A 144,179-nucleotide genomic window follows, 5' to 3' on the forward strand; every position below is an offset into this window, starting at 1 on the left:
CAATCTCTCTGATTTCTATTGGCTAACCAGTCATCTATCCATGCTAGTTCATTCCCCGCAACCCCATGCATTCTTATCTTATGGATGAGTCTTTTATGCGGCAGCTTATCGAGTGCCTTCTAAAAATCCAAGTATACAACATTGACCTGTTCACTTCCATCCACCGCGCTTGTTACATTCTCAAAGAACTCCAGTAAATTTACCAACATGACGTTCCCTTCCTGAATCTATGTTGCGTTTGCCTGATGGAACTCTTTCAATCCAGGTATTTCACTATTTCTTCTTTAAAGATAACCTCCAGCATCTTTCCGACTACAGATGTTAAGCTAACTGACCTATAGTTACCTGTCTTTTGCCTACACCCTTTTTAAACAGCAGTGTGACATTTGCTGTCTTCCAAACTGCCAAGAATTGCCTGGAGTCCAATGGGTTTTGGTAAATTACCACTAAAGCATCTACTATAACTTCTGCCATTTCTTTCAGTACCCTAGGAAGAATTCCATCAGGATCGGGGACCTATCTACCTTTAGACCTTCAAGTTTGCTCAACACTACCCCTTTAGTGATAATTGATTGAGGTCCTCACCTCCCATCATATCCCTCACATCATTCTTTGGCACGTTTGACACATCTTCCACTGTGAAGATGGACACAAAATAGTTATTCAAGGCCTCTGCTGTTTCAGCAATACCCAATATTAATTCCCCTTTCTAATCATGCAAGGGACCTACGTCTACTTTAGCCACCCTTTTAAGTTTTATATATCTATCTATTTAAAACGTTTTCTACATGTTTTTATATTCTGTGCTAGTTTGCATTCATAATCTATCTTTTCTTTCTTTATTGCTTGATTCGTGGGTCTTTGCTTAAATTTTCCCCAATCTTCCTGTTTCACAATGCTGTGCCGAGGATTATTCATAATCTAAAATAAAATAACCTAAGCTATGCATCCCTCAATTCACTGCTGTCCAAGTGCATGTCCAGCAGTCTCTTAAATGTCCCTAATGACTCTGCTTCCACCACCACCACTGGCAACAGATTCCATGTGTTCCCAACTCTCTGCGTAAAGAACCTATCTCTGACATCTCCTCTACACCTTCCTCCTAATATCTTCAAACTATGACCCCTCATGCCAATAAATTCTGCCCTGGGGAAAGGTCTCTGGCTATCGACTCTATCCATTCCTCTCATTACCTTGTACACTTCGACCAGGTCACCTCTCTCCTCCTTCTCTCCAGACAGAAAAGTTCGAGCTTAGTCAACCTCTCTTCATAAGAGAAGCCTTCCAGTCCAGGCAGCATCCTGGCAAACCTTCTTTGCATCCTCTCCAAAACCTCCCTATCTTTCCTATTGTGTCCAGAACTGGACACAATATTCCATGTGTGGTCTCACAAGGAACTTGTAGAGCTGCTGCAAAACCTCGCGGCTCTTAAACTCGATCCCCGGTTAACGAAAGCCAAAACACCATATGCTTTCTTAACAACCCTATCCACTTGGATGGCAACTTTGAAGGATCTATGCACTTGAACACCAAGATCCCTCTGTTCCTCCACACTGCCAAGAGTCCTGTCTTTAATCCTGTATTCAGCATTCGAGTTCGACCTTCCAAAATGCATCACTTTGCATTTATCCAGGGTGAACTCCATCTGCCATTTCTCGGCCCAGCTCAGCATCCTATCAATGTCATACTGCAGCCTGCAATAGCCCTCAATACTATCAACAGCACCTCCAACCTTTGTGTCATTGGCAAATTTAATAACCCCTCCTCAGCCTCCACATCCAAGTCATTTATAAAAACTACAAAGAGCAGAAGTCCAAGAACAGAGCCCTGCGGGACACCACTTACCACTGACCTCCAGGCAAAATACTTTCCATCTACAACCACTCTCTGCCTTCCGTAAGCCAACCAGTTCTGAATAGAGATGAATAAATCTCCCTGTAATCCATACCTCCTGACTTTATGAATGAGCCTACCATGGGGAATCTTATCAAATGCCTTGCTGAAGTCCAGATACACCACACCCACTGCTCTACCATCGACCTGTCTCGTCACCTCCTCAAAGTACTCAATAAGATTTGAGGCATGACCTGCCCCTCACAAAGCCATGCTGACTGCCTTTAATCACACTATGCTTTTCCAAATAATCAAAAACCCTATCCCTCAATTCTTTCCAAAACCTTGCTGACCACAGATGTAAGATTGACTGGTCTGTAATTGCCAGGAATTTCCCTATTCCCCTTCTTGAAAAGAGGTACAACATTCGCCTCCCTCCAAAACTTCTGGTATGTCTCCCGTTGAGAGTGAGGAAGCAAAGATCTTCGCCAGTGGTTTAGCAACCTCCTTTCTCACTTCCCTGAGCAACCGAGGATAAATCTGGCCTGGCTCTGGGAATTATCAATCTTAATGTTTGCCAAACCTTCCAGCACATCAACTTCATCAATCTTGATCTGTTCATGCCTGTTTCCCAGCTCCTCAAGTTCTCATTCACAACAAGGTCCCTTTCCATAGTTAAAACCAAAGCAAAAAACTCATTTAGGGCTTTCCCTATCTGCTCAGACTCCACACACAAGTTGGTTATGCTATCCCTGACCATCCCTACCTTCTCCCTGATCGTTCTCTTATTCCTCACGTATGAGTAAAATGCCTTTGGGTTCTCCCTAATCCTTCCTGCCAAGCCTTTTTCGTGCCCCCTCCTAGATCTCCGCAGTCCATTTCTGAGCTCCTTTCTAGTAAGCCTGTAATCCTTTAAAGCTGTGCTAGATCCTTCCTTCCTCCACCTTACATAAGCTGCTGCCTTCTTTTTTATGAGAAACTCCTCCGTTCTCATCATCCAAGGCTCCTTAATCTTACCCTTTCTTGCCTGTCTCAGAGGAATAAATTTGTGCATCACTCGCAACAACTGCTCCTTAAACAAACAAACAGTCTCCCCATGTCTGCGGTGCCTTTTCTGTGGAATAATGGTTCCCAATCTGTACTTCCGAACTCCTGTCTGATAGCGTCATAATTTCCTTCTCCACAATTAAATATCTTCCCTTGGTAATTGCTCCTTTCCCTCTTTAAGGTGATGGTAAATGTGAGGCAATTGTGGTCACTGTCACCAAAGTGTTCTCCCACCGCGAGATCTGACATCTGTCCTGGCTCATTGCCGAGCACCAAATCCAAAATGACATCACCCCTTGTCGGCCTATCTACATACTGAGTAAGTAAACCCTCTTGAACACACCTGACAAAAATGGCTCTATCCAAACCATCTGCACTAAGGAGGTTCCAGTCAATATTGGGGAAGTTGAAGTCATCTATAACAACAACCTTGTTACATCTGTATTTTTCCAAACTCTGCCTGCCTATGAGTTCTTCAACCTCCCTACTGCTATTAGGGGGTCTGTAGAAAACCCCCAATGAGGTGGCTGTTCCTTTGCTGTTCCTAACTTCCACCCATACTGACTCAATAGACAAACCTTCCTCAACAACCTTCATTTCTGTAGTTGTGATACACTCTCTGATTAGCAATGCTATACCCCTCTTTTTCCACGTACCCTGTTCTTTTTAAACGTTCTAAACCCTGGAACATCTAGCAACCATTCTTGCCCTTGTGAAACCCCATAGCCACAACATCATAGTCCCAAGTACTGATCCATGCTCTAAATTCATCACTCTTATTTCTGACACTCCTTGCGTTAAAGTAGACACACTTTAGCCGATTCCTTTGTTCCATTCCTCCATTGTTCCACCATGTAACTTGTGTTCCCAGTCTAATTTAGCCAACTCCTTCCTCATCCCATTATAGTCTCCCTCGTTTAAACATAACACCCTGGTTTTAGATGGTACTATTTCATCTTCCATTTGTATCTGAAATTCAATCATACTGTGATCACTCTTTCCAAGAGGATCCTTAACGACAGCATCATTAATTTTACCGGTCTCATTACATGGGACCAGATCTAAGATTGCACGCTCCCTTGTAGGTTTGGTAACATGCTGTTCAAGAAAGTTATCACGGCTGGGTTTGATGAACTCCACTTCAAAACTGCCTCTACCGCCTCGATTCATCCAATCAATGTGCATGTTAGAGGCCCCCATGATTACTGCCGTTCCACTCTTACATGCATCAGATATTTCTAGATTGATCGCCTGTGAAGCTGTAGCATTACTATTGGGTGGCCTATAGATTATTTCCAGCAGTGACTTCTTCCCCTTACTATTCCTGATCTTCAGCCAAATTGATTCAACATTTTGCTCCTTAGATCATGTATTGTCTTTTCCTATCACCCTAATCTCAGCCTTAATTAAGGAATGTGACCCCACCTCCTCTATCTCCCTGCCTATCCTTCCTAATTACTTGATACCCTTGGATAGTAAGATCTCCTTTATTGAGATCATTTTGATCTATACATATCTCCACATGCTTTTCACAGCTACCATACTGCTAATTCAGTTTGTAGGAGTTGCCACTGTCTTAATTACTCCCTTCTTTTCCAGCTCTTCTATATTATTTTTCAGGCTAGTCTTGACGGCAGCTGGAATTCTCCCTAGCAAGTGTCAAGTAGAATGCATACTTGATATACTTCCAGATGTAAAACATCCAAATCCCGCAAAGATATCTTTGTAATCTTCCAAGATCTATTCAACAGTTAATGATGTAATGGAAATGCAAATCTTTTCTTGCTAGTTCAGGTTTTAGACTTGCTTCAAGCTGAGATTAGTGGATTTTGCCTAACATCTTCCCTTACCATTTGGCTCTCAGCTTAATTCATCCTCTTGGTTTGAGTATTATTCCATCAATAGCCTCAATCTTATTTTTGATGGTTTTGTTTGTGAGTTGCCAGGTTGAGCCACTTCACTGAGGCCTGCAACACTCATGATGCAGCAGTGTCTATCTGATACTTTATGTTCTCTTAATGTTCTCCTTCTGCTATCATTGCTTGAACAGTCACAGACCATTTTTCACCTTTACACTATGCAACAGATTGATATCATCATGTCTAAAGTGAATCATCAGCTGATATCTCTCCAGTAGCCATATTTATAGGCTTGTTTTGCTTCTTTCCAGCTAAACACTTCTGTGCAATGTAATGCAGTTTCTTGTAATTAGAGCACTGATTTCTCCATGCTAGCCAGACTATCTTTTACTTTTGTGTGTTACTGTTCAAAATACTTACATCCTATCCTCTGACCTTGGTCATTCTGCTGGATTTTCTGCAGAAATGTTTTCCTTTCTTTCAGTCGGTTGTTCTCATTTAGCCTGAAATTGTTAAAAACTTCTGTTTCATATCTCCTTTCATTTCTACAGCAACATGGAATGGAAAATGTACGACTATTTTGATTCACCCAAAACTGCAGAATATTGTTTTGTTTGCTTGCTTTCTCCTTGCTGTTCCTTTCAGCAACTTTCTCTGTTGCAGCTCTGAAGATCCAAATATTTCCAGCTACACCACTTTGACACTATAATACAAGTGAAGTGCATCTGTGTAGACTACACATAAAGGCAACTATGGTAGAGATAAGTCAGGTGGCCACACCAAGCCAACTAGTGCTCTGTACTAAGTATAATTTTAATTCTCTAAAGGTCTTGTAATATATATGTTGGTAGATATTCAACTATGATGGGACTGCAGACTATATAAGCCACACAGTTCAACACAAGACCAGAAGACCAAAATATTTGGAGCAGAAGTAGGCTATTTAGCCCATCAACACTGCTCTGCTACTCCAACAGGATCATGGCTGACCTGATAATCCTAAACTCCACTTTTCTGCCTTTATCCTTTAATCATTCCCTCACTGATTAAAAATCTATGTCTTGAATATTCTTAACAACCAAACAGCTGTGGTAAAGATATAGACCCTCCAAGAAAGCAATGATCACTGGTCAAAATGTAAGACAGCAAGGTGATGTCAGGAGAGTGCGACTAGTGCAATTCTGTAAGACCCTGTCTGGATCCTACAAATAATTAGTAAAATATATAGGGCCTCAACCTAAACCGTAATGATGACATAGATAGGCTTGGAGTTTGCTTTGAGTATAAATGTACTTTATACAGTTCCCATAATAGACAATTGTCAGGAAAGGTTTCAGTACAATGACAGAAGCATTTCACACATTTCTGGTCAAGAACTCCGTTAACAAAACTAATCAGATCCTAGTTGCACAGTGGCTAGTAGCCCTAAGGAAATTCAGAGCATTTCACAATGAAAAGACAATGCACTAAATCATTCTGACAGGCCTGTCAAAACTATCTTAGCAATAAACTGAGACAAATGTAGTGAAGAAGGCTGTTCTCACAACAGGAACACATTTACTAGTGGACAGAATGGTGTTCAATAAAGAAAATCTACTTTTTAAAATAAGGACAAAAAATATGGAACCAAGCAAATAGGTCAAAATCTGGTACAGTATATGCATAATACCTTCAAAGTAAAAAGTGATATTTCTCGACAATAATACCAAGTAGTTTTGCACAAAACTCATTCGGATGCAAGGGAGACCTGGGCAGGAGAACTTTTTGCTTCAGGTCAGGTCTCGCCGTCAGGGACTAATGCTAGTCCCAACTACATACAATGTCAGAAGTAACAATTCAATGTTTGATAAATCACTGGCGAGAAGGCCACTCATCATTCAATGAGGTGGTTCCCCCGTACTGAAAGTCCAGTTGTTGCAAATTCCAATTTGAGGCATTGTCTCAGCATATAGTTGTAACATAAAATTAGCCATAGAACAAGTGCTCTTGCGGTGCAGTGGTAGTGTCCCTACCCCTAGACTAGAAGGCCCCAGGTTCCAGTGCCAGAAGTGTGTAATAACATTGCTGAAAAGGTTGATGAGAAAAATAGGTTATTTTTTAAAATTAAAATGGGCCGCACCTGCCAAACCACTGAAATGGAAGGGAGATATTTGCTGGGTGGCTGGGGGCCACAGCTACAGTTAGGTAAGAGATCCTGGAATATGGACCCATCTCCCATACCCAAGGTCTGCCTCCATATTGACACCTCAAAATATCTGTTGCAGTTTGGACACAGCACAGATCCTGCAGTTAAAAGTGGAAAAGTCCACTTAGCCTCTAATCAATTACCTTCATTGACTTTCACAAATTGGCAGCTGCCATGCCTCTCCCACTCTGGGAAATGGTTGAGAGTGTGAACCACAGCAAGGAACCAGCTGCCAATCAAAGCATCCAGAAATTTCACATCACTCAACCTCCATTTCCGACCTTGTATAAGTCCCAACCGAATTCATAATTTGGGTCTCAATTAAATCCCACCAGCTGACATCTTGTCCATTCTAAGAAAGAAAGTGACAGAAACATAACCTGAACGGTGGTGAGAGTGTCAGATGCCAGGCTGTGTTGACGGACTCACTATCTCCTGGGCAGAGGATGAGATCACGTAGAGGAGATGAAAGCACTGTTGGCATTCCAGATCTGTTGATCTCATAACTGAAATGAAATATTTATTTTGATTTCTTTTGACTCCTGTCCACTTTGTTGCTGGTTGACCTGGCAGAAAACTTTGTTCAGTTCCAGCAGAGACTACATAGTAATAATTGCAGTAATGATTACAAAGCTTAGGACTCAATATAAAACTGCTTTTAAAAAAACTCAGCAGCTTTGGGTGGGTGGTTAGTTCGGTAACTAAGCATTGAGGCAAGATAGCTTGCAACGCACCAAAATGGGGCAAATTAACATCACCTCAGGTTGTAGTATCGAGTGTCCAGAAAACCTTTCGTGTATATCAGATTGGAGTGAAATTTTAGCTCTTTTCTAACTCCGTTTGGAAATGAGCTCAAATTGAGGTGTTATGGTCTGTCATTGGTGATTGCCAGGCTTCAAAAAAATCAGTTCTACCGAAGCTTTGTGTTTACTTGTCAACTGCTGATTTGATACACATATTGATCTTTTAATACCAGCTATACTGATTTTGGCATTGGAAAGTTCTATTTTAACTACTGTCCCTCTCCTGTACAAAACACTCCCATCAATGTCTCATTTGACCCCTGTTCCTTTGAAAACTACTGTCAAATCACTGACCTTTTTCCCCTATGAATTCTTTGAAGGATGTATACTTCCCAACTCCATTTACTTCCCTGTTTGAAGTTCTCTAACCTGGCATTCACTCCTGTTACCATACTAGACCATAGAGCTGCTCTCTCATTAAAGAGAGATGACGGGTGATGGTTTAACCTGAGGGCCACCACACCTCAGGCAAAGAAAGAAGTAGAGAATGAGCCTTCTTCATGGTAACCCCAGCTGCAGCAGGAATTAAATCCATTCTGTTGGCATCTCTCTGTATTGCAAACCAGCCAACTAAGCTAATTGACACCCACCACCTCTCCTCTTACAAGACTAATCAGTCACAGATACCCCGGTAGACGCTGCCTTGTCCAACTCAAACTCTCCAGTCTTTGAAATAGTTGACCAAATCAGTCGTCCTCCAATGGCTTGAATTTGTTATCCAGTGAAGTGGGGTTGCCCTTGTCCAGTTCCAGTATTATCAATTCAAACATAACCAGTGCATTACCTGCAATAGGTTCTTTTCCCACCCCTGTGCCAGACCTCTGCAGTTCACCAAGGCTTTATTTTTGGACCCCTCCTCTATTTCATCTTTATTACCATCCAGTAGAAATGTCCTTTGGTTAAACAAAGGCTAAGGCTATTGCTGGCAGCCATGGCAGATGGTGAAATTCAAAAGATGGCCTAATGGCAACATGTAAGCAATGTCGATGGCCCTTAAAAAGTAAAACATGGTTCAGTAGTGTCCTTTAGGAAGGAAATCTGACATTTTTACCCAGTCTGGCCCACATGTGACTCCAGACCCACAGCAATGTGGTTGACTTCTAACTGCCCTCTGGACAATTTGGGATGGGTAATAAATGCTTACCTATGATGCCCTCTTCCCAAATACTTTTAAAATCTCCTCACTGGCCATACTTTGCAACCTCATCCAACTTGGCCCTGAACATAGTTTCTGAATCTATATCCTCTCCATCACAAACTGCACCCACTTTCGCCATCATAAAATCACTCATGGCTGCGCCAGTTCAGCGTATCTATAGTTAGATCCTCTACTCATGGCTTTCCAAACTCAATTTTTTTTTTTACACCAATCAGCTTGTGGGATTAAGTTGTGAGGGTGAAATGGATAAAATGTCTGAATGTATCATGAAACTGTCTTTAGATGTCCAGGATTTACAAGTATACAACAAGTAATAGTCAGCCAACCCATTTAGAGGAGGTGGGTTGACATTTTCAATATGGTGATGGTGCTGGATGTCTTTGATTTAATCTTTTCTGCAGGCTTTCCTGAAGGCCGGGGGCTCTCCCAGGCCTTGTTTCAGCTGAAGGTTGAAGCAATGTGCCACTATCAGGTTCCCTCCAGCAAAAGATCCTGAGCGTATGTAGACTTTCCAGTTACGGGATCAGACAGGCTCCTCCATCCCCATTACCTCTGTTCCTAGTCCTTCTTGCTAGGATCTACCTGGTCCTACAGCCTGCTCAGACATCTTCCGTGTCTATTTGGAAGCTAATCTTTATCTATCAGGCTGACTGGGAAACTGTCTAGGCCAAAGGAGTTAAAATTCCACAATTTCTGGGGGAAAACTATTTCAGAACATCCCATCTGAAACTCTTCTTCACCGATGTAACTCATCCCAGTAAATAATCCAGTCACCTATTCTTCTGGCCACCTTCTAAGAGTTTTGGGTACACCTTAATTGATTTGGATCTTACAATTAAAGTTAGAGTTAAGAACAGAGTTTGAAAGAGCCAATCTAAAGTTTACTGATACTGATTTATTGTAAGATCCATTCAAGGTAAAATTACATTGCATAAGTCTGGCTCATTAAATTTATCAAAACACAAAAGAAATAATATTCAATAAACACAGTGGTTTTTCGGTCAGTCAGTCCACTTCAGTACATCATTGCGCAGCACTGGTGGACTGGTGACAGTGCTGTTGTTCTTATCTGTTAACTGAAGTTCTCCTTTCCTTCTTTTACATTGAACCATTAAAGTTCCACACCTGTATTAGTCCTTGCCAGCCAGAACCCACTGTGACTGATCAACTCATTTTTAATTAGCTTATCAGTGCATAAATAGTTCATGGTCAATCTTGGATTGGCTAAATAGTGTACACTGGATTAGTGGTGCTGGAAGAGCACAGCACTTGGATGCTACCTGAACTGCTGTGCTCTTCCAGCACCACTAATCCAGAATATGGTTTCCAGCATCTGCAGTCATTGTTTTTACCTAAATAGTGTATACTCAATTCCTGATTGGATCCAAGTGATTTTAAGCTAAGTTTCTTTAAAGGTCAACCAACTCTTCACCAACCTTTGCACAGTCATACTGGAACAGAAAATCTAACTAATTACATAAATCATTAAATAAAAACTTTCTTAGCATCTCTATTTCCCCATAGAACAAGAACTTATTCCGCAATTTTCTGTACTCTCATCCCTCTTTTCTGAAGTTCACCAGTTTCTAGGTGATATAAAATCTTGATCTCCATTCCATAACGCACATGATAACAAAAGCCTTATTACAATTCATTTTAACTTTTACTGCAAATCACCTCACTCAACTATCACAGGCACATGTTCAATTCCCAACCCATACAATTAAAATAAATTCTACATGTTTACTTGTTCTTTACCAGAAATAACATTTTCTAAGTAACAGCCCAATCATACTAACTGTGGAAGGGACGCAGATAGTCCACAGATATGGTCCCCACTCCAGCTGGGTCTTTTTTATTTTCAAATTAGGTCTGTTTTATTAAGGACTCCGTTTCAGCTGGACAGGCCATTGCCTGTTACCAAGGGAACTCATACTCAACGACTAATTAGTCGTTGCCATGATCATTGTAGGGGTTATCTGAAGCACTATATTTAAAAGAGAAATGCAAGTTCTACTGCAGGAGAAAAAGATTTACTGATTAGTTGGCAAGATGACTCTGATCCAGTAGTTTCCACGGAAGATGTAACAGAGAACAGTGATCCCTAATGATATATTTAAACTTTTTTAAAAAGCTGACTCTTTGAGGAATTGCTAATCTTGACCTACTCTCCATTATTGTTCTTGAAACTCATTCTCTCATCTGTTCATAATACAACCCGCATCCCTACCTGAACTTCAATAACGCTTACCCAAAAAGTGGGAGTGCACTTCACCAGCACCCACTACAATCTGCTCCAATATTTCATGTGACTCAGGGTAGTATTATATTTCCTAATGCTCCTGTGAAGCACTTTTGCTTGTTTTATTACATTAAATGGGCTACATAAATGACACCAGCAACAATTGCGCCCCCCCCCCCCCCCCAAAACTTCTATTTGACTGAAAAATGCATAATACCTGATGATGCTCTTTCAGTTTGAAGAGGGAAAGGGTGTGTGTCTAAACAGATGTAACTTCTAGCAAGTGTCAGTGAATCACATTGCTACAATTCAGCAAAATTCTTCTCATCCCTTTGAAATACAGTATTCTTGTGTCTCTCCTGATGTGTTTCAACAGCATTTCTCTTCAACAATACTCAAATTCTGCACTACCAAGTGACTAGATTATGTTCTATTAAACCTTACACTGACACTAAATGATCATAGATAAATTGGAAATTCCATTACCCTCAGGTATTGGCTTGGTTGATCTAGCTGTGTCAAATTCTATCCAATTGATTCACAAATACAATCACACACAAATTAAATGAAAAGCAGATATTGTGCAAAATAATAATGTTCATTTATATAGCACCTTTTGTAATTTCAGGACATCCCAAAGCATTTTAGCTAATTAAGTCCTTTTGTAATACTTAAAGTAATGTTGCCTGAAGTAACGTATAACAAAATGCATTTATATAAAACTTTTTAACGTAGTAAAGAACATCTTATAAGGAGAATTAAAGAGACACATGTTTAGGGAGGAATTTCCTTAGTTTAGAGCTCATGTAGTTGATGGTACATTCGATGATACAGTAATCAATATCAGAAATACAAAAGAGGCTAGAATTAGGGAAGTACAGAGCTATCAGCAGGTTCTAGGAATTACAGCAATATGGAGGAATACAAGCAATATAAGGAAAACAAGGATGAAAATTTTGAAGTACAAGTGTGGCCAGACCACAAACCAAACTAAGTCAGTGAGCACAGACATGATAGGTGAGAATGTAGAGTTAGAATATCCCCCAATGAAATTCAATTTGAGGGAAGCCAGAAGAGTATTGTGTTTATCAGATCAGTTACTTCAAGATCACTTACCAACTTTTATTTAGGAATGTGGTAATTATGTTGTTGTTCATTTTCCACTACCAAAAATAAAGCTATTTTTGTGGAATAAGGAAATGACAAAAAGTAAAGGCACTGTATATTGACCTGACCTTTCTGTAATAGAAGCCCTTATTACAAATTTGTAAATAGGCGTTTAATTGCAAACCATAGTGACATGAGACATTTACAGAACTGCAAACAATATTTAATGCTTCAGGAAAGCATAACTATGGGAAAAAACATGTCAGACCCTATCACCCTGGTAATGTTGTTTGCCAGAGCTGAAACAACCCTAACAAGATCACTGCCAGACAGAAGAAGCAGCCATTTTCATGCATACAGTATTCATACTAAACTCAATGGCTATTTGCTTTTATTACCAGTATTTGATGATTATCACTCATTATATTGCATTCACTAATTCAGCACTGAATTTAAAACAATATGAAAACAAAAATGAGAAACCTAAATTTTACAGTACTTAGTTTATTTGTATACAGAATTGCTACAGACGAGACACCATATTGCTGATGCATATAATTTGTTCCATTTCCTTTTGCTGTTTTTGCTTTAAACATACCAAACAAATCTTAAGACCAGTTTACAACACTGAAATTAATTACATAACTAGGAAAAAAAACTATATCCATATATTTTGTGTGTTTCTTTGCAAATCATTTGCATTGCTATCTCTCACAATATCTGGAAGGCATTTTTCTGAATTAACATTAAAAAAAATCAGTGCTCAAGATGAAACAAAACAGCCAAGGGCCCTTAAACAGTGATTATTTTGAAGTAGTTTGAATCCTTTCCATAAAGCTATATATTCTTGCACATTATCATGATTCACCCTGAACCAATATTGATTCATTGACAAATATGTACATACTTAGAATTGTGACTTTACAACAATCATTTTATTTCTCTCTTCATAGTCTTTTGAGGACTTTAAAAACTTCATTGTGATTCCTGGGAAACAAACACATTTCACCATATTTTGGTATCCAATATATTATTCAATAAGTATAACTAAAAAAAAACAAAGTATACATTTTAGACATGGCACAGTAATCATATTGGGATCATCACAGGTTGTTTCTAGACCCTGGCTCTTATCAGTACTAATTTTACCAGTTCAGCTTAGCAGTCATTTGTAATGGGTGTCAGACAGAGATCTGTTTTTATTTTAAACATACCAAATAAAGATGACTGATGTCATCCATTGAGACTTCTTGTGGGTACAATTTTTCTTGGGAGATGGATCAAACAGGCAATTTTCCATTCTGCCCAATTTTGTAATCCCTCTGTTATTGGCTATTTTGTGCTATCTTCCAAAGGGATTCTCTTAATCCACCAACCTCACCAGTGTTTCAAAAAGGCGATGTTTACTGATATCAGTGCTTTTTAATCAAGGAATTTTTGGCTCCAGTTCTTAAACAGCACAATTGCGTGCATTAATGGGTGTGTTTACAGCATGCACACTTGTTCACACTTCTGGCTTACATTGCTTGGCTTCCACCTGACTGAAATATCAACTGTCCTGTATAAGAGAGAGAACAGTGCATGTCTGAATAGTCACATGTCCAGAGTTCTCCCACAAGAATTAGTCATTCCAATGTCAAAGAAGTAAGGAGGGGAATCTCTCTCTAAACTTTGCAACTGAGGTAAATTGATTTACAAAGTCCTCGGGATTTATTGCACTGAATCTACACTCCACAGGTATCAACTGTGAGACTACTTGTTAAATCCACATTGTTGATGAGTCAGATTGGACCCCGACTCTGGATTTACACTTAAAATTAGACAGCTGCTTGAAGCTTAAAACAGATCACTTGGATCTTACACTAGGTGTGTGAACACACCCTAAATCAGCTATTTTACTTAAAATTATGTTTCGCATCTGTGTTTTATTACATACATTTATGTGGAGAGGACTAGCAGTACAGTAAAGATTCAGTGCTCAATTTGATGGGGTGTAATTAAGTTGTGAGTATTCTTATAGCCAAGGTGGGCATAATTTGTTTCAAAGTACTGTAGTTTTTTCCCCTTTCAATGTAAGTTGTATAAATATAAATACAATTCTCTCTGTTTATCTTTCAACAAAATACAAATTAATGAACAAAATAAAATTTATCTGAAAGGAAAGGTATTTGCTTGCTGACAAACATTTTGACTATTCCTCTCAAGTATAGCTCCTTGATTCCTTATTCATCTTTAAAAGGTTTCTGTAATATACTGTGTAATTAAAATGACATATTTTGTGATTCAACAGCAATTACGTTTGGAAGATTTCACAAACAAGGGGGTCCAATGATTCTCCATGCCTAGATATTACTGGGGCACTGATTTTCTTTGGCAGGCAATTAAAACAAGGGTCTTACGTGTATCATTGTATTAGAAGCAACATAAAGTTTGCTAGCTTATAAAAAGCTAACCTCCCTAAAAAGCATTTCCAGAAATCAGTCTGCTCATCATTAAAGGATGCCAAGTGCCACATGCAAGATTATGAGCTGCAAATTGAAATTTGACACACACAAAAGAAACAACACTAATATTCTACACAAAACAGCCAAAAACAGCCAAATCATTACGAAATGCACCATGCAATAGGTGTGAAGCTGGTGATTTTACATGAAAACCAGTGGCTTAATGGCCACCGCAGAAGTGATGTTATTTCAGCAATTTACAAAAATGTTTATAAACAAAATTATGAAAATTATATTCTAATGTCCTACTTAAGTGTCCAAGACTACAATGTCAAGAGTGCCATGATACAACGATCAACTCAATGACAGCTGGGGAAATATGCATTAAAATATTGAATAAAGGTAGGTTGGAAAAGGCATGTAATTTAACCATTGTGCTATGTCTAGAACAGTGTGTTCAGTCAACTAGTCTTAAAAGATATCTGTAAAATTAACTTTCTAAACACTCCTAGCACTTTCCAATATACGCAACAGACATCAACATCAAACAAATAAAATCTGATTGTCCATACTGTGCCCATTTTGTCTTGGTACTGCATTTTACAGATTTGTTGTAATAGCACTGACACATTGTACAATGACTAAAGATATTCATTCTTACAACATAAAATTCACCTCCATAAAAATTGGAATGAAAGTTGCAGAAAGAGAGTTTTGGTTCTAAGAAAACACAGGGTGCGTCCATTTACTTCAGCCAACAATGTTTGCCTGAGACAATACAAGCAAGCAGACACATTGCACTTAATGACACAACTCTGGGAATTGCGTGCTCACATCTACTGGAACCATCGAAATGCTGCTCCTGAAGGAAGAATCACTTTCTGAAAACAGAAGAAAAGGGAAAGTTTTATTGTACTTAATATAACAACTAATCCGTAGTAACTGTTAAGAGTCTGCATACAATATCCCCAGCATAGTAAAGTAAGATTCTGTTATGTTTAATACCTTAAGGATGTGTTTTTTTAAAAACAAAATTAGGCTTAATTATACTATTTAGGATAACCACTCAGATTTTACAAGAGGTACATAGGAACCCATACTCTATAATGGACAGCAAATCTTTTGTGTCATTTCTGCTATTGTCAATTAAATAGAACTCTCCTCAGCATCACATTTTCCACCTATATTCTGAAAAACAGACTGTACCAATCATTTTCTTATATCTGCACTAGAAAGAAAATGCTACTTCAGCACATTTGGTGCAGCATATTTTGTTTTGAGTTGTGATTTTTTAAAAAATCTAGATTTAAATATATATGTCCAGTCATAAGGTTATACACCGTTTAGTGGCCTTCTATCCAATTAAAGCCACAAAGACTCGACTTGTCCCGAGTTGTTCATCAGTTGCACTGTGAAGATCAGCTTCGACTTGCCTGTTACAATGTCACAAGTATGAAACCAGATAGCGAAGCAGTCCTTCATCTAACTTGCATTCCTTTTTTCTGAGTTCCAACTGTTAAAATGATTGTTTGCTGAAAGAAAGGATGTTAACATCCGCCAAAAAGAGTACTGTGGCAATACTTTTTTTTCTATTTTGAGTCTTCCAGTCTAGTTACCTCTTTTCTTTCTGGCAGAAATCTGTATCTATATATCAGAGAGAGGCATGAAAATTGAAGATAGGAGCCCTGCACCCTGTCATTACAATAATACTTCATATAAGAGCTTAGTCGGTGGGTATCTACAGTAGAGGGAGCAATCACAGTTGAGCTCACCAACCTTCTCCAAAGCTAATAATTATACATCCACACTTGAATCTGAAGACGCTAGTAAGAATCCAGGCTAATTTTCCTTTCTTCATTCTAGGAATGCCACCTAACCACAGTAGAATAGTTAACTCATCACAGTACGACACAAAACAGCTTTTCTTTTTAAATATAGTTTCAACTGTAGTTGTCAGGTGTAATAATCCTTGTTAGTTGCTATCTATGCATATCCAACAAAAGATTTACTAATAGGACATCCAGAAGTTTGAAATAAATTGTTCAACTGTCAAACATAATTGCAATCCATGGTGAAGCTGTAAAATGATAAATTCACAGAGGAATTAAAATGAATTATAAAAACAATGAATAATCTGCTTCTTTTCTTCTGATGGGATTTTCTTCAAATTGTAATGGTAGTTATGCAACAATAAAAGTTGTACTCACCCAAGTAATAATCTGTCAAGGTGATCCCTCGATAGGGGACAAAACTACACTGGTGAAGGCATTTATATTCTGTGAGGGACGCTAAATTCTAGGACTAAGTTGTTCCAAATTCATAATGTTTGTCAAACAATACTGTTTAAAAACACATTAAAACACTATGCTGGATGTCAATGTGTGAAGCTGATATCACTTTGGTCAAGGACAAAGCCAGAACCTTGGCAGTCCAGCCTTCAATTGCCTTAATAGGAAGCTTGCTCTTTAGGCAACAGCAGACTAATGGATATCAATTGTTATCTGTAAACTGTGTTGAAATAGACTGGCCTATTTCTTCCTCCCTGCTGATGATGAATTGATTCATAGAGGTGAGTCCAGATTATCAATAAGCAAGAGAATGAAATATACTTTGATATCAAACTGTACTTGTGCTTTGATTGTAACATTAGACTCATTTTCTGAAATGCTGCATTCTGCATCTATTAAATGCACATTTAAAAGTTGAACATTTAGTCAAACATATCCAATGTATCATAAAAATATTGTATTATTAATTCATTCATGCTGCAGCATTCTCACCATAAATAAAACAGTTGATCTTATTGGAAACTGCATAGAAACCATTCACCATTTATTAAGAAGAGCCTTCATCACCACTTTTACCACAAACTTCTGGAAACACCTCTTGTGGAAATGCTATTCAAAGTCAGAAAAGTTAGCCACAAAGGAAAACTCTTAAAGTACAGGTTGTCTTCCTATAATGCACATTTCGTAAATGCAATTTGACTGTAATGCGATTGGTGACTTGGGGAAAGATTTTTATAAAGTATGAGCTCCCATTGGCTTTTACACGATTCCACCCTTGGTTACCTTCAGTCAACTTCAGGATGTTTACTTCAGGTCAAGTTAAAGAGGTTGGATGACTTTATTGTTAATGTTTTCAAGGATGTTGTTAGAAATTATCGCAGGAAAAAAGATTTGGATTTCAAGATTCTCATCATTCTGGACAATGCACCAAGCCATCCTCCCACCATTGCTGAGCTTTCTGAAAACATCAAAGTGCTATTTCTACCAATGAAAATAACCTCTCTGATTCAACCCACAGACCAGGGTACAATGGCAGCTTTTAAAGCTTATTATTTCAGGCGCATATTGGGAAGCTGATTGCAGCTACTGAGGTGGATAATCCGGATAGCGTTCTTCAATTTTGGAAGAGCTTTAACATTATTGACATCATTGTGGAGGCCTGGGGTGACGTCAGTAAGGACTGCTTGCAGGCAGTTTGGTGAAAACTTCTCCAAGATTTTCTTTATGATTTCAAAGGCGTTGAAATATCAGAGGAGCTTCGAGCAATCAAAGAACATTGTGTCGCTCTTGCAAAGCAAGTTGGGATTTGAAGAAGCAGAGACTGATCTACAACAATTCCTTGCTGCGGGGGAAATTGAAGTTTGAGATGAAGAAGAAAAGGTCCAGGTTGCACACCACAAGAACTTACCACTTCTCTTTTGTCTTCTATCTGAGGGAAGATGAGAAGTAGTTGCAGCTCTTAGAAGACAATGACTACAATGCCGAACGCAGCAGGAGAGTAATTTGTGGCATAAAGTTTTATCTGGCACCCTACGAACAACTTTTTCATGAAAGAAGAAAAATGGCAAAGCAGCAAAAAAAAACTAGGTGCCTATTTTAAGCCAACCCTCAAGAAACAGTCTGAGGACAATAAACCAAAGTCATCCACTTCTGGACGAAATATTCTCTTTCATCATAACCGTGCACCCAGCACTGCACCTGAAAGTGGCGATGATGCTGATGATGACCCTCAGCCTCTGTCTTAATTCAGTACTGTAACTCAGCAAATTCAGAAACCCCTTGAAGTTAAATTTATGGCATTATTTCATTAAAATGTACAATTTTACCTTTTACTTAGTCTGTGCTATCAGTTGTATCAGGCGAACTACAATTTTTGTTCTAATTTTTACTAATATTTGTGGTGGTTTGCCCCAACCCTGTTTTTTTTTTCAATTGTTCCATTTCCTATAACACGAGGTCTCACAAGAACACATCTACCGCGTTATAGCAGAGCAAACTGTATCTGATGTTTACGTATTGCTGCATAAACTTCAACATTTTCCCTTCTAATTGCAGTGTAAAAGATATTAAAGATACAGTTAACAATGTAATAACATTTCTGGGGCATGGTGTGCCACACCATGAACAACATCATTTCTCCAATGTAATGAAATAAAATATAATTTCATTTAAGCCTAATCATAATAAATTTCACAGAACATAAATTTTAGGATGCTAAAGATATCAGCTGGCAAGCAATACTCATTAAAAATGTTTTCTTCACAATTTTCCCCTCCCCATTTTGAAAGAGATGAGTCCAAAGGGTTCCACAAGAGCAGACTTCTCTTTGCCCTTAGCAACTTGTCCAAGTGACTATTATTTCTGCATGTATTTTAACAGTGAATGCTGGTCGAGTATTCAATCATGAGATGTACCAACGCAGATCTTAATCTTACTTAAAATCCAGCCACATACAATCCCAGAGGTTTGAGTTCCTACATCTAAGCAAGGCTGTTGCAGTTACCAGCAGCACAATTCAGCATAGATTAGGGATGGTTTTCAGTTTCCTTGTCTCAGGTGCTCAATGTGCCACTGACAGAGCCTGACAATGTTGTTTTTAACGTAAGGTAAACTGGCCCCAAGCAAATGTTCAAACAAAACTACTACAATTAAGACAATTAGAAATAAACTTATCAAGACCAGAATTCGATTCTATTTACAGTTTGCGGGATGCAAAATTAGACATTGAAGGTATGCTTTGTGAAAATGAATAATTTTCTAAGAATGCACAATGTAATCTACATTTTAGACAGTGGTATATGAAATAATGTTTTCTTACAATAGTACATGGTAGGATTATGAAAGTATTTAAACTCAGTCATTAATAAAATTCAGTTGCTTCTCATGACAATTGAAAATAAAACAATGACATATTTAACAACAATTGAGTTTTATTTCTGAAGAAGTCACATCAGACTCGAAACATTAACTCTGCTTCTGTCTCCACAAATACTGCCAGACTAGCTGAATTTTTTTCAGCCCTCACTGTTTATTTCAAATCTCCAGAATTGACTTTTTTTTTTGCTTTTAAAAAGTTTCATCCTCCTCTAACATATATATCATTAGGTTCAACAGTACAAGTTTTGGAGACAATTATTAGCCTTTTTTTACTGCCATAATAGAAGCACTATAATATTTCAGTTTGAAACAAGGAAGTGCTCGATTATGAAACATAGTAATTTCTGAATGCAGAGTACTGAGTAATTATTATAGGATTTCCCAAAGATATAATCTATATATAGTGATTAGCATCTTTCCATAGATCAGAGGAATTATTCAGTCTATTAGTCCAATATCAAAATTACACTTAAAGACCTCTTTTTTTTTGTTTTAAAACTCTGATTGAGCATGGCATAATTATGTGATTCTACAACTCCCACTAAATTTCTACCAATAGTGATAAGGGCCTGGATGTTTTGTCAGTGTAATTTACCCTTAGTTAATCAAAACAGTGCAAAAGATTGCGGAATATCAAGCACAATTGCATTTGTGTAAACAGCTTCTGCAACATTTTTCAACAGTTTAAAAATGATTGCATCAGAAGCCAACCTTGTCCTCAAAACTGGCCATGCTTTTAAACTGAATTTATCAAAATTGCTACTTTCTGCTAAAAAATATTAGTTTCCAAACTTTCAAGGAGGTTCTGGAAATTAAGCTTTTAAGCTTCTGACTAGAAATCCACCTTTTTAAATTGACGAGATACTGATTACTGTAGACATTATTGCTAACAAATTATTCTGTATATTTTAAACCGTTACCAAGTATTTAAAATTGGATTATTTAAAAGTTATGACTAAACATTGATGAAAAATTATGATTATTTGTGATTAGCACATATCCATCTGTATTAAATCAACTTAAACCAAGTTACCACTCAAATAATGAAACAATGGTTTTAAAGCAACTTTTTAAAAATAAAACTAAATACTTCCCAATTGTGCTGTTTCATGGTAAATTTTACATTTGGGTGACATACAAATAGATTTGATTAGAAACTGGAGAAGAAATTCTCAAAAGTAACACACTGTCGGGCATAATCTGTATCCAAATTAATGACCAAAACCAAGCAGAAATTCTACCATACATACAATTATTGAATTGCAGTCAACACAGATATCAGTGAAAAATATGAAGAATTTTCCTCAACAGTGGTTAGCACTGCAGCCTCACAGTTCCAAGGACCCAGGTTTGATTCCAGCCTCAGACGACTGTGTGGAGTTTGCACATTCTCCCTGTGTCTATGTGGGTTTCCTCCGGGTGTTCCGGTTTCCTCCCACAGTCCAATGATGTGTAGGTTAGGTGAATTGGCCATTGTGTTAGGAGCATTAGTTAGGGGTAAATAACAGCAGGGGCATCGGTCTGGGTGTGTTACTCTTCAGAGGGTCTGTGTGGACTGGTTGGGCCAAATGGCCTGTTTCCATACTGTAGGGAGTCTAATCTAATCTCAAAAAAATTACTGGAATTAAAACATTAATAAAGATTTACTTGTAATCCAAAACAGTGTTAAAACCAACATTTATGTTCATATGAGTAAACATTAAAGCATTTACAGATATTTTTACACTCTGATTTGCAAGAATGTTATATTACATCGCCAATAATATGCATGGACACACATCCAAAAATTATCTCCCACATCCTTAACACTTAGGCACTTCTCACCCATTTTTTTCCTTTTCTGGAAGTGTTACTGCATTTAATATCACTATAAGTGAACCTACTGAGCCCTCTAATTGGGAGAACTTTAAACAATCCTTGTCCTAATCATGCATAGTGCTGCATGTCACTGCTCCAATGTATTCTGCCAATATTAGCAAACAATATTAGCAAAATCCAACATATCATCTACTTTAATTTTTTAGTAAGATCATCTTACTCCCTAAGCTATGCTATCAAAAATATGCTATAATACCTACAAAACAGTGAATTAGTAATTCATAATACTTATTACTTTATTACAGCATTAACTGAAATACTATTATTGTATCTGAATATTATCACTCATTGGGGACAACAATCTTTTTCATTCATGTACTTCATTAGCAACATTAGCATTTAGAAACTTGGAGAGATTTTGCAGAAGGTGGACTTCATCTTGTGTCTTATCCTTCCAAGTTGCACAGGCTATGGGATTGATAGGTGCTACAGAAGGTATAGAAAGTTGCTGCAGTGCTTCCATTGGATGAGTTATGCCACAGACATGGTGCATGAGGGTGTAGGGAATGAAAAACTAAGGTGATGGATTGGGTGATCAAACAAGCTGCTTTGCCTTGGATAGTGCTGAGTTTTATGAATGTACTTGGAACTGTAATCACCCAGGCAAGTGGAACATATTCCATCACTCTCCTAACTTGTGACTCTGAGGAAGATTTGGTGAGTTAGGAGGTAAGTTAGTTCCTGCAGAATGTCAAGACACAGACTTATTTTTGTAACTACAGTACTCACATTGCTCATCCTGTAAAGTTTCTAGTCAACGATGACCCTTAGTATATTGATGATTGGGAATTCAACAATGTCAAACCATTGAATGTAAAGGGCAAGTTGACTCTCTCTTGAAGATGGTCATTGCTTGGTATTTGCAAAGCACCAATGCTAGTTGCCATTTATCATTGTTATTCAGGTATTGTTTCATGCTAGCATGGACTGCTTCTTATTGTCTGTGGTGTTCTGAATGGAACTAAACACTACGCTGATATTAGGAAATACATCTGACCTAATGATGGAAGGCCATTGATTAAGATTATGAAATTGCCTGGCATAGAACATTGCTGCAGTAAAGTTTCAAAGTAATTTTCACAGATTGAGAAGACTAGCTTCTAACAACTTCAACTATCTTCTTTTATATTGAGGATGACTCTAACTAGTAGAGTTTTACACTAATTTCCATTGAATACAATTCATTGGAATAAAGTTCATTGGGACCATACTTAACCAAATGCTGCCTTGACACCAGGGGAAATGACTCTTATATCGCCAATGAAAATCAGCTCTTCTGTCCAGTTTGGACTAAAATTGAAATTAGACCAGGATTGAGTGGACCTGACAGAAACCAAACTAAGTATTCTTTTAATAAAGGTCAATTGATTGTCAACAATCTTTTCCACCATTTTGCTGATAGCTGAGAATAGGCAGATGAGGTGGTAATTAGTCGAGTTAGGTTAATTTAATATTGCTTTTGCAAACAGATAGAAGTTAGCTAATTTTTTTTGTCATTAGGTAGATACCAATGTCAAACAGTACTGGAAGAGCTTGGCTAGAGGCATAGCTAGCTGTGGAATTACTACATTGAGCCAGAAAATCATTAAGACCAATAGTCGTTGAAATATCACAGTCTCTAGACAGTCTTTGCTGTTTCTAGCTGTCCTGTGGTATGAAATGAATTATTGAAAATCAACTTTTGATAAAGGTGGGATTCGAAGGAGTTGGGAAAGTTGGATCATCCATTCAGCATTTCTGGCTAAAGATGAATGCAAACTTCGCAGTTTCGTTTATTGCATTGCTGTGTTAGGCCTTGGCATCATAATGAGTGTGAATATTCATACAATCTCCACTTTCTGTTAATTATTTAATCATTCAGTGCCAATTCATGACTAGATGTGGCAGAATTGCAAAGCTTTGCTCTGATCTACTGATTTGATGGTTGTGCAATCACTGAACTAAGAAAAAGCATGTTGCTTCTATAGCTTAACACTTACGTAATGCTTCGCTAGATCTGAACCTCAACTTTAAGAATACTGAGTGCCATCTCTGACATAATCTTCTACACTCATTGTTGAGTGAAGGTTTGTCTCCTTGCTTGCCAGTACTGCTGAAGTAAGGGATATCCTGGGCTTAGAAATTGCTGTGAAGCATAATTGCCTTATGGTTAATAGTTCTGTTTCATATCTATTCTATTTAGTATAATGTTAGTGTCAAACAACACAATGAAGAGTGCCTGCAGTGTGAAAATGGAACTTGGACTCAACAAGGATTGCAAAGTGGTCACTCCTGTCACAACTATAATGGATAGATGCATCTGCAATATGTAGATCAATGAGGACAAGGTTAAGTCAATTTTCTTCCCTTGTTCTGGTTCTCACCAATTGCCACAGATCCAATTTTTGCCCTCAAACTCAGCCAGCTTGGTCAGTAGCACTACTGAGCCACCCTTGATGATGGACTTTGACATCCTTGTTACGCTACTTCTTTCTTGTCATCAGCACTTCTTCAAAGTTGTTGGCAACATAATGGAACATTGATTCAACGGCTGAGGGACAGAAATAGGTGGTAATCGGCAGTTTGCCTTGTCCATTTTTGATATGATACATTGGAACTTCATAAGTTACACAGCTACACTGGGGAGTCCCCACCCTCACTATGTCTACCATTGGGCCACCAGTTGCAGTGAGTCTGTAGTGTTGATAGGACAGGATAGACCCAGTGATCAGAGGAATCTGAGACATTGTCTGAAAGTTATGTCATTCTGAGTATGACTATGCCAGACTGTTAAGGTAAAAACAATGACTGCAGATGCTGGAAACCAGATTCTAGATTAGAGTGGTGCTGCAAAAGCACAGCAGGTCAGGCAGCATCCGAGGAGCAGGAAAATCGACGTTTCGGGCAAAAGCCCTTCATCAGGAATAGAGCTAGAGTGCCTGCAGGGTGGAGAGATAAATGAGAGGAGGGTGGGGTGGGGAGAAAGTAGCATAGACTACAATAGGTGAATGGGGGTGGGGATGGAGGTGATAGGTCAGAGAGGCGGGTGGAGTGGATAGGCGGAAAGGAAGATAGGCAGGTAGGACAAGTCATGGGGACAATGTTGAGCTGGAAGTTTGGAACTGGGATGAGGTTGGGGAAGGGGAAATGAGGAAACTGGTGAAATCCACATTGATGCCCTGGGGTTGAAGTGTTCCGAGGCGGAAGATGAGGCATTCTTCCTCCAGGCATCAGGTGGTGAGGGAGCAGCGGTGAAGTAGGCCCAGGACTTCCATGTCATCGGCGGAGTGTGAGGGGAAGTTGAAATGTTAGGCCACAAGGCGGTGTGGTTGACTGGTGCGGGTGTCCCAGAGATGTTCCCTAAAGCGCTCTGCTAGGAGGCGTCCAGTCTCCCCAATGTAGAGGAGATCGCATCGGGGGCAATGGATACAATAAATGATATTGGTGGATGTGCAGGTAAAACTTTGATGGATGTGGAAGGCTCCTTTGGGGCCTTGGATGGAGATGAGGGAGGAGGTGTGGGTGCAGCTTTTGCAATTCCTGTGGTGGCAGGGGAAGATGCCAAAATGGGAGGGTGGGTTGTTGGGGGGCGTGGACCTGGCCAGGGAGTCACGGAGGGAATGGTCTTTGCGGAAGGTGGAAAGGGGTGGGGAGGGAAATATATCCCTGGTGGTGGGGTCCGTTTGGAGGTGGCGGAAATGTTGGTAGATGATTTGGTTTATGCGAAGGTTGGTAGGGTGGAAGGTGAACACCATGGGGGTTCTGTCCTTGTTACAGTTGGAGGGGTGGGATCTGATGGCGGAGGTGCAGGATGTGGACGAGATGTGTTGGAGGGCAGCTTTAACCACGTGGGAAGGGAAATTGCGATCTCTAAAGAAGGAGGCCATCTGGTGTGTTTTGTGGTGGAACTAGTCCTCCTAGGAGCAGATACAGCGGAGGCAGAGGAATTGGGAATATAGGACGGCAATTTTTCAGGAGGTGGGGTGGGAAGAGGTGTAATTCAGGTAGCTGCGGGAGTCGGTGGGTTTGTAAAAAATGTTGGTGTCAAGTCGGTCATCATTATTGGAGATGGAGAGGTCCAGGAAGGGGAGGGAGGTGTCAGAGATGGTCCAGGTAAATTTAAGGTCAGGGTAGAATGTGTTGGTGAAGTTGATGAATTACTCAACCTCCTCGCGGAAGCACGATGTGGCGTCAATGCAGTCATCAATGTAGTGGAGGAACAGGTGGGGAGTGGTGCCAGCGTAACTACGGACGATGGACTGTTCTACGTAGCCAACAAAGAGACAGGCATAGCTGGGGCCCATACGGGTGCCCATGACTACCCTTTTAGTTTGGAGGAAGTGGGAGGATTCGAAAGAGAAATTAAGGGCAAGGACCAGTTCAGCCAAACGAATGAGTGTCGGTGGAAGGGTATTGTTGGGGACATCAGGAGAGGAAAAAACAGAGGGCTTGGAGGCCCTGGTCATGGTGGATGGAGGTGTAGAGGGATTGGATATCCATAGTGAAGATGAGATGTTGGGAGCCGGGGAAATGGAAGTCTCGGAGGAGGTGGTGGGCAGGGGTGGCATCTCGAACTTATGTGGGGAGTTCCTGGACTAGGGGGGATAGGACAGTGTCAATGTAGGTAAAGAGGAGTTCAGTGGGGCAGGAGCATGCTGAGACAATGGGTCAGCCAGGGTGGTCAGGCTTGTGGATCTTGGGAAGGAGGTAGAACTGGGCAGTGTGGGGTTCCCGGACTATGAGGTTGGAAGCTGTTGGTGGGAGATCTCCTGAGGTGATGAGGTTCTATATGGCCTGGGAGATGATGGTTTGGTGCTGGGGGTGGGATCATGGTCGAGGGGGTGGTAGGAGGGGGTGTCTGCGAGTTGGCGTCTGGCTTCAGCTGTATAGAGGTCAGTGCGCCAAACTAACACTGCACCCCCTTTATCTGCTGGTTTGATGGTGAGGTTGGGATTGGAGCAGAGGGAGTGGAGGGCTGCACGTTGTGAGAGGGTGAGAGGCTGGAGTGGGGGAGGGGGTAGACAGGTTGAAGTGGTTAATGTCCCGGCGGCAGTTGGAAATGAAGAGGTCGAGGGTGGGTAATAGGCCAGCACGGGGTGTCCAGGTGGATGCAGTGTGTTCGAGCCGGGTGAAGGAGTCCTCAGAAGGTGGGTGGGAGTCCTGATTGCAAAAGTAAGCTCGGAGGCAGAGGCAGCTGAAGATGTGTTCGACGTCACGGTGTGTATTAAATTCATTGATGCATGGGCGGAGGGGGACGAAGGCGAGTCCTTTGCTGAGGACTGATCGTTCCTCCTCAGTGAGGGGGAGGTCTGGAGGGATGGTGACAACCCGGCAGGGCTGGGAGCTGGGACCCTTTTCCAGCATCACTCTAATCCATACTGTTAAGGAAATCCGGCAGCACCTTTGGAGAGAGAAACACAATGTATGCCAAAATCTTCTGTCCTCTGAATCACTGGACACCGGTCGGATGATGAAAGATGCACATCAAGACCTTGTAGAAGGTTTCTTAGTGTGAACTTACAAGGAAATTACCTGCAAAGCTTAAACTTCTGACAGGCAATTGCCCCTCTGCCCAGGACCCTATGTGAATGTCTCTGATTCTAAGATTACTATAATTACCTGGATGGTTGCCCAGAAAATACTAGACAGCCTAAAACTTGGAAGTCAATTTGGTAGCATTCCGCCGGCATATTTGGAGGTGGAGGGTGATCACATAAAGCAAGTGGCCAGGCTACCATTTTTCCACTGATCCTTGACATTTACGACACGTAGTCAACAATGCATTAGGCAGCCCACCCATCCCTAGCCCTGCTGAGAAAATTAAATGACAATAGAGATATTTGACAAGCTCATTCTGCATCTGTTGCTTTAACATATGCAGTTGGGAGGTGAAAGGAAAGTGCCAACTTTCAGTCCTCAAGATAAGGGTGACTCACTTTCATCCACACTTTTATTTGTTGGAAGGAAGTGAGATTTAATTGTCCATCCAGGGCATCTCTGCCCAGAAATGGTTGCACTCCTTCATGCTTCCCCCTCTAAAACTAGACCCATTGCAGCTCACTTGAGTCTCCAATCCCATTCCACTTAAAATGCTCAAACGTTCCTTCAAGACCATGAGATACCTTGTTCCTTCTCAGGTTCTGCCAGTATTCCCAACAGCACTGTTGTGATGGGCCAAATAGCATCCTTCAGTGCCATGACACTGCTATGATTCAGTGTTTCTTTAAATATTTGTTCATAGAATGTGGCATTGCTGGAAAGACCAGTATTTATGATCTTTGAGAAGATGGTGGTGCACTGCCTTCTTGAACTCTCGCATTCAAAGTGGTGTAGATACAGCCAAAGTGCTGTTAGAGAGGGAGCTCCAGGATGTTGACCCAGTGACATGGAAGGAACAGCAAATTAGTTCCAAATCAGGTTGGGTGTGGGTTAAAGAGAAATTGTCAGGTGGTAGTATTTCCATATATCAGCTAACTTTATACCACTTACCAGGTCAAAGTCAGAGGTTAGGAGGGTTGGTGAATTGCTGCAGTGTATCTTCTATATGATACACACTGTTGCCACAATCCATCCGTAACGGTAGTGAATGGTGAATATGTTTCTTTGATGCAGGTCGTGTCAATTTTATTAAGTGTGGTTGGAGCTGCACTCATTAAGGAAAATGGTGAATATTCCATCATACTCCTGACTTGCGTTTTGTGAATGATTGACACTTCAAAACTTGTCAAGAAGTGAGTTACTGCAGATTTCACAGGCTCTGACCTGTTCTTGTAGCCACAGTTTCTGGTCAATGGTAACCCCTTAAAATGTTGATAGTGGGTGATTCAGTGATTATAACACTATTAAACATCAGTTGGGGGGGGGGGGGGGGAGGGGAAAGAGTGGGGAGAATGGTTGGACTCTTTCTTGTTGGAGAAGATCATTGGCTGGCATTTCTATGATGTAAATTTTATCTGCCAATAATCAGTGTAAGCTGGATGTTATCCATATCTTACTTCATTTCAATATGGACTGCTTCAGTATCTGAGGAGTCACGAATGGTGTTGGACATCATGCAATCATCAGCCAACATTCCCATTTTATGACGGAGGGAAGGTCATCGATGAAGCTGCTAAAGATGAATGGACCTAGGACATGATCCTGAGGAACTCCTGTCGTGATGCCCTGGGACTAACACCTACACCTATTTCCTTTGTGTTAAGTATAGCTCCACCCAGCAGAGAGCTTTCTTCTGATTCCCACTGACATCAGTTTCACTAAGTCTCTTTGATACCATAATTGCTTAAATGCTGCCTTGATGTCAACAGCAGCCGCCCTCACTTCCCCTCTTGAGCTCAGCTTTGTTGATGTTTGAGCATTGTCTACGACCTCTTCCATTGTTTTGCTGCTGATTGAGTGTAAATTGATAGTGGTAACTGGCTGTGTTGCATTTGTCTTTCCTTTTATGGACAGGTCATACCTGGGCAACTCTTCACATTGCTGGCTAGATGCCAGTGTTGTAACTGCACTGGAACAGCTTGGTTAAGGACGTGGTTAGCTCTGGAGCACAGGTTGTTGATACTATTGCTGGACAATTTTATATATTCATTATTCGCAGCTCTCTAGAATAGGGTTTATGATCCCCAAGATGCAAATGTTCCACTCTCAGACAATGAAGGTTGACCCTCTTGGCAGAAGATCACTGTGGGGCAGCTGGATTCCCTATTGGCTCCCAGCCAGAGGCTTTTAGCTCAAGTGGGCGGAGTCATCCAACCCTCCACAATAAAATCCATGTCCTAGTCAAACACCTAGGTAACGCCATAACTGACACCCAGTCATACCCTCCGTCTCTCAATAATTCAAACACCTTCCCACTGCCATTGATCACACCCTCCTTAACCTCACATACATCCATGTGACAGCCTGGCTACAGTCCCTCACTGAAACCACTTGAGTATCCCATGGTTAGTTCTTTCTAACTGGATCCAACTATCTTGTGAAGATCTGACTAACACCAGTCCGCTCACTTGACTAGACCATACCATCTCCCTACCCTGACTAACCATCCAACTTGACTTGAATATCCCCAACCGAACTCCCCAATTCACTAATTTCCTCATCCTTCTAACTTCATACCTAATTCACCCACCTATCCAACCTATCCAGCTCACATGCCTATCCTATCTACCCTCCCATCATCCACTTAACAAACATTCATGCATTCCATTAATTAAAAAAAAAAGGGCCTTTAAATATTAAAAACAGAGTCACTGCTGTAAAAAGAGGGAGCCTCCACTCTTTCCCCAATTCCACTCAACGTTGACAGAGTTCCTGAGAGCTGCATGGTGTAATCCTTACCAAATTGGCACTATAGACAGCCACTGCTCAGCAGATTCAGGTCAATAAAACAGCTCTTCAATCTTCCATCACAAAACATCTCCCATTAATTCTGCTTCTCTCTCTCCCCTGATAGGAGTATTTTTAGCATGTTCTGTGTTTATGTTAGATTTCCAACAGGCATCTGAAATATTTTGCTTTTGTCTGTCAAGTTGTTGCCTGATCTATAGGTCAGATCTCTTAATTTTGGTACAAGTTCCCATGTATCAGTGAGGAAGTCTTCCTAGGGTCTATTGGGCAAAGTGCACCTTTACTATATCCAAATCAGATGCCCGTGTATAAAAGGTGATTGGTCTGTCCTTTTGTTATGTTTTATCACGAGCAATTTGCATAACTGTGTGGTTTCTTATGTCATACCAGAGCACAGGTAAGAGTTTGCTACAGTGCTGTGGATCTGGAGTCACATATAGGGCAACTAGGTAAGGATGACACAATTCCTTTCGTAAAAGATTGTTATTAGATCAGATGACTCTAAGCAGTAGTGAAAACTGTGCCATTTCCACACCTATCCCAACTTTCAGTTCCACTGACTACAATCCTATTGGAGGTATCAGCATAGATGTTAGGCATCAGTTGTTATATTCTGTTGTCAAAAAGTTATAATTATTTACTTATGATCAGAATCCAAATGAAAGTATGTCATTAGAAGATACAGACCAAACACCTAAGTTTCCAATGGAAAAGTGAAACATAAACTTGAATGACAAAAATGCCAAGGTACAGAAATCTATGCAATGTGAGTCATTGTAAGCCTTGAAGACAGAGATTAATAAGCCAGCTAACGTTTTTAAAATTACTCCCGTCCATACCATTTTTTGTTGTAATCGTAAATACATTTCCCCAACATACTACATGTCTCTTCTGTTCTTGGAATTAATTTTTTCCACTGTTAGTAACAGAATTACACATATCAAATTAATCTTTAGTTACACACTTGCAAATACAAAAAAAATTAAAACATGGTATGTTCATTGAAAAGAAAACTATTAACTATCTTTTTGTTTAGTAATGTAGTAGCAACAAGGCAAACCAGGGCAGGACTTATACAGATAATGGTAGGGTCCTGGGGAGCAATGCCAAACAGAGACCTAGGGGTGCAGGTACCGGTGCATAGTTCCTTGAAAGTGGAATCACAGGTAGACAAGATGGTGAAGGTGGCTTTTGGCACACTTGCCTTCATCAGTCAGTGCATTGAGAATAGGAGTTGGGATGTCATATTGTGGCTGTACAGGACATTGGTGAGGCTACCTTTACAAGACTGCATTCAATTCTGGTCTCCCCCCCCCCACCCCCTGCAGAGCAAAGATGTTGTGAAATTTAAAAGGGTTCAGAAAAAGATCTACAAGTTTGTTGCCAGGATTAGAGGGTATGAGCTATTGGAAGAGGCTGAATAGGTTGGGGCCATTTTCGTGGAACATTAGAGGATGCAGGATGACCTTATAGAAGTTTTAAATCATAAGGGGCATGGATTGGGTGAAGCCAAGGTCGTTTTCCCCTAAGAGGAGAAGAGTCCAAATCTAGAGGGCACAGGTTTAAAAGATGAGAGTGGAAAGATTTAAATGGGACCTAGGTGAGGCAACTTTTTCATGCAGAGGGTGGTACGTGTATGGAACAAACTGCCAGAGGAAATGGTGGAGGTTGATATAATTACAACATATAAAAGGCATCTGGATGGGTATATGAATAGGAAGGGTTTAGAGGGACAAGGCCCAAATGCTAGCAAATGGGACTAAATCATATTAGGATATTTGGTTGGCATGGACAACTTGCACTGAAGGGTCTATTTCCATGCTGTATAACGCTATAACAAACCAACAGGTAGTGTCGCAGTAAAACCCACATCTTTAAAAGATCAAATATTTACAACATTCAGGGGTTATTTTCAATAATATCGTGTGTGACTGTGGATCAATAATTGCTAATTAAGGTCCAGACTGCAGATATTTTTTTTAAAAAAAAAAGAAGAGGGTGGTTTTACAACAATTGAGGATCAATTTTAGAAACAGAACATATTGTCATTTGCACAAATGCAGAAACATTGAAATTTTTGCTGAAGCAGAATTTGTGCTCCTGAAAGGGAAATTCTATAGAATAAATATTATTGTATAATTAGCAGAGATATCAAAAACAATCTCAATGCATTGATGACTATGTGAATCATTCAAGCACCACCATTTAATCACCCAGTTTTTTTTCCAAACATGGGGGAAAAGAAAATAACTTAATCAAAAATCTTTTTCGAGTTACCCTTACCTCCAACGCCGCTGTTGGCTTTTTTTTAAGTTCCTCACATTTTCGCAGTTTGCAAATTTGGTGGCCGGTTTTGCGATTTCTACAGCTACTGCATTCCTCACAATTTAATCTTCTTCTGCAGGGCTCACACATGCCACATCTCTTTCTCTTCTTTTTCCCAGAATGAATGGCTGAAGCAAGGTCATTCTGCAATGGATATTCTACCAGACCGGCCATTTGAAGTGCACTATCTGCCATGAATATCCCAGCAGGAGTCATAATAAAAACACCAGGATTCAAGGGAATTCCACCCATGAAGGGTAGATCAACAGGACTGCTGATTGCTTCGGCAGCTGATACCACCTCCATGTCAGAAATCCCAGCTTCTCGCTCACTAGAGAGGAAAATGTGCTCAGGTTCTACCTGCTTTTGAAGGTCTGAAGAAGCAATGTGCACTTCATTCTGTATTTCTGATGAGCTTTCCAGTGACCTGTCAGATTTGTCTAGCAAGTGAGAGACTCTTTTGTGCTTTGAGGTAGTACTGTTTGGAACAACAGTTGATTCTTTTCCATGTACTAAGATACTTCCATTCTGCAATTGCCCAATCATTGAGCTAGTACTGCCAAATGTAGAAAAGCGAGTTGATGTACGAGGTTTCTTTAGAACTTTGCTTAATGGCTCATTTATTATACCACTTCTGCTCCTTTTTTCGAATTCAGCAGTAAGTTCATCATCCTTAGAGTTATCTTTTTCCAAAGGATCTATGGTCTGAGAGATCTGTTGCTCAGTAAGTTTGCCGGCATTAGACATCATTAAAGATTCGGAAGTATTTTGAAAACCAAAATTATGAAGTATCTATGTGAAGCAGCTCTCGGTTACCAAATTCACCTGGAAAAATGTTGCAAATCTTCACTAACTGAACAGCTGATTCGAGAACCTCTGTGAACCTTCTGCAGTTACCCAAAGGACGACGAGGCTCTTTAAATAAAGGAAATAAAAAATAGTTATCCTTGGCCTTACCTTTACAGCAAATCTTAGTAAAGTTTTTTTTTAAGGTGTCATCTTACTTGTTAGATAAAACAAGACATTACAAAAATAATTTTCCAAATGTTTCATAATTTTGAAATGATATGCAAAGAGATTGCAGAATTTCATGACCATTTTTAACATCCTATAAATTCATATATTTCAGAACTCCTGACACATTTATGCATTTAAATTTTTATAACTTTGCAACAAATGCTGTATGAAATTAGTTTAAAAAATTAAATTACAAATAACTGTGCTACAAACTAAATTTCAAAATCAAAAATTTAAGAAAAGTTTCTGTGAAGATATTCAACTACTATCTCCATTTGTTACCTCAAAGCAGCTATTGTAGCACTCATTCGACACTCAATCATTTCATGCTGGAGACACTCGTGAACGCTTGTCACTAGCTACTTGTTTTACTTAAGTGCAGATTTCATAAATACATCTAATCTGAGATCACCAATATAGGGGCTTAGAGAGTCAGGGGGAAATACACTCAATTCTTCAGTCATGAATTCTCAATTTCAGCCATGTTGCTATTTGAGTTACAGGGCACAGCCTAGTTTCTCCCCACAACATGTGGCAATGGAGGCAAATGAAAACTGCATTTTGGAAGTACTTTTTGTTTAACCAGCAACATGTTCACAAATACACTGGTGCTGGCCTTGGAACAGGTCATCTATTTCCTGGCTATAGCTTTGTATGAGCCAGTGACACCAGGAGAAATGGAAGGAAACCAGTTCCAAAAGAGGGCTGGAATGTGTTTAATTTCTGGCTGATTTTCTCCTGTTATCTCAATCCTAAATAAAATAAATCATTAATTTTTTTTTGATTACGACATCCCCAGACCTTAGCATAGAAAAAGAAAACAGGTGGCAGTGAAATCCAACTTTGGCCAGTGGAACACCACAGCTGGTAATGCATTCCCTGTCCATTACACAATCCGAGCTGGCTTTAATGGAAAGCAAAATGGTTGTAATGTATAATGAATCCTGAATTTGGTAACCAATTTGCAGCTCTTCTTAATTCAATTTCAACCTCTTTCTTGTTGTGAACTGCTGGTTTTCAAAGTATCCAGAGACTACTTTCTCTTGATGGACAAACTATTGTCTCACAAAACGAATTTTAGCTTTGGGATTACTTGGTTAGTTTGGAATGCAGAGAGATACCAACAATATGGTTCAATTCCTGTAAGACCTGAGGTCACCATGAGGGTCCCACCTTCGCAATCTCACCTCTTGCTTGGGGCATGGTGACCTTCAGGTTAAAGTCACTGCCAATCATTTTTTTTCTCATGAAAAAGCAGCCTCTGGGACTATGGCGACATTCACTTATTTAGCTTTAGTACCACATGAATTGACTAGTTTTTCAGCAGGGATGACAATTCTGCATTATTGTGTCCACAACATACAGAATTACAATACATTAATAGATCAGTGTTTATTATCACACATTCACACTTTATCTTTTTAGTAACTGAATGAGCAGAATCGTTCCTTTTGCTTAAGGGAGGAAAAGATAATTGATTAAAGGAAATTCTGAAAAAGTGCTTGCTGTAATCCCTTATTCTTCAGCATGCTTCACACTGCCAAATCTTAATTTATTTCTGGATTCTGCTTTCAGATTAATTTCTAAATTCTCTCCTATATTCATTTCACTTTCAGGACCTTTCGAAAACCCATTTCTTTAACTCATTTTTCAGTCACTTCTAATATTTCCTTCCCTCTACATTTCAACTTGCATTTCCTTTTATGATTATGTTTCTGTGAAGTACCTTGTATTGTTGTTTCTGCTAAAGACATTGCAAAAACCATATTCTTATTGACAAAGCATGGAGAAAAAATAAACAAGGATGCAACTCCTTTGATCTCCATTACATAATAGCTGGAATTGAAAGCCAATCTCATTAACAGCAGCCATGAAACCACTGCTATTGCTGTAAAGACTTATCTGGTTCATTACTGTCCTTTATGAAATGCAATTTGCTATCCTTACCTGGTCTGACCTATATGTGACTCCAGATCCACAGTAATGGTGCTGACTGTTAAATGTCCTCCAAAATGGCTTACCAAGCCACTCAGTTCAAGGATAATTAGGGGTGAGCAATAAATGCTGGTCTTGCCAGTGACACACCCACACACACACATATCCAATGAAATCAGTCAACATGGAATCCTGATCAGTACAGGAACTACATGAAAGTTAATAAATTTGGACAAGATGTCATATTTCAATTTTTATGTGATATGTTAGAATTTTGAATTTTTCTCCAGTAGAACAGGGTATAAAAAAAAACTAGGGTAGCTTTTTAGCAAGGTTGACAATTCTACATTACTGTATTGAAATCTACAGAATAATATCAGTCAACCAGTGTCTATTTAAAAGGCCTAACAAACATTCACACTATATTTTTAGTAACTGAATGAGAATAATCATTCATTTTGCTTAAGGTGAGTTTTATTTTGTTTAAGCAACGAGTAAGTAACAAACAAATGTTACTCAAAATAATCCCAAGTGTCAGTGGTAACTTCCATGCAGTAGGATAACTTCTAAAACGCTGGCAGCTGCATTATTTTTTAAACTTGCAATCTTTCCCATGGGAAGTCTTCATTAAAATTATTATTCTTTCTCCCGAAAATTCATCTGAAGATTGACAAATTTGTAATATGCTAACATATTCAAACAACCTGTCCATGATTTGAATAAAAACAATATATTTTATCTTTAACAGATGAAAAACGTATTTTTAAGATTCAATTACTGCCTTGATAGAGAGTTTTCTGATGACTGTCTGGAAGTTTTTATTTAATGGTTAAACCACAGTTTGGATAATATAATGAATATATTAAAATATGAGGCTGTGGCTCTACAGTTAGGGTATGAAGCTTATATAAACAAATTCAAACATTTAGCAGTTATATAAGTCACTGCACTTTTAAAATTTGCTACACCACTCTTGATGGTTGCAAAATTTCAAAATATATTTCTCTGCACATCAATAATGCTCGAGTGTTCTATTCTGTTCAAATAAAAAGCACTGAATAGGAAAGTAACTGAATAGTGATTGAAACTACTGCCATCAAATGATGTGCTGGTTTTCCATCACCAGCATGTTTCACCCATGCAGTAGGAGGGTGGTCCCCAGAACATTCCTAATCTGGCAATAATTGCAGTTATGCTCATCTGAAAGCTCATTCAGGACAGTTTTCAGATGTTGATAGCAGCTGTCTGCTCGGGCAGACTATGTAAATGAAGCCAGACAAACAGTGGGGAGCCAGTTATAGCAAGCTCTGAGAATCAGGTGAAAGCTGGAATGGTAGAAAGGCAGATTTAGTATTGGCACAGTGCAGGAAGAGTCATCAGAAAGCACTTGGGCAGTGCATGAGATTGTTGCTGGGCTGGAACCACGGTGGCATAAGAGGAGGGGGCAAGGCTTTCAAACATAACTGAGAGGCCACCCAGACAAAAAGAAAACAGCAGCTGCCAAATAGATGTGCCACTCTCTAACTTTGATAAGAAGCAACATCCTCCTGGGCATCATGCAGGTAGATAAGAATGACAGGGGATAGGAAGGCAAAGAGGACCATTCCTCAGCATCAGATAGGAAGTTGAAGACAGAGATACATGCAGAAAACCAAAAAAAAACACAGCACTGCAGGACACTTCAACGCTCCAGGCAGATAGTCACAGAAATGTGTTCCCTTATTGTGGAAAACCTCACACCTAACAGCACTGCTTGCTCTGCACTGGAAGCTGCCAGTCACTGTGGCCAGTAACCTCATCTGGTCTGGCTCCTTCCAAGGATCAGCTGCAGATCTCATAAATGCCCGTTTGTCTTAAGAAATCTGAGCAGTACATACAATTCCAGACAACTGGACCTCAAAACCAAATCGGTCAGTGCGTTCTGTTTCCATCTCTGAATTCCCCCAGATGCAGAACTGTATCAATTGCACCGAAGTAACCATTAAGACACTATCTGAATGTCTGATGAGATTCATCAATAGAAGGTCTTCTACTGTCTCAATGTTGAAGCGGTCTGTGACCACAACAAGAGTTTCCTGTGTCTGAGTGTTCACCTTTCTGACTGCAGCCATGATCACTTCACTCAATGGCAGCCCAAGGTGCTCTAGTTCTTTATTCAACCCCAAAAACACAACTGATAGATTTAGGAGATATCTGTTAAAGAGATGATTACTCACCCCTCTTCGAGAACTCAAAACTGAGATGTTAAAAGTCATCATCTCAAAAGCATTAACCAGTAGGCCATGTGGATTCTAAAGGTGTGGTCTCAGTGCCTGGACTGGTCAGATGGTACCTGACAGTACACTCCTGTAAAGCCCTCATGTACAGTGGTGATTTGCTGAGCTCCCCAAACATAGCTCTCCAGATTGAAGACACTGAAACATTCAAAGGACACAGCTCATTGATGGAAGGATGAGGAGAAGGAAGAAATTTCCTGACTGCACAGGAAAGTAAACAAGGTTTGAGAGTGATATCAGGACAACATTAGCATTCAGGATCATCTGATCCAGGCACATGTCAGCCGAGACCCCTCCAACCCAAACATTGGATGGAACTCACTTTAAGATGCCTATGAGAACATATCTGCAAGAAACTTTAACTCCTACCAACAATGATTAAAACACATCTGTCCAGAAGTTTCAATGTCACTAATCACAGACCCTTATCCCTCCTTCAACGTAACATCATTAATAAAAGGCTCACACACATTTGGCTTCATGTGTCAATATTTACACGTTGTTCAAAAAGGCAAACACTGCACAATAACCCACTTGGTGCTCTGCAATATATACTGGTCTCTGCTTTCAGCACCTTCTCTGCAGTGTTCCCAGTTTTGCACTAGATCTGGTGGGCTCATCCAGCTCACTGATTTTTTCAATTGGCTGAAACACATGTGGCAGTCATTCCCAATGTGGACCTCGCAGTGTGGAAGGAGAATTTGAATGAATGCACTTCTCTTGTGTACTGCACTGACATGACTGCAGGGAGAAGTGGATACTCCATCAGAGGACCCAAGGGGGCCAATGATGATTGTGCCCCATGAGGATGGCACTCTCATTCTCCTCAGTGACAGCCTCAGCTCTTGGCTAGCACTCCAGACTACCACAGAAGAGCACCAGCTGAGGTACAAGTGGCATTTCCTCCAAGTATCTCTCCACCATTAGAACCACAGACCAATCAGAGCCTAAGCATGGCATACGAACATCAATGCACCAGTTCCTGCATGCACTGCACATGCTGCCACACATGATTTCCCCATGAAATTGGTCACTCTTTCCATGAAGAGTTAATACAGTCAAATCCCATTGGCTACAATGGCACACATGAGCTGGATCGATTCCTCAACACTGAGTCCATGTCTGCTCACTGCCATTGGGACGTCTAACCTGTAGGAGTACCTTTCTTACAGCTAATCTAACTGTAGCATCCTTTCCAACTCCCTGTGTCATGCATCTGCATTCAGCTGACCAGAGCTTTGTTTGTCCTCGATCCTCCAAAGGGGGCACTGCCCATTGCTGCCACTTTTACCTTTTCCTGCTCATCCATGAAGTGCTCACTCATCACCCAGCGCCATGTTATGTAATCACATATAAGGACCTCCAAAGAGCCAGAACCTGCACAGGTGGAGGGTGCACTTTTGAGATGAGTTAGTGCTTAGACTGAGCTCTACTCTGGCATTGGCTGTCCCAGACTTGGTGAAGGAGTCTGCTGTGGCACCTCAGGTCAGAACCTACGGGAGACACAAGAAACCATGAGAGCTAGCCTTCAAGAACAGAAGCTCTGCACAGTGCATATTTCCCAATACATACTTGTCAGGTGGACAAATGATATAATGCACCACTTAATGAGGAAAGCCCTTCTCACCTTCCCCAACTTGTTCTTCGCCAGCAGCCCTAGCATCTCCATTGTTCCCTTTTCCAGTTGACAGCCAGGGAATATTTCTGCCCACCTGGGCCCACTCATGGATATTATGTGCCAATTTTCTCCTATAAGAACAAAAGAGAAAGAGATAAGGCATTGCTGGCCTCTCTGGCCAATGCCAACAGCTCATACAGATGAGAAGTTGCAAATATCAATGCTGGTAGGATCTCAGCAGCATGAAGGTTCTGAGCTTTGTTTATATGGTAAGGGCTCTTGCACATACCTCCCATGTTCAGGAGCTGCATTAGATCTCAGGCTCCTGACTGTCTACAGGAGGGTGTCTGCAAAGTTTGTCCTGAACGTTCAGTGCCAGAACGAATAAAGATATTGAACCTCTTCCTGCAACTGATTCAGTTCCTGTGCACCACAGATGGTCTGCTAACTGCGGCAGCAGCCTCCATCCGGCCTGCTGGGTCTAAGAGGGCTAATCTCCTCCTACCACCTGCTGCTCCTTCACTGAAGAGATCACATAGGTCTGAAAACATAGAAAATAGGAGCAGCCCTTTGAGCCTGCTCAGCCATTCAGTATGGTATTGGCTGGTCATCCAACTTGGTACCCTTTCCTTGTTCTCTCCTCAATAATCTTGGATCCTTTTAGCCCCAAGAACTATCAATAGTTCCTCTATAACATGCGTTTCATCAGCACAAATTAGCTATAATGTGATACATAAACTGTGGACGTTGTTTGTATAATGCAAATTTTCTGAACAGGTGTACTGGGTTTTCCATAACGCAACCTTCCACAGTGTGATTTCAGTCGTGGTTTCACATAGCATGATTTTCTATAGCAGGAGATTGCAGAGGAACATAACTGTCACATTATAGAAGAATGACCTGTATGCCTAACCCCTTCTGGAAAACAAAATATTTTGGCCTCAACCACCTTCTGTGGCAGAGAATTCTACAGGTTCACCACTCTCTGGGTGAAAGAATATTTCATTCTCAGTCCTAATTAGCTTACAAAAGTATCGTTAAACTATGACCCCTGGTTCCAGACTCCCTGGTCATCGGGAACACACTTCCTGTGCTTACCCTGTCCAGTTCTGTTAGAATTTTAGACGTAGTTATGAAATCACAACTTCCTGTAAATACAGGCCTAACTGATTCAGTCTCTCTTCATATGTCAGTCCTGCTATCCCAGGAAATGGTCTATTGCACTCCCTCCACAGTTAGAACATTTTTTCCTCAGAGAAACAGGCCAAAACTGCACAGTGCTCCAGGTGTAGTTTCACGAAGACCCTGTACAAGACATGTCAGCTCCTGTAGCTGAATTCTCTTGCTATGAAAGCCAACATATCATCTACCTTCTTCACTGCCTGCCACATCTGCAATATTACTTACAGCAACTGGTGTACAAAGACACCCAGGTTTCATGGCACCTCCCATTTTCCCAATCTATCGCCATTCTGATAAGAATCTGCCTTCCTGTATTTGCTATTGAAGTGGATAATCTCATATTTATCTGCAGTAGACTTCATCTGTCATGCATTTGCCTATTTAGTCGATTTGTCCAAATCACACTGAAGCATCTCTGCATCCTCCTTACAGTTCACCCTCCCACCTTGTATTGTGTCATTTACAAAGTTAAGGGTTGTTACATTTAGTTCCTTCATCTAAATCATTACTGTATATTGTGAATTATTGGGGGTCTAATCACTAATTCCTGCAGTACCTCACTAGTCACTGCCTGCCACTCGGAATATTACCAGTTTATTTCCACTCTGTTTCCTCTTTACCATTAGTTCTCTATCCATTCAGTACACAACCCCCAGTCCCATGTGCTTTAATTTTACATGCTAATGTCTAATGTGGGTTCTTATCAAAAGCCTTCTAAAAGCTCTGAGAAGTCATATCCACTGGTTTCTCCTTCTGCATTAGTTACATCCTTGAACAATTCCAGCACATTTATCAAACATGATTTCCCTTTCATAAATCCATGCTGAGCCTGTCCAATCCTGTCACCGTATTCCAAGTAGTCTGCTATCAAATCTTTTATAATGAAGTCTAATATTGTCCCCACTACTGATGTCAGATTAACTGGTCTAAAAACTTTGTTTTCCCTCTACCTCCTTCTTTTAAACAGTGGGGTTACATTAACCACTGCGTGATCCATGAAAACTGTTCCAAAGTCTAGAGAATCTTGTGGATGACCATGGATGCAATCTATGTCCACAAAGTGAGGACTAGTTCTAGCTTGAGTTCCAAGTATCCATCAGTGCTGCCCCATTTTAACCCATCAAATAATGGATTGAAATGGCAGCCACAAGGGTAGCTGCTGGAGTGAGTTTAAATAAGGATAGCACTCTTTCAAACTCACTCACACTTCCTGTAGCCACTCACATGCCACCAATCCCACTCTCTATAAAATCAGGGGTTTTCACTATCTCCACCCAGAGGCTCGATCAGGTCCAGGTCAGGAAACAATACGATCATGCTGAAAGGAAAATCCTGCCTCCATTTGTTCTATTCTTTTTATATGCATAAAGCAACATTCTAATTTTCTGCTTAATTGAGCATTAGGTGAGAAAGTTTTGAGCCACGATAATAATTGTTCCACTTGTCTACTAAGTTGGACCAGAACAATATTTATTTTCTATTAACTTGCATACATATTTCTCTGCTGTGTTCTGGGATTTGCCAGTTTAAATCATGGTGGATTTTTCCTTTTTGTTAACACAGACAATACTCAATTTTCTCTTTAAGTTCTCTACTGAAGAAGAACAAGCACCAACCTGAACACCAAAGATGTTATTAGCTCCGCCCAAACACTTTAAGAACACATTTCCCTCCATAAAATAAACTATTTTGTGAGTCTTACTGTGAAGTTGGCATGGTTGAGTAAAAGGAACGATTTTCTTCACAAGCTCCACATAAAAATTGCACCATAGTCTCAGTTGGTTAAAGGAGTAAATTGTCTTAAAGAACAGCATTGGTTGAACTAGCCAATCTGTGCCTGATTGGTTACAGGAGGAATCACAATTCAGTTAAGGAGATTAAAGTCAGCAATCAAGAGCAGAAATCTTGCTATCATTTTTCTCTGGTTAAGAATGTGAATGTGGGCATTGATTGAGGTTGGATTCAGGTCTTCTGTAGATGTCCCATGGTGGAACATTCCCTGCAACAACTATAATCTAGGTTTACATTTAAAAAAAAAACACACTTAGGTAAAGGACTGAGATCTACAGAATCACTCATTGCAGAAATTAATGTCTTCAAAAGAGGAAAAGAGGAATAAATTGTCTACTGTGCTAACAGTATTAACAATGGATAAACGGACAACATACGCAACCTGGACAGCTAATTAGGTATCTACAAACATCAGGAATAGGTTTTTTCTGTAATGTTTAATTACTTCAGTCAGGACAAACAAACAAAGCAAAACTAAGCATATTCTGCAAAAGGTCTTGTGCCTACCATGTACTCAATACACATAATTTTATTTTCTGACTTCAGACAACACACTAAATACATATAAAACAAGTCATGTCATGAGACAAGAAGTGAAGATGCAATAGCCAATGACCCATACAGGTTGGACCAGTGAAAAATAAAAGATTATGAAAAAATCTCTGAGCTGTCACCCAAGTCTTGGCTGAAGAACAGAGGCAACTGACTGAAGAAAATGATTTTTCCTCAGATGTAAATTGGTTTTACATTTTCCCAACTTCTATTGATTAAAGAAATTATCTGGCAAGATTTGATTTCCATGTTTAATGCAGAAAATCTAGAACTGAATCAAAGTGTAAAGTTATGACAAAAGTAAAAAGACACAATGTTTGAAGTCTGAAATAAGATCAGAAAATGCTCAAATAGTCAAACAATCTGGCAGTATTTGTAGAGGGAGAAACTGAAATAATGGATGCAACTGCCTGCTGCTTTTAGAAGGACAAGTAAGGGAATTTAATTGGTTAGCAGGTAAAAGTTGGGGCAAAGTCTTGCTGTTAAGTTTTCAACAACTTTTAGGCTGGACAGCTTTCCTGATCTTCAAAATTGGGTTGCTGTTTTCCATTTATTAACATATCATTAATACATTGGCAGCCACCTGGGATTACATTTAAGATTGTAATTTTGTCAGGCAAAAATGGAACATATGTGTTAACAGGCCTGACTAATATGATGACATGGGCCTGGAGGGGTAGACTTCTCTCCCCAAGCTGTAGTGAAGACAAACTTCCTCAGCAACTTGGCTCCTTCAGAACCAAGGCACTTCTTTACATAAGCACACACAATGTAGGGGGTGAAGACTCACTGAGTAAACAAGTCTGCTGAAGCGAGGGAGCTACACTGGATGGTACTCTCTCACCTGACCAGGGTAGGCAAGCAGGGCTGAAGTCAAAAAGGAACTCAAATAAAAACATCACCTTAGCATTTCACTACAAGTTTGCATGGACTATCAGGTGTAGACCCTCTCAGAGTTGTGTAAAAATAGGAGTTACATACTTACTGATCTCCTCATGTTAAAAGAACAACTGATTCATATATTTAACTAAAATGTTTCCTTGCCTACAAGCTGCACCTACGCTTTATTTTAAACAGTTATTTTACCAGTGTACAAATATTTTAATGTTGCAATAATCATACATCAGGTCATGTGTTGCTATTTCAACATGTTTATTTCTGTAATAGTATCTTTTCAATTCACAATATTTATAATTACATATTAATTAACAAGTACTAATTACCAAAAAAATCTGTCATATACTTTTGACTGTAAACCATTACCTGCAGGTTACTCCGTTTATGTTGTAAACACAAAGTCAGTATTATATAAATAACTCTAAGCTTAAAAATAACAGCCTAGGATTTTCAATTTCTTCCTCACTAATGAGCTCTATGAATAAACAAAAATGTTGACAGTTTTAAGAGAAACTTTATCTGTGGCACTTGGAATATTGATACATTTCTGAACAGATAGATTGCACTGTTAAAATATACTAATTTTAACAAAATAGTGTTAACAAAGTCATTGTCGTCAATAAGAAAAGGGCAACATGCATGTGATAAATAAATGAGAAAATACTGTATTATCGGCACACTGTTGATAATTCCTAGATTTAATGATTGGAAAAACTGTTTTCTCTTCTACCTTCAAACATTTTCTAAGTAACAATTACAGACATTTAAGGGAATCAAGAGTTAACACTTTTAAAATATTTTTTACCAATAAAAATTCTCTCTACTTTTACCAAAACACTTAAATTAATAATATTCCTAACAAATTCCAGCAAACATTAGGCATTTGAGAAACACAATCAAAATTAATTTCAAATTGTGTCTGTATTTCAAAGTAATCTTCAGTACTTAATAAATGAATAACAGTTCAAATAAAGGCAAGGAGAAAAAAAAAGCTGTTATAATGCTTCTTCTGACAGTGTATTGGGTTTCATACTGAAACTGCTACCACAGTCAAGGAGGGGCGACTGCATCTAGCAAGGGAGGAGGACTATTAGGGAAGTGTACTACTTAAATCATTAGACATGTACCTCTTCCACTAGAGACGTTCTTTATTTTCATTCAGATACTTGATCATACACTTTCCAAAAACGCTTCACAATACAGCTATTTGTCTTCAGCAATATTATCTGCTTGATATCTCTGCCTAAACATATTCCTTGTTTCTTTAAAAATACTCATTTGAAAGGGCCAAAAGTGGAGCCACTAATGTTAAGTGGTAATTAAGTATCCTTGTCATGTAAGGCCCATAACAAATCTCTAGAAATAGGAAAAAAGCCTCATCCAGTATTAGCACTGAACTACCAGAATCATTAGCCCCGAGTCCTGTGAAAAAACATGAGAGGTAAGAGTCCTCCTTACGTTCCTTCTGCTGCAGACCGAACTAATCAGTGGTGGAGATCAGTGAAGGCTGAATCACAGCTATTGGGAGAGACGTCTGTGCAGTCACAGTAAAGTGAAGTGTATATAAAGGATAGATGGTATGTAAAAATCAATGCAAACTAAAAGATTGCAGCAATATATTTTATTTACAAGTATAATTAATTAGACACTATAAATGTGATCTTAATTGATATGAACTAAATACATGTGTGGACTGTTCATCTCCCAGTATAAAAAAAGGTTAAGATTACATTACATGTTTCCAATTGACCAAACAAAACCTTTTATCTTAAAATTAAACTTATAACCCAAAAATCGAATGATTACCCATTCTGGCTAGCCACTCCTTGGAACATTGAAATGTAAGGATTTAGTACAGAGCAAAAGCAGGTTCCACTAATCACACTATATGTAGTTATTCAACAAGCATATGCCCACTACAGAACAGCAGCATAAGGTTCTCCAGATAACTAAAGACCAGACATTGATGCATAGTTTTGAGATGAGTTCTAAAGACTATTATTACTGTTACTGAAATGAACAGGGCATAATCAATTGTCCTGTTGCTTAAAGACAATGGGAATATCTTAGTTTTGGTGGTGAAGGTCAAACTCTTTTTGATTGAAATCGATGGAAGGGAAAATTGGGAATTGCACATATGAAACATTTGATCCACTATTGCCAGGCTTCATTCCCCTCCACAGAGGTGTTGCTTTGTTTTTTTGCCATGTATTCTTTGCCTTTACATGCGAAGGAATTACTCATGTGAGCCAAAATTAACACTTCCAGATGCAAAAATCTGAACTGCAATATATTTTATTGAGATACAAAAACATTCATTACAATTTGTTCCCAAGTTTCTCCCTTCCTGAAGGCAATGGCTCACATTGAGGAGCACATGGGCCCCAACTGTCTTCCGAAACCTCAGCCAAATAAATACTCTTCACCTACCACTAGATGTTGATAAGCCATACTATCACTGGATAAAGGATACCATCAAGTGTGCTTCTATTCCCTCTTGGTATTATCGAATGTTTTATGAAGTACGTAACTATCTGGCAGATAAAGAAATGGGGACTCTCCTTTTTCTCTCTTTTTTTCTCCTTCCCAGAGGACAATAATGACACTCCTACTGGGCCAACTGATAACAACTAAGCAGACCAGCATTCCAGTCATACCTTTCTTGTCTGCTCAATGGACTATGAAGCATAACTACTTTCTCACGCACTGAAGACTGTCATAAATCAGTACTTTATAACATGCTTTCTTTTTTGATGTTACACTATGTAATAACTAATGGTAAATTTTCAACATATATATGATACCCGGCATGACTTAAAACAGTTATATTTAATATCCTAATTGGTTCTAAAATAATCCAGGTAACTCACCAAAATATGTATTAACATCATCATGTAGGATCTCAATTTTGACTTTTGTATTAACTTTTTTTTTGCTTTATGAACCAGGAAAAATAAGTATTTTTTTTGCACCTAATTACTTGGTAAACCCCTGCACTTTACCAACTGTTCGCACCGACCAACTGTTTCAATGTACCGTGATATCCACCTCATTATCTTGCAGATCTTAACATGTTGCCAATTGTTCGCACCTAACAACTGCTCCATACAATCGTGATTCAAGGACCCAAAAAAGCCACTAAGACCGGTCAGAAATTCTACCCATTTCTGTTTCCAAGAATGAGGTGTTATATAAAATATTGCTCAGAAATATGGGATAAATATCCATTGCATTCTGATCCTATTTTCCTTATTCCAAAATTTTCTTCAAGCGTTTCATGCTAACTTCACATGATCGCTGCTATAGCACTCGATCCACATAAAGGTTGTCCATTAAAAAGGAAGCCGAGAACATTTTGCATAACCACTAGGCAAGCTCTGCTTTGATCCCGCGCACTGTTCATGTTCAGCAAACTACCGGCTAATTTATTTATCCCGTAGAACTGAACCACAACAGCATTCCAACAACTAGTTTCAGAAAGACATGGTGATTCTGGCGAAGAAAATAAAACGAGCACGGAGACTTTTTTCCCCCCATTGACAAAACCCGCAACTTCTTGATTAACACGGATTTGAAAGGAAAGCCTCGCTTAACAGAAGGTGGAGCTGGAAAACACTGCCCTCGATAAACTCTACGGGGGTAGAAAATAAAAGAAAAAAAAGAGACGAAGTGAAAAAGAAGCAGATGCAAACATTGTTTTTTTTTAAATCTGTAAACACACCTTCGTCAGACTAAACGAGTTACAAGCTTAGCAGAGTGCACATTTTCACATCAAATACTTTCTTTTTTTTTGCTTAATTTCCAACAATGAGCTGAAACCCGTATGTTTACAGCGACCACCGCCACGATACAACCAATATCCGCTAGAAAACAACTACTTTCCTTCCCCACCGGCCATCCAAAAAATTGCATTTTTTTTTGCCTCTGATCCACCACAGCGCACTAAGATTTCAGCAATGATAACATCTGCATATTTGCAAACACAGGCCCTTTTTTTTTATTCCCCCGCACCTACCAAAGGCAGATCCAACAGAGGGAGGGATGTGCTGAAGCAGCCAGTGTCTAACAGCTGCAGCACTGAGGATCAAACAAACCCAGAGACCCAGATCACAATCACACTTTAAAGCAGCAACAACAATCCCGTGCAAAACTCTGCAACAAGGTAACGGTCTTGCAAAAACTCACTCAATAACACAAAGTGAGAAGACTACAACCTTCCGATTCCTGCAAGCCTTCCTCTACATCCCAGATCGCTCTGGAAGTACATGCAAATACATTTCATACAATTTTGGAGCTTGCCACAAAAACCGAAGTGGATCTCCGTGAACCGAAGACCCAACCTTTTGAACTGACACGTAATCCGACGCAGCCAGTGGAAACAATTTTACTCGGTTCGAACCGCGCCTCCAAACATGTAATTCAGTTTTGCAGAATCGCTCAAATGTTTAAACAAAAAAAAAACTAGCGGGAGAAGTTTGTCCAGAAATGAGTTTTTTTTTCCCTGATTTTAAGAAACACCATCTTTGGGAACATTTCATTCCATCAATCTGTTTAGCAGGAAGGCCAGTGAAGCATTCCCAGTGTGTGGAAAGCGTGGCTCGGAGTTCAGGAGAACAGTTGAAGCGTTTCTGATCCTTAATGCAGATTACCAGTCCACCTTTTCGATGTGCTTCTCCTCGCATTTGGCACACTGCCAAGTGAAGTGTGTGGAAACGACGCTGCCAGAGCGGCAGAGATTTTCTTTAATTTCATTTCTCCCCATCCTGGCGAGCCGGAGACACGCTGACATTGGTTGGAAACTGGAGCAGCTCGTCAGGGACAATCAATGAGCATCGATCGGGCTGAGCCTCTGCAATGAGCAAACAACACATCAACACACAGCCACCACACACTGACTGCCTTCATCTTTCGTTTCACAGTCGGACTGTCGAAGCCTTTTTTTTCTCCCTCACACAGACGCGCTCTGCATTCTCACTTCAGGCAGTCTCCATATTTTCCGTGATGAAGTCCAGTTGCACACAGTTTATTTTAAGATATCCCCTCATGCCCCGTTATTACAGGGGGCTTTGTTGTTAGTGACAATATCTGAATGAACAGTCGATTCGGAATTTACAATCACGTGCATAGAGGAGAATTAGGCACGGTCATCCTGCTAATGTGGGCACATTGATTCAACAAAGCTTGAACAGTATTGTTAATATTACAACTAATGGCAGGAAACCATGGGCTAAAGTTTTACCCACTTCATTTTACTTGAAGAAAATAATTCGTTAACATTTTTTAAAAAATGATTCTCATATTTTGTTGAGGTGTTTGGTAAGGTCACCATGGTCCATTGATTTTCCCATGACATTCTGGATAACCGCTCTGTGTTCTGGATAATCATTGCTTCAAGGTGTCAGCAAATGTAATATATAACCAGGCTGAATGAGGCTTCTTGAATATTGCTGTTGGGTGATTTGACCTGCTGAAGGGCTTTTTGTCACTCAATTAAGATATTACAGTTTTCCATACCAATGGAATTCTCTTCCATAATTTTCAGTTCAAAAGAAAATTTATGATAGTGCTTTGTTTTCCCTTTGCAATCATTTGGGCAAATGAATACTTAGTGGGGTTAGGGCGTTGGATAGTTATTTTCTAATCTCAGAGAATCTGAGGGATATGTAGGAGCACTGGTTAACAAAATATATTCGTTTAATCCTTGATGCTAACATAAAAATCGAAATATTTAACCTGATACAAATTAAGAGTTTACAAAGTACTTACTAATGCCATGTGTTCTTTGTGCAGAATATGGCAAAATGCACTCTGGAAATGTTTCCCGCACAAAGTACCTATATACTTTATGAGAAACCCACCTTATTTATGCCATAGGAATATGTTTATCCTACTCACCGGAAAGCACTTCAAATGCTCAGCAAGTATAAAAATTGACACAGCGTGAAAGTTCCATTCCATTATGTTGGATCGTTGTTCTATGAGTGGATTTGTTTTGTACTTCATATTTATATTTCTCATTCATTTTGTGCTCTTTGCTGTTTAGTTATTTCCACCACATTATTAAACGCACAATTTCCTATAGTTAAGCACCATTGGCTGGCATTGCAAATTTTCCTTCCAATTTGAAGATGTATTTGCCCATTTTTGGACAAGTTGGAGGGAAAGGTATGCACATATGACATGCCAGGCAAATGTGTTTTCAATTTAGATATTCGCTTAAGACTCACCTTTATACCTCCAGAGTTTTGACATCCTGGAATAAATAGGGGATGTGTATCAGTGGATGTGTACTGAGGCAAAGAATTGTCCCTATTTATGTTCAAACACATTTGTAATGGCAATGATTACTTATCGAAACTGCCGCTGAACTTTACATAGCCCTTGTTCATTCTGTAAATCACTCGTGGACAAAGATTACTATCTAGTTCAGAAAATAAAAGTGGACTGAACGTTCATGCCACTCTAAGGCAGTATCGCAAAATCTCTGCAAGATCTTCAGGGTTGCAGTGCACAGTTGAGTCATTCAGGTACAAATACCTTAGTGGATAGTTACATTTGGTGAAAATGTGAATATGCTGAGAAGGTAGTTTCAATTCAGCAATTCAAACTGGGCTGGCAGGTTGCTTGCACGTGATCTCCTTGAGAGAGAAAAGTTACCTATTAACGTATGGTAACTGCTTGATTAGAATAATATTTCAATTTTGTTTTAACAAAATATCCTCAAGTTTTGAAGGCTTCCCAAGACACTGAAGACAAGATGAGAGCACTGGCAAGTAGTATATAGGGGCCAATCAATCTCAAAAATATAACACTACATGCATAGACTCACAGCTGTGTTCTTACTATATAGTAGGAAAATCTTCATCCAATTAAGGAATTTGCAGGCCTACATGAACACAGTGAGGCGATATGCCTGATTAGATGCTCTACAGAGACCTGGCATGAATTCAATGGACTGAATAGGCTCCTTCTGGTGTTGTGTGGTATGAACTTAATTAATGGGGCAAGCTGATACCAGAATCTTGATAGAGCAAGCCATTGGCACTCTGAAGTAAAAATTTAGATTCTTGGAATGAACTGAGGGTATACCATAGGACAGATTGACTAAAGTGTCCAAATTGATTGTTATGCTTGCTGTAAATGAGGTCTTGCCATGACATTGGTAGAAAAAGCCACATGCAGAATCAGCCTAAGGCAGCAGCCAACAGAGGCAGGAGGAAAGGTAAGCGGCAGAGGGAGAGTGGGGAAACAACAAAAGTGGTGGAGGAGGGGATCAGGCAGGGGTTGCGGATTCCTCCATAGTTGGACAGTTGTCTCCAAACTTATTGAAAAGTCACTGCTGATGCTGACCTACCAACTTGAGGGCAAGTCTGTGACCTCAAAAGCTCTGGGGTCAACAGCTGCTAAAGCCCTTAAGCTAATTCTCTGTCCAAAAGACTTCACCTTTTAATTCCCCTTGCTCCTCTCAGTTGTACTTTACCAGCTGCAACACACAAAGTGCTCCTCCCTTCCCAGTTAAAGATAATCAAACAGTGTGATGAGGTATGTTACTGATACTATCTATTTGGCTTATCTCCTCCTTCAGTAAAGTTGTTGTATTACAGTTTCTATTTGTATGTTACAAAATGAATGAGCAAATGAATAAAGAAGTAAAGAATGAAAACAAAAGGAAGGTAATTACCATAATTGTGAAGGATCATTCCAGTCTCTTGGTCCCCACTCATTGTGCCTTCATACCCTATATTGCCAGCAGTCTTCCTCACAAAGGCTTTGACTTTAATATATTACCTACTTGTACACTCACTGTTGCTGCTTATAGCCATCTGCATGCAGATAGAGTTATGCATCTGTTGGTATGAAAAAATATGTGTAATCCATTTGCCTATATCAGCACCCACCTTCTACATCTTATGCAAGTGCAAATATGTGGCATTCAGATGACCTGTGTGGGCAGAATTCTTGCCAGATTTTGTGGACCACCTATTGCTTTTTCAGATGCAGTCAAAGGCTGTTGAGTGAAATTCTACATGTATGCTTGTATTTGCCTAAAGCTCAGTGAAACGTTTCACAATGGCAATGTAATTTGGTCCCCTTTGTTCACATTTCTGAATAACAGCTTCTGGGGTAACTTGTTTGCACGTATATTAATTTTGTTCTTTGACAATCTTCCTTTCTGGCAATGAAAGATGACTTATGGAACATTTGGCATGTCACCAGAATATTAATTCAACGTTCCTTCTCTATCACAATGAGTAGAATCAGAATTGAGTTTCCCTGATGGCTAACAGGCTGATGATGCTGCCAGTTACAGCAGTGCACACTAGGAAATTTTATATTTCACCCCTGATTTCATTCAGGTCAATAGCTTGAGTCTTACAATTGACCTTTGTGAACTTGGATTAAGAAAAAAATCAGATCACGATAGAAAATAATAGGAAGTGCATATATGTGAGCATAACATGAGAACAGAATCATACTTTGATTAAAAATATTCCTTGATCAAATTGGCTGTGGTTACTGATTGTCAAGTATCTAATGAATGGCTACTTTGGTAAGGTTCTAGACAGCTTATCTACATTGAGCTGACTTCCGATATGAGTTTTCAGAGAAATAATAGGAACGAGAAAATACTGCTCCTCAGTTTGGTCCTCTGTAGACTAGTTAGCCTATAATTTATATTAGATATTATAAATATAAAACTGTTTTAAAATCTGGCAGCAGGAAAACAAACGGGATGGGCTGGTGGAGTTAAATGTATAGAAGGCAAATTGTCAGCTTTATGAGGTTGGGATGAAAGCAAGGAATTAAGATTGAGGTACATTGAAGGCAGATCAAGCTCACCAACAACAAGCAGTGGGAGCCTATTTTTAATTCATTAACATTTCACATGTGCTCATGAAAACATAATATCACCAGATTACATGGCAACTTTGCAAGTAACTCTCCAGTGAACCAAAAACATGTGCTCTCAGATTCATGATTAGAAGGTGGTGGACAGCAAGTGAAATCGTTTGCCTGGTGGATTTGGATTGAGTAGTAGCTGCTTTTCTTTCATGGGAAGCTTCGTTGGACTTTGGGAGAGGAGATATTGATGCATTGATATTGGCTTTTGGCAGTGAAAGTTTGGTTTGCTGGTAGTGGGCAGATGGGTCATGGCAAATCAGTTGAGGCTGAACCATTGCATGTTTTCATATTAGATATGGTCAGATTCGGTTCTTAGAGGTAAAGGGATAAAAGGATGTGATGAGAAGGTTGGAACAGGATACTAAGTTGGATGATCAATCTTGATCATATTGAATGGCAGAGCAGGCCCAAAAGGCAGAATAGCCTATTCCTGCTTCTATATTATATGTTTCAATGTTTTCTATGGAAGATGAATATCTACAGATGGGAAGTAAAACATGATTGGCAGGATTGAGATCCAGGTGAAAGTGAGGACTGCAGATATTGGAGGTCAGAGTCAAGATTAGAGTGGTGCTGGAAAAGCACAGGCAGCATCCGAGGAGTAGGAAAACCGACATTTCGGACAAAAGCCCTTTATCAGGAATGGGGATCCAGGTTACTCGTGAGTTTCTGAGAGTCGGGGATAGCAGAGGGTAGATCAACGATGATGGAAGTTTATTGATAAAGGATGGCACATCAAGGAAATGGGAAGGAAAGCAAGGCCAAAGTGCTGGACACCAATAGGTAATGTTGAAGGCAACTCTCCAGTGAACTAAAGGGGCTGGAAAGAAACATGAGGGTCAATAAAGAGGCTGTTGTAATGAAATTCAAGGTTGATGAAGGGAAGGTCAAAAGTATGTAAAGGAGGGTGCAGACTGATGGCTTCACTCCAGAGTCAATGTGGGAATGCCCAGAGACATAGCGGTGACAACATGAAGATGGCTCTGAAGTACAGGCAAACAGTGGGTGTGTAGGGACCAGGGTGTAGTTGATGCAAAGTATGAGGCTCTCCAAAGGACAAAATGTCTCAGATCAGGAGGGGCACATTATGATTGTGCTTGCCAGACCTTTGTCTTATGTCCACAATTTCCTTTATGCAATCAGGAGTCAGTTACTGAGCATTGCCATTTTATTGAATATACCAGAGATGGAAATAACTGCAAATGTCATGGAGGCTATGTGGTTCAGAATGTCAAGGGATATTGCTACTCACCTTTCTCAGCTGCTTCAGGAGGACCCACCTCTCAGTGGACTGGGAGGTAATCCGATGGCAGTATTTTTAAAAGTCACTGCAGTGGTGAATTTCTACATCACTGGACCACTCCAAGGTTCCAATGGAAACATGGGCACCTCACAGTCAGCCACCCTCAAATACACCAGGAAGGTCACCAAAGTCCATTAGAGGAGTCAATGATTTTGTGTGTTTCATCACAGATCCTGAGAGCCAGACAGCCAAAGCTGGGAGTTTTGCTATCATTGCTGGACCTCCACAGCTATAGGGGACATTTATTTGCCTAAATTCTGGGCTAATAACCCTCTGGCATCATCCATCAGCCTTCATAAGCTGAAAAGGCTTTTAGTCTACTCAAAGTGGGGTGGGTATATGAGCACACTAAATAAATCCTTCAGATGTGTACTGACTTTTCAGGAAGCTGTCAATGACTCTTAGATCCTCAATCACTCACAGATATCAGAATTCAAGTGCATTTGTTCCCCTTCAGCAATTTCTAAAGATGAGATTCGACAGCCTGAGCTGGAATTCTCAGGAGGAGTACTGTAGTATCTGCCATAGAGAGTTTCCATTGTGATCTGCTCTACCCTACACAACCCCAACCCCTCAGCAAAGCAATGAGGAATTTCCAGGGAGGGAGCTGGAGGAGCTAAAGGCCTCGATAAATGAAAAAGGGGAAAAGCTTGATGTTGCTATGAGAATAGATGGTATGGTGAAATCTGGAGGTGCCAGGGTGGTGGGATGATGTGCAAAACAGACCCATAACCCCCGAATCAAGAGTGAAACCCTTGAACAAGCTCTTGATTTCCTCCTCAATGTCGCAGTGGAAGTGCCAGAAATTTTGGCATACTCTTTCCACACCAACCTATAATCACATGACTGCTGGAAGGAAAAAATGCTTCAGGTCCTTATACATTTAGCACAATAAATCATTTCAAAACACTCAACAGGAACATCATCAGAAAAATGTTGATACCAAATCAGGTAGGGACTACTCAGAAAAAATGAACATATGTTTGGTTATAGAGGCTGGTGTTAAGCAACGACCTAAAGAAGGAAAATAAGATTGAGGTTTGGGGGGCTGTAGATGTTTCACAGGTTGGGACTGAGACAACTGAAGGAATGGACACTGATGCTGGGTCAAAGGAAGCTGGAGAAAACTAGCACAAAAAGAAACAAGAATTGGAGATACACAGAGCTCTTGGAAAGCAGTAGCAAGAGTATAAATTACAGTGGAGAAACATGCTGGATGTATTTAAACATAAGAATGAGAATTTTAAATATACAGTATTTAAAAAATTGAATGGCAATATAGGTCATTGACCACAAGGGTAATTGTGAATAGAAACCGCTGCAACTTCAGAAGTGCAGGCTGAGTCTTGGATGAGCACATATTTTTGGAAGGTACAAGATGAGAACCTAGTCAAGAAAGCATTTGAATAGTTTTTAAAGGTAACAAAGACAAAGATGAGGACCTCTGTGGTAGATAAGTTAAAGTGATGATAGCAGGTTATAACAGGCATAGATAATGGTCTTGGTGATGGAGAAGGCTATGTGTTCAGGCATTCTGCTCAAAATAGATATTGAGTTTCTGAATGGAGTAGTCTGATTCAGACTCAGGATGTTTTAAGTGAGGGAAATGTAACAGGTGACCAAGGAATGGAGTTTGTCGCAGAATCTGAACAGAATAGCTTTTGTCTTCTCATATTTAACTGGAGAAAATTTCTGCCACCCCAAATACCAGATAATGGACAACCAGTGTGGCAAATCATAGATAGCGGACATTCCAATCAGGATGGGGTAAGGTAGAAGTGGATGCCACTAGCCCTCCCATTCTTAAGGAAGAAAAGAATTGGTTACATATTTGAATTGTTTTTCAAATGTTGCTTGACAGACTATGGGGCAAAATACATTGTGCCCACCAGGTGATACCAGTGTGGAATTACTCTACCAGGTTGTAATGGTTTCCAAGTGAAAACTGAAGTGGTAAGAATAATAGGCAGACAGCCTGTTGTAGGTGGTCACCAGCTGCTCCTTCTGCTGCCAACAGATAGAATCAGCAGGGTTTCCACTCCAGTCTAGAGATGTGCTGAAATAAAGGCTGAAAGTTCTGGTCTTCTCTCAGCAGTTAGGACCCATCTCATTCTTCATGAAAGAATTTAAATGAGTAAGTGTATGCTTCTATTATAGAGTTTTGCGGATGTGTAAGGCAGCTGAGAAGGAGAAGCGGAGATGATAATATGTACAAGAAGTGCTTTCACTGTGGAATATGAAAGCAATCAACAAATGATTGACTTTTTTTGTGGTAGCTACCAGGCACAGACAGAATTCTGGCTGTGCTTGGTGTACATGCAGCAGCAACAGGCAAGTATGTGATTCAATGAGGAGAGAAGCTGCAACATTCCGTTGAGGTGGAGGCGTACGCCAGAATTCTGCACTTTTTGGTTCTGCCTGATATTACAGCTGGGGAAGCCGATCAATTTGAGGCAGAATTAATGTATATGTTAGAGAATTGAAGAGGATCATTTTGGTGGTCAATGTGAAAATGGCGGACTTGATATTATTAGTTGTCATGAAAACCAGTCCTATGCTGATGTCATGAATGGTTAAAGTATACATTATGAGAAGGTGGCACCTGAAGATTACGTGAAAAAGTGACTGTCAACAACATATTGTAAAGGAAATTACTTGCATTTATATAGCACCTTACATAACCTCACAACATCCCAAAGTGCTTTACGGTCAATGAAGTATTTATGAACCATAGTCATTGCTGTATTGCAGGAAACACAATACCAACATGGGCACAGTATGCTCCCACAAACAGCTATGTGATAATGATCAGACAGTCAGCTTTTTAAAGTTGATTGAACATAACTATTGACCAGTGATAGTTCTCAGGCTCTTCTCTGAAATAGTGCCATTGGATCTTTTATGATCACCTGAGAGGGCTTAACACTTTGTTGAAAGGTGGCTCTTCTGACATTGGCACTACTGCATTTCCTCAATACTGCAGATAGGATGTGCTGAAGACCTGGAGAGAGCCTTGAACTCATAACTATCCATTTCAGAGGTCTGAGTATATTACCAGCTCGATGGCTGAATCTACAATGATCTACAATGGTTCGAATAGAACCAGGTCTATCTCAGTGATGGATTGTTTTCAGACAATATTACGTTTAAGTGATTATGATGATAAGCTCATAATTATCGCAGATTTCAAATAACAGTTATGCCAACAAAAAACACTAACATATGGAAAGCTTAAAGAGATATAAAATTTACATAGAAAAAGTGATAAAACCTTTTGCTTTTGGGGCCATGGGGATTTGTATTCTTCCATTCATCAAATTTTGGTTGCAAACACATGCTTCGGTAATTTTTGATGAAACAGTGAACTTTTCACAGGAGTGTTTAGCTGACTATGATAAACATAATTTCATTCCGGTCAAAGAGAAAATATTAGGAACATTCGTGTAGCAATTAAATTCTCTTGCATCTGGAAAGGCTAATAAGGCACTTGATCAGTATAATTTGGCTCCTTAGAACCCATTTTTCCACGTGATGTGGGTGACTGTAGAACTCTGAAATGCTGTTTGCAGCACCCATGTGCACTCTTGGGAAGAACGATAGTGGATCAATATTAATGTGGTCATCATTGTGCACACATAGAAATCTAACAGAAGTACGCAGGATAAATAGATGGCTTGGCATGGCAGACTTTCAGCCTGGCACGGTAGACTCTCGGCCTGGCATGGAGATCTCTCAGCCCGGTGTGGTGGTCTCTCAGCCCAGTGTGGCAATCTCTCAGCCCGGTGTGGTGGTCTCTCAGCCCAGTGTGGCAATCTCTCAGCCCGGTGTGGTGGTCTCTCAGCCCAGTGTGGCAATCTCTCAGCCAAGCATTGTAGTTTTTCAGCAGTATATAGTGGTCTTTCAACTCAGCGTGGTCTCAGCATGGACTTCCAGTCTCCAGGTAATTCCTTGATGTGCAGTCCCTCCATGGCTAAGCACTTAAGAAAGGCTGCAAAGTTTGCACTTTCAGCTTTGTTTTGTTATTTTCAACTTAAAACTAAGAAGGTCTGCAATGTGTAACTTTTAACCGTGCTTTATATGTTTTACACTATAGTATAATAACTGCAATGTTTAACATTTAACTTTCTTCTTTCTTCCTACCCTGTTCTTAAGGTTCTGTACCTAATACTTTTACCTAAGATGGGGCCTTGTATGGCAACATTGTACACTTTTCATTGTACTCCTGTACTTTTGTACTTGAGTACACATGACAAGATCAGGTATATTCTAGAACTCTATGAGAAGCTAGGGAAGTAATTGCTGGGCCCCTTGCTGAGATATTTGTACCATCGACAGTCACAGGTGAGGTGGCGGAAGACTGGAGGTTGGCTGACGTGGTGCCACTACTTAAGAAAGCTGTTAAGGACAAGCCAGGGAACTATAGACTGGTGAGCCTGATATTGGTGGTGGGCAAGTTGTTGGACAGAATCCTGAGGGACAGGATTTAAATGAATTTGGAAAGGCAAGGTCTGATTAGAGATAGTCAACATTGTTCTGTGCGTGGGAAATCATGTCTCACAAATTTGGTTGAGTTTTTTTTACAGAAGTAACAATGAGGATTGATGAGGACAGAGCGGTGGACGTGATCCATATGGACTTCAGTAAGGTGTTCGACAAGGTTCCTCATGGTAGACTGGTTAGCAAGGTTAGATCTCATGGAATACATGGAGAACTAGCCATTTGGATACAGAACTGGCTCAAAGATAGAAGAGAGAGGGTGGTAGTGCAGGGTTGCCTTTCGGGCTGGAGGCAGAAATGGGTATTGCAGATGCTTGAGATTAGAGTCAAGATTAGAGTGGTGCTAGAAAAGCACAGCAGATCAGGCAGCATCCGAAGACCAGGAAAAATCAACGTTTCTGGCAAAAGCCCTTCATTAGAAAGCCCTTTTTCAGGCTGGAGGCACGTGACAGTGGAGTGCCACAAGGATCGGTGCTGGATCCACTGCTTTTCATCATTTTTAGAAATTATTTTGATGTGAACATAGGATGTACAGTTAGTAAGTTTGCAGATGACATCAAAATTGGAGATGTCGTGGACAGCGAAGAAGGTTACCTCAGAGTACAATGGGATCTTGATCAGATGGGCCAATGGGCTGTGAAGTGGCAGATGGAGTTTAATTCAGATAAACATGAGGTGCTGCATTTTGGAAAGGCAAGTCAGGGCAGGGCTTATACGCTTAATGGTAAGGTCCTAGGGAGTGTTGTTGAACAAAGAAACCTTGAAATGCAAGTTCATAATTCCTTGAAAGTGGAGTTCCAGCTAGATAGGATAATGAAGAAGGCATTAGCATGCTTGCCTTTGTTGGTCAGAGCACTGTGTATAGGAGTTGGCAGGTCGTGTTGCAATGTACAGGACATTAGTTAGGCCATTTTTGGAATAATGTGTGCAATTCTGGTCTTCCTCCTATAGGAAGGATGTTGTGAAATTGAAAGGGTTCAGAAAAGATGTGCAAGATTGTTGGAGGATTTGAGCTGTAGGGAGAGGCTGAATAGGCTGGGACTGTTTTTCCTCTAGCAGCGGAGGCTGAGGGGTGACCTTATAGAGGTTTATAAAATCATGAGGGGTATGAATAGGGTAAATAGACGAGGACAGTTCCCTGCGGTGGGGGAGTCCAGAACTAGAGGGCATAAGTTGAGGGTGACAGGGGATAAATTTAAAAGGGATCCAAGGAGCAGAGGGTGATGCTTGTGTGGAATGAGCTGCCAGAGGAAACGGTGGAGGCTGGAACAATTACAACATTTAAAAGGCATCAGGATGGGGACACGAATAGGAAGGATTCAGAGGGATATGGGCCAAGTGCTGGCAAATGGGACTAAATTGGATTAGAATACCCTCCATTTCCAGCAATATTCTGATAAATCTCTTCCAAACCCTCTCCACCTTAATAATATCTTTCCTATAACTGGACATAGTACTCCAGAAGAGGCCTCACCAACATCCTATACAATGTCAACATAACGTCCCAACTCCTATACTCAAAGGCCCCAGCTAATGCCTCTTAATCACCCTATCTATGTGTGATGCAAACTTCAAAGAATTATGCACCTGAACCCCCAGGTATAGAAGATGGTATTAGTAATAACATTAGCAAATTTGCTGCTGGGTGGCAGGGTGAAATGTGAGGAGGATGTTAGGAGATTACAGGGTGACCTGGACAGGTTAGGTGAGTGGTCAGATGCATGGCAGATGCAGTTTAATGTGGATAAATGTATGGTTATCCACTTTGGTGGCAAGAACAGGAAGGCAGATTACTACCTAAATAGAATCAATTTAGGTAAAGGGGCAGTACAAAGAGATCTGGGTGTTCTTGTACACCAGTCAATGAAGGTAAGCATGCAGGTACAGCAGGTAGTGAAGAAGGCTAATAGCATGCTGGCCTTCATAACAAGAGGGATTGAGTATAGAAGCAAAGAGGTTCTTCTGCAGCTGTACAGGGCCCTGGTGAGACCACACCTGGAGTATTGTGTGCAGTTCTGGTCTCCAAATTTGAGGAAAGACATTCTGGCTATTGAGGGAGTGCAGCATAGGTTCATGAGGTCAATTCCTGGAATGGCGGAATTACCTTACGCTGAAAGACTGGGCTTGTATACCCTTGAGTTTAGAAGACTGAGAGAGGATCTGATTGAGACATGTAAGATTATTAAAGGATTGGACACTCTGGAGGCAGGAAACATGTTTCCACTGATGGGTGAGTGCCGAACCAGAGGACACAGCTTAAAAATAAGGGGTAGACCATTTAGGACAGAGATGAGGAGAAACTTCTTCACCCAGAGAGTGGTGGCTGTGTGGAATGCTCTGCCCCAGAGGGCAGTGGAGGCCCAGTCTCTGGATTCATTTAAGAAAGAGTTGGATAGAGCTCTCAAGGATAGTGGAATCAAGGGTTATGGAGATAAGGCAGGAACAGGATACTGATTAAGGATGATCAGCCATGATCATATTGAATGGTGGTGCAGGCTCAAAGGGCAGAATGGCCAACTCCTGCACCTATTGTCTATTGTCTATTGTCTCTCTATTCTACAAGGCCCTACATTTAATTGTATAAGTCCTGCCCTTGTCTGTTTTACCAAAATGCATACTTGGCAGTTATCCAAATTAAACTCCATCTGCCACTCTTCAACCCATTGACCCAATTGATCAAGATCTCTTTGTAATCTTAGATAACCATCTTCACTGTCCACTATACCACCAATCTTGGTGTCATTCACAATCTTACTCACCATGCGCTCTATAATCTCATCTAAATTGTTTATAGAAATGTCGAACAAAAATGAACCCAGCATTGATCCCTGTGGAACACCGCTGGTCACAGACCTCCACTCTGAAAATAAATCCTCCACAATTACTCTCTGTTTCCTGCCATTAAGCCATATTTGTATCCATTTGTCAAGCTCACTCTGAATCCCACGTGATCTAACCTTACTAATTAGTCTACTATGTGGAAGCTTGTTACAAAGGGAGCTTCAGGATTTTGATCCTGTGACAATGGTGATCCAGTTCTACAGCAAAATGATGTGTGGTTTGGAGATGGTGGTGTTCCCTTGTCCTACTGCTCTTCTAGGTAATAGACTCCACACATTTGAAAGGTGCTGATCCATCCGCCTGGGTAAGTTACTGCCGTGCATCTTGTAGATGATACATACTTCTGCCATTACATTGGTTTTGAAGATAACATATGTTGAAGATGATAGATGGGGTGCCATCCAGCATGGTTGCTACATACTGGATATTTCAGTTTTCATGGGTATTGTTGAAGCTGCATGTGTACAAGCAAGTGGAGATTATTTCACCACACCCTTTGATTTATGCTTTGCAGACAGTGGACGGGCTTTGGGAAGTCAGGAGGTGAGTAACTCACTGCACAATTCTCACCCTCTGACCTGCTCTCATAGCCATAAAAATTATATGGCCATTTCAGTTCAGTGTCTGGTCAATGGTAACTCCAGGAGATCAATAATGGGGGATTCAACAATGCTGATATTCAGCTATTGATTAGATTATCTGTTGTTGGAGGTGTTTACCATTTGACACTTGTGTAATGTAAATATTACTTACCACATTATCAGCCTAAACCAGAATGTTGCTCAGGTCCTGTCACAATTGGACCTGGACTACTTCAATGGGATGTGTGAAATGTCTCCACTTCAGTAAGGACATCCTCACCAAACTCTTTAAACCAGTCCAACCACAATTGCAACTTGAAAGCTTGTATAAGGACTATACTGCCAGTAGCTGAGGAACTGGCCATACAGTCATAGTCATAGTATCATAGAGATGTACAGCATGGAAACAGACCGTCTGGTCCAACTCATCCATGCCAACTAGATGTCCTATATAAATCTAGTACCATTTGGCATTATTTGGCCCACATCCGTCTAAACCTTTTCTACCATTCAGATGCCTTTTATATGTTGTAATTGTACCAACCTCCACCACTTTCTCTGGCAGCTCATTCTATACATGCTCCACCCTCTGCGTGAAACAGTTGCCACTTAGATGCCTTTTATATTTTTCCCCTCTCACCTTAAACCTATATCCTCTGGTTTGGCACTCTCCAACCCCAGGCAAAAGACCCTGCCCATTTACCCTCTCCATGCCCCTCATGATTTTATAAATTTCTACAAGGACACCCCTGCAACACCTGCAACACTCCAGGGAAAATAGTTGAAAAATGTGGTGCTGGAAAAACACAGCAGGCCAGGCAGCATCCAAGGAGCAGGACAATCGACGTTTCGGGCATAAGCCCTTCTTCAGGAATGAGGCTGGTGTGCCAAACAGGCTGAGATAAAAGGTAGGGGGGAGGGAATTTGAGGGAGGGGCGCTGGGAATACGATAGGTGGAAGGAGGAGAGGGTGAGGGTGATAGGCCGAAGAGGGGGTGGGCAGAGAGGTCGGGAAGAAGATTGCAGGTCAAGAGGGCAGTGCTGAATCCAGGGGTTGGGACTGAGATAAGGTGGGGGGAGGAGAAATGAGAAAGCTGGAGAAATCTACATTCATCCCTTGTGTTTGGAAGATTCCTAGGTGGAAGATGAGGCGCTCTTCCTCCAGGCGTCGTGTGGTCAGGGTCTGGCGATGGAGGAGGCCAAGGACCTGCATGTCCTTGGCGGAGTGGGAGGGGGAGTTAAAGTGTTCAGCCACGGGGCGGTTGGGTTGGTTGGTGTGGGTGTTCCCTGAAATGTTCCGCAAGTAGGCGGCCTGTCTCCCCAATGTAGAGGAGACCACATCGGGTGCAACGGATACAGTAAATGATGTGTGTGATGGTGCAGGTGAATTTGCGATGGATATGGAAGGATCCATTGGGGCCTTGGAGGGAGGTGAGGGGGGTGGTGTGGGCACAGGTTTTGCACTTCTTGTGGTTGCAGGGGAAGGTGCCAGGAGTGTAGGTCGGGTTAGTGGGGGGTGTGGACCTGACGAGGGAGTTGGGGAGGGAGTGGTCTCTCTGGAATGCTGATAGGGGTGGGGAGGGAAATATATCCCTGGTGGTGGGGTCTGTTTGGAGGTGGCAGAAATGACGGTGGATGATACGATGTATCCGGAGGTTGGTGGGGTGGAAGGTGAGGACCAGTGGGGTTCTGTCCTGATGGCGATTGGAGGGGCGGGGTTCAAGGGCGGAGGTGCGGGAAGTGGAGGAGATGCGGTGGAGAGTGTCGTCGACCACGTCGGAGGGGACATTGCCGTCTTTGAAGAAAGAGGCCATTTGAGTTGTTCGGTTGTGGAATTGGTCCTCCTGGGAGCAGATGCAGCGGAGGTGAAGGAATTGGGAATATGGGATGGCGTTTTTACAGGGGGCAGGTTGGGAGGAGGTGTAATCTAGGTAGCTGTGGGAGTTGGTCGGTTTGTAGTGAATGTCTGTGTTGAGTCGGTCGCCCGAGATAGAAATGGAGAGGTGTAGGAAGGGGAGGGAGGAGTCTGAGACGGTCCAGGTAAATTTGAGGTCAGGGTGGAAGGTGTTAGTAAAGTGGATGAACTGTTCAACCTCCTCGTGGGAGCACAAGGTAGCGCCAATACAATCATAGATGTAGCGGAGGAAAAGGTGGGGGATGGTATGAAGAATTCATACACTGAACAAACGCTTTTTCCTAGCCATATCGAACTGCAGTCAGCCCTGCCCCAGCTTAGGACAACACTCTCCCACACCTGCAAAGAACCTTTGCTGTTCTTCATCCTCAGAAGAATTCATACACTGAACAAACGCTTTTTCCTAGCCATATCGAACTGCAGTCAGCCCTGCCCCAGCTTAGAACAACACTCTCCCACACCTGCAAAGAACCTTTGCTGTTCTTCATCCTCAGAAGAATTCATACACTGAACAAACGCTTTTTCCTAGCCATATCGAACCAGACATAAACCGACCAACTCCCACAGCTACCTAGATTACACCTCCTTCCACCCTGCCCCCTGTAAAAACACCATCCCATATTCCCAATTCCTTCGCCTCTGCCACATCTGCTCCCAGGAGGATCAATTCCACTACCAAACAACCCAGATGGCCTCCTTCTTCAAAGACTGCAATTTCCCCTCCGACGTGGTCGACGACATTCTCCACCGCATCTCCTCCACTTCCCGCACCTCCGCCCTTGAACCCCGCCCCTCCAATCGCCACCAGGACAGAACCCCACTGGTCCTCACCTTCCACCCCATCAACCTCCGGATACATCGTATCATCCATCATCATTTCGGCCACCTCCAGACAGACCCCACCACCAGGGATATATTTCCCTCCCCACCCCTATCAGCATTCCAGAGAGACCACGCCCTCCGCAACTCCCTCGTCAGGTCCACACCCCCCACCAACCCAACCTCCTCTCCCAGCACCTTCCCCTGCAACCGCAAGAAGGGCAAAACTTGCACCCACACCACCCCCCTCACCTCCCTCCAAGGCCCCAATGGATCCTTCCATATCCATCACAAATTCACCTGCACCTCCACACACATCATTTACTGTATCCATTGCACCCGATGTGGTCTCCTCTACATTGGGGAGACAGGCCGCATACTTGCAGAACATTTCAGGGAACACCTCGAGGACACCCGCACCAACCAACCCAACCGCCCCATGGCTGAACACTTTAACTCCCCCTCCCTCTCCGCCAAGGACATGCAGGTCCTTGGCTTCCTCCGTCGCCAGACCCTGACCACACGATGCCTGGAGGAAGAGCGCCTCATCTTCCGCCTAGGAACCCTCCAACCACATGGGATGAATGTAGATTTCTCCAGCTTCCTCATTTCCCCTCCCCCCACCTTATCTCAGTCCCAACCCTTGGATTCAGCACTGCCCTCTTGACCTGCAATCGTCTTCCCGACCTCTCTGCCCCACCCCCTCTCCGGCCTATCACTCTCACCCTCACCTCCTTCCAGCTATCATATTCCCAGCGCTCCTCCCCCAAATTCCCTCCCCCCTAACCTTTATCTCAGCCCGCTTGGCACACCAGCCTCATTCCTGAAGAAGGGCTTATGCCCGAAACGTCGATTGTCCTGCTCCTTGGATGCTGCCTGGCCTGCTGTGTTTTTCCAGCACCACATTTTTCAACTCTGGTACTCCATCATCTGCAGTCCTCACTTTCTCCAGGGAAAATAGCCCCAGTTTATTCAATTTCTCCCTATAGTTCAAACCCTCCAACTTTGGCGCCTTCTTTTTAATCTTTTTTGAACTCTTTCAAGTTTCACAACATCCTTCCTATAGGAAGGAGACCAGAATTGCACACAATATTCCAAAAGTGGCCTAACCAATGTCCTGCACAGCTGCAAAATGATCTCACAACTCCTACACTCAATGATCTGACCAATAAAGCAAGCATACCAAACACCTTCTTCATGATCCTATCTTCGAGGAGAAAGTGAGGTCTGCAGATGCTGGAGATCAAAGTTGAAACTTTATTGCTGGAACAGCACAGCAGGTCAGGCAGCATCCAGGGAACAGGAGATTCGATGTTTCGGGCACAGGCCCTTCTTCAGGAATGAGCAGAGAGTGCTGCAGCCGGTGTGGCCTCCTCTATATTGGGGAGACAGGCCGCCTACTTGCGGAGCGATTCAGAGAGCACCTCTGGGCCACCCGGACGAACCAACCCAATCACCCTGTAGCACAGCATTTCAACTTCCCCTCCCACTCCACCGAGGATATGCAGGTCATTGGACTCATCCACCGCCAAACCACAACAACGCGACGGTCGGAGGAGGAGCGTCTTATCTTCCGACTGGGAACCCTCCAACCACAGGGGATGAACTTGGACTTCACCAGTTTCTTCATCCCCCCTCCCCCCACCTTGTCTCAGCCGAATCCCTCCAGCCCGGCACCGCCTTCCTGACCTGCAGTCTTCTTCTTGACCTCTCCGCCTCCATCCTACTCCGACCTATCACCCTCACCTTGACCTCTTTCCACCTATCACATTTCCAACGCCCCTCCTCCAAGTCCCTCCTCCCTACCTTTTATCTTCTCCTGCTGAACACTCTCTGCTCATTCCTGAAGAAGGGCCTGTGCACGAAACGTCGAATCTCCTGTTCCCTGGATGCTGTCTGACCTGCTGTGCTGTTCCAGCAATAAAGTTTCAACTCATGATCCTATCTATCTAGCTCTCTACTTTCAAAGAACTATGAGCCTGCGCTCCAAGGTCTCTTTGTTAAGCAAAATTCCCCAGGACCTTACTGTTAAGTCCTACTCTGAATTGTCTTTCCAAAATGCCACACCTTATTTAACCCTTATTTAACATTGTGACCTGAAGAGTTTCAGGGTTAAGTTTGGAGAAAATCAGAGGTAATATAGAACCTAGAAAATAGGAGCAGGAGTAAGTAGGCCATTTGGCCCTTCAAACCAATACGACCATTCATAGAGTCATAGAGATATACAGCATGGAACACACACCCCGGTCCAACCTGTCCAGATACTCCAAACCAATCGAGTCCCATCTGCCAGTACCCCTCCCGCTCCTGCTCACACATCCACCAAGATGCCCTCCAAATGCTGCAACTGCATCAGCCTCCACCACCTCGCTGTACCTTGTTCCTGCTTTTGCCCCATACTCTTTGATTGCATTGGCCTTAAGAACTATATCTGATTCCTTCTTGAAAATATTATGTTTTAGCATCAATCCCTTTCTGTGGCAAAGAATTCAACAGGCTCACCATACTTTGGGTGAAGAAATTTCTCCTCATCTCAGCCTGAAATTGCCTACCCATATCTTTAGACTGTGACCTGCTGGATCTGGACTCTCTGGTCATCAAAAACATCTTTCCTGCATTTATGCTGTCTAGTCCTTTTAGAAATTTATAGGTTTCTATGAGATCCCTCTTATTCTTATAAACTCCAGTGAATGTAGTCCCAATGAATCCAATCTCTTTTCATATGTCAGTCCTGCAATCCCAAGAATCAACCTGGTTTACCTCCTTAGCCAGAACATCTTTCCTTCAATAGGGAGACCAAAAATGCATGCAATATTGCAGATGTGATCCCACCAAGGCCGTGTATAATTGCAGCAAGACATCTTTGTTCCTGCACTCGAATCCTCTCACTAGGAAGACCATTTGCCTTCTTCACCGCCTATTATACCTGCAAGTTTACTTTCAGCAAACCGCACAATCTAACTGTTCATCTGAAGTAACTGTTAATGGATTGTAATAGGATATAAAAATTGACTAATCTTTTTTTAAAATTAAGTAATATGATAGAAATAGGTAAATGGGGTTAGGTCGCAGATTAGCCATGATCTCATGGAATTGTGGGACAGGTTCACGAGGGGAAAAGGAATGTCTGCTTTTTTGGAGAGCTTGCCCTTTTCCTGCCACCTTTGGAAAAGATCAGCTCAGTACAACCCTTCAGACTCCAGAGGAGATACTGCAGGTAAAGTTGTATATTATACCATGTCAACCATGTAGCTCGTTCCTGACTGCTGCTGACAATATTTGCAGTAACTCACAGTTTGAGTCGAGTGCTATATAAGGGAAGTCACTGAGTTTCTCTATTGATTGAAAGCTGAATATCCTTTAATGCCAGACAAAAGAGATATACAGACATGTGGCTTTGCTAGGATTGGAGCTTCTTATTGATGCAGGGTATCATTGACACATTTATTTTTTAGGAATTGAAACCGTCAATATCCTGGTATGTCACTATATACCAGGAGTCATGTAGGTTAATGTCTGGATCCTGCCATAATCACAATGCCTTTATTCTGTGTTAAGTCCATAATAGTAACAATTGCATACAGACCTTGACAGCAAACTAAAGTGTAGCTATGATGTGACAATAATTGATAACTTCAGCACATAGTCTACTTAGATGTATGCAGCATGTGTATACTGAATGCCATACTGCCACACGACATGTCATAATGTAGACTATGGAAACAACACTTCCACTGTATGGGCAACTTGGGATAAGCTCTGCAGTGCTCTCCAGAGCATGTATAAAGATTCAAGGTGGTCTGCGGCATGCTGCACAATTTCATCAGCAGCCCCTAATGCCAGCTGAGTAGCAAAGGTCGGAGGAAGCAGAAGAGGGGAGACAATTTATACATTTCCTCTTTGCTGCCCCCATTGTCCATCATAAATGTTAAAACTCATACAACACCAGGTTATAGACCAACATGTTTATTTGGAAGCACTAGCTTTAAGAGCACTGCTTTTTCATCAGGTGGTTGTGAAGGAGCAGCACTCCGAAAGCTAGTACTTCTAAATAAACCCATTGGACTATAACCTGGTGTTGTGTGATTTTTAACTTTGTACACTCCAGTCCAACACCGAAACCTCCAAATCATCATAAATATACTTGAGTGCAGTATCTGTTTACATTGTATTTTTCCTCTTCTGCTTTCATAGCAACCACTTAGGCACAATGCAAAAATAAAAGACACCACCCAATAAGATTTCAAACCAAATTGAACTTAGAAATCATGCCATATTATACACAGAAGCTAACCGATCTTGCTTATGCATTCCCTTTGAGCATGTCTTCTATAAGCCTTTGCTGATTCTTGTGCCTCTCTGTTTTATAAATTCTCAAGGATCGGGTTCGCAGGAGAGTAGTCTGACACAGACCAGGAGAAAATAACTGAGAGACGAGTTTGCTAGAATATAAGTATTTTATTCCCCGCAGTGTCGCCTCAACCAGGTCTCGTACTTACAACGGGTCTGGTTTATACTCACTCTACATGTTACCGGAACTGGGAGCCGTCAGTTCTCGTAGAGCGGTTGCCAACAACCCACGCTCGGCGGTTAAACGTAACCCGGAGCAGACTCTACCGAACTGGGGACTTTCCCAGCTTATATACTCTTTCGAGATCTAAACATTCATGCGAACAACAGGGCAAGACTAAGCAACACCTTCCATTCCGGTAACATATTCATGCGAACAACAGGGCAAGACTAAGCAACACCTTCCATTCCGGTAACATATTCATGATAAGATTCACACATGTATTGGGACATAATTTTAACCCTTTCACCACATTCCACTGATTGGCCCAATACATGTGTTACATCATGCCCATATATATTTTTTCCAACAAGCGTCTACGTACACGCCAAATATACAAGCAAGTCAGGATATTACAGCATGTTAAGATCACCAGGACTCCTACCAGGATCGATAAGGGTGGGAATAGGAACTTCCCCGCAGTGGAGGACATACCACTCAACATATCCCACCAATGATGAGCTGACTCTACTTCCACTACATGGGCAGCGTGTACTACCTCCTGTCCATGTATAAAGGTAGACACTGTAACCTTGGTGACATTGGTTTGATGCTTTCGTAATATCTGCTTAAGCTCCTCGGATCGGTCCAATGCTTGCTTAAACCGATCCAGGGAAATGTTCCAAGGATTCATCAGCACTTTCCACTGCACCTTGGTAAAGTGGTGAGCACTGCTATAATTGGTTAACCGATAGGTCTGATTCTGCCATTGCCACTGATAGACATTTGAGAGGCATCCCGAGAACGGTACTGTGGGAAGCGTAGGATGTGGGTTATTGGTAGCCACACAGAGCGTGTGTGGCCCAATCTGCCACATCATGTCCCTTGGAGTTTCAACAGTCCATTCGCACAGGGCCGTTCCCTTAGTCAAGCAAGGGTCCCGATATCTGTCCATCAGTAGGCAAGTTTTTCCCTGATCAGTCTGTTCACAAGCGGACAGATCATAGGTAATATTGGTATCTGGGCTAAACCACTGCCCCCTTGTCTTCAGAAAATAATATCCAGAAGATGTAATCACTGGTAATACATAATATCGACAGACCGTAACAGTTCGAGTTACATTCATGGTAACAAAATGCCCTCTACACATAGTTGTATTACACCATGTTTTCTCTGGATGTGTCATCATCCACAGTTTCTCGGATACATTCCATATTCCCCTCCAAGCTTGTACATTAGGGGATGTTACCGTGCGCAAGAATCGTTCTTTCTGCATCTGTGCATGCAACACGTTAATATGACAGGCAGTCCAATTTAACTGAGCTGTAATGTTCTCAAACAGTTCCTGGGTGGCACCCCAGACATCTAGTTCCCATTGCAGGGATTGTATCAATATTTTAGCTGTTTCTCCTTGAGTCATCATTACGGATGGCATCCATCTTCCAATAGTGTGTAGTCCTTGTGAGGTGGCTTGTCCCGTGTTAGATAATTTAGTACGGGTTACCTCAGAGTCAATAGCATTTGAGATACCCATGACAGTTCCTGCACCTCCCAGTAGAGTGTCATACCATGCACGCCGCCTCCTCTTATGTTGGCATTCTGGGATAGCCGGCAGCCGCACCTGCCAGTGAACATCAGTGTGCAGTACTGCCTGGGCCATCTGCTGACAAGTTGACATAATGGGAGCCAACTGTGTGCGGTGCGCGTCAGAGACGTTAGGGCGCACCAAGATCAGCCATAACATTCGAGTCCGGTTTTGAATAACTGTTCCATTGCTGATCCAGATGTCCTCATCTCCAGTCGTGATGTTCCATTGTGTCCCGTTTGAGCTTTCACATTCACGAGCGGTTATATTCCAATGACACATATTCACCGTTGCATTCAACATCAATGTACAGTTAGGGGTTATCAAAGTTACATTTCTCCCCTTATAACATCGTACACAAGTATACATTTGACAATCACTCGTGAGATCTAAAATTGTACACCATTGATTTGCCGCGCACTTAAAATCATCTTGCTGTCGTTCCTCACTACTAATTTTCCAACCTACATTTTGTTTCGATAAGGGTACCAACGACTGAGCTGGCACACTCCTCCAGACTGATTCCCCAGGATACATAATGGTGACCAGACTGTCTTTTCCTTGGGCTATGATCTCTGCCGGTTTGGGGGGACCAGTTGTCTGGCGTACCCATACCTTGGCACCCTTAGTGTCAGTAGACCCAAATCCCCCCGTCCCACGCTCAGTAACCTTAACGGGAGCTCCCGTCTCTTCCACCGTTGTAAGGTTACATGGTTTAATAACTAATTGTGCTATTCTGTCTCCCTTCTGTATCACATAAGGTTCAGATGTGATGTTGACCAGGACTACTCCCAATTCTCCTTGGTAGTCCGCGTCAATTACTCCTGCCATTACATCAATCCCCTTTAGTGACAATCCCGATCGCGGGAGGATATGCCCATAGGTTCCAGGGGGACAAATCAATCCTAATCCGGTCTTAATCACCGTAGGTTTTTGTTGGACCAAAGTCTGTGTAGTTAACGCTCGTAAGTCCAGTCCAGCCGAAGCCGGTGTGGCCCTTACGGGAATATTAGCTTCCTTAGCAAATTTCCACATTTTAATAGGCTGTGCCTTTGGGGTATCACACACCCGTATCATCCGATTCAAGGGCGTCACCCCGTTTCCCAATGGGCGGTTATTAATTTGCTTTACTACCCGAATCAATTGTTTCTTCCAACCTGTTAAATTATTACATCCTCCTGCCTTTCGCAGGGAGGATTTTAGAAGCCCGTTCATTCGTTCAATAAGTCCCGCAGCTTGCGGATGGTAGGGCACGTGATAAATCCACTCCACATGGTTATCATGACACCACTGCTTCACCATCCCTCCTGTGAAATGGGAGCCATTGTCACTCTGGACCTGTATGGGCAATCCATAAAATTGTTCGATCAAATCTAAACACCGTAAGGTAGCCTGTTGGTTGTTATGTCGACAGGGATGGGCTACCAAAACCCCAGACATAGTGTCCACAGCTGTACATATATGGTTACATCCTTGTGAGGAAGGTAATGGACCCACAAAGTCCATTTGCCATCTCTGTCCCGGTCCCTCTCCTCGGTGTATATGTCCCATCATATGTTGGGGCACTCCCTGCCGTTGATGCTGACACTGCTCGCATTGATTTACTGCAGTCTTGACATCATCTACCATAAGATCTATTCCCCGATCTCGAGCCCACTGCAAGGTTCCTTGCACTCCCCAGTGTCCGGCCTTAAGGTGTGCCCATCTAGCCAAGTCCACTGAGGTGCCCCTTTGTACACTCATGGCTCGGACAATGCCGTCTACATATCGGTTATGTAAAGCTTCCGCATCATTTCGGGATGTATGAGCGTCTACATGGGTAATATATATATCTAGATGTCGAGCCTTCTCCCATATATCTTCCCATAATTGTTTACCCCATAACTCCCTATTCTGAATCATCCACTGATTGGCCTGCCAAGTTGGCATCCATTGGGTCATGCCATTAACCACTGACCAGGAGTCAGAAAACAAATAAACTCCCATGACCCCCGCTTGCATGACCACCATATGTACTGCTTTTAATTCTGCCCACTGACTACTTTTCCCCTCGCCTAGTTCTTCTAGGGTTATACCTTGTTTCGGATTAAAAGCGGCAGCTTTCCATCTACGTTGTCCTGCCTTCCATTGGGCTGACCCATCTACAAACCAAGCCGTGGTTTGTTCATCCAGGGTCAGTTCATCATACCGTTTGCCCATCTTGACGGGTGATTCTTTATACTCAATCACCTCAAACCGCTTTTCCCCTTCCTCAGGGGCCTCCGCCACTTGCTCATGCAGGACTGACACTCCCTTTTGTCCAGTCCGCACTCTTTCTGACACGTACCATTTCCATTTGATAATGCTGCTCTCTTGGGCGGTTCCTATCCTGTGGGTAGTGGGGTCACTGAGTACCCACGGGAGGATAGGAATAGCTGTTCTCATGATCACTTCATGTCCAATAGTTAGACCTTCAGTTTCCACCAAGCTCCAGTAACATGATAACAATTGTTTCTCAAAGGGGGTGTATCGTTCCCCTGCCGGGGGCAATTTCCGGGACCAAAATCCCAATTCCGCAGGAGGCTGAGCCCGCGGTAATTCATGCATAATTGCCTCCCCCTGTTCATTCCGTATGGGATTCCCTTCCCCATCTAACATTACTTCCCGCTGCACCGGGAGGCGTCTCTGGACTTGTTTTCTCCTAACTACTGGTTTAGCCTGGAGTACGGGTGGGTCATCTTCATACTGATCATCTGAATCTCCCCAAATGTTTCCATCCCAATGATCGATATCCCACCGATCCCCGTTATTTAACTGGGCTACAAACGCCCGTACTTGTACTGGGTCCGGGGTTCGAGGGACCTTCCTTTTCTCTTTCCGTTTCTTAGCAGACAGATACATAATAGTTCAGTTCCTGCTAGTTCAGTTAATGCTGTCAATTCAGCCTTTAACTTCATAATTTCCTGCCTCAACATAGAGGCATCTCCCGAACTGAGTCCCTGCTCATGTTTCAGGAGAGCTAATTCTGCTTCAGCTTTTTGGCACTTGTCTGACTGTTGTCTACAAGCCGCCGCACATGCCCACATCCTCCGCTGTATCCCAGGCAAGGGGTTCTTCGGCAGGACTGAGATCTTCTCAAGGGTGGACAGCAGCGACACTGGGGTTCCTACGCCCTCGGCTTCCCAGTTTTCCGGTCGCCCCCCACCATTTGCCCACATCCTCCGCTGTACCCCAGGCAAGGGGTTCTTCGGCAGGACTGGGATCCTCTCAAGGGTAGACAGCAGCGACACTGGGGTTCCTACGCCCTCGGCTTCCCAGTTTTCCGGTCGCCCCCCACCATTCCTCAAACAAACTGCCACATCATGCCACGGTCCCTGCCATCCCGGGACGGTTGGGACCTCCACAGTTTGTTCTTCTGGTTTCTTAGTCCTTTTCCCAAACATTGTTCTGTATCAAAATCTCTCCCCAATTGCGATTGATCCTGCCGACTACGCCAAAAATGTTTTATAAATTCTCAAGGATCGGGTTCGCAGGAGAGTAGTCTGACACAGACCAGGAGAAAAGAACTGAGAGACGAGTTTGCTAGAATATAAGTATTTTATTCCCCGCAGTGTCGCCTCAACCAGGTCTCGTACTTACAACGGGTCTGGTTTATACTCACTCTACGTGTTACCGGAACTGGGAGCCGTCAGTTCTCGTAGAGCGGTTGCCAACAACCCACGCTCGGCGGTTAAACGTAACCCGGAGCAGACTCTACCGAACTGGGGACTTTCCCAGCTTATATACTCTTTCGAGATCTAAACATTCATGCGAACAACAGGGCAAGACTAAGCAACACCTTCCATTCCGGTAACATATTCATGCGAACAACAGGGCAAGACTAAGCAACACCTTCCATTCCGGTAACATATTCATGCGAATAACAGGGCAAGACTAAGCAACACCTTCCATTCCGGTAACATATTCATGATAAGATTCACACATGTATTGGGACATAATTTTAACCCTTTCACCACACTCTCTCTTCATTTATCTTAGATGTGTTACAACCCACTGAATCTGCACCAGCTCTTCAAATGAGCACCATGGTTTAATTCTAGTCTCCTGCCTTTCCCCAACACTCTTGTACATTGTTTCTATTCAAATAATCATCCCTTGCCCTCTTGAATGCATAAACTGAACCCTGCCTGTAATACACTTCCAGGCTGACCTAAACAACTCATTAAGTGAAAAAGTAATTTTCTCTCATTACATTCGCTTTTGTTGCAAATCACTTTAAATCTATGCCCTTTCAATCTTCTTCCTTTTACAATTATAATAGTTTCTCCTTATCTACTCCGACCTGCTCCCCCATTATTTTTAGAACTTTTATCAGGGCTCCTCTTACTTTCTTCTCTGGAAGGAGAACAGTCCAAACATTTCCAACTGATCCTCACAAATGTAGTTTCTCATTCCTGGCACCATTTTTCCAAATCTCTTCTGCACTCTTTGCAATGTATTATCCTTCCAATTGTATGGTATCCAGAACTATACACAATATCTACCTGAGGTCTAACAAGCATTCATATCGCCTTCATGCTCTTGTATTCTATGCCCTGATTTTTAAAAAGCCCAGGGTATTGTATGCTTTATTAATTGCTCCCTCCACTTGTCCTGGTCACTTCAGTGATATGTGCAGAAAAAACACCCAGGTCCCTCTGCTTCTGTACTCTGTTTAGAATTGTAGCTCTTATTTTATTTTGTCTGTCCATTTTCTTAGTACCAAAATATACCAGATCAAACTTATTTGCATCAAACTGCAACTGCCTCCTATTAACCCATTCCACCAACTTGTCTATGCCCTTTTGAAGTTCGACTCTGTCCATGAAAATTTACAATGCTTCCATGTTTTGTATCATCTGCAAACTTTGAAGCTGTCTCCTGCACATCAAGATCTAGATCATTCATATACATCAGGAAAAGCAAGAGATCTAATACCAACCCTAGGAAATTGCCTCAACAATTCTTTGTTGGAGGGCAGATTGCTGAACTGTAAGCCCTTTTGCACACTATAATCCTTGAACATTGCTCTTTGACATTGCATGCAGACTTTTTGATAAGCTTCCCAAGAAATTTGATGTTCATAATGATCAGAATTCTTCTGTGGGCTCCATCATTAAAATATTTACCTGGTTTTTAAGAACAGAATTCACATGCAACCTCGCTCTCTGGTGAACTGGCACCTTTCCCTCTGTCTGGTCTGCAGGCCACACATACCGGGTGTCCCATGGAGTGTGAAATTATACATAGTATGTGTATTTGAATTGGTGACTGTCTGTGTGAAATCAAGTGTCTTCAGCATTGTTGTGTTCCTGCTGAACAGGTTATAGTCCTTGAGTATCTGAAAGGAAAATGACACAAAGGTAAATGAGGGCTAGCTCTTAATGTCACTGGTTATATGTAAAAAAATGTGCAAGTGAGCATCAAGCAAGGCATTTCAGTGGTATGACTGAAGGTTGAATATCTTATAGTATTTGCAAGCTATAAGGTAAGCTTATCAGTGCTAAGTAAGCAAGAGGTACTGTGGAACATACAAATGCTAGCTATAAAATCTTACTGGTTGCGTTGGTCAGTGAGTAGTGCAGTGTGTGCATTCAGTGGTATTTGTGGATAGGAGCATAACAACATCAACTCAATTCTATACAGCACCTTCAATAGAAGAAGACACCACAAAACATTTCACCAGAGCATTATATATAAAAAAACTGTCATATATCAGGTCAGATGATCAAATCCCTGGCCAAAGAGATGGACATTAAAGGGGGAAAGCAAGGTGGAGAAGCAGAGAGATGTCAAGAAGCTATTGCAATGCTTGGGACTGGGGAAGTGGGGTGATTAGTATCAGAAATATATAATAGGCTAGAATTAGAGAAATGTCCAAGAACAGATCCCAGAGATCGGAAGGGGCAAGACCATGATGGAATTTGAAAACAAGCATGAGAATCTTAAAAGACAATACATTGCTCAAATTGGACACAATGTATCTGAACAAACATTGTGGAATTGGGACTTTTTGCAAATGAAAACACAGGAAACAAAAGTTATGGATGGCCTCACATTTATGGAAAGTAGAATATAGAATACCAGTTAGGACTATGTTGAAATAGTTAAGTTTCAAGGTTATGAAGACATGACCAGGAGGTTCAGCAACACATGAACCAAGGCAGGAATGAAGTTGGGTCATGTTACAGAGCTGAAAGTAGTCATCTTAGTGATGGGCAAATATGGCATCGGAAGCTCATCATGGGGTCAAAATTGTGAACATGTTAGCTTAATCTAAGATTGTAACCAAGGTAGAGAAAGATTCAATAACTAGCAGATTACTTTCTGCATTGATATAATTCAGCGATCATAGTTATCCATCTGTACCTTGTCCATGAGACTATGTGAGAGATGTAAACATATAGCGAATGACATTAAATTGTTTGACTGTTGATTTTGACCCCTGTTCTTATTCAACATCTCCACAATATTTTAAGGAGAGGTCATTGAATATTAATCAGGAAATCAGACTAAACTTTTCCTCCCCAAGTCAGAGTGACTGAGGTCAACATTGTAGCAGATTTGATACTAATGAGTTCCAAAATCAGAAATCCATTTGTATCATGACTAATGCTTCTTACTCAAAGTTGATCTTCAAATGAAAACAGAAAGTGCTGTGGAAAATCAGCAGGCCTGGCAGCATCAGTGGAGAGCTCAATGTGATGCTTCTTAAAAACTGAAGGGGTCTGGAAAGTTATGATTTTATGCTGTTGACAAAGTGGCCTGAGGAGCAAGTAGAACAGATAGTGTGGGTACCCAGTACAAACTGCAAAGGTAGTACTAATGGTAGTAAAGATATATAAACAGAACAGGTAAAAATGGTAGGTGTTAATAGTGAAGCCGAGGGCAACCCATACAAACAAGACACTACATGGGAGGAGTAAGTGGGGGTAATCAAAATAGAGGACAGTGTTCATGCTTTGAAGGTGTTGAACTCAATGATGAGTCTGAAAGGTTGTAAAATGCCTGAGGTGAAAATGAGATGCCATTCCTGCAGCTCGCACTGGGCTTCACTGGAACATTACAGCAGGTCTAGGACAAAAATGTTAGCATGAGAGCAAGATAGTGCACTGAATCGGCAAGAACTGAAGGTCATTCTTACAGAAAGAGGAGAATGTTGAGCGATGTGGTCAGTTAGTCTGCGTTTGTTTTCACCAAACAGGAGATATTCAAATTTTGGCAATGTGTACTTAGGCAAGCAGATTAAAAAAAGCTAAGTGTACTCCTTCCTATATGTTTTGCCATGAAGTAAAGCTAATCAATGCATCACATATGCTGCTGACTCTTCTCTAATTAAGGCACTGAGCAGAATGTTGTTCCAGTTGGTAACCAGGAGAATGAGCATCGCTAGATTTGCAAGCCCTTTTTAAAAAATTTAGCTGTAAGCAATTTAGGATAAAAGTTATTCATTAGATGGAAACAGTCCTCTGTGAATTTTTCAAGTGATATTGGGATATAATAAAAATATTTCATTAATTGTAAGGTTTACTTCTCTCATTCTCTACAACACTGAAAAATAACCAGCAAATCACCAGGCAGATATTCTTAACGAGTTTCTACTCTCCCGATGCGGTCTCCTCTACATTGGGGAGACTGGACGCCTCCTAGCAGAGCGCTTTAGGGAACATCTCTGGGACACCCGCACCAATCAACCACACCACCCTGTGGCCCAACATTTCAACACCCCCTCCCATTCTGCCGAGGACATGGAGGTCCTGGGCCTCCTTCACCTTCGCTCCCTCACCACCAGACGCCTGGAGGAAGGACGCCTCATCTTCCGCCTCGGAACACTTCAACCCCAGGGCATCAATGTGGACTTCAACAGTTTCCTCATTTCCCCTTCCCCCACCTCACCTTAGTTCCAAACTTCCAGCTCAGCATTGTCCCCATGACTTGTCCTACCTGTCTATCTTCTTTTCCACCCATCCACTCCACCCTCCTCCCTGATCTATCACCTTCATCCCCTCCCCCACTCACCTATTGTATTCCATGCTACTTTCTCCCCACCCCCACCCTCCTCTAGCTTATCTCTCCACGCTTCAGGCTCTCTGCCTTTATTCCTGATGAAGGGCTTTTGCCCGAAACATTGATTTTGCTGCTCCTTGGATGCTGCCTGAACTGCTGTGCTCTTCCAGCACCACTAATTCAAAATCTGGTTTCCCGCATCTGCAGTCATTATTTTTACCCAGATATTGTTAATGCCAGGGCTCGGGGCATTCCATAGTTCATTACGGCTCACGCCGGGATCCCCAAACTGTTAAAATGCCAGATCAGGAAGGTGAATTGACTCCCCTCCTTCATTCACCAACTCAATCAGTTGGTTGTATTAAGATTACTTTACAAATGATCCCATCCCTTTCTCTCAGACCCAAATTAACTTATGTTTTAAAAGGAGCCAACTTAACCAGGTTTTCATGAGTTATAAAAAGTGAGTTTATTAATTACTAAACGCAAGAAGAATTAGTAATCAATGCACATACACACAGATTAGAAATAAGAGATCAGTCCAAAAAGTTAAATGTAAAGATATGACTATACGTTCTCTGAATAGTTTATGACGAGCAGTTATGAGAGTTGGAACTGTTGTTGGATTGCACCAGTTGCATTGAATTTGACAGTCAAACAGCTGATTTAAGATTCTTAGTTTTGAGGCTGAAGAAGCTCCTTTGTCCTAATTATTTTTACTATACTGATTTGCAGCTCTTATAATGAGAGATTATCTTTATCTGCAACATTGGGGTAACTAGGGAAGAGTTCTTAAACTGTAATCATCACAGGAAGGTAACATTAAAACTCAGATGGGGACAGATAAGAGCATTTAGTCCCATTAGTCTACTCCAGAAGAGTAGAAACTCATTTTATAACTCCTGTTCATGTATACTTCAAAGCAAAAGCATACAAAATGTGACTGTAGATTGGAAAACAGGTGGTCTGCAGGGGTGGCTTGCTGTTGGGTAGGGGCTTGAGCAGATCCATTAGCTTTTTATTTACAAAGTCTGTTTGAAGTTTCATTGACATTTCTGGGTATTATATCTCATACAGAATTCTGTCTACACCAGCGTTTATTGTTCTGTAGCAGTCCTTTTCATCAAAAATAAATTGGAATTAAAGGCTAAAAATGCCCACAGTACGTTGGCATTCTAACCCATAATTATAATGATATTGATTTTTTTTCAAATGTGCTGGCAGCTTCTTTGGGTTTCCCATGTTTGGTCACTCACATGGAAAACCAGATAGAGGTGTGGAAAGAGTATCTGCCATGGGTTGTGGGAGTCAGTGAGGAGAATTCTCGAGGAATCTGCTACACATCTTCAGAAAAGAAAAACAAAGCAAACTTGACAAGTTTTATTACCATTTCTGAGATCAAAATTTACTCTGAAAGGATGGCACATTCTTTTTCTTTATTTAGTTGTTTCACTTAAAGAGTTTTGTGTACAATGTAGAGTACGCCCAAGTGACTGTATGTCTCTTTTCAAAAAAGCATCAAAACTGTCAATGGCGTTGACAAACAAAACAAAATACTATGAATATTAGAAATCTGAAATAAACAGGAAGTGCTGCAGAAACCCAGCTGGTCTGGCAGCATCCATGGAGAGAAAAGCTGAGTTAACATTTCGGTTCCAAAATAATTCTTCTCAGAACTGGCTATGACAACTGGCAGTAGAGCTGGCCTCCTCCTCTAGCTAGATTAGATATAAATTTCCAGAATCTATCTTTCTACATAAATGTTTGCAGGCAAAATGCAGATATTTGCTTGGTTACGAAAATATGCATACTGTTTCTCTGCTGGGAAGATCAATCAGTCATCTATTCCAGTTCTGCATGAATGCTGCTCAGCGCAAATGAGCAGGGCCTGCACAGTTAAGTTGGTCTCTCAGTTTTTTTTTCAGGGGAAGGTACCTGATATCACATCAGCAATTCTTCCCAGCAGTCTAATTGAGACGAGACATTTGTTGTGAGGGAAATCAGTGATCAAACTAAAACCACGACTTTCTGTGAAACAGCCTGTCCATACACTAACTTGCTGCACCATCACAATCACTTATGTTGCTGTGCCCTTTAGAGCAATCAATAATTAGTAATTGCAGGAATTATTTCTTAGCGTAAAATTGAACACTACTAAAACTAATCCTTTCTGCTTTATGATAGAAAGAATAATTTCCTTTCTGCACACACTGCTCTAACTTAACTTGTCAGTGATCTGGCAGCTATACTGACAAAATTGGTCTTTGTGCATCAAAATCAATAGGCTTTCAGTATCCCATCCATGAATGATGCAGTTCTGATTGTGAGAGCTGAGGCTTCACTGTAGGATCCATACAACAGGAGAAGACAGATTCCAATCAGTATATCTGAGTTTAGAGATAACCTCTCCTTCCTTCAGCACGCTGTCCTCAACCCTTCCAGTAGTGGTATTCCAAATATTCTACAACATACATTTAAGTTCAAGTTTTTTTTTGCAAAGGAAATTTTGCCCAACTTTGGTCATCATGATCTTAAAAGTCTGGATTCCTTGTACACTCTTCCACATATACTTCTTGCATTGTGTTATTTGACTACATTTTTGATAGCCATACTGATCAATTCTATTTTCCTTTGTCACATGCCAGCCAGCAAGCTCCTAATAGTGTTAAATCTTAGTCTCATTTACCTCAGCTTTATCTGTTCTCTTTCACTGCTGTTAACACCAAACTAATGAAACAGAACATATTTATAGCCAATTTGTGATCCTGGTCTCCACTGTTAAAACATTGCAGTATAGGTTAAGAGCCTTAGTTGTTCTAGGTTGTCTAATGAAACATTATGATAAGCCTCCCTCTGGATTTACCTTTGCATAAACAATATTATTTAAAGGGCATGGAATATGCAGACTGTTGCCATGATCTGTTAAAAAGCAGCTTAGGCTTAAATTCCAAACACGACAACTTCCCAATTTCTTCTGAGGGATGTGCGGATCAGATACTTGCTCAATGAGAGGAAGTGAAAATCTGGAGACCAGCACCTCCAGGCATTTGACTACAAACAGCTCTTGGGAACAGCTCATGGCTGAGGGAAAGGAGAAACAACAAATAAAATAAAGGCTAAAAATATGGATATTTTTCAAATGTAAGGGTTAGGAAGCTAGACATTAGTAATTATACCAATCGAAACAACCATATAAAAATTACAAATAAAAATGTATTCATAGAAGCAACACTTACATGGAGCAGCTATTTTTGTAGATGGACAAGCAGAGTAAACTGCAGCTGTGTCTTTCCATCAACCTGCAGGCTGACCCCATTCCCAGACATTGTGGAGTAAAAGATTTGCTTGGCAGAAGCATTAATTCACTTTCTATTAACAAGAAACAAACAAAAATTAAATCTAAATGTTAATCACACAATCATGTCTCCTTACTGTTGTAGCAGAAATTAACAAATTCTTCAAGTTCTCCTCAACAGCTTGCAATAATTGATTGCTACTGTTTAGTATACAATATTTTTAATATTTTAAGAGAATCAATGTTGTTTTAATAAAACAAACTTCGTCAATGTCCAGTTCCCAGCTTAATTCATTATTTCGCCAATTCTGGAAAAAATAATTAAATATTTGATTTCCATTTCACCAGGATTTATTTTGTAGTAATTGAAGAATTTGCTTAAAAGTCCTAAGTCACCAGATGGTGTGACACACTGCTTGCTATTGCTAACTAAAGCATACAGAAACTATAAATAATAAAAAAAGGGACTGTTTCATTTGAGAATCCATGAAAGGGAGAAAATTGGATTAGACCCATTTTCAGGCACAGTGGTCATGATGTGTGATTGCTGCAGATAAGGAGCATCCAGGTCTCATGCTGTCTCCTCATTTGAATGATTGCAGTGTGCACCGACTGCATGCTCGAAAGGGAGCCCAGTAGTGTGCATGGCCAATATGTATTCCAGTTAGCCTGCATGTCTCAAAAGCAGCCTGACTCTCTTAAAGGGAAACTGTTCTCATAACCCCAGAAACTATTGCTCACAGCAAGAAGTGATTGTGGTATCCGTGGGTCGCAAGATACTGCAGTCTTTCCTCTTTCCTTTCCTTGACTGGGTCTAAGGCTCTGTTAGAGTGGAAGAGGAACAGTCACCAGTGAGCCTTAACAAGAGATCCTTATCTTTAATAAGATATAAGTTAACACGTGACAGTAATCAGGTAGAAATTACATTAGTCAGATAAACATTGTTGCTTACATTATGAACAGGCCTTAGATACAGCTCTTAACTATGCAAGTTTTTTAGATGATGCCTAACTCCACCCAAACCAGTATGCCATCGTCAATATGGATAGAGCTTCACACAGTCTCCAACACAAACTCTTTCAGAACCATTACTTCACGCAGCATCTGCCTCAGAATTATTTTTTTAGATTAGATTAGATTATTTACAGTGTGGAAACAGGCTCTTCGGCCCAACAAGTCCACACCGCCCCGCCGAAGCGCAACCCACCCATACCCCTACATTTACCCCTTACCTAACACAACGGGCAATTTAGCATGGCCAATTCACCTGACCCGCACATCTTTGGACTGTGGGAGGAAACCGGAGCACCCGGAGGAAACCCACCCAGTCACGGGGAGAATGTGCAAACCCCACACAGTCAGTCGCCTGAGGTGGGAATTGAACCCGAGTCTCCGGCGCTGTGAGGCAGCAGTGCTAACCACTGTGCCACCGTGCCACCCTTTTCCATTATTAACATTTATATATTCATTTAAACCCCCCCCCCCCACCAGTTATATGTCTTATGGCCCAATTTCTACTCACCTCTGCCCATCCAAATTCTCTGATTTCACAAATTCAGGCAGTTTTCATTCTTTCAGAATGCTTTTGCTTCAAACTTGGAAAATCAGTAGGTTTTGGCTTGAGCAATATACACTTGGCTCTGCTCTGCATGGCCTGTAAAGTCTGTCTTTACTGGAGGAGATTTATTCTTTGAACTTCTTCCACAGCGAAATTCTTCCCTGCTGAATCAGGTAGTTGTCCCATAACATCACCTGGAGACATTTAACAGCATGAATTTCCAACACTGTGGAAAGTTGCATTGTGGAATCAAATATTTTCTTTTTTGTCACATTCTGGATTTCTGAGCCAGGTCATTTCTAAATGAAAGCACCCTGTAACTTTGTCCAAGATGCCTTCTTCCTCATCACATTCTGAGCTTAGACTTCCATGGAGTCATATGCATCTCATCTTCATTTTGTGTAAGTAAGCTTTTATTCTCAATCTGTGGAAAGATTAATGTTGAGGAATGTAAACTTTTTATTTCAACTTGTAGATTAGTTTGAGTGCCCTCATTAGGTTCACATCCTCAGCCATTTAGGTTAACAGCTGATTTAGCCCTGTTACTAATGGTACTAATCATTGTACTTTTGGGGAGGCAAATAATTAAAATATTCCTTTTGAACTTTTGATGTTTCATAATTTGACATCAAATGTGTTCACCAGGCTGGGTTGGTACCTGAAGAAATTCAAGTGGATTATAGAGCTCATTCTTTTTTTTCATTATCTGGATCATCTCACAAACTGTATTGGTTCTGTCACCTGATTTTATTTAAGTGATGATAGAGGTACTTTCCATTAGTGACAACACTGTATAAACACACATTTCGCAATGAGATCTTCAATTTCCTTGAGATCTGTGGTTACCACACTGCTGTACATCTGGTGACCCTTAGGCATACCCAGAGTATTTTCTCCTCAGCCAAAGGACAACTGGAATAACTAGTCTCCCATCATCCATTAACAAGTTGCTTATGAGTGTGAAATGCCGAAATGGCTCAAGGTAGATATTTGATCTGGTCATCTTTGAAAACAGGTCCTATGAATGATAGCAGACTCTCAGACAGTCTTTTGCTCTTATTGAATTTGCATGAGCCTATTTTGGCTTGCTAGCTACTGGTTTTCATTGACCACATGGGGCATTTCTTTTGTGCAAAATTGGCTAATCTTTCATATTTTTGAGTTCTGTCATGAGTCTAGGAAATCTAATGAAATCTTCTATTAATTGTTCCTTCACCTATCATTCAACAACTGTTTGTTCCTGGACTAATTCTACTCCAGCTGGCTTGTTGTTGAACATCAGTTGGTCTCTCTTGATCTGTTTACTATCCATTATAACTAACTGAACTCCTCGGCTACCTCAAGGATGCTGAGATGAAGATATATATGCAGGCTCAGAAGTGAAAAGTGTTGACTGTATTTCACATCTACATTCTCAGATCTTTGTGTTTCAGACTTGCTTGTAGCTTACCTTCAATTTTGAGATGTATGCCAGCTGCTTTCATTTCAGTAGGCCATGTTATTCGCTCTGATAGGATGAAGTAAGTTAAGCTTATATTAAGCTTAAAATTAATGAGCTGTCCATTGACATGTTCTACCAAACTCAAATACATTGGATCATCAATTTTCCCATAAGAATACATTGGGGTATCTTTTCTACTGCTGGTAGTTCTGTAACATTGACATCTTTATATGATTAGGCATTTGACATTTTACTGCTCTGAACTGTCTCACTTCTGCATATCATCTGGAAGTGACCTATAGTTTTAAGAGGTAACACTGTTTGCCACAGCTAGGCAGGTCTTGTGCTTATGAGGTTTTCCTTATTCTACAGCATGAATTATTATATGAATTGTATGGACTTTTTTTGTGTTAGCCTGTTGTGTGTATTTTTTGAGTCTTTACATGCTTCCACTTAGGTTGGAATTGAAAACTGATTAGTTTTTTTTCCAAAGTCAACTCATCTTTAAACATAATCAATCTGACAAAGACTCATCAATAATTGCAATAACAATTTTGTCTTTAATGAGATCTGATTTCATCAGTTGTAGGTCCTATCAGATACAATAGTATATTTACTTGTTCCACTTGTAATTTAGTATTTAAGTTTGAAGACATTTTGTGTGAACTATAGGTTACACCTACATTGCTTTTGAGAGCATCCTTGCCAGCAGTCTGTAGAGTTTGTTAACCCACAAGTCTTCTACTCCATCAATATTTACCTTATCAGTGACCATCAATGCCTAGTTATGAAGGTGAATGTCAAATAACCTGGAAACTACCATAATGTATACATACTGAAGAATTCACAGATTTCTATCTCCTTCCAAAGTCCTTGGGTCTTACAGAAATGACTGCTAGGAAACAAGGCCTAATTCCTTCAAACATGGTGGATGGAACTATTATGGAACTGATGCAAAATGAGAAACAATGCTGCCTAAGCTTCCACCAGGACCACAGCGCAACAGATCACAGGCTTCTTTATGTTAAGGTTTCAATGCCAGGATGCTCTGATGGAGGCTTGCAATATGAGTAAAAGTAAAAGCACCTGCTACATCAATTGAAACAGGAGATCAAGAGCAATCCTCAAGAGATTATGAACACGAGCAAGGCTTAGAATGACGATTAGGTCATTGAACAGGAGGCATATCTACGTAACCATGATGGAGTCCTGCATTGTTCAGTGAGAGGCTATACAAAACTTAAGTGAAGCCCACTTTGAGGATGGGTGAACTGGATTTGGATTTAATTTCATTGTATTATGTTCCATTGGTTATAAGGCAAAAAGCCTCTGGTCTTTGCATTGTATTTGTGAACCTGGTTATTTCTGCATTCCTCAAATTATTTTGTGGCTGAATAAATATTTTCCCATAAAATATTGGCATTTTTCAAGCCCTCTTCACTGTTCAGGAGGAACGAGCAGTTCCTGAAGCAGGAAGTAACCTGGAATGGCACTGAGGTTAGGTTTAATGCTTCAATCAGCAAATGGCTGAGCATTGTATCGTGTAGTCGCCAATAGGCAGCAGGTTGGAAGCAATCACAAGGCACTTCCTTTTCACCCTTTTATCATCAGTTAGCTTTCAACATTTCAGAGTTTGTGTTGATTGCTAAATTGCCTTGAAATGTTTCAGCATCCTGTATGATGCATTTAACATGAGAGAGGCAGGTTTTTCTCAACAGGCCACTGAAGTATGAGGGAGACTGGAGATGTGAATGTCCCATTGTACACCCCCAGTCATGAATGGCAGTTCACTCTCAAACTGAAGTTAAGCATGATCTGCAGAGATGTGTGTAATTATCACCAATTCTGTCCTCTCACTCGTTGGATGGGTGAAAGCATGGGCAATCTGCACAGGACAGGACCTAGCACAAACCCTGTGCATTGCTTGTAGCCTCTGTGTTGTCCAAATTAAAATGCAAGCCCTGGATTACAGCCATCAATGTCCTCGTTCAAGCATCCCCAATGGTTGATGATATCTTCAGCTAGATGCTTGCGAGAAATGATCAATGATCATTATAATTTCCTTCATGCTTGGGAGTCTGAAGAGGCTGCTCTTCTCTCAAATGGGTGTGACTTTACCAGGCTGGAAGCAACTAGCCCAACGCCACTCACATTCACCTTCTATCTTACTGGAAATTGAAAAGACACAATGGGAAAGGAAATGGCTGTTACTGCACTCAGAGTGGGCTGGATAGTTTCTAGACTTGTGAGGGATGGGGCTGCAAAACCCACTGATGCAAAGTCTTTTAAAGGGAAACAACGTTACACACAGGCCCATACATTGTACAGAAAGCAGACCAGTCGGGGTCTCTAAATCCTGGCAATTCTGATATATTCACTCCCTGTGTGCTGTGCCACCTACCTACCTCAGACATCACTTACCACCTCATTCATGCCAAAGCTAAATTCATGTCACAGTTAAATTCACAGCTACGAAGTGATTAAAACAGACATATTGAGGCAAAAACAGTGAAATGTAAAACAAATGTGAGAATTCATGTACAGGTAGAGTCACCCATGTCAGCAAAGTGCCCTCAATAGGTTTTCTTCTTTCTCTCTCCCCCACACTATGATTCAGTATAGTCCCTGGTTCTACAGGATGGTTGTGGGAGCCTGTTCCTCAGTGGACACCATTGGCCCTGGAGGTCTTTGCACCTGGATAGCACACATATGCTGAGAAAATGCTTGCCAGAGAGAGGTGAATCCTCCTTGGTTTAAATGTCCAAGGGCCCAGTGACAGGGGTGGGCGGAGCAGACAGGGTGAAGGTGTAGTGTCTGGCCACCTCAGAGTGTCCTGAGGAGAGATTTCAGAGGGGCCTGCCTGTGGTCTTTCCTCTGGCTGAGTGCCCTCTGGTACTGCCCTGTGAATAAGGGGCACCTGGGGCTCCCCTTACACCCATCCCCTGTCCTGAAGAAGGGTTAAATCCAAAACAGCGACATCTCCACCTCCTGATGCTGCCTGGCTTGCTGTGTTTGTCCAGCCTGCTGCTGGTCTACCTGTGAGGAAAGGGCATTTGGAATGCTCAATCTATTGTCATGCCTTCAGACCAATGGCTGGGGCAGGTGTTTGCCTCTCTCCAACAGACCCTGGAGGTGCGAGAGTCGCTCTGTATGGCAGCATCGGAGACAGCTAGACAGTTGCATTACTTGCTCAAATGCCTGGGTTATGAGTCCTATTGCTTCCCACATCCCTGTCTGTCACTCATGCTCCTCCCTGTGCATACTGACAAAGTGCCTGATAACTGACACCACAGGTTCCTGTCCTGCTTGGGGCTGAGCAGGTGCCAGTCTCTGGCAGGCCTCTAAGTGCCAGCGACCTTGGTGTTTCTTCCTCAACAGGCCCCGGAGCTATCACTACGAAGTGCTTGCCAGCTCGTGCTCCCACTTTTCTCAGTCTGACACTCCCACTGAGGTATCAGTATCTGGGCTTGGGGGGTGGTGAGCAGGACACTGGCTTGCCAATGCTGCCTCAGGCCTCTGTGCCCTCATCCTCTGAGATCAACAAGGTGGCATCGAGTGTAAAAAATCAGTTCTCCGTGGAGGTGGTGGCACCTGCAAGACACAGGAGAGAGAGGGTATGTGGCCAGAGGTTCGAAGTTTTGTACAATGAATGGCACTGGCATCAGAGTTTCTGTAAGAGTTGCAGTTGAATGCAGAGTGATACTTGCATATTTTGCCAGGGCATGGATATCTCCGCATCCCCACAGGTACAGTCCCAGTTTTGAACCTGTGAGGGCCAGAATTCTCTCCTCATTGGGCCTGAGGAGTTCTGTGGAAGGATCACTGGACCTGAAATATTAACTCTTATCTCTCTCCACAGATGCTGCCAGACTTGCTGAACTTTTCCAGCAATTTCTGTTAAGTTGGACATCCCTCCACCCAGCTACTCCTATCAGCACTATTGTGAATTGTCTTCTTTATAAATGAGAGAAATGTAGGAAGTGAGTGAGATGAACATGGGCTGGTACAACCAGTAGTGCTGGTGCAGGTAGTTATTGATTGTGATGTGTGCCGAGTGAGTGAGAGACCATCCAGAATTAATGTGGAATGTGATTGTAAGTTGGTGAGATCAAGAAAAGGAAGATTGTTCAGGCAATACTAAGATCAACAGGAGCATTACCTTTGGTGAGAGGTGGTGTGGCAGAGATAGAGTGAGTGTGAGGTGGCAGAGGGAAGAGATAGAGTGAGTGTGAGGTGGCAGAGGGAAGAGTCTGGCACTTTCCCTTGTGGAGCAGAAAAGGTCATTGACCTTCTTACACTGCTCGAAGCAGCTCTTTGCCATTGACATTACACTGACCTGAGTAGTGATCTCAGACCAGGTTGCCAGGGTATAGTGGTAAGGCCTACTCCACCAGTCCTTCAGGAAGAGGATACCTCTCCTTTTACACCAACCCCTTGACCTGGACCCCCGACGGATCCCTGTTGTAGGGTCCAGCTTCTTATTCTCCGACATGTTTATATTCTAAGTTGATGGAGCAAGGCAGCTTCAGAATGCTGTTGCCTGTCTGGGTGCACAGCAATTTTTGAAAATTTGCCCTAGTGCAAGGACTGCTGGACTTTCAGTGGATATCCAGTGAGTGGCGAACTGTTCTGTGAAAGGCACAGCATAAAATGGGGATAGATTCAGATGTGAGGCATAGCATAGAGGCAGGTTAGGTTGAGAATGAGGTTTATTTGTTAAAATACAGTGAGAAATCTTGCTGAGCCTTGTGGTGAGAATTTCTCCAAAAACACAATACAACTCACAGTAAGCCAAAATAAAAGTAAAGTTCAGCTCATGTTATTTGAAAATGTATTTACTGACCTTGACTGTTATTATGAAGTGCTGCTTGAGGCTACACTGTTGGCACTAACCATGATGACCATCTGCTTCCATTGTCTTCTCGGTGCTTATCAGAACAACCTCTGATCCCCTGGCAAAGCAGAGCTCTCTTCTCCTGTCCAGTTCTTGCACCAAGATCTCCAGTGTTGACGTGAAATCTGTAGCATGTTCTCTTTTCAGCATCATTTTCAGCCATTTATGCTGCAGATATCTTCTCATGCTAGTTCTGGTGTATGTCACAGACAAAGTGCACCTCTGCTTTAAGAGATGCATGATGCGGAGGTGCCGGTGTTGGACTGGGGTGGACAAAGTTAGAAGTCACACAACACAAAGTTATAGTCCAACAGGTTTATTTGGAAGAAATGCTTTTGGAGCATTGCTCCTTCGTCAGGTAGCTAGTAGAAAGTTTGTACTTCTAAATAAACCTGTTGGACTATCACCTGGTATTGTGTGAATTTTAACTTTACGAGTTGCAGGCTATCTTAAGTAAGTCAGGCTAGCTTTAGGTGATGCTTGCCTGATGTGAACTTGGGATTCCTGCTGAAGATGCAGTCTCTCAGCATTACTCTCAGTACTCAGCTGTGCTGCTGCTATCATTTAAGTTAGCAGGCAGCACCAAAGTTGTGTGTTGTATGCATCAGAACAAATCTGGTGGATTAATCATTCATTGCAATCCCGATGACCTTAATATGACTTCTGACTACACACTCACAACATCATTAAAGCTATTGATTTCACCTCAACACAGAAAGGTCTCTGCCTCAGCGCATCCACGCTGAAACCTTCATCTTTGGCTTTGTCATGTAAAGACGGTATTATTTTATTCTGCTGTTTTTTATTTGATTGAGGAATGAAATGGGAAAAGGCCTAGTTTAGAAGCCAAGGATTGTTGAAGGGATTGGCACACCTTTTAAAAGCAAGTTACCTGACCCTTATTGAAAATGCTGTTTATTCAGCTGTTGGTTCAAACAGTGGGGAAGCCTAGTTTTCAGACAAGCTGGAGCCAAGGGACTACATGCAGTTGGCAACAAATAGCCATTGGTCAGTGGATGTGTGACCAGTTATTGATGACAAAAACCTCCTGCCTCCCAACGTGTTTAGCTGCCAACAGCGTGGGTGTTGTGAATGTTTGAGGGAGAAGCCATTGGACCTCTTGAAGGAAAGAAGATCTTTTTGGTCTGCAGTAAAATATATGGTAAGCCTGAAGATGGCTAATTTATTTTCCATCATCAGTTGCTGTAAGCTGTTATTTTTAATGAATCAGTCAGACACCTTTATAGATGTGCAGGTCAGGTGAATTGCCCATGCTAAATTGCCCATAGTGTTAGGTGCATTAGTCAGGGGTAAATATAGGGGAATGGGTATGGGTGGGTTGTTCTTTGGAGGGTCGATGTGGAATTGTTGGGCCGAAGGGCCTGTTTCCACACTGTAGGGAATCTAATCTAATCTAATCTTTATAATTGTGAACCAATCATCCTATCCCTCCTGCAAACAAATGAAAAGTGTTCAGAAAAGGAAAACTATGGAACAGCATTCCAATCAGTAAAAGAATCATCTTAGTGAACCCTGTGGATAGGGACCACTGAAAAGCCTTCCCCTTCACCCAAAACACCCTGTTTTTCGTGGCTGTCTGTATCTGTCATCGTGTGTGTGCGTTTGTGTTTATAAGTGGGCTAGGGTTTTAACTCGAGTTATATGTTTATTATCTGTTGTTAGAACCTATTTAATTGCAATAATTGGTCGTTCTTGTTAAGTACAGAAACATCAGTCAACCTTGGTTTAAAAGCCAGGTAAGCTAGGGAATAATTATAGCCAGGTAAGCTAGGGAGTTATAAGATTTTCTTGTATAAAATCTTTAACTTTTATGATAATTCAGGTCTTGATTTCCAATGCACTACCCCAGAGAGGCATAACAGTTACCTCAAGATTGAGATCTATGAATCAGGTTTCTTAATACACATAATATGGGTTTAGTTTCAAACTAAAACCTATTCAATGAAGATTAAAAATTTTGTTAAAATTGAGAAGTATAAATTTCATCATCCTAAATGTTGCCAAAATACACACACACATACACATTCGTCAGGAAAAGAGTAAAAAACAGATTTCTCTGCAGAGATTGGCTTTCTGAAAAAAAACATTTTGACCAAAGTATCATTCTTTCAGACAAATGGATAAAATGTAGAATGTTTTCGAATCTGTTTCTCTAGTGTTCTTGCATGTGTGGTCAAGTCATAATCATATAAGTTGGCTCTGATGTCCTGCACACACAGCTTGCTCAGGAAATACAATCTTGAGATGTCCCTTCAAAAGAGCAAATAGTCTTCACCCTGAACTGATGTAGAGGGTTTCCTTTTCAGAAATGGGTGAGCTCAACTGAGCAACTTCGTCACAGCAAGCTTTCCTCCATACTCAGCTCGGTCTGAGCAGCTTGCCTTCAACTCAGCCAGATAAAACAAGAAGCCCTCCAAGCTAATCACTATTCAAAAACCATTCATGTAGTTACAAGGAAGATTTGTTAAAAAATTCCTAATATGAACTTTCATTGACTTCTTTTAAATAAGTTATTCGAGGTATGCCCACAAAACTTGTATATTCTCCCTATGCCTGCGTGGATTTCCTCCAGGTGCTTTGGTTTCCTCCCTCAGTCCAAAGATGTGCAGGTTAGATGAATTGGCTATGCTAAATTGACTATAGTGTTCAGGGATGTGTAGGCTAGGTGCATTAGTAAGGGGAAATGTAGAGTAATAGAGTAGCGGAATGGGTTTGAGCGGGATACTCTTCGGAGGGTCGGTGTTCACCTGTTGAGCCAAATGACCTGCTTCCACACCGAAAGGATTCTCTGATTTTATGAAAACTTGAAACAAATTCCTTCTCCCACAATCCTTCAAAATTTAAGTCCTTCAATGTTAAATGTAAAGCATCTTTCTGGCACTGCCACACACTCTGTAACCTAGATTAAATCAATTCCTTTCTATTTGTCACATGTTTGCTCACTAATCTATATTGTTCCTTGTTTCAGCAACATTTTGCTTTTATGCTTACCAATTCATCAACTGCCTAGCCTTTAACTCTGAAATTTCTTCCCTTAAGGTTTATGCTTTTTAACTCTTTCTACCTTTAAGAATTTCCTTTATTTGGTTAAGCATTAAATCACCTTTTCTAGTATCTCCTTCTGTGTTTCAGCAACACGTTTTGCTTGTTAATACTTCTTGCAGTGCCTTGGGATATTTTATTACATTAAAGGTAAGTTCTTGTTGTTGTTTATTGATGGTTATATGTTTAACTGATAGATCCACTGAATTGGTGTGGGTGACAATCAGAAAGATGTATCATATTATAAAAGACTGAGTGAAACTTGGGATCTGATGGAGTGTACATAAATCAAGCACAGGATCTTCCCACCTTCTAAAGTCGTTTTGCCCATATTTTGGTATCAATGATACAAAGCACAACTTTGGATGAATCTTCCACTTAACACAACCTTTATTAAAACAACAAATAGCAACATATACTTTCAACACCAGTTGTGCAGTGGATTTCCACATACAAGAGTTTGTTATCAGATTGTCACTTCATCAATGATTGACCAGCTTCCAGCTCCAGGCTTGATATTTTTGAAGGCTGTATCTTTATCCACCACCTCAACCCAGGCCCTTGATATATAATCAAACAGGATAAGCTGACTGAGTTATTAAACCTACTCTGCCCTCAGCAGGTGGCTGTCTCTTGTTGCTTGCGAAAATATATGTGATCGTCAGGCAGGTTGAAGACCATTCTCACCCCACTGGGGGGCCCATTGACCAGTCACTTTCTATAGACAAGATGCCAATGTGTGAACCATCTTTTTCATGTCATGTCTGGCTGCATGCATAGTAGTTGAAGTGTTTTTTCATAAAACTGTCTTAATTTGTCACAGCAATGGTCTCTTCAGTTGGGATCTTCTTCTTCTGCTCAGCTTCATCACCATTCTACCACAAATCAAAGAAGGACTTAATATTTCTGTCAGTCATGATGTTAAGAAAACAAAATGCCTTCCAGCATCCAAAGCCATAGAGCATTGCAATGGTAAAATACGGTGCTTGGCATTCAGAAGGTGGAGCCTTGAGCCCTCCCCATGACACGTTTGATGCTCACATTTGAATCAAGTGGGAGAGTGGTGTGTGGGTAGCCCATCATCTCCACTCTGATTAAGTCCATGTCAGAAATGATAGTGGTTGCCCTCCTGCGCTGCTATCAATTGAGTCCCTTAAATGTCCAATAATTGGCAACTTTGAGGGTCTTATCCCACCATTGCAGCTATCAGTGCAGGAGGTGGATGGACCTTCCACCATGCATATATATGTCAAGACAAACCCTGGCGCATTCATTTACCGTTGTCCTGGAAGTTGGGGTGTGGGATGTGGGGGCAAAGGGGCTCATTCAAAGACATTCAGTGCCAGAGTGACAGAACCAGGATTACATGGGGGTGGATCCATTAAGAGCCACCATCCAGACTTGCTGTATATAAAATCGCTACAAACCCTACATCCTCTCCCCTAAAACACCCACCCCATGATGCCACTCCCAACATCACCCGCCTGAGGTCTGGGTCCTGAGCTTCAGCTGGTTGCCATTCTAACAGCTGCTGATACTTCCCTCGTGTCAGTGCTGTTCAAATGATCTGCCAGTCTGTGGTTGGCAGCCAGCTTTCAATAAGTGGGACACCCCTCACCAAAATCCCCCTTCCCAAGCACAAGGGTGCTGATTCCAGGGAAATTCCCTGATTTCCAATCTTACTCTCTCCCACTTAAGTAGTGGTCTTGCATTATCCAAATCGACACTGCTGGCACAAGGTTCCAACCAGAGTGCAGATCACAGGATGTAGGTGAATCAGCATATGTACTCACTTTTCCTGACCTGACCATTAAACCTTTGCATTGGCGATAGGGCCAGAATGCTGGTATTTTTTACTAACCTCTTAACTATCTCTAGCCACAACACGTTTGTAATTTACTTCTTCTCGTTGTTGGGGAAACACATCACCACACTGGCTACTGAGAGCACATAGTGACAGTTGAAGAGAAAATGTTTGTATCTGAGCCCATGAATCCATGTTGGACACCTTTGATAGTTATAGAAATCTACAGCATCAGCAAAAGCCTTCAGCCCATCGATTATGCACCAATCAAAAACAGCCACCAAACTATTCTAATCCCATTTTTCAGCACTTGGCCCATAAACTTGAGTTTGCATCAGAAGTGTTTGCATCATCTAAATACTTCCTCTACTTCTACCCTCCTTACAGCCAGTGTGTTTCCACCACCCATTGGATGAAAGAATTTTCCCTGACATACCCTCTAAACCTCCTGGCCTTTACCTTAAATCCATGCCTCCTAGTTCTTGACCACTCCACCAATGGGAGAAGCTCCTTCCTTCAATCTTATCAATGCCCCTCATAGTTTTATACATGTCAATTATGTCACCTCTCAGTCTCTGCTCCACAGAAAACAACCCTAATCTATCCAATCTCTTCATAAATAAGTCTCTCCAGCCCTAGCAAAATCTTGGTAAATCTTTTTTACTGTCTCCAGTGCAATCACATTCTTCCTAAAATATGCATTCCAGAACTGCATGCAATACTCTAGCTGTGGCCTGAATAACATTTTGTACAGTTCCAGCATAGCCTCGCTGCTCTTAAATTTTATACCTGGGCTAATAATGGCAAGCTGAAAATTTGTTGCTGGAAAAGTGCAGCAGGTCAGGCAGCATCAGGAAGAAGGGCTCATGCCCGAAACGTCGATTTACCTGCTCCTTGGATGCTGCCTGACCTCTGCGCTTTTCCAGCAACACATTTTCAGCTCTGATCTCCAGCATGCAGTCCTCACTTTCTCCTAATAATGGCAAGTATCCCATTTGCCTTTTTAACTGCTTTAACTAACTGGCCCACTATTTAATGGACTGGTGAACATGCATACCAAGTTCCCTCCAATCCTTTGTGTTCCCAGGGTCCTACCATTCATCATGTGTTCCCATCACATTGTTCGTCCTGCCCAAATGCATTATCTCATGCTTAGCTGGATTGAATTCCATTTGTCATTGATCAGCCCATCTGACCAGTCCATCTATGTTGTCCCATAATGTAAGGCTATCCTCCTCACTATTTACCACTCTACCAGTTGTTATGCGAACTTTCTGATTAACCCTCCAAATTCAATTCTAATTTATCTTTATGTACCACACAGCAAAGATCCCAACATTTGTCCCTGCAGAACTGCACTGGACGCAGACCTCTAGTCATAAAAACACCCCTCGACCACTACTCTCTGCTTCCTGTCACTCAGCCCATTTTGGATTCAAATAGCCAAACTTCCTTGGATGGCATGGGCTCTTACCTTGTTATTAGTCATAAATGTGGGGCATTATCGAAAGCCTTGCTGACGTCCAAGTAGATTAGGTCAAGTGCATTACCCTCATCTACACATCAGGTTACCTCTTTGAAAAATTCAATCAAGCTGGTCAGACACGATCTCTTAATAAAGCTGTGCTGACTTTCCATAATTAATTCTTGCCTCTCCAAGTGCAGATTAATTCTGCCTCTCAGAATTGCTTCCAATAGCTCCCCCATCTCTGATGTTAAACTGACTGGCATGTAGTTTCTTAGTTTATCACTTGCTGCTTTCTTGAATCACAGTACTGCACATAGGCTGACCTCTAGTCTTCTAGATCCTCTCTGTGGCCAACGAGAAATTGAAAATTTGAGAATAGACTCAGAGTCATAAAGATATACAGCAAGGAAACAGACTCTTTGGTCCAACTCATCCATGCCAACCAGGTAGCCTAAACTAATCTAGTCCCATTTGCTAGCATTTGGGCCATATCACACTAAACCCTTTCTATTCATATACACATTCAGATGCCTTTTAAATGTTGTAATTCTACCAGCCTCCACCACTTCCTCTGGCAGTTTATTCCATACACACATTATCCTCTGCATGAAACAGTTGCCCCTTACATCCCTTTACACCTTTCCCCCTTATCTTAAATCTATGCCCTCTAGTTTTGGACTTGCCCGTCCCAGGGAAAAGACCTTGTCTATTTACCCTATCCATGTACCTCATGATGTTATAAACATCTATAAGGTCACTCCTCAGCCTCCGACATTCCAGGGAAAATAGCTCTAGTCAATTCAGCCTCCCTCGATAGCTCAAACCCTCCAAACTTGGCAACATCCTTGAAAATCTTGTCTGAACCGGGGAGAATAGAATTGCATACAGTATTCCAGTAGTGGCCTAACCAATGTCCTGTACAGCCATTACATGACCTCCCAACTCCTATACACAATGCAATGACCAATAAATGCAAGCATACCAAATGCCTTCTTCACTATCCTATCCATCTGTGATTCCACCTTCAAGGAACTATGAACCTGTACTCCAAGGTCTCTTTATTCAACAATACTCCATTACCATCACTCCATGTGCAGCCCTGAATTGCCTTCCCAAAATGCAGCATTTTACATTAATCTAAATTAATCTTCATCTGCCACTCTGTGACCCATTGATTCTTCTGATCAAGGTCCTGTTGTACTCGGAGGTAATCTTCTTCACTCTCCACTACACCTCCAATTTTGGTGTCATTTGCAAACTTACTAACCATTCCTCCTATATTCACATCCAAATCATTTATATAATTAACAAAAAGCAGTGGACCCAGCACAGATCCTGTGGCACATCGCTGGTCACAGGCCTCCAGTTTAAAAAGCAACCCTCCACCAATACCCTCTGTCTTCTACCTTCAAGACAGCTCTATAAATAAAAGTTAGTTCTCCCTGTATTCTGAGTGATCTAATCTTGTTAACCAGTCTATGATACCTTTATATATATCTGTATATCTTTATGACTCTGAGTCTATGACTCTGAGATACCTTGTCAAAGGCCTTACTGAAATCCATATAGATCATATCCAAGGCTCTGTCCTCATCAACCTTCTTTGTTACTTTTCAAAAAACTCAATCAAGTTAACGATACACAATTTCCCACACACAAAGCGATATTGACTATCCCTAATCAGTCCTTGCCTTTCCAAATATAGGTAAATCCTGTCCTTCAGGATTCCCTCCAACAACATGCCCACCACCAATGTCAGGCTCAACAGTCTATAGTTCCATGGCTTTTCCTTACCACCTTTCTTAAATAGTGGTACCATGTTAGCCAACCTCCAGTCTTCCATGAACTCATCAGTGGCTAGTGATGATACAAGTATCTCAGCAAGGGACTCAGCAATCACTTCCCTAGCTCCCTACAGAGTTTTAGCGTACACCTGATTAAGTCCTGGGGATTTATCCACCTTTATACATTTTAAGATGTCCGGCATCTCCTCCTCTGTAATATGGACATTTGTCTATGTTGCTATTTATTTCCCCATGTTTTCTATTTTCCATATACTTCTCTAAATTAAACACTGATGCAAAATATTCATTTAGTAATTCCTCCATCTCCTGTGGTTCCACACAAAGGCAGCCTTGCTGATCTTTAAGAGGCCCAATTCTCTCCCTTGTATACTCTTTTGTCCTTAATGTATTTGATTAGATTAGATTACTTACAGTGTGGAAACAGGTCCTTCGGTCCAACAAGTCCACACGGACCCTCCAAAGAGCAACCCCCTCCAAAGAGCAACCCCCAGATCCATTCCCCTACATTTACCCCTTCACCTAACACTACGGGCAATTTAGCATGGCCAATTCACCTAACCTGCACATCTTTGTGACTGTGGAAAGAAACCGGAGCACCAGGAGGAAACCCACACAGACACAGGAAGAATGTGCAAACTCCACACAGACAGTTGCCTGAGGCAGGAATTGAACCCGGGTCTCTGGTCCTGTGGGGCAGCAGTGCTAACCATTGTGCCACTGTGCCGCCCAGAATTCCTTTGCATTCTCTTTAACCCTATTTGCCAAAACTATCTCATGTCTCCTTTTGCCCTCCTGATTTCCTTCTTAAGTATAATCGTACTGCCTTTATACTCTTCTAGGGATTCACTCGATCTCTTCTGTCTATACCTGACATATGCTTCCTTCTTATTCTTGACCAAAACTTCAATTTATTCAGTCATCCAACATTCCCTACACCTACCAGCCTTTCCTTTCACCCTAACAGGAACATGGTTCAGTCTCTGGTTATCTTATTTTTGAAGACTTCCCATTTTCCAGCAGTCCCCTTTCCTGCGAACATCTGCCCCCAATCAACTTTTGAAAGTTATTGCCTAATACCTTCAAAATTGGCCTTCCTCCAATTTTGAACTTCAACTTTTAGATCTGGTCTATCCTTTTCCATCACTATTTTAAAACCAATAGAATTATGGTCACTGGTCCCAAAGTGCTCCCCCACTGACACACCAGTCACCTGCCCTGCCTTATTTCCCAAGAATTGTTAACTTTTGCACCTTGTCTAGTAAGCACATCCACATACTGAATCAGAAAATTTTCCTGTACACACTTAACAAATTCCTCTCCACCTAAACCCTTAACACAATGGCAGTCCCAGTCTATGTTTGGAAGGTTAAAATCCCCTACCATAACCACCCTATTATTCTTAAGATAACTGAAATCTCCTACAAATTTGTTTCTCAATTTCCTGCTGACTATTGGGGGTGTATATTACAATCCCAATAAGATGGTCATCCCTTTCTTATTTCTCAGTTCCAGTCAAATAACTTCCCTGGACATATTCCAAGGAATATCCTCCCTAAGTACAGCCATAATGTTATCCTTAATCAAAAATGCCACTCTCCCTCTTCTCTTGATTCCCTTTCTATCCTTTCTATATCCAGCATCTATATCCTGGATCATTAAGCTGCCAGTCCTGTCCATTCATAAGACACATCTCTGTAATTCTTATGATATTCCATCTCACGTTTGCAATCATGCCCTGAGTTCATCTGCCTTAACTAATAGGCCTCTTGTACTGAAACAAATGCAGTTTAATTTATCAGTGCTACCTCATTCTCTGCTTTTTTCCTGCCTGCCCTGACTGTTTGACTTATACTATTTCCCAACTGTACCAGTCTCAGACTATCTCCCTGACTCCAAAAATTGAAAATTGTTTCTTCTCTTGCCACCCTTAGCAGATACCTTTCATCAGGTTATGGAGATTTATCAATTCTTAAACCAGACAGATAACTCAGGACCTCTTCTCTTTCTCTGCTAATTTCGTTAATTATATCACCAATCCTTCTCCCTGATTTATATCCCACATTGTCCCTTGCTCTAGTGAACAGAAACACAAACTATTCATTTAGAACCCTGCCTATACTCTCTGGCTCCATGCACAAATGACCACTTAATGGTCCTTAATGGGCTTTATTTCTTTGCCTGTTAAACTTTTACCCTTAATGCAGAGTATTTAAAGTAAAATAACTTAGGATTTATTTATTTTGCTGCCATTCCAGCTTCTTCAAACCCTATTAATTTGCATCCATCCTCTAAAAAGTCATTTGGAGATCATATGTTGGCCATCACTCCTACTCCGCAGGAGGAAACCCCAGAAGGAAAATGTCAAATCTGTCAATCAAGTGCAAATTTGAGAACCCAACCCTCTTAAAATATTCTCTTCCACAACTGGTCAAGGTGAGAGCTTCCCCTATATTGTTGCTAATGAACAGGACCACCACTGACACATAAAACCCCATTCTGTGTATTGCAGCGCACTAAATTAACTAACTCTAAATTTGATTAACCAGTTATGTTGTGGCTTCCAAAAGAAAAAATAGAAATGGAAATATATGTTTATTCCAACACAGTATCAGCCTGCTCATGGGAGGGGCGATTGGCATGTCAATATCTATAAATTCTAACAAAGCCAGTAGTCCTACAGATGATTCAGTATGCAACACAAATAAAGTGTAAACCTATATTAGGTTTGACCAAGACGTGATAACTTAAATCGAAATAGCACGAATCATTAATACCTCAGTGTATGCTTTACTATTATGCAGCATCAGGAATTCATTTTCCAGCATGACATATGTAAAAATATTTGTATTTTTCACAGCAGATGTGAACAAAGGATTGGAAGCATAAAGATGCTTAGAGGATGAGTTAAAATAAGGACCATTGGAACAGGATGTTCAGCTTCTCAGAGCTGTTGAGTTAATTAGATCATAGCGGTTCTATATAGCAGTATCATCTCCTTGCCTTTAATTCTTTAGCTCGCAAGCAATCTATTTGTCTCTATTCTAAATATTTCATTTGAGCCAGAATTTACAGGTTTTTGAGGGAGAGAGTTCCAGATTTGCATTATCTTTTGTAAGTTAATGTGCTTCCTGGTTCATTATTATAACCAACTCTAGCTTGAAGGTTATGACCCCTCATTTTGCATTCACAAATCTGAGAACATCAAATCTCTTTATCATCTTAAACATACCAATAAGATTATCCTGTAGCCTTCAAAAGTTGATGGAATACAGACTAAATTTAAATAACGTGTCCTCATAAGTTATCTCTAATCAAAAATCTGATCATTTTCAGTGCCACACACTCATTTTTGTGTGGACCCCAGATTCCTTTTCACCCCACAGTCCAAACCTTTCACCATTGAACATATTCTAATTTGTTCCCTTCATATCCAGAGTGCCAGGCCAAGCACATTGTTCTCCATCTACCTTTGTTTTGCACACTCATTTAGTTTATGTGATATTGTAACTTGATGTTGCCATCTCCACCGCTTAATGTGCCTACCATGTTAACATCATTACAAACTTGGATATCACTGAATCCCAAAGACACATTGTCTCTGCACTGGCTCCCCAAATGAACATCATTACTTCCTGCCAATCTCCTGCTTTTTCCTCACATCCTCACATGTTTTCTATCTAAGTAATAATGCAGTGTGCATTCCATGCCCTCACTACTCACTGAGTGAGAAGGCTTTTCTTCACACTGAATTTTCTTCTTTTACAAATCATTTTAAATCTGTGCCCTCGCAAGTCTCAGTTGAGCCTGTCTCCATTACACTTCCAGGAAGTGCATTCAATAACTACTGGCTGCGTGAAAAATCTTTTTCTCATATTGCATTTGCTTCTTTTGCAAATCACTTTGCAAAAATCACTGAAAATCTGCACCCTCTGATCCTTGATCCTCTTACAAACAGCAACAGTTAATTCCCATTTCCTCTGTCCAATCCACTCATTATTTTGAAAATCTCTAGTAGTATCAGCATAGCTTTCTTCACTCTAAAGACAGCAATCCTACATTATTCTATCCTCATAACTGAAATCTTTCACTCAGAGCCATTCTCCTAAATTTCCTGCCATTTCAGCTCCTTCAAACTCCATTGATTTGCATTCATCCTGTAAATAGCTAACTGGAGATTGTATCAGGTGGGGGGCCATCACTCCTCTGCAGCTGAGAGATGCAAAACCCAGATCTGTCAATCAAGTGCAAATTTCAGAATCCAACCCTCTTCAGATATTTCCTTCCATGGCTGGTCAAGGTGTGGGATCCCCCTGCATTGCTGCTCTTGAACAAAGCAACCATAAAAATCCTAGCTTGTGTGCTGCAATACAATACATTAACTAAGCTAAGTCTGGTAAACTAGTTCGGCATTCTGCAATTTTCTCGAATGCATTCACATCTCTCCTGTAATATGGTGCCCCAAACTGTACACAAAACTCCACGCAAGTTCTAAAAGTGTCTTACATGTTAACCATTATCTCCATACACTTGATTCGGAGATGGCGGTGTTGGACTGGGGTGTACAAAGTTAAAAATCACACAACACCAGGTTATAGTCCAACAGGTTTAATTGGAAGCACACTAGCTTTCGGAGCGACGCTCCTTCATCAGGTGATTGTGGAGGGCTCGATCGTAACACAGAATTTATAGCAAAAATTTGCAGTGTGATGTAACTGAAATTATACATTGAAGAATTGATTGTCTGTTAAGCCTTTCATCTGTTAGAATACAGTGATAGTTTCACTTCTTTCATGTGTAAATCACTTTTTTTAAAAGTTGCATTCTCGGGTTAGCTGTTAACAATGACCTTGGGTTCATGTCACATTACAGGTGATCACCATTGCACTACACACACACACACACAGATATTCCTACACACACACACACACGGACACAGATACACACAGACGTGCACACAGACACCCACACACACCCTTATAGACACACAGACTCCCACACATATACCCCCTCACAGACTTAAGACACTCTGCACTCACTACACACACACACACACTTTCTCACACTCACAACCCCCACCCCAGACAGACACACACACAGACAGTCAGAGACCCACATACACACATATATATTGTGTGTGGTGAATTTTTTTGGTACAAAGTTACATTGCACTTTGCTCAAAAACCACATAGATTCATGTCGAACTCTGAGCTCAAAAACTGCATGAATTTATGTAAAACTCTGTTATTTCACTTTTTAGATTGGAATCAATCTAAACATCAGAGAACACAGGGGGCTAACACCTTCAACACATTGTCTAGCTATCGCCATTGTTAACAGCTAACCCGAGAATGCAACTTTTAAAAAAAAGGATTTTGTGATTTACACATGAAAGAAGTGAAACTATCACTGTATTCTAACAGATGAAAGGCTTAACAGACAATCAATTCTTCAATGTATAATTTCAGTTACATCACACTGCAAATTTTTGCTATAAATTCTGTGTTACGATCGAGCACTCCACAATCACCTGATGAAGGAGCGTCGCTCCGAAACCTAGTGTGCTTCTAATTAAATCTGTTGGACTATAACCTGGTGTTGTGTGATTTTTAACTCCATACTCTTGTAATCTATGTCCTTATTAACAAGGCCAAAGTCACTTGTGTGCTTTATTAATTGCTCTCTCAATCTGTCCTGCCATCTCCAATGATCAGTACACATGTACACTCAGGTCCCTCTATTCCTGCATTCCTTTGGATTTAAAGTCCCTATCTCTTCACCAATAAAAAGAGAATCTGAAGCACTAATGCTGATCCCTAAGGAATGAATATTGTTCTATAGGACCAATCAAAATTTGTTCCTTTTATCTTTATTCTCTGTCTCCCACTTCCCATCCAATTACCCACTCCTGTTCCAAAATTATGTCTAATTCAAGCTTCCCTGGACCGAATCTTACATATTTTGGCTAAGTGCAAGTTGTATTGAATTGTTTGGAGGGAATTTTATAATGAGGCCAAGTGAATTTTCTACTGTACCTTACCAAACTCACCTCATTAATTGCATACTGAACCTCTAAGACCTTCCTTACATCCAGTTTCAGCCCAATCTTGCCATGTGCCATTTCCAGAACCACTTATCATTCAGCTTACACCCACCCAAAGGAACAGCATCTGTGTTGTCTGTGCCACCTTTGAAAGTCTGCTGTGCACCCATACAAGCATGGCCCTTCACTAAAGACAAATCATGACATGCCTCAATGACTACCACCCAATGACTCTGACATCCATAAAATATGAAATGCTTCAAGAGTTTGGTCATGGCTTACACCAACTCCAGAATCCCAGACTGCCTTGATCCCTTGCAATTCCCGACTGGTGCAATAGATCCATAGCTGACACCATCTCCCTGGTCCTACACTTATCCCTGGAACAGCTGGACAAGAAGGATACTTATATCAGGATCCTTCTTATTGACTACAGCTCCGCCTTCTACACTATAATTCCAAATATACTCACCTCTAAATTCCAAGGCAGAGGTCTCTGTGCCACCCTCTATAACCAGATTCTTGACTTGCTGGCCAATAGACCTCCATCAGTAAGGATAGGTGAGAATACCTCCTCCACAATAACCCTCAACACCGATGCCCCACAAGGCTGCGTACTCAGCCCCCTTCTATACTCCTTACACACTTATGACTGTGTGGCCAAATTCCACACCAATTCCACTTACAAGTTTGCTGATAACACCACCATTGTAGATCAGATTTGAAATGATGATGAGATGGATTACAGGAAAGAGATTGATTATTAGCAGCATGTTGTAAAGACAAGAATCTCATTATCAATATCAGCAAAACAAAGGAGCCGAGGTCATTGACTTCAGGAAGTGGGGTGGAGGGCATCCCATCCTATCTGCATCAATGGGGCTGAGGTGGAGATAATCAAGAGTGTCAAGTTCCTGACAGTGATGGTCACCAGCAATCTCTCCTGGTCCACCCACATTGACACTATGGACAAGAAAGCAGAGCAACACTTCTACTTGCTCAGGAGGCTAAGGAAATTTGGCTTGTCCACAAAGATTTACAAATTTTTAGAAATTCATCATGGAAAGCATCCTAACTTGATGCATCACAGTGTGGTATGGCAATTGCTCTTCCCATGATAGAAAGAAACTACGGAGAGTTAAGATCACAGCCCAGCCCATCATGTAAACCAGCCTGCTACCCATTGTCTTCATCTATACTTGCCACTGCTTCAGGAAAGAAACCAATAAAATCAAAGACCCCCTCCCAACTTCATTATACTCTCTTCCACTGGACATAAATATAACAGTTTGTATACATGTATGAACAGATTCAAGAACAGCTTCTTCCCTGCTGTTATCAGACTTTAGAATGGACCTCTTTAATGTTAATGTTAATCTTGCTCTGCACCTTCTTAGCAGCTGTAACACTAAATCTTGCACTACGTTCTGTTATCCTGATTCGCTTGTATAGTATGAACTGTCTGTAAAGCACATAAGAAAACACTTTTCACTGTACCTGGATACACATGACAGTATAAATCAAATCAAATCAAATTATGGCCCAGCAGCCGTAAAGCCTTGTTGCAAACATGGCTGATACTCCTTAGCACATAGAGTCATAGAGATATACAGCACAGAAACAGACTCTTTGGTCCAACCTATCCATATCAACCAGATATCCTCAATTAACCTAGTCCAATTTGCCAGCATTTGGCTCATATCTCTCTAAATCCTTTCTAATCATGTACCCACCCAGCATTTTAAGGATTGTAATTGTACCAGCCTCCACCACTTCCTTTGGCAGCTCATTCCTTACGCACACCATCCTCTGCAACAAAACGTTACCGCTTAGGTTCCTTTTATATCTTTCCCCTCTCACTTTAAACCTATGCCCTCTAGTTTTGGACTCACTTACCCTGGGGAAAAAACCTTGAGTATTCACCCTATCCATGCCCCTCACCATTTTATAAACCTCTATAAGGTCACCCCACAGCCTCCGATACTCAAGGGAAAACGGCCCCAGCCTATTCAGCTTCTCCCTAAAGCTCAAACCCTCCAACCCTAGCAACCCCTTGTAAATCATTTCTGAGCCCTTTTAGGGTTAACAACATCTTTTCTATAGCACAGAGTTCAGAACTGAACACAGTATTCCAAAGGTTGCCTAACCAATGTCCTGTACAGCCACAACATGACCTCCCAACTACTATACTCAATGCACTGACCAATAAAGGAAAGTAAACAGCAGAGGCAGTCAGCTGTGAAAGTTCACTGCCTTGTCAGTCAGCTGTGCAGGTTCACCGCTTTGTTTTCACCTCTGACGTGGTCCCTGATCCATCTCTTAATTGAATACACCATTGTTTTAATTTTTTTTGCCGAAGTTCTAAAGCAATGCATCAGTTTATAAAACAGTAATTACTGTTCCAACACTGAGAAAACCTCAAAAAAGAAACACCTCTTACAGCCACAATTTTCTCCTATCCTCCATCTTTTTACAATCCTTCTACAATCCCATTCTATAACTAATTGAAGTGAAAAAGATTAGTAGAGTCAAATGTAAATCCATTACAGTCAGAAACTGGGAAATTATAATGGGAAACAAAGAAATGGCAGAAGGATTGAACACCTACTTTGCTTCTGTCTTCACAAAAGAGGGCACATATAACCTCCCAAAAACATTAGGGAACCAGGGGTCTATTGAGAGGGAGACTTGAAGAAAATTAGTATTAGTAAGAAATGGTTCTTGGTAAGGTAATGGGGTTGAAAGCTGCCAAATCAAGATGGCCTTATAATGTACACCCCAGAGGAAGTAGCCCTGGAAATTTTGGATGCATCAGTGGTTCATCTTCCAAAATGTTATAGTCTGGAGCAATTGCTACAGATTGGAGAGTGGCAAATGTAATCCCACTGTTTAAAAGGAAATAGCTTTTTCAGGTGGCAGACACTGACTATAGGGGTATTGCAAGCATTAGTACCTGGGCTCCAGCTATTCCACTGTTTAAAAAGGAAAGGAGAGAAAACACAGTGAATAACAAATCATTTAGCCTAACATCATTCCCCTAGTGGGGAAAATGCTAGTTATAAAAGACACGATAACAGAATATTTGAAAAGCATTAGCAGAATTGTATAAAGTATAGGTTTATGAAAGGCAAATCATGTTTAACAAACTTACTGCAGTTTACTGAGGATGAAACTAGTAGAACAAATAAGGGATAACTATTTGATGTGATACATTTGAATTTTCAGAAAGCTTTTAATAAGGTGCTGCATAAGACATTAGTAGACAAAATTGAAGCACATGGGATGGGGGAAATATATTTGCATGAATTGAGAACTGATTGACAGACAGGAAACCGACAATAAGTCCTTTCCAAGTGGAAGGCACTGACTAGTGGATATCGTGAGTGTCAGTTCCTTGGGCCCCAGCTATTCATGATTTAGATAAATGACCTAGATGAAGGAAACAAATGCAACATTCCCAAGTTTGCTGATGATGCAAACTGGGTGTGATTAAGACGAGTGAGGAGAATGCAAGGTGTCTTCAAGGTGATTTAGACATATTGAGTGTGCAGGCAAACACTTGGTAGATGCAATACAATGTGGCTGAATATGAAGTCATATACTTCAGGGTGAAAAACAGAAAGAAAGAATGAATGGTGATATATTGGGAAGTGTGGATGTAAAAAGGGACCTGTCTATCCTTGTACACCAGTCAATGAAAGTAGACCAACACATAAAAGGTGAGTAGTACAATGGCTTTCATTGCAAAAGGATTTAAGTTCTGATGTGTAGATATCGTACAGCAGTTATAGAGGGTCTTAGTGAGACCATACGTGGAGTATTATGTGCAGTTTTGTCTCCCAACATAAGAAAGCATACACTTGCCATAGAAGATTTGCAGCAGAGGTTCACTGAGCTGTTACTGGGGCCAGTAGGACTGTCCTTTGAGGAGAGGTTGGTTTGACTGGGCCTGTATCCTCTAGAGTTTAGAAGGATGAGAGAAGATCTGATTGAAATATAAAAAGGTCCAACAGGACTGGGCAGACTAGATGCAAGGAGAATGTTTTCCCCGGTTGATGAATCTAGAATCAGGGGTCACAGTCTCACAATATGGGGCAGAACATTGAGGACCAAGGTGAACAAACATTTCTTCACTAACAATAGCGAGCCTGTGGATGTCTTTCCACAGAAAACTGTGGACGCCAAATCACTAGATATATTCAAGAAAAATATCAATACTGTTTTAGATTTTCAAGGTATCAATGGGTATGAGGAGAAAGTGGGAACATGCACTGAGATAGGGGATCAGCTCTATCATATTGAATGGTGGAGTAGTACTGGTGGGTTGAGTGACTTACTCCTGCTCCTTTTTTTTATGTTTCTATTTTCTCACCCTCATCACTGTTTAACCAGGAGCTCCCAGTTTACCTGTCCGTAGCTACATCCATTTGAAAATCACTAAGTTGCCTGCCTCCAATGGCCATGCAGATCTGTATATTGTCATTGTCTAGTGTGGAATAGCACATAAAGTAATTGGAAAAATCCAAACACAATCTTCCATTTACAGATAACAAAAGGGAATACCAAAAAAAAACCTAATAGAGGTTGAACTAAATGCGAACCAAATTCTGACATTATGGCCAATGACTATTTTACAATCCATGATTGTCTGCTGGACCCAACTCTTATCTACCAGAATCAAGTGCCAAGGATGTCTTGTCTGGCTTTTATTGCTTGATGCTGCTGAGCTCTGTAATAGGCAAGGATAATTTTCTCCTTTCAAATGTCCTTGTCCTCCTCCTTCTCAGAAGACTGCACCCATTCTCCAGCTCCTCAGCCTCCAAACATCACCTTGTCACTTGCTCCCCTTGTGCACAGTACTGCCGGATGATGCAGCACACTCTGTCCAAACTATAGTGGAAGCTCTGACTCCCTCCTCAGACTGGTTCATACAGCAGAACTGCATCCTCAGCAATCGCCAGCTGATCAAGGCATGGCGGTTTAAACCTGCAGTCCGTACCAGTCAGGATCAGCAATTGTGCAATGGTGTCATCAACCATGATCCATATTGGTATTTCTTGGCCCCCAGTAATCAGAAAAGTAAGGTGTCAAGTCCATCAATCGCACTAGGTACACAAGAGTGCTCCAGGATACAGGAGTCATGGCATCTGCCGGGATAGTAGGCACATATCTCCAGGAAGTGGTAATAGTGATAGCAGATCACTTGAACAATAATGGAATGGAAACCTTTCCTGTTGACAAATTCCGCAGCATTGTGATATAGCCTTCTCAGTGCCATGTCTACATTCTATGGCACCTTACACCTGGGCAAAGTCAACTATGTTCCAAAATCTTACTGCCTAGGCTGAAGCACTGACCTTGTCAAGGGTCAATGAATAAACTGGTGTGATCTTGCACAGATTGCATTGTTCAATGTCGTGAAGCATTTGTGGTACATAACTGAGAGCCCTACAGAGGTCACCTGCCACTCCCTAAAAGGAACCAGTCACATAGAGGTTGAAAATGGCAGTCACCTTCACAGCTACCAGGAGAGGGTGGTCTCCTATTCTTGTCGCTCTCAGGTCCTGCTCCATCAGCTGCGACAGTTCCATCACAATGTCCTGAGCTGTCTGGAGCTTGCATTTCCACTTTTGGCCCATATATCTTATTACCCTTGCTTTTCAGAAGCTTGTCTATCTCAGATATAAAACTCGCAACTAGTCGAGCATTAACTGCTATTTGTGAAAGATTTCCAAACATCTACCACCTTTTATCTGCAGAAGTCTTCTTACAATCTTTCCTGAACAGTCTGGCCCTGGTTCTCAGACTATGCCTTCTAGATTTGGAATTGCCAATCAGTGGAAATAGCTTATCTTTGTCCACTGTTTTCCTGTTATTATCTTGAAGATTTCTATCAGATCAACCCTTAAACCTTCCAAGTTCTAGAGAAAACAGACCTAATTTGTATAATCTCTCTTCATAACTTAACTTTTGAAACCTAAGTATCATTCTTGTACACCCTCCAAGGTCAATATATTCTTCCTAAAGTGTGGTGCCCAGATCTGTTCACAATACTCCAAGTGTTTTTTGTATAATTGCAGTATAGCTTCTGCATCCTTGTACTCCAGACATCTTGATATAAAAGCCAGTATGTAAATAATACAGTGAGAAGTTGAATGATTAACGTGAATGTGGGAAGGGAGGGTCTTTGGAGCACAGCAGGTACTCCCTTTAGATGTAATGTGTGGGTCACTCAGCCAGTGTGGCACATCCAGCTGAGGTTAAAGCTGAATAAACAATAGCAATATGGCCCTTATGGTTGGGATGCTGTGTCTCATTGAATGGAGACGTATGCTGAACAGAGCACTGAGGTTCAGTGGTTAGCACTGCTGCCTCACAGCACCAGGGATCTGGGTTTGATTCCATCCTTGGCCAATGGTCTGTGTGGAGTTTACACATTCTCCGTGTGTCTGCATGGGTTTTCTCCTGGTGCTCCAATTTCCTCCTACAGTCCAAAGATGTGCAGGTTAGGTGGATTGGCTGCAGTAAATTGCCCAGTGTCCAGTGATGTGCAGGCTATGTGGGTTGGCCTTGGGAAATGCAGGAATAGGTTAGGTAGTTGGTATGATCTTCAGAGAGTTGGTGGTGTGAAATTAATGGGTTGATTGATCTATTTTCACATTGTAAGGATTTTCTGATTCTATGGTATGCCGCCAATAGCTCTCTTGAAACTCAAAAATCTCTTTCACTCCTCTGTTCCCAATTTGGGTTTCCAATCATTTCCACTGACAGCCTTACACCATTGGTGGGATGATGGCTGCTGTGGCTACTTTCTTAAGAAGGTGAAGTTAGGTGCAGCAGGACCAGAGCTGACAGCAAGTCCAGGAGCAACAGTAGACCACAAGGAACACTCAGCTCAGGGGCAGATCCCAGCTGCAGGGATCCACTGGAAGCTCACAGTTTGGCGACTGTGATTCCATTTTCTGGGGATGAGTGAGGTGCAGTGGAAATAGGGTGTAAGGCCACAGATCAGCCATGATCTCATTGAATGGCAGAACAGAACAGATTTGAGGGACGAAATGGCCTACTCCTGTTCCTATGAGAGATGTTGAAGCGATCTTATGCACTATGCACAGCACCCTTGGACGTTGCACAAATAATGGTTTTCTTTTGGACAGCATTGCTGTCTTTATAAATCATTGCTCCGAACTTCAGCCTCACTGAGATGTTCAATTGGTGAGCACCAACGACACAGGGAAAATCGTCTTTGACCCGAAAGAGACCCCTAATTACCTTCACTCTTCATGCACAGCAAATGGGTAATAAAATGATTGCAGCTAAGGTTTACAAATAGCCCATTCAATGTCCTAGCATCTAGCAAAGATGGAAGTGCACTTTTGCCATCAAACTGCATCTAGAGAATCACAAGTGATGTCAGGAAACACAGATCATGGTGGACATGGTCAGTATAATTTTCCACCTGTTTGTCAACTACCTCAACCCCTCCCTAAGCCCTATCCCCTTTTATATCACACTACCCCAACAATCCATTTCCCCCATCACCCCCTTTTGAAGACACCACATTATATTTTGCCAACAATTGTACGCCTCGCTCCTTGTACTGTGGCATTACATTTTAAAGTGCTCACCTTTTTCTTCTGTGTTCTCCCTATGGACATTATGATGGTGGTCACTGCCATCATTCAACCTCCCTATTCTCACCCCCCCCCCCCCCCCTCCAACCCATACTATGCTCACCAATGCTGACCTTCATTCCCCCAATATATCTGGAGCTCCTACTCATCTCTGTCCTTGTGCCCACCTCTATATCCCCCACATCCACACCACTGACTCCCTCGTTCCCTTTGACTGTGACTTCCTATTTCCTGTACAGAGGACCCTTGCATCCTCTTGTCCGATTGATGAACAGATCCCAGGACTCTGATCAACTTCAACAAACAGCTGCTGGACCTCACTGACCAGGTTCCCTGACTGATGGTATGTGATTCCCCAGACTATTTGTGATGGCTCTTGAAGGGTGTGTGTGTGTGTGTGTTGGGGGGAGGGGGGGGGAGGTTGGTTAGCTCAGTTGGCTGGACAGCTGGTTTACAATGCTGAGTGATGCCAACAGCTAGGTTAAATTCCTTCACTGGCTGAGAGTACCTTCTCAACCTCACTCCTGACCTGAGACATTAATTCACCACCAACCATCTCTCTCTAATGATAAACCAGCCTATGGTCTGCTAGGATTATGGTGGCTTCACCGATGATGGCTCTATGGTCTGATCACTGTCTACTCTACAAACAATAGTTGGACAGATCTCCCTCAGTGAGTGCCTCAAGTGTGACTATGGCCTAGTCCCTGAACTCTGTGCAGATTTTGCTCATGACTGATGATATTGGGATGCCCTGACAAAGAGAACCCCCTGCTTCCCCTGCCTCTTGACTGAATTAAGGATTAGCCTCCAAACAGTTTCCAACAGGGTGACTTGACTGAATTAGCGTGCAATATGTTCGCCATGCATGGGCCAGCACATGCTTTAGGTGTTAGATTGACATCTTGCTCTGACGTTCAACATGTTTGTTTCCTACCCCTTCCCACAACACTTCCTGGCAAGCATGATTGGCAGTCTGTCTGTCTGGACCAAAGAACATGTCAATACACAGAATGCATGCTATGACAGGCAAGGCAAGACGTGGATGCTGTGAGAAAGCCTGTAGACACTAAGTGAGTGGGTGCTAACAGAGCAAGTGGGCTGCTCTGAGAACCAACTTGTTGCAATTGTGAGCCGGGTGCCGTACTCTACGTGCCTGACTTTGTTGCAGCTTTTCAATGCCAGATACCAGTGTGTCCTGCAAAACAAGTGCGTCCTTTCTGAGAGTCCTGTAAGCGTATTGGAGAAGTACGATGATGGCGAGGAGGTGGAAAATGCCAGATTCCAATGTTCATGAACAAGGTGTGCTTGTAGTTGGTGCCTGTGAATCCTGCCCTGAGATGCTGTCTGGTCTTAGATAACCTGAAGGTCTTTCAGAGAAAATGGTGAGTTGAATTCGCCATGTACGTAATCTGATTTCCATATGGAAATTGTTCAACATCCAGCTGGCTTTCATGTTTGGTAAGGTGGGATAAATATTAGTGAGCCGAGTTTGACTACCAGCAAGGTGTTAAATAAGCTATAATCCTCCTCAACTGTCCACTCACTGCTACCTAGTGAGAAACTCACAACACACCAGCATAAACATAAAAATTGGAGTGAGAATATATCTCAGTATTAAGATTGATGTTGCTATGCTTCTCATCCAACTTTGCAACAAAACTTGCCATAGTCTAGGTCACTCATATTGCTAGATTCTGACCAATCTTGTTTGTAATCTCTTCCTTAAAATGTTGTGGAATGATTTCTGTGATAGACAATAAAAAGGAAAGTCACCATGTTCCAGAGGGCTGTTCTTTGATTTGAGAAAAACAACTGGTCGTGAGTCTAACCTGAGGATCACCTTGCATTGGGCGATGGATGAGGTTGGGAAGGTGGGACCTTCATGGTCACCTCAGCCTCTACAAGAGTTAAACTCACACTGTTTGCATCACTCTGCAGCACAAACCAGGTGTTCAGCCAACTGAATGAACCAAACTTCACCTTATCTTTCTGTAATAAATACAGACAAAACAGATACTCCTCTATCGACCATAACCAGGAATGTCTTACATTAGTCAAAAAAGTCATACCCTTCAAAAAGCTTTCTGGACTACATTAATCAGCTCATCCTTCACCACGTGATGTCTCTTCTTGATTGATTCCAGTTACTATCCGACAAATAGCCAAAGAAGACACAAACAGATCAATTGGGCTGAAAAGATTAAATAATCTTAAAGAGAAGATCTTAGACAGATGCGTGAGTATGTGATGAAATATGAAAAATGCCTGGTGGTCCATTCACCAGAATAATTGGCATCAGAACTACATGAATGGAAAAGGAAAGGATGTCATTTAAAAAACATATCTTTGGGGGTCTGGGGTTGGTTAACGTTCATACAGAAGGGGTTAGGAGTGCAAAGGCAAGGAACATATTCATGAACAGCATTTGTAATGATCTCTTCAAGAAATGAAGCCATGGTTAAGGATTATAGCAGAAGATGAAATAGATTGCACTTAACAAACAAAAACATTACAGAAATAAACTACAGAAAACAGCTTTAGCCGAACACTGAGTTTGAAGATCAGTTTAGTTGAGCTGGCAGTCAGGGAAGTTGATGGAGCTGGAGTCAGAGGCATAACCAAAGAGGCTGGCTTTTTGTTTGTTCTGACATTGAGTTTCATGAACATTAAGCCAACTATAATTTGATTTTTGATAATGCAGAACCATATTGCTTATGTGCTTGATTACTTTACAATTGGATTTAGCTTTGTGAATTTATGAGCCACAGCTTCACATTGTAATGACTGCTACTTATGAAAGAAGCAAATGAATGTAAGGAAACAGAATGGAAGGATAAGTTTTTCTTTCTCTGGGAGGGAGACATTAAACACTTCTCCAAGCTAAAACAATCTTCAAATTGAAGAAGGATTTTAAGTTGAAGCCAGGGAAATTGCAAACAGAGCTGCTTTGGAATTGTTTAACACCTTACAGTTCCTGAAAACAGTTCCACTAAATAAAATATTTTGGGGGAGAGGGGAGGGACAACTGCTGTGGTGAATTAAACAATGGGATCTTGCAGTTATAAGATTAGAGAGAAGTAAGCAAATAAGTTGACTTTTCACAACAATAAAGAGGTGAATTGAGAGAAGTAGGTTAGCATTTATAGCAATGAATTGCAGGGATCAATAAAATATTAATAGTCAGAATGGTAAATGTTACAGTAATCTTTGCTGATAATAACAAAGGTAGAATTTGTGAGAAAGTGATAAATTTCTTTTAAGTTCTTTGACAGATTGTTTTGCATCTGCTTATCAAATCTTAATTTACAGGAGCAAGCATATCTGACAGGTCTGTGCAAATTTGCTGGATGATAATCCTTTTCTACTGGGTTTTGGTGTCTTGAAAACAAGAAGCTATTGGCCATTTTGGAATACAATTTTCAGCAGAATTGCAACTAAATTTTACACACTGCTTCCCCTTATTACATATGGTAAATACTATGTGATAACTGCCACAGATTATTGCTGAAAATACTTAGAAACTGACACAAAATACTAGTCTTATACAAATGATACATGATCATGACTTGGCAATTTAGTAGTCATGTGAAGCATATTATGAAAAAGGTGTCTTACAAGTGATAGAAAAGCACAAATTTATGTTGATGAAATATCATACGGTAATATAAACATGGGTTTATTATCTTGGCTTTATGTTACTTACATTTGTGCCTCAAATTCACTAACTCAGACCATAAGACCACAAGATACAGGAAGAGAATTAGGCCATTCAGCCCATCAAGTTTTCTCAATTTTGATCAGGGCTGATATGTTTCTCAACAACATTTTTTTTGCCTTCTACCTTAACCTTTGATCCCTTTACTCATCAAGAAGCTTTCTATATCTCTCTTAAATACTCAGTGACTTGGCCTCTACAGCCCTCTGAAGCAATGAGTTCCACAGATTCACCACCTACTAGCTGAAGAAACTCCCCCTCATCTCAGTTCTAAAGTGCCATACCTTTACTGAGGTTGTACCTCTACAATCCCCTCAGCTATCTCCTTCATAACTCACAATCTCCTCAGCTATCTCCTTCATAACCCTCAATCCCCTCAGCTATCTCCTTCATAACCCTCAATCCCCTCAGCTTTCACCTTCGGAACTCTCAATCCCCTCAGCTATCGGCTTCGGAACTCTCAATCCCCTCAGCTATCGCCTTCACAACCCTCAATTTCCTCAGTTATCTCCTTCAGAACACTCAATCCCCTCAGCTATCTCCTTCACAACCCTCAATCCCCTCAGCTATCTCCTTCAAAACTCTCAAACCCCTCAGCTATCTCCTTCATAACTCTCAATCCCCTCAGCTATCTCCTTCACAACCCTCAATCCCCTCAGCTATCTCCTTCAGAACTCTCAATCCCCTCAGCTATCGCCTTCACAACCCTCAATTCTCTCAGCTATCTCCTTCAGAACTCTCAATCCCCTCAGCTATCTCCTTCATAACTCTCAATCCCCTCAGCTATCTCCTTCATAACTCCTAATCCCCTCATCTTTCTCCTTCACAACCCTCAATCCCCTCAGCTATCACCTTCGGAACTCTCAATCCCCTTAGCTATCTCCTTCAGAATTGTCAATCCTCTCAGCTTTCTTCTTCAGAACTCTCAATCCCCTCAGCTATCTCCTTCACAACACTCAATCCTCTCAGCTATCTCCTTCACAACTCTCAATCCCCTCAGCTATCTCCTTCATAACTCTCAATCCCCTCAGCTTTCTCCTTCACAACCCTCAATCCCCTCAGCTATCACCTTCGGAACTCTCAATCCCCTTAGTTATCTCATTCAGAATTCTCAATCCTCTCAGCTTTCTTCTTCAGAACTCTGTGGTGTAGTCCATATGGTCTGGGTGATTCATCCAACTTCAGACCTGTCAGCTCCCTATTTCTCCTACTTTTGGAAATATCCTCTCTATGTCACTCTATCCAACTCTTTCAGTATTCTGGAAGTTTCAATTAGATACCCCCTCACCCTTCTAAACTCCATCAATACAGACCAGGGTCCTTAACTGCTCCTCTTATAACAAGCTCTTCATGCCCAGGATCATTCTTGTAAACCTTGTCTGCAACCCCTTCAATGACAGCACATTCTTCTTTGATATAGGGTCCATAACTACTCACAATATTCCAAATGTCATCTGACCAGAGCCTCAGCAGTATATCTCTGCTCTTGAATTCTAGCCTCTTGAAATGAATGCTAACTGCCCACTGAATCTGCATGTTAACTTTAAGAAAATCCCAAACTAGCACTCCCAAGTCCCTTTGTGCTTCAGACTTCTGAAGCCTTTCCCCATTTAGAAAATAGGCTACACCTCTATGCTTTCTACGACAGTATATAACTTCACACTTTACCACAATCTATTTCATTTGCCATTTCTTTACCAGTCTCCTGGTCTGTCCAAGTCCTTCTGCAGCCTCCCCACTTTCTTAGCACTATCTGTTCCTCCATGTGTTTTTGTACCACCTTCAAACGTAGCAACAATGGCCTCAGTAAATTCATCTAGATCATTAATGTAAAGAATGGAAAATTGTGGTCCCAACACGGACTCTTACAGAACTCCACTCATCACCAGCTGCCATCCTGAAAAGGACCCCTTTATGACTACTCTTTACCTTCTGTCAGTCAGCCAAACCACTATCCATGTCAGTACCTTGCACCTAACACCATTGGCTCTTATCTTATTTTGCGGCCTCATGTGTGGCTCATTGTCAAAGGCCTTCTGGAAATCCAAATAAATAACATCCACCATGATGGTCACTACATTCATCTTTGCCTCTTGTCTCTCCTGAAGCTCTGGCGTACTGATAGTATCTTCCACTGTGAAAACTGATGCAAAGTTCCCAATCAGTTCGTCCACCATTCCTTCGTTCCCCATTACTACTTCTCCAGCTTTATTTTCTAGTGGCCCAATGTCCACTCTTGTCACTCTCTTATCTTTTATATATCTAAAAATAATCTTGCAGTCTTCTTTTATATTATGAGATAGCTTACTCTCCTATTTCATTTTCTCTCCCAGGAGAATCCAAAGGGTTTTTACAAATATATTAAGGACAAAAGGGTAACTAGGGAGAGAATAGGGCCCCTCAAAGATCAGCAAGGCGGCCTTTGTGTGGAGCTGCAGAAAATGGGGGAGATACTAAATGAATATTTTGCATCAGTATTTACTGTGGAAAAGGATATGGAAGATATAGATTGTAGGGAAAAAATGATGACATCTTGCAAAATGTCCCGATTACAGAGGAGGAAGTTGGATGTCTTGAAACAGTTAAAGGTGGATAAATCCCCAGGACCTGATCAGGTGTACCCTAGACCTCGGTGGGAAGGTAGAGAAGTGATTGCTGGGCCTCTTGCTGAGATATTTGTATCATCGATAGTCACAGGTCAGGTGCCGGAAGACTGGAGGTTGGCAAATGTGGTGCCACTGTTTAACAAGGGAGGTAAAGACAAGCCAGGGAACTATAGACCGGTTAGCCTGACCTCAGTCATGGGCAAGTTGTTGGAGGGAATCCTGAGGGACAGGATGTACATGTATTTGGAAAGGCAAGGACTGATTAGGGATAGTCAACATGGCTTTGTGTGTGTGAAATCATGTCTCACAAACTTGATTGAATTTTTTGAAGAAGTAACAAAGAGGACTGCTGAGGGCAGAGCAGTAGATGTCATCTATATGGACTTCAGTAAGGCGTTCGACAAGGTTCCCCATGGGAGACTGATTAGCAAGGTTAGATCTCATGGAATACAGGGAGAACTAGCCATTTGGATACAGAACTAGCTCAAAGGTAGAAGAGAGAGGGTGGTGGTGGAGGGTTGTTTTTCAGACTGGAGGCCTGTGACCAATGGAGTGCCACAAGGATCGGTGCTGGGTCCTCTATTGTTTGTCATTTACATAAATGCTTTGGATGCAAGCATAAGAGATACAGTTAGTAAGTTTGCAGATGACACCAAAATTGGAGGTATAGTGGACAGCAAAGAGGGTTACCAGGATCTGGATCAGATGGGCCAATGGGCTGAGAATTGGCAGATGGAGTTTAATTCAGATAAATGTGAGATGCTGCATATTGGGAAAGCAAATCTTAGCAGGACTTATACATTTAATGGTAAGGTCCTAAGGAATGTTACTGAACAAAGAGACCTTGGAGTGCAGGTTCATAGCTCCTTGAAAGTGGAGTCGCAGATAGATAGGATAGTGAAGAAGGCGTTTGGTATGCTTTCCTTTATTGGTCAGAGTATTGAATACAGGAGTTGGGAGGTCATGTTGCGGCTGTACAGGACATTGGTTAGGCCACTGTTGGAATATTGTGTGCAATTCTGGTCTCCTTCCTATCGGAAAGGGTTCAGAAAAGATTTACAACGATGTTGCCAGGGTTGGAGGATTTGTGCTATAGAGAGAGGCTGAACAGGCTGGAGCTGTTTTCCCTGGACGTCGGAGGCTGAGGGGTGACCTTATAGAGGTTTACAAAATTATGAGGGGCTTGGATAGGATAAATAGACAAACTCTTTTCCCTGTGGTCGGGGAGTCCAGAACTAGAGGGCATAGGTTTAGGGTGAGAGGGGAAAAATATAAAAGAGACCTATGGGCAACTTTTTCATGCAGAGGGTGGTACGTGTATGGAATGAGATGCCAGAGGTTGTGGTGGAGGCTGGTACAATTGTAACATTTAAGAGGTATTTGGGATATGGGCTGGGTGCTGGCAGGTGGGACTAGATTGGGTTGGGATATCTGGTCAGCATGGACGGGTTGGACTGAAGGGTCTGTTTCCATGCTGTTCATCTCTATGACTCTATTGCTTTTTAAAATATTCCACTGCTGGTTTGTAAAGGCTTCCCAATCTTTTGGATTCCCACTAACCTTCACCACATGTTATACTTTTCCTTTTGTTGTAATGTTGTCCCTGACTTCCTTTGTCAGCCACGGTTTGCTCATCCTCCCCTTAGTATGCTTTTTCTTCCTTGAGATGAATTTCTGCTGTTCCTCGCAAACTACCCCAGAAACCCCATCAGCTTCTCCACTATCTTCTCTATTCGGCTCCCCATCCAAACAACCCTGACCAGCTCCTTCCTCATGTCTTTGTAGTTACAGTTATTCAAACGTAATACTGTTACATCTGATTCCAGCTTCTCTCTCTTAAACTGCAAGGTAAATTCTATCATGTTATGACCACTGCCCCCAAAAGATTCCTTCCTCTTAAGGTCCTTAATCAAGACTGCCTCATTACACATCACCAAATCCAGTACTGGCCATTCCCCTGTGGGCTCTACCTCAAGATGCTCCAAAACCATCTTATAGATGTTTCAGGGAATTTAGGGAATTTGCTACCAACCTAATTTTCTCAGTCCACCTGTATATTGAAGCCCCCGTGATTTTTGTAATAGTACTTTTCTTGCATGAGTTTTTTTAATCTCCTGATGTATTTTCTTCCCTATATCTTGACTACTGCTAAGAGGTCTGTACACTACTCCCATCAATGTCTTTTCTCCTTCTCTACCCACCCAGATTCCACACCTTCTGAATTTATATTACTTCTTCCTATTGATTTAATTTCATTTCTTACTTGCAAGACAACCTCACTGTCTCTGCCTATCTGCCTGTCCTTTCGATAGGACATGTATCCTTGGATATTTGGTTCTCCCTGATCCCCCTGCAGCCACATCTCTGTGATAACCACAACATCATAACTGCCAATTTCAAACTGCCCTACAAGGTCATTTACCTTGCTTTGCATGCTGCATGCATTTAAATATAATACCCTCAGTCTTGCATAGTTGTCCATTTTTCTGCTGTGCTTGAAGCTAGATTCCTGACCCTTTCCAAATTTTCTGTGCTGTTTCTGGTGTGGAAACTTTAATAACCTCTGCTAAGCCCTCCCCGTATCAAACATTTTCCATAATTTTTCCATGCAATGAAACCTCTCCCACCCCCACCTATTTAGTTTAAAGCTGTATCCAACACACTCTTCTCTGGAATCAGGCAGTTACTTTAACATCAAAGCAAAATTGTGCCATCATAATTGAATTTCAGTTTCCAGTTATACAATCTGCATTTATGCCTGGAGTGAAGGGAATTGAGACTTTGGGTTAAATTTCACCTTTCCACCTGTGAACCTAGAAGGCTTATAAAAGCTTGACCAGCAATAACAAAGGTACCTTGGTGCATACATGCCCTAATCAATTAAGGTGGCAGGATGGATTGAAAGAGCAGTTAGAGCATATAGAATTATAGGCTTGATAAATAGGACTATAGAACTAAAGGAAAGGAAATTATAAACCTGTTGAAAACATCAGTCTGGTCTCGACTAGATTTTTTGTCTACTTCTGTGTGCCACACTTTAGGAAAAATGTGAAGATTTTAAAGAGGGTGCAGAAAAGATTCACAAGAATAGGTCCAGAGATGAGGAACTTCAATTATGTAGTTAGGTTGGAGTAGCTGGGCCTGTTCTCCTTGGAGAGGAGAAGGCTGAGCAGAGATTTAAAATCATGAGGCTTATGGCTGAATAGAGAGGGAGAAATGATTCCCGTTGGTGAGAGAATGAAGAATCAGAGGGCATAGATTTAATATGATTTGCAAAAAGAAGAAATTCAGCATGAGGAAAAGCCTTTTTATATAGTGAGTTGTCAGAATTGTGGATGTGGCATCAAATTTGATCACACCATTTAAAAAGAAATTGGATCATTTCCAATGGATATATCTTGTGGCCTCTTGGATGTCCTCACACTGACTCTATGGTAACCACCTTGGACATTCAAACTGCCATTGGGTTTGTTGATGTTTATGGAGCAATGGGGTAGGAGTGAGAGAACGAGAAAAGTACATGGGAATTTAATCTTCCAATGGACATATACTCGACATTTGGAATCCTCAGATCCCTGAACCATGTTTCTGTGATTGCTATTATATCCTAGTCCCAGGTTCCTAACCATGCCCTGAGTTCATCTGCCTTCCCTGTTAGGCCCCTTGCATTGAAATAAATGCAGTTTAATTTATTAGTCCTACCTTGTCCCTGCCTGCCCTGACTGTTTGACTTGCTTCTGTTCTCAACTGTACAAAGTCTCAGATTGATCTCTTTCCTCACTATCTCCCTGCATCCCATCCCACCGCCCACTCCCCCCCATATCCCCCCCCACCCCCAAGTTACTAGTTTAAATCCTCCCAAACAGCTCTAGCAAATCTCCCTGCCAGTATATTCATCCCCTTCCAATTTAGGTGCAATCCGTCCTTCTTTTACAGATCGCTTCTACTCAAAAAGAGATTACAATGGTTCAAAAATGTGAATCCTCCCATACACCAGCTCCTCAGTCATGCATTCATCTGCTCTATCCTTTTATTCCTGCCCTCACTGGCTTGTAGCACCGGGAGTTATCCAGATATTATTACTCTCGAAGACCTCCTTTTTAAATTCCTGCCTAACTCTCTGTAATCTGCCTTCAGAATCTCAACCTTTTCCCTTCCTATGTCGTTGGTTCCAATGTGGACAATGACCTCTTGCTGGCCCCTCTCCCCCATGAGAACATTCTGCACCCTCTCTGAGACATCCTTGATCCTGGCACCAGGGAAGCAACACACCATTCTGATTTTTGGCTGCTGGCCACAGAAACGTCTGTCTGTACCTCGGACTAGAGAGTCCCCTAACACAATTGATCTCTTGGAACCCAATGCACCCCTCATTGCATTAGAGCCAGTCTGAATACCAGAAACTTGGCTGTTCATGCTACTTTCCCCTGAAACTCCATCACCCTCTACATTATCCAAAACAGCATACTTGTTTGAAATGGGTATAGCCACAGAAGACTCCTGCAGTATCTGCCTACCTCTCTTACCTTCCCTGGAGTTAACCCAGCTATGTGACTATATCTGCGACATTCCCCTCTTCCTATTACTGCCATCCATCACATACTGTTGCTGTTGCAAATTCCTAATTGTTTCCAATTGTCTCTCCAACCGATCCATTCAATCTGATAAGATTCACAACCAACAGCATTTATGGCAGATATAATCTGCAGTAAACCCTAAACTCTCTTTCACTTTACTGAAGGCCATTTTTGCTCCTTCACAGTCTACAGATTCAGAAAATAACACCGTCTTATTCCTCTACAAAACACTGCCCTGGGTTAAATTAATAGTTATGGCTTATATTTTAAGTTTAATCAAGTTTAATCACTCTACTCACTACTACAGCCTTTCTGTAGGTCACACTTAAAAACAATACACTTATCTGCTTCTGTGCAGTTAAATTTGTCCAAACAGTTCCTCAAAGATCAGTTGTGAATTTCACTGTTAATTTTCCCAGACGCACTCCGATGTCCAGCGATACATGAATTCAAACAGCAAAGGTAGTAATTTCTCATTCTGGAAACTTCTCGTGACACACCATCATTCCAAGGGTGGAGGATGAAGGCATTAGATGGTCCAGAGATCAGTTGTTGTTTTACCCCATTGAAAAGAGAACATGGCTTGCTTTTTACATTTAAATATCCCCTGGGACTGATTATCTTAGCTGGAAAACATGTTTAAAGTCTTTGGAAACTCAATTGCCAACTCATACAGGGGACTGATTTTGCATTGTCCCTACTGTCCAGGGATGGATGGCATGGTGACATTCCTAGTACCTACCCTGCTACTTCCACTCTTCCTCACTACTCCTGCAATTTGACCTGCAGTGAGAGAGGGATAAGGAGGCCCACTCATCCTGTGAAAACTTCCTGGCCACTTAAGGGCCTGCACCCACCACCAATAGGCAGTGACAGACTGGCACCAGTGACCAGCCCATGTAATGAAACCTGCCAGATTGATGGCCAAGCAAGAGACAGTACAGGTCATACCTCCTTTTTAAGCTCCCTGTGTCAGTTGGATGCCCATTCCCATCTTTCGGGTATTCCTGCTTGAATTCCCCTCTCCCTCTCCCTGCCAACTCCACTCCCTCATCTTCTTCAACAAGACCCATAGCCTGGCCCTGGACTCACCTTCAAGCTTAACTCAGTTGCAACTCATTTTCCTCTGGGTCTCATTGCAATCCCAGCAGTGGCCACTGTTTCCAATGGTACAGCTGGGGCCTAGTGATATACCAGCTATTAAATGACTATAGTACAGGCCGGGTGTGCTTGATGATTGCTTGACATTTATACTGGTGGCACAGACGCTGTCCCCAGTTTAACCATCAACTTAGCTGATCCCAGCTGGCATATCATGCACTGGAGGAAACACTGGACAAAATTCTTTAGCTAACCTAAGAATTCTCCCTGCTAAGCTTTTTGTAAACATAGAAAGAGTGCTGAGCAAAAGACTAATCCCATCCCATTGCTAATTTGGATTATGAGTGTAGGTCAGATGTTTTTGGAACCTGATGGGTTCTAAAAGTACCTTCCTGCCTGGATGTGACTGTTTATCCTTTGCAAGTTGTGAATTTTGGACCTCTGGACATTTGTAGAAGGGAAAGACACAATTTGAAACTATGTTATTGATTATACTTAGGCTTTTGCTATTAATGTTTGTCTGAAAAGACAGACTGCTTGCCTATATCAACTGGCGGGTCAGATTGTGCAAGACTCCTTCATCACCATGGCAATAGTATAATTTTCATCGATGCTGTACAACAAACCTCCCTCAATTTTCCCAGAGCTGAAAGAAAAAAGTAAGACTTATTGGAGTGCTGATTTCCATGCTGTTATTCCCCTAATAGGTAGTGAATAGCAACTTGGATGGAAATTGGTTTAATTCAACTATTATTAGATTTTCAGCACTCCCAATTTTCTGAGGAGGGGATTTTTGTGGTACTTAAAGAACCTGCTTCATTATGACAATGTGAAACAGGGAGGGTGAGTGATACTGCCAATTTCCTGGAAAATAAAACAGCTGAACACCAAGTTACCAAATTCATAGAGAAGTTACTTGCGTGAGTTTTGAGAAGATTTGTAGCTCAAGTTGAGGTTCTGGATGTAGGTTTGCTCACTGAGCTGGAAGGTTTGTCTTCAGACCTTTCGTCACTTTTTATATGGTATAGAATTTAAATAGTTACACATATAAATAATGTATATCTATTTATATTTTGGAAAGTGGGCTACACCAACAGTGCTTCATCCGGAGGCTCACTGAAGATGTTACCTAGTATGGTGACGAAACGTCTGAAAATGAACCTTCCAGCTCAGTGAGAAAATCTACATCCAGAAGCTACTTGTCCCTCCATCTTGTAGAATGTGGCCTGAACATGAGTTGGAAGGTATAGCGATCATTAGATAGTCAGTATTTTTAGGCCTTTTGTAAGCCCTTTTTATAAACCCTTTTATTTTCTGTTGGCACTTAAGTTTTCATTTGTCTTAAGCCAATTTTCTTTTGGTATAGCTTCTTCAGATTTGGAGATCATTTAAGCTGAAAACATAGAGGTAAAGGACTTTCACTGCCATCCCTGGGTGTCCAAGTGATATTCCTATTGGCTTCTATAACCTCAATGAGTACAGTGAAATGTTAACATTCACTTTCCTTTGGAGGTGTTGCAAAGTGCATTTTCACAAAGGAGTTTGCACCAGCGTCAATCTGTCCCCACACCACCAATCATTATTATGACATTGAAAGAATCTACAAACAGTTCTGTTGTCGAGTTCTTCAGATATGTCTCAGTCACACTATGTCAATGTTTACATGGTGGTGCATGGGAGAAGTTATGTCAGTGTAACCATTGGCTAATGTTAGTTTCTTAGCTGTACCTACAAAATAATTTCTGTAGACATTAATTTACCTTATGTGAACATTATGACATTATCTGTTGTCTCAAAATCATGCTCAGGAGAAAGTGAGGACTGCAGATATTGGAGATGAGAGTTGAAGACAGTGATGCTGGAAAAGCGCAACCAGTCAGGCAGCATCCCAGGAGCAGGAGAATTGACATTTCAAGCATAAGACCTTCATCAAGAGTGAGCTGGCGCCAGTGGGGGCGGAAGTGGGTGCGGCTCATTCCTGATGAAGGGCTAATGCTCGAAACGTCGACTCTCCTGCTCCTTGGATGCTGCTTGACTGGCTGTGCTTTTCCAGCATCACTGTCTTCAACTCAAAAACATGCTCAGCAGAATGCACACAAACACTCCTGTCTCTCCCAATTATTTTGCATTTTTCCCTGAATTCTCACTTCTGCGTTAGCAAAATTCATGTTTGTTTCTTCAAAGTCTTTTATTATTACTTTAATTCTGTCTATTAATTGGCTGATATACCCTGCCATATCATTCCACTGATAACATCTGCCTGTTTGTTTGGTTTCTTTGTATATTTCTGATCATTTTAATATGCCTGGCTATCTCCTATTACTGAAATTTGGTGCTGGAGAGGGGTGAGCTTCCTTCAGATGCTGATGATATGTTGCATATTTCTAGATTTTCGAGATTTTATTTCTGTTTTCCAACAACACTATATTTTATTTGGTGCTCCTCCGCACAAGAGAGGCACAATTGGGACCTAAATTTTTACTGCACTTTCTTTTCTCACATATTATTTTACAGGAATAGGGCTGTGGAGTGAAACTGAGAGACAGATAAAAGGTTACATAATATCACCTCAACTTCAGCAGCCCCCAAACACAGAGTTGGGTGTTGAGCTGCTCTGTCACCTGCTGAAAAATGTACAGTTGTATTTGAGGATTCGTTACCTTCACTTTGATCTGCCACTTCTTAATCAACCTTAATCATCTCATAAGACTTAGCAAAGGCCAAAGATAATGCCTTTTAAGATTCTTGGAAAGCTTTCTGAATTTAAGTCTCTTTTATTGATGTGTTCAGAGTTGCGTTACTTTAGGTAATATTATGTTAACTTTGCTAAAATGAATGCTGAAATTGGGTTCTTAATGAGAACAAATATCGTATAGAGCAATAAAATACATTATAACTCTTTCACAGACATTGTTACAGTCTAGGCTCAAGCTGGTTGACTAACTGACTTCCTTGATGGATTACAAAGTACAGCAGCAGTTACTCAAGATAGAACTGTTATCATTATACAAGAATATCACAAAGCAAGATATCATACTCATGCCATCACTTAACTCTCTTAAAGGTGCATGCTTGCCTGATTACACATACATGCAATATCACAACAATCTAAATTCCCACTAACTACACAATCCTATATTCCTTGTCATAAAATAATTTTTGGGAAATTTCCTTTTAAAGTGTTTCCATTGGCCTTTTCTAACTCATTGTTCCTGGTAACGTTTGAAATATTGACTGGCTTTCAACAACCAAGAGACAAAATTTTTGGTTCATTTAACTTTTTCAAGCAACTTAACCTCCACATATTTAATAATAGATTTATTTTTAAACATGTCACATCCATTGAATTCTTAGGGATTATTAGTTAATTCATACTGAGGCGAAGAAATAAAACTGCAAACTGCAAAATGTCTATGGCAAGTTTGATTCCCAAGCCAAATGCAATTTCAAAATTAATTTCTTAATATGGCTAGTAGTCTTAAATTTTCATTTATTTTTCAGAAGATCTTTTCATTTTAAATCTGTTAGATCAATAATTTATTTTGGCTGCTACAAAATCTGTATTTTATTATTATTTGCTTAAAGTAGAATCAAGAGTCAAAGATGGAAAATAAAGTATTAATTGTTCAGTGTCTCATAAGAATTCCAAAGCTGTTCTTTTCATTGTGTCTTATGAAATGTGAAAATTATTTTCACCTTGTTTTGCAGATTTCACATCATGAACTGCCAGACTAATTTAGAGTCATAGAGTTGTGCAGCAATTCGTCCATGCCGACCAGATATCCTAAATTAATCTAGTCTCATTTGCCAGCATTTGGCCCATATCCCTCTAAACTCTTTCTATTCATGTACCCATCCAGATGCCTTAAATTTTATAATTGTGCCAGTCTCCACCATTTCCTCTAGCAATTCATTTCGTACACGCACCACCTTTGCATGAAAAGGTTGTCCCTTAGGTTGCTTTTAAATCTTTCTCTTCTCACCTTCAACGTATGCCTTCTAGTTTTGGACTTCCCTACCTTGGGTATTCACCCCATCCATGCCCCTGATGATCTTATAAACCTGTACAAGGTCACTCCTCTGCCTGCAATACTCCAGGGAAAACAGCCCCAGCCTATTCAGCATCTCCCTTTAGTTCAAACTCTCCAACCCCAGCAAAATCCGTGTAAATCTTTTCTGAACCCTTTCATGCAGAGGGTGGTATGGAATGAGCTGCCAGAGGAAGTGGTGGAAGTTGGTAGAATTAAAACATTTAAAAGTCTACTGGATGGTACATGAACATGAAGGATTTAGAGGGATATGGGCCTAGTGGAGGCAAATGGGACTAGATTAGGTTAAGATAACTGGTTGGCATGGCTGAGTTGGACTGACGGGTCTGTTTTTGTGTTGTATGAATCTATGACTCTAAGTTTAACATCTTTCCGATATCAGAGAGATCAGAATTGAATGCAGTATTCTAAAAGTGGCCTAACTAATGTTATATACAGCCCTAAAATGACATCCCAACTCCTATACTCAGTGCACAGACCAATAAAGGCAAGTGTACGAAACACCTTCTTCACTAACCTGTCTACCTGCAACTCCACCTTCACGGAACTATGATCTTTCACCCCAAGGTCTCTGTTTATCAACACTCACCATTACCATTAAGTGTATAAAGTTCTTCCCTTATTTATCCTATCAAAATACAACACCTCACATTTATTTAAATTAAATTCCATCTGGCACTCTTCGGCCCATCCACCCATCTGATCAAGATCCCATTGTGCTCTGAGGTAACCTCCTTCACTGTCCACTACATCACCAATTTTGGTGTCATCTGTAAACTTACTAACCATTCCTCCTATATTCACACGCAAATCATTTATATAAATGACACAAAGCAGTGGACCCATCATGGATCCTTGTGGCACACCACTGGTCACAGGCCTCCAGTCCAAAAAACAACTCTCCACCACTCTGAGTCCAAACATATTGATATTGGAGAACTGCAACTAGGTTATTCTTGTTACTGAGACATGTCTCCTTATCAGCAGCATTTTCCATTTCACCTCAGCTCTCTCCCACTTCACTGCCACACTCTCCTGGTTTGCTATTGTTCCCCAAAAATGATAAAAATTAGAACAACCTCAGGTCAGACCTTTGAACTTTTACAATTGCTATAATTTGGCATGTTGTCTTTTTTGTTGTGAATTTAAATATTCAGAAGTCAGGAATGTAAAAGAAAGAATGTTGAATGAGTTCAATGAACAAAGAAATCCATAGGAAATTGGCACTCAGCTGATTTTTTTTTCGTTTGTAAAATTCCACCCTACACGTTCTCCCCTTTACCATGGAAAAGTCAATTTTCCATCATAGCACCTTAGGTGCCACCTAATGGTGATTTTAAAATACTGCACATAAATGCATTAATCATGATTCACATGGCAGTGTTGTAAGCAGTGTTATTTCAACTTGAAGGAAAAAAGGGCAAAAATCAAAATTTAAAAACAGAATTTAATAAATCTATATGACTTAGTGGAGAAAGATAAGTCCTTCATCAAGCACTTAACTTTATACCTAAAACACAAATGTTTTGTTTCATTTCACTTCAATTGAGTACATTTGAGTTCTTGAATTGAGATTTGCTTATTGCCATGCACTTCTGAAAATCATAGCATGTTGCAAGGATAATGTAGACTATACATAATAAAATAATTGTATCAGTCACCACAAGTAAAATGAGTAATTAATTCAGATTCTAAATAAAGCCAACAATGTATGTCTAATGAAAAATTAGGATGTAAAATATAACTGATGAAAAGCTAATTTCGAGAAAAGATAACAGTTGCTGAGACTATTATTTAATTACCAGTTAATGTTATGTTGGCCACTAATTTAATTTAATTTAATTTAATTTGTTCTGTGCATTAAGAGTCACTGGCCACATAAGAGTCACTGCAGTTAAGAGTAATTCACTGTTTGTGAATATTGTTTCTGAATGATGTGTTGTAACTGTTGTATAAACAGAGTGTTTTATCATTCAATATATCACTAGTTTTGTCGCAGGTGCAGTGACTGTGTCATCTCTAACTGATGTGCCAAGTTACTTTTTGCCAATCATCAACGTGCATGTAATTTTCAGTTTGGTACATTTGTGACAAAATGAAATTGCATTTAGCTTCAATTGTAAAAATGTAAACATTCTACATGTTTCCATGAAATGTTAAAATCGTAGTATCCCTACAGTATAGATAGAGGTCATTTGGCCCAGTGACTTGACACCAATCCTCTGAAAAGCATCCAACACCTGCACTCCATCCTCGTATTTATCATGGCTAACCCACCTAGCCTGCAAAACCCTGGACACTATGGGGCAATTTTTAGCATGGCCAATCCACCTAATCTAATAGAACCCCAGGTCCCTGGTACTGAGAGGCAGCAGTGTAAACCACTGAGCCACTGAGCCACCCCTCATGACTGTGAAAACAATAAGAAAGAAAATGCCAGTCCAGAATGAACATTTGAAGAGAAAGATCTTTGACTTTACACTAGAGAGCTGTATTTGACAACTTACTACCAACAGACAGAAGTAAGGGAGGTTTATAATACTTAGTGATAGCAAGCAGCCTCAGGGATAACATATGTGCAGACACCAGAAATACTCCAGACTATTATCACAAAATGCAGGTAGCAGTGTTGCTTTAAAGCACAAGATAAAACACGAGCCACTTGATGGTTCCTTTAGTGGTGTGCATTTTATGTTTCAGATCGATATCTCTAACTTGTGAACAATAAATGTAAGGATTTTACTATAACAGTAGATACATAATGATTGCACAACAACAATGAATATGTAATTCTTATCTTGAGTTAAAACACTGTGAAGCTTATAGTTTTTGACAATATCCCAGCTGTAGTACATTGCAGATTTACACAAAAGCAATACCTGTTTTCCAGTAAAGCTACAGAATGAAGCTACAAGACTAGAATCAGGCTGCTAATGTGGAAATTTGTCCAAGTATGTCTGTCCTTTAAAAGCAGTGCAAATCTAGCTCAGCCAATTACCATTCCATTTGCATCTTCCCAATCATCAGCAGTGATGGAGAGATTCAGCAACAATGCCATTAAGCAACTGCTTACCAAGAAATTGCTTCATGACCTTTCCGTTCTCAAGCTTCCTGTGGGGAGCCAGTTTCTCAGGAAAAGCTTGCTGTTTCAATTCAAATTAGGCCTGGGCACTAAAATGACACAAGCAGAATAACCTCAACCACAGCCAACTTAATGAACACGTGACCTAAAGCAACACCATCGAAATAAAGGCATTTGCCAAGAAGACGATTGATGATACATGCTATCTTTTGCTGTCTTTTTTGTCAACATCACCTGAGAAGTGGAAACAACATGAACAACGTTGTCACTATCTGTTTTTCTAGTCTGCTTATCAAATTCATCTGCCATCAGTGAATATTGCTCTGAGTACTTCTGACTGACTGAAGTCCCAATCTCCAACAGGTAATGAACACAGGCATTAAAACAGTTAACTTTACTTAAGCTAGAGGCAGGAAGCAGAATTGTGAAATAATATTTAATCAATCACTCGTCCTGAAACAATAATTTGATAATTGTGAAATGTCAAATTTCTGTATTATGATAACAAAAACTTCCACAACTTCATAACAACTCGCATTTATTTTGGTTCATTTATGGGATGTGGGCATTGCTGATTAGGCCAGCATTTATTGCCTGTCCCTGGTTGCCCTTGAGAAGGCAGCGATGAGCTGTCTTCTTGAACCACTGCAGTCGACATGATGTAAGTAGACCCAAAATGCCCTTAGACAGGAATTCCAGAATACTGACTGTAGGTACAATCAAGAAATAGTGATATATTTCAAGTCAGTACAGTCAGTGGCTTAGAGGGAAAATTGTTGGATATTAATTTTCCCTCAATGGTGCTGTTCTTATCCTTTGAGATGGGATTGACTGTGTGTCTGGAAAGTACTGTCAAAGGAGCCTTAGTGAATGTCTGCAGTGCATCTTGTTGATGGTACACATTGCTCTTTTTGAGTGAGAGTGTTGTTATTGATCTGGTGCTAATCTAGTGGGCTGTTTTATCCTGGGTGGTGTTAAATTTCTCGAGTGTTGTTGGAGATGCACCAATCCATGCGAGTGGAGAGTGCTCTATCACTCTCCTGACTCGTAACTTGTAGATGGTTGACAGGCTTTGAGGACTCAGAAGGTGAGTTACTCACTGTAGGATTCTGAGCCTCTGACTTGCTCTTATTGCCACTGTATTTATATGGTTAGTCCAGGTTCAATTTCTACTCAATGGTGTTGATAGTGATAATAATGCCAAAGAAAATTAAAGCATGATGATTAGGTAAATGGAAGTCTTTTTTGAATGCTGTGCCATGAGCAGGGGTTAAGGAGAATGCCAGCCTTAATGAAAACCCAAGAGTAACAAGGAGAAATCGGGGGGATTTGGGGATAGGGTTTTCAGATAGGGACCTAGAGAAATGGCAGGAGACTTCAAGTTAGAAGAGTGGGTTGGGTTGGAACGTGAAAGTGTACAGTGAGAAGACATCTGCCTGGTTGCCGGGGGATTGGGGGTAGTCAGAGTAAAGAAGAGGAAACTGGTCACCATAGAATTGCCTGAGAGGAGCCTGTTGGCTTGCTGGCATGTGATCCTCCTCTATCTGATACTACACCCTGAAGAGAATGCGCACTTGGAGGGTAGTTCCAGTGCAATGGCCAACCTTTCCATTGACAAAGATATGTGCTTTTATGTCTAAACCATGGGAGAGCACGTGGCCTGCAAAGACTCCTCAATGACCAAAGCAAAACTGTGCTTTTAACAACTGGAAACTCTGTTGTATATTCCCCTACACTCTTAGAAATAGACAGAGTCTTTTCTTTGTGACCACAAGCTCCAAAGACCTGTCATCATCCAAAGGCCTGTCCCCTTTGTGTCTGTGGTCTTGACAGTCACGGTTTCCATCAGTTGCTGGAATATGTCTGTACTATGCTCACAATGAATGCAGCCCTAATTCGAAATGCAACTTCTCCATGCCCTGGATGGGTACGGCTGCATTGATGGAAGATGCAGGTGAGACAGGTGATTGCGTACCAATGTGTGACTGGTGTCATTTTCCTTGGAGGTGGAATATTTATTTTCTCCAGGAGCGGCTCAGTCCTGACCTTTGAATTGCAGAGACCAATAAAGGAATACAAAAAGAAACACATTAAGTTTCCATAGTCTTTGAACATAGCACAGTTTCTGATGTGATCCTGAGTGACCATATGGCTGTGCCAAGTTAGATTTCCTCTGACTTTAATCCCTTGCCACTCCAGCTTTGCTGTTAACTATGGTTGAAGCATAATTTTTGTTTAGAGTTAGTTCAACCCACCACCTTATGTAGATAAATAATAACAAGTCAATTGAGTTTGTTCAAAGTTCAACTGACTTTAATATCACCCTGGCATTGCCTTAACTTGGACCATGTGGACAGGGAGGAGGAATGAGCTGCCATTACTTTAAAAAAGACATTTTAATTTGGTAGGAATGTTCCGAGGATGCCCTTTAACCTCACCCAGGAGAGAAAGCCTGTGCCCTCCACTCTGCCCACCCCCCCGTCTTTTCAATATGCATTGACCTCAATACACACTGATCCAATACCCTTGTTCTGCCCTACCCAAAGTGGAAAAGCCTTCCATGCCCCCAAATGGCCAGGATCCAGAATTCCATCAGACCACTGCAGAGCTGACAGCCAATTAGATTGATTTGCAGTTCCAGAGTGTGGCTGTTATTGTGTGGGGCAGGCTTGCTCTTTATCTATTGACTCACTTCAGAACAGTCCACAACTATGACTTTCTGCCTGTAGGATTAGATTCTAATGTGCAGTTGCGATCTGAACGTCTGCAGTAGCTTTTAACACTGTCACTGCATTAAAATGTGATTTCTAGGTTGCCTGGCCAACTTAACATCAGTGGAATCCACAAATAAAGTTTTAACAGAAGCTTCAGGCTTCCTTGTATTTACATGATGGAAGTTTCTGTTTATTCAGTACAAGTTATCAGACAAACAAGTTTGATAATTTAGAAATAGTGGAGTAATAGAGAGTGTCAATTGTAAGGTCACAGCTGGGTGCCATCAGTGTTTTTTTTATATTTCTTTTTCTTTAGACACAGTGAAAGACACAAGGTGCATGAATCTTTATTCAAATTTCCACACCAGGAAGAAAGGAAACACCCGAGTGGCCAGTGACAAGCATTGCCCTTCACATCAAAGGGCAATGCTGTGTGATTAAACAGTGAAGGGGAGGGCAGGGATCAAATCAAAATAGAGTTGGAGGGAAATAATGCACTCGACTCCCTGCGGCACCCACCTCTCCCTGAACCATCAGTGTATATGTGAAAATGCAATCATGTTTCCATTAAGTATACATAAAAACTAATTTCCAGTTAAATTTCTACCTTCTAGTAGTTAAAAACAATTCATAATGTTTATTTAAATTGAAAATTTTATAAATGAATTGGCTGTTTCTGCATTTATCATGGATAATAGTTAATACTATCATTAATTCCATGTATTCCTCATACCTGCTTTCCTGTAGCAGGTGAAGGTCATAAAAATAAGACTAAAATCATATTGGCCTTTCCGCAATTCACAGTCCTTGTTTGCAAGGTTGTTTCATTGGAATTCCCCTTTATATTTATATGGAACAACTTTAATTCTGGATCTTTTCATCCACTAAGTGTGTGCTTGCCAGAAATATTTATTTAAAATGGTCAGAAGACCATCAGCAGTGCAGTATTGAATTTCCAAACTACACTTCTGCTAGGCAAGGTGCCAAGTCAGTGGTCTGATGTTTGAAATTGATCTGTATATATTAGTTTACCAAGTCAAGATTTATGAATGTTACAGCCTATCTCAGAAGCTACTGCAGATCATTTAAGTGTCAGCACTTTCCTATAAACTTCAGCACTCTTCATCTTACTGCCTTGTTTCATTGCAGTTTCCTTCATGAAATGATATTTATCAGTTTTTATTCTTTTCCATTTCTGCAGTTTGGTTTCTTGATCTTTTTCACACCACCTCCAAGCCCTACCATACTTGTAGCTCACAAATGCCCCAACATGACGAGTGATCGTTACAAATTCAGACTTCCTAATATACAAAATATGCATTTGTTTGCAGGTGATCAGTTGCTTTTGCCAATTTAAATGTTTGAATCATTTTTGCATGTTTCTAAAAGAGTAGTTCAGATTTCTACAGTTTATAATTTGTAGTATATAGATCTGAATTCAGCCTCTAATGGTTTCCATTCATTAGCAGTGCACTTTTACACAGCAATAATTTATTTTGTCAATGGTGTGAGTTTTAAGAAGCACATTAAAGGAGGAGAGAGAGTGTGTGGTTAAAGGAGGAAATTTTAGAACTAAGCTCCTCAATGTTTAAATCGTGGCTGAAAAGGGGGTCTTGTTCCAACAACGATCATGTCCCCCACCCCATCTCACTGTGTGTCTCTGCCCCAAAGAATATTCCCAGTGCACACTTACTGTAATGTACACACTTACAAGTACTGTAAATTGGATAAATCTTAACTTGGAAGGCAAAAACGCCAGCTGATCTGCTGCACAGACAATACTGAGACTGATGAGAAGGAAATCAATCAGCAGAGATGTTTTCACACAGGAAAAGCTTAGAGTAGGTCTTTATGGTTTAATTTATTTGAATTTGTTGCATCAACAGGATTTATTTATGTTTCATTCACAATTGAGAGACGAAGCTACAGATTCAAGTTCTGGAAGAATGCACCAGCAATCGTGTTTGAAGGAGGTTCTAAAATGTCTTGATTTAAAACTTGAATGATGTAATACTCATTTGAAGCTAGCAAACCAACCCTAACATCTGCGCAAACTCATGCCAATCTTTAGCCAAAGTCGCAATGATATTAGAAATGACTCTGACAAAGGCAAACTTTCCCTTCTTGTCTTTTTCTACCTGTCAGTAATATTCAACATGGTTGACCACACCATCTTTGCCCAGTGCCTGTCCAATGTTATCTAGTTGGGTGGGACACACTCTCTGGCTTAAATCATAGCAATGGATTCCCGCTTACTCCCAGGGTATCACCTTTGATATCAATCAACGCTGTAGCTCCTTCCTATTTCTCAATCATATGTTTCCCCACTGCAATATCGTATGAAGGCACCTTGCTGGATCAGTGTTTATTTTAACTGATCCTATGAAATTCAGATATCCAGGAAATATGGGGTAGTTCCTTGCCAGCATATCTGCAAAGGAAAATGAAAAGTTCCAGCAAGCCATTACAAGCACTGTCTGTATAATAGAGTTGACTCTCTTTGAAATATACAAATTACGAAAGGAGGTAAGAAGGATGCAATATCAACCTAAAAATTAACAACACAATCACAGTAAATTAGATCTTTAACCCAAGTTTTAGTACTAAGACTCATGGAAATTCTAATAAAAATTAACAGAAAATCAACATTGGCTGGATTTACAGCCTCCATTAGCTCCTTCCCCCTATCAGCAATAGGTTGGCCAATGCAGCATCTTTGTTTGGACTATACTGTAGGGCCCTCCCAGACTAGTCCAAGCAGTGGAATGTATCTTCAGTGATCCCATAGTTTGCTTCACCATGACCTTGATCACAACATGTGCACCAACTTATTAAAAGTGCTGCTTCAGCTAAATGAGCACACTTTACATCAAAAAGACAATGTCTGCTGTGTTCTGACCCCTCTCCCACCCCAGACCCATGACCACTCCACTTTTCATTGCACTCAATGGAGATCATTGTCATACGTAATGCAGCATTGTGCCCCTTATTCCATAACGGTTCTGCAAATTCCACAAGTGACAGGCACCCTTGGACAGCATTCACCTCCTTTTAGTTATTGCACTAATTTCTGCATCACTGAAATGACAATGTTAGTTTAGCCAGCATCAGTACCATAACACAATCTGTCTTTAACTTGCATTTGATGCATAAGCACATTCACTTGGCATATGAGGAAAGTAATATGTGCAAATTAAGTACAGCTGGAATTTGCTTTGAAACAGCTGCTTCATGTATTTGCCCTGCAACGTCTTAATGTCCAGCAGATGTGACTTATGTGCTTTTGCCCATCAAACTGACTCTGACTTCAACCATCCTGGAAAACCACTTCCCTGTTGCATTCTATATGGAGAGAATGGCAAGTGGTGGCAGGGAATGCAGCTTGTCATTACACCATCAGCACTAGGCTCCATTTGGTTGCCAGGTAACTTTATTCCCTTCCCCTCATTCTATCCTGATAGTCTATTTCCACCCATTGCACTTTCCTTCCCACAGTGTATGTTACATCTTCACTTAAATCTGTCCTCCTTGCCCTCTAGACCCCACATTCTACCTAATGATATCCACCCTGGTCCTCTATTCTTTATCTATGGTTGTGGTCGTTGCCAATAACCATTCGCCTTAGGGCCTACTGTGCCCTTTGATGCTGTGTTGACTTTGCTTTTCTCCCCAAACCTTGAATTCCCATCTCTTTTGGCAGTGATCTCCTCACACCTTCCTCAACAATCAACAGACTGACCACCCCCCCAGGACTGTATTCACCCCTCCCCCTCATACCTTTGATCAACTTGAACAAGACAGTCCTAACCAGAACCTCAACTGCCATTTTTGTTGCTCCCTGACTAATGTTACGTGGTTCCTTTGACTGCTGCTGGCCTCACTGAATGGAACATTTCCTGTTCTGTGCAACAAAGTCAGAAAACTCCTCTGACAGCTGATGGCCCAAGCTGTTGACAGCCCATGACCAAACCCCTTTACAGCGTGCAGACTGTGCCCCTAACAGTACCAGGACACCCTGGTCGACAGCAGCCCTTCCTGATTGGACTGAGGCCTAGCTCTTACCCAGTTCCAACTTGACCATTCAATGTACAAAATTACAATGTATTGAAGTATATAAGGAAAGTGGAAAGGAACTTAAGCCTTTCTAATTCTTTATTTAAAGGGGTCATGAAAAGTAATTAGCAAACAGGATTAATGTGAATCCCACGGCATTTTATACATACATAAAAAGAGGGTAGGCAGGAGAAAGGGTTGACCTATTCAAGGACAAAGAAGGGAATATATGTGTGGAGCCAGAAGAGGTAGATACTGTCCTAAATGAATATTTTATGTTGATATTCACGAAAGAGAATGAATTGGTGGAGGATGATCTCAGCGAAGGGAGTGTTGAATTTTTAAGCCAAGTTAGTATTAAAAAAGAGGTGTTGCACATCTAAAATGTATTAAGTTAGTTAAGTCCTCTGGTCCTCCTAGGATCTATCCCAGAATATTAAGGTAGACAAGAGAATAAATTGACAGACATCTTTGTATTTTCTTTGGCCACAGGTGGGATCTCAGAGGACTGGAGAAAAGCCAATGTTGTCCCATTGTTTAAGAAGGGTAGCAGTAGTAATCCAGGGAATTACAGACCTGTGAGCCTTACATCAGTGGTAAGGAAATTATTGGAAAAGATTCTCAGGCATAAGATCTGTATGCATTTAGAAGCAAATGGACTTATTAGCAATAGAAAGCATGGTTTTGTGCAGGGGAGGTTGTGCCTTACTAATTTGATTGACTTTTTTGGAGGAGGTGACAAAGATGATTGAAGAGAGAAAGTGGTTGATGTTGTCTATATGGACTTCAGTGAAGCTTTTGACAAGATCCCTTATGGCAGACTGGTACAAAAGGTGAAGTCACATAGTATCAGGGCTGAGCTGGCAAGATGGATACAGAACTGGCTTAGTCATAGGAGACAGAGGGTAGCAGTGGAAGGATGCTTTTCAGAATGGAGGGCTGTGAGTAATCATGTTCTACAGGGATCAGTGCTGGGACCTCTGCTGTTCGGGTTCTGCACAAATGATTTGGAGGAAAACATGGCTGGTATAATCGTAAGTTTGTAGATGACATGAAGTTTGGTGGAGTTGTGGATAGTGAGGGGAATTGTCAGAGGATACATCAGAAAATAGATCAGTTGGAGGCATGGATATGAAGATGGCAGATGGAGTTTAATATGGAAAAATGTGAGGTCATGCATTTTGGAAGGTGATGTACATGTGGAAATTATACAGAATAGAGGGATATGGATCCTGTATGTGAAGACAGTTTTAGTATGGAAGGGAAAAATTAGTTGGTGCAGGCTTGGAGGGTCAAAGGGCCAGTTCCTGTGCTGTATTGTTCTTAATGTTTCCTGCTCAGGCAAGTGACACATGCTGTTGGGGTTAAACTGATGTTCTTGGTGTACCATACAGCAAGATATTCCGCAACCAGCCCCTTCCTCCTCCACTGAACAGATTCTTAATGGCAAAAGCCTGCCAGTGTATCTGTGCAAAATTGCACGTCAGTATAGAAATACTGAAAGTCTTTGGCACTGGTTGTAGTGCTAACGTCCTAACAGACATCATATGACAAGGCAAGGCACAGTTGCTGATTGCAGGCACTAAATGAGTGAGTGCTAAGACAGCAAGTGGGCAGCCCGGAGATGCAGCCTGGTCCAATGTGGGTGCTTTCTCTGCACGCAAGGTCCTGTTGCAGCCTTTCAATGTTAGTTGCAAATGTTCCCTACAGTGCAAGTCTGTATGGCCTGAGAGAGATTTGCAAATGAATCAGAAGTAATACATGACTGTTATGAGAGATTGGCACGCAACATTTGGCTATGTCCATGAAAAAGAGGGACATGCAGCTGTAGCTGTTGCCTTTAAATGCTGTTTGGTGCTGGGCAACATGGAAGTTGCTTGCAGCCAGTGGTAAGCTGAAGTTGCTGGGTACCTGCTCTGATTTCCATGTCAAGATTTTTCAATATCCAGCTTGTTTGGTGCATTTGTTAAAATAAGAAGCTGAATATTAATGAGGCAAGACACCTTCTTAATAAGCATTAATAAGCACATTTAAAAAGCTATAATCCACTTAATTGGCAACTCACCGTTGCTGAGTAGAAACTGACTGTGTCACTTGGCAAATGCATAATATATGCAACAAGTTGTTTCTGATGTTGGGATAGGCCTTACAGACTCTTGTCCAATTCTGCCACATTTCTCAGCATAACCACTTTGCTTCTATAGGATTCCATCTTTAGTATTTATAACTTGCTTTATATATATTTCCCCCATTTGATGTTATTTTACTTGATATTTTAAGCATTTCTTTTATGTCATTTTAATTTTTTCTCAGTTGTTCTTGCATATTACAATTCCATGCTTGAATGCCTATTAATTTTTAATTCAAGGTCTGAAAACAAAATGTTTCACTTCTGCTGTAAAAGGGAATGAAGCATGATCACTTCAATGTTAAAAGCAATTTGCAGGCACAGTTTACTCTTTCTGACTGAGCAAGCACAAGTTTTTAATGTTCTATATTAAGCTACAACCTCAGCAGGGGAGAACAGACATCAATGTAAATAATGATCAGAGCTTCCCAGAAGCATGCGAAGCTTAGGTCTAAACACACACAAAAAAAATCTAGGTGATGAGCAGGGAGTTTAATAGAAGGGACTATGACATTTTATTTCTTTCTTGAACAGGAATCCATTCATTAGCAAAATGAATAATTTGATATTTACTAAGGCCAATAAACATAAAATAATAATCTTTACTAATGGTATGAGTAGTGATATCTGAACTCAGTACCTGTTATTAACCTATGCAGTAGGATATAGAAATCAGCTTCTTTCTTTGATTTGAAAGTCAATTACAATGACAATACCTCGAGATGTCATAGATGGTGCATACCACTGGGTGAACAATTCAATATGGAAATACACTCATCTTTTTCTGAGAAATTAGAATATACACCCATTTGACTTCAGAATCATAGAATCATCATAGAAGCCCAACAAGCCATTCGGCCCATCAGGGGTAAGTGACCATAACTCTATTAGTTTTAAAACAGTGATGGACAAGGGTAGACCGGATCTAAAAGTTAAAATTCTAAATTGGAGGAAGGCCAATTTTGACGGTATTAGGCAAGAACTTTCAGAAGTTGATTGGGGGCACATGTTCACAGATAAAGGGTTGGCTGGAAAATGGGAAGCCTTCAAAAATGAGATAACCAGAGTCCAGAGACAGAATGTTCTTGTAAGGGCGAAAGGCAAGACCGGTATATGTAGAGAATGCGGGATGACTAGAGAAATTGAGGTTTTGGTCAAGAAAAGGAATGACACATATGTCAGGAATAGACAGCAGAGATCAAGTGAATCCTTAGAAGAGTATAAAGGCAGGAAGCGTATACCTAAAAGGAAATTCAGGAGGGCAAAAAGAGGACATGAGATAGCTTTGGAAAATAGAGTTAAGGAGAATCCAAGGAGTTTTTACAAATACATTAAGGACAAAAGGGTAACTAGGGAGAGAATCAAGCCCCTCAAAGATCAGCAAGGCAGCCTATGTGTGGAACTGCAGGATATAGGGGAGATACTAATCAAGTATTTTGCATCAGTGTTTATTGTGGAGAAGGACATGGAAGATGAGAAATAGATGGTGACATCATTTTTAAAAAGTCCATATTACAGAGGAGGTGGTGCTGGATGTCTTAAAACGCATAAAGATGGATAAATCCCCAGGACCTGATCAGGTGTACCCTAGAACTCTGTGGGAAGATATGAAAGTGATTGCTGGGCCCTTTGCTGAGATATTTGTATCATCGATAATCACAGGTGAGATATCAGAAGACTGGAGGTTAGCGAGCATGGTGTCACTAATTAAGAAAAGTGGTAAGGAAAAGTCAGGGAACTATATACCGGTGAGCCTGACATCAATGGTGAGCAAATTGTTGGAGGAAATCCTGTGGGACAGGATTTATCTGTATTTGGAAAGGCAAGGACTGATTAGGGATAGTAAACATAGCTTTGTGCTTGGGAAATTATGTCTTACTAACTTGATTGAGTTTTTTGAAGAAGTATCAAAGAAGATTGAGGGCACAGTGATGGACATGATCTATGTGGACATCAGTAAGGCATTCAACAAGGTTCCTCATGGTAGACAGGTTAGCAAGATTAGATCACATGGAATACAGGGAGAACTAGCTATTTGGATGCAGAACTGGCTCGAAGGTAGAAGACAGGGTGGTTGTGGAGGGTTGTTATTCAGACCAGTGGTGTGTCTCAAGGATCAGTGCTGGGTTCACTGCTTTTAGTCATTTATATGAATGATTTGGATGTGAACTTACAAGATACAGTTAACCAGTTTGCAGGTGACACCAAAATTGGAGTTGTAGTGGACACTGAGGAAGGTTACCTCAGAGTACAATGGCAGGTTGATCAGATGGGCCGATGATTCAATTTAGATACATATGGGGTACTGCATTTTGGAAAGGCAAATCAGGGCAGGACTTATACACTTAATGGGAAGTGTTGCTGAACTTGGAGTGCAAGTTCATAGTTCCTTGAAAATTGAGTCACAGGTCGATATGATAGTGACAAAGGCTTTATTGGTCAGAGCATTGAGTATAGGAGTTGAGATGTTATGGTTGTTCAGGACATTGGATAGGCCACTTTGGGAATATTGTGTGCAATTCTGGTCTCCCTCCTATAGGAAGGATGTTATGAAACTTGAAAGGGTACAGAAAAGATTTACAAGAATGTTGCCCAAGTTGGTGGGTTTGAGATATAGTTGAAAACTGTGGCGCTGGAAAAGCACAGCTGGTCAGGCAGCATCCAAGGAGCAGGAGCAGTATTCCTGATGAAGAGCTCATGCTCGAAAATTTGACTCTTCTGCTCCTTGGATGCTGCCTAACCGGCTGTGCTTTTCCAGCGATGGACTTTGTGACTCTGATCTCCAGCATCTGCAGTCCTCACTCTCTTCTGGGTTTGAGCTACAGGCTGAATAGGCTGGGGCTGTTTTCTCTGGAGTGTCAGAGGCTGAGGCGTAATCTTGTATAGATTTACAAAATCAAGAGGAGCATGGATAGGGTAAATGGACAAGGTCATTTCCCTGGGGTGGAGTAGTCCAGAACGAGAGGGCATAGGTTTTAGGATGAGAGGAGAAGGATTTAAAAAGGACCGAAGGGGCAACTTTTTCACATAGAGGGTGGTGCATGTATGGGATGAGCTGCAAGAGGAAGTGGTGGAGGCAGGTATTTTCAAATGTTGATTGGGGGCAGATGTCAAAGGCATCTGGATGGGTATATGAATAGAAAGGGTTCAGAGGGATGTCAGCCAAGTCCTGGCAAATCGGACTAGATTAATTTAGGATATCTGGTTGGCATGACAAGTTGGACTGAAGGGTCTGTTTCCATGCTGTACAGCTCTATGACTCTAAGTCCACACCGACCCTCCAAAAGCAACCCAATCAAACCCATCCCTCTGCCCTACCCCTGCATTTCCCAAGGCTAACCCACTTAGCCTGCATATCTTCAGACACTAAGGGACAATTCAATGAGGCCAATCCACCTAACCTGCACATAATTGGACTATGGGAGGAAACCAGAACACATGGAGGAAACCTCATGCAAATACAGCGAGAATGTGCAAATTGCACCCAAGTCGGTCATCTCTGCTCCAGGACACGGATTCTGAGTAATCCAAGATGGAGGGTGGGAAAAATTTCTGGCTGTAACAGCTGCTCCTTTTTTTGAGGTATTTTAGGTGCTGAAGGTGATTTCCTCAAATTCTAGGAGGAGCAGTGACTGTTTTACATGCTGTTGCATTGTTTTGGAACTTTGGGGGAAAAAAAGTCAAAACAACAGCAGTTTTAAAAGGGAGAAAAACAGACAAAGGAAGCACATGATGAGGTCAGTTGGGGGGGGGGGTGGTAGGTGAAGAGAGAGAGAGAGAGAGAAATAAACTGACACTGCCTTTGCTGTTTGAATTCAAGTATCGCTGGACATCAGAGTGTGTCTGGGAAAATTAACAAACAGTGAAATTCACAACTGATCTTGGAGGAACTGTTTGGACAAAGTTCACAGCACAGAATCAGATAAGTGTATTGTTTTAAGTGGCCTACAGAAAGTCTGCAGTAGTGAGTACAGTGGTTTTTTTCTTGATTATATGTTTTTAGAGATATGTCTCTTAATTAAACTTAAAATATAAGCCATAACTATTAATTTAACCTGGGACAGTGTTTGTAGAGGAATAAGATAGTATTATATTCTGGGTCTGTAGATTGTGAAGGAACAAAAATGGCCTTAAGTAGAGTGATATGTGCTGCTTGTCAGATGTGGGAGTTTAAAGAGAGTTTAAGGGTTACTGCAGATTATATCTGCCGTAAATGCTGTTGGATGCAAATCTTATCAGATCAAATGGATCGGGTGGAGAGACAATTAGAAGCAATGAGGAATTTGCAACAGCGACAATATGTGATGGATGGCAGTTATAGGAAGGTGGGGGGGAATTTCAGATACAGGCACATAGCTGGATTAACTCCAGGAAAGGTAAGAGAGGTAGGCAGCTAGTGCAGGAGTCTTTTGTGGCTATACTCATTTCAAACAGGTATGCTGATTTGGAAAATGTAGGGGGTGATGGATTCTCAGGGGAACGTAGCACAAACAGCCAAGTTTCCGGTATTGAGATTAGCTCTAATGCAAC

At 41.2% G+C, this 144,179-nt stretch overlaps 2 protein-coding genes across 11 annotated transcripts; both read right to left on the reverse strand.

Moving 5' to 3' along the window:
* Positions 1-12,434: 12,434 nt before the first annotated feature.
* LOC122556666 (CXXC-type zinc finger protein 5) lies at positions 12,435-52,054 on the reverse strand. Of its 10 annotated transcripts, XM_043703664.2 has the most exons (6): positions 47,826-52,054; positions 39,228-39,349; positions 38,892-39,093; positions 37,541-37,738; positions 32,331-33,287; positions 12,435-15,560 (listed from the first exon to the last, which is right to left on the reverse strand). In XM_043703664.2, exons 5-6 carry the CDS (start codon positions 33,120-33,122, stop codon positions 15,516-15,518), a joined length of 837 nt encoding a protein of 278 aa, XP_043559599.1. In that variant the 5' UTR covers positions 33,123-33,287; positions 37,541-37,738; positions 38,892-39,093; positions 39,228-39,349; positions 47,826-52,054; the 3' UTR covers positions 12,435-15,515. The 10 variants fall into 10 exon arrangements, with proteins under 10 accessions (XP_043559599.1, XP_043559603.1, XP_043559601.1 ...); XM_043703668.2 differs by lacking the exon at positions 37,541-37,738 and having other exon boundaries at positions 47,981-52,054; XM_043703666.2 differs by lacking the exon at positions 37,541-37,738 and having other exon boundaries at positions 47,855-52,054.
* Positions 52,055-69,298: 17,244 nt separating this feature from the next.
* LOC148147534 (uncharacterized) lies at positions 69,299-70,876 on the reverse strand. The gene has a single exon (XM_087995556.1). The coding sequence runs from the start codon at positions 70,874-70,876 to the stop codon at positions 69,350-69,352; it is 1,527 nt and encodes a 508-aa protein (XP_087851682.1). The 3' UTR covers positions 69,299-69,349.
* Between the last annotated feature and the right edge of the window lie 73,303 nt (positions 70,877-144,179).

The sequence above is a fragment of the Chiloscyllium plagiosum genome, unplaced genomic scaffold (assembly GCF_037043375.1).
Source record: "Chiloscyllium plagiosum isolate Xiang-an unplaced genomic scaffold, Cpla_swu_hap1 HiC_scaffold_16, whole genome shotgun sequence".
Classification (NCBI taxonomy): Eukaryota; Metazoa; Chordata; class Chondrichthyes; order Orectolobiformes; family Hemiscylliidae; genus Chiloscyllium; species Chiloscyllium plagiosum.

Coding starts and splice junctions, on each gene's coding strand:
- LOC122556666 (XM_043703668.2), bottom strand. CDS start 33,122: ATGATGTCTAATGCCGGCAAACTTACTGAGCAACAGATCTCTCAGACC. Junction 15,561..32,330: donor AGCCAACAGCGGCGTTGGAG/GTAAGGGTAACT, acceptor TTCTGTTTTCAG/AAAGTGATTCTTCCTTCAGG.
- LOC148147534 (XM_087995556.1), bottom strand. CDS start 70,876: ATGTGTCATTGGAATATAACCGCTCGTGAATGTGAAAGCTCAAACGGG.